Source organism: Cyclopterus lumpus, chromosome 12 (genome assembly GCF_009769545.1).
Source record: "Cyclopterus lumpus isolate fCycLum1 chromosome 12, fCycLum1.pri, whole genome shotgun sequence".
Lineage (NCBI taxonomy): Eukaryota > Metazoa > Chordata > Actinopteri > Perciformes > Cyclopteridae > Cyclopterus > Cyclopterus lumpus.
Genome location: NC_046977.1, coordinates 12,938,644 through 13,046,570, shown reverse-complemented (window position 1 = coordinate 13,046,570; position 107,927 = coordinate 12,938,644). Strand labels below are relative to the sequence as shown.

General features: G+C 42.8%; 5 protein-coding genes across 6 annotated transcripts; 1 reads left to right on the top strand and 4 right to left on the bottom strand.

Annotated features, from left to right (window-relative positions):
• Nucleotides 1–360: 360 nt before the first annotated feature.
• On the bottom strand, nt 361–11,033 carry LOC117740729 (very low-density lipoprotein receptor-like). Its single transcript, XM_034547267.1, has 22 exons — nt 10,935–11,033; nt 10,568–10,690; nt 10,118–10,285; nt 9,534–9,749; nt 9,216–9,445; nt 8,871–9,000; nt 8,101–8,294; nt 7,666–7,849; nt 7,148–7,360; nt 6,844–7,027; nt 6,543–6,744; nt 6,281–6,445; nt 5,195–5,431; nt 4,843–5,070; nt 4,264–4,404; nt 3,761–3,962; nt 3,560–3,682; nt 3,069–3,176; nt 1,802–2,038; nt 1,157–1,481; nt 786–882; nt 361–420 (listed from the first exon to the last, which is right to left on the bottom strand). Exons 1-22 carry the CDS (start codon nt 10,954–10,956, stop codon nt 361–363), a joined length of 3,789 nt encoding a protein of 1,262 aa, XP_034403158.1. The 5' UTR covers nt 10,957–11,033.
• A 194-nt stretch (nt 11,034–11,227) lies between these two features.
• On the bottom strand, nt 11,228–12,641 carry LOC117740728 (very low-density lipoprotein receptor-like). The gene is made up of 5 exons (XM_034547266.1): nt 12,620–12,641; nt 12,082–12,324; nt 11,785–11,937; nt 11,315–11,530; nt 11,228–11,232 (listed from the first exon to the last, which is right to left on the bottom strand). Exons 1-5 carry the CDS (start codon nt 12,639–12,641, stop codon nt 11,228–11,230), a joined length of 639 nt encoding a protein of 212 aa, XP_034403157.1.
• Nucleotides 12,642–25,425: 12,784 nt separating this feature from the next.
• LOC117740543 (nodal homolog 2-A-like) lies at nt 25,426–27,007 on the top strand. Its single transcript, XM_034547012.1, has 3 exons — nt 25,426–25,732; nt 25,983–26,746; nt 26,855–27,007. Exons 1-3 carry the CDS (start codon nt 25,426–25,428, stop codon nt 27,005–27,007), a joined length of 1,224 nt encoding a protein of 407 aa, XP_034402903.1.
• A 972-nt stretch (nt 27,008–27,979) lies between these two features.
• Nucleotides 27,980–32,173, bottom strand: LOC117740409 (eukaryotic translation initiation factor 4E-binding protein 2-like). Of its 2 annotated transcripts, none has more exons than XM_034546795.1 (3): nt 31,907–32,173; nt 28,212–28,406; nt 27,980–28,112 (listed from the first exon to the last, which is right to left on the bottom strand). In XM_034546795.1, the coding sequence occupies exons 1-3, from the start codon at nt 32,040–32,042 to the stop codon at nt 28,084–28,086; spliced, it is 360 nt and encodes a 119-aa protein (XP_034402686.1). In that variant the 5' UTR covers nt 32,043–32,173; the 3' UTR covers nt 27,980–28,083. The 2 variants fall into 2 exon arrangements, with proteins under 2 accessions (XP_034402686.1, XP_034402687.1); XM_034546796.1 differs by having other exon boundaries at nt 27,980–28,109.
• A 4,802-nt stretch (nt 32,174–36,975) lies between these two features.
• Nucleotides 36,976–99,377, bottom strand: ank1b (ankyrin 1, erythrocytic b). Its single transcript, XM_034546478.1, has 43 exons — nt 99,252–99,377; nt 68,902–69,003; nt 66,137–66,235; nt 65,430–65,528; nt 65,070–65,168; nt 64,682–64,867; nt 63,800–63,898; nt 63,467–63,565; nt 63,211–63,309; nt 62,531–62,728; nt 61,987–62,085; nt 61,751–61,849; nt 61,173–61,271; nt 60,809–61,006; nt 60,415–60,513; nt 60,090–60,188; nt 59,638–59,835; nt 59,426–59,524; nt 58,947–59,045; nt 58,665–58,763; nt 57,674–57,766; nt 57,387–57,459; nt 57,186–57,206; nt 55,707–55,830; nt 55,399–55,462; nt 54,900–55,012; nt 53,519–53,743; nt 52,714–52,868; nt 52,241–52,452; nt 50,342–50,546; nt 50,157–50,253; nt 49,829–50,057; nt 48,855–48,983; nt 47,175–47,294; nt 46,510–46,594; nt 45,331–45,405; nt 45,108–45,239; nt 44,696–44,854; nt 43,883–43,954; nt 38,300–38,960; nt 38,045–38,180; nt 37,479–37,550; nt 36,976–37,044 (listed from the first exon to the last, which is right to left on the bottom strand). Exons 1-43 carry the CDS (start codon nt 99,375–99,377, stop codon nt 36,976–36,978), a joined length of 5,715 nt encoding a protein of 1,904 aa, XP_034402369.1.
• Nucleotides 99,378–107,927: the final 8,550 nt, after the last annotated feature.

Below are 107,927 nucleotides of genomic sequence, written 5' to 3'. Positions count from 1 at the left end.
AAACACACCCTCACATGCTCTCCTGCCACTGCAGTCAAAAGTTTAACTGCAAATCAAACTTTCGAGCAACACTGAAGCATTGTTAAACAAGTTGTTAAAACTCTTCATCTCATGTATAAATTTCCCCACCGTAGCATTTTAGTGTGTCATTATGTGGCCAAACTACAAAATGACAAAACATTTAGAAAACAAAGACTGGAATTGCTGACGAGAACCTTCAGAAGTTGTCGTCCTACTTGGAAGAAAAAGAACAAAGCAGTCTGATGTTTGGTTCATTTCCATCATCACTTTTAATGCACCAAAAGACAACCAGAGAAATTCATTCTCAGACAATACTTGGGAATGCATAATGCAGAACTTCTATTTGAGCTGCAGTGATGTCAATGGGGGGTTCTTCACGTCTACCGGTGAGTCCAGCTCCTGGGGAGAAGAAAAGAGTGGAATAATAAACTTAGAAAATGTATATAACAATTAGAAAGACAAAAGCCCATCGGAATTTGTGAGCAATATTAAAACTAATGACAAATCCAGCTGCCTTTTGGCCAAAAAGAAATAAATGGATTTGTAATATTTCTAAATGAAAATGGCATTCTATTAAAAAAATAAAATAAAAAAAGTCTAAAACATGTGAGATTGTCACAATGTGATATATTGGTGACATTTCCTGAGTAAACAGATTCAGCAATTGTAAAATGTACCAGCTGTTGAATATATATAATTTCATACTAAATAGAAAAGAAACATCTGCTCTTGTGGATCTAAATTAATGTTGCCTGAGGTTTTACCTCACAGTCTGAATCGTATTGTTCACATGGCAGGTCCATGTTTTCCATCAGAGTTTCTTTCTCCGTGGATCTGCTTCTGATGGACGGCCAGACTCTCCTGTTGAAATGAGATTAAGAAGAGTGTTTGTTTTCATAGTTCATGACTTGAACACACAATAACTCTTAAAGGTTACAAATAAAAGAAATTAAAAAAAAAAACACTACAGCAACTTCAATGTTTAATTTGTAGTCTGTGTAAAGTGTTAATCTGTGAAATTAGCCGCTTCAGGAGGAATTCGCAACAATCCGGCAGGATGCATTTCTCCACCACTCATAAGCGACCCCCTCTGGCCTCGGTGTAAAGAAAGAAAGCTCTTCCTTGTGGTCAGTACCTTTTAGCCAAAATCAAAGCAGCGGTGGTCAACGCAGCAATGAGGCAGAAGATGCCGATGATCACAGCCACGTGGCGCCGTACAGGCGGCGCCTCTTGACAGGACTCCCCCTTGTAGCCAGCCACACACTGGCAGCGAGTGACTTGGCCTTCTGTGACGCAATTGCCACGACCGTTGCAGTGTTGGAGATCACAGGATGGAGTGTCTTTTTTAACCGAGAGTACAGAGTTCTTTCCGCCGTTGTTTGGGTGAGGAGGGGAGGGAGACTGGGGAGGGCGGCCATCACTGGATTTGGTCCAGAAAGTTGCAGAGTTTGTGCTTGGACCTGAAGAGAAAGTCAGTGCCAAATATAATTAACAGTCAAAGTAACTTTCAGGTATTTCTAAAGCACAAAATGTAAAGAAAGTGTAATAACACAACATGATTCAACCTCAATTCCTGCACGGTTTTGGGGCGGGATTGGAATTGCTGTGGTTATAGTTACACAATATGAAACAAGGAAAAAAACTAAAATGTTTGTAAATTATTGAAGGCGACTGAAAATCCACATGTCCGACTTCAATGGGAATATTGTATGATCTCATCTGACCCGGCTACAGTTCCATTTCCTTTGCAGGGCAATTAAAAATTTGGATTAACACTCACAGTCCTGTTCATCCGACCTGTCTGGACAGTCCACCCGTCCGTCACAGAATTTGCTGCTGACGATACATTTGGCACCGTCGAAGCAAGATTCTTCGCCCGCGGGGCAGTCGGGGAGCGGTGCACAGGAGGCGGCCTCGGCGGCGTAGAAACCCCGGCCGCATTTACATGCGTGACCAAGAGGGTTGGGCAGGCACAGGTGGACACATCCGCCGTTGTTGTTGGAGCAGCCATTTGTTCCTGGAGGAAATGAGATAATCAGCAAATCAACAAAACCTTCAGTCTTTGGAAGGAAATCAAAGAGGCAGCTTTTTACACTTAAAATAAAGCACGAGCAAAGAAACAAAAAATATTGACATTAGAGTTATTATAAGTGGATGGAAGAGACTTTGATTCATCATGAATTGCTGCCCACTGAATTAGAAATTCCACTTATTACTTAATTTGTCCCACGTTTATTTATACACACCTCTTCCTGGAGTTGTGTAAAACCATGTTAAGACATATTTCTGTTTATCTTAAATGTCCTATTGTGTAAATAGGAATGATTGCATATACATACAGCTGCTTGCATCATGGAGTAACAGGGAAATAACTGGCAAACACCAGATCATCCATGAGACCTCATCGCGTGTCAAACAGATCAGGGTGTCATCCTTTGTGTACTTGCATAAACTGTACGTTGACACTGTAAGGGTGCCTTCAGTGCAGATTGGCTGCGAAGAGCTAGCCGGTGGGGCACAAATGCACTAAAAGCTTGCAGTTCCTTTTCAATACAGAGGCAGCATCTCTGGAGAAGCTTGTCCACAGGAATTTTAGCGTTCTGACCGGTTCTCAGCTTTTTTAACCTTTGCACAAAATGTATAAACTGCTGAACCAATCACTTTGTGCGTGTGAGAAACTGCACTCAAAATGCCCCGTTTTTATAGCCAGCCATGCGTTTACCAAAGTATCATGGTGTTTTAATTTGCTTTTTGTTATACCATTGTATATAGCTCTTGTGGTCTTATTACTTTATTCGTGTCATAGTAAAAGCTGCTCCGCCTCTCTTCAGACTCTTTGCATTTCCAGTCTGCCGTGCCTCACCTGCCATCTAGTGGCCATCGGAGAGTCCTTCTCATTGTGTCACTTGTTAAGCCCACGAGTCTGCACAGCCGCTCTCGTCTCAATGAACCACAGTATCCAGATTGATAGATGTGAACCTCATGTAGCTGCTGACCAAGTCAACGGCTCGTCAACCTGCGGTGTTGAAGCTGGATAAGACACCTACCCGACTGACTGTCGTTGTTGTAGGCTTGGACTTGTGCCACGCTGGTCTTCGTCTCAAACCACAGTTGGTTAGGCTGGAGACCGTCACTGAACCACAGTTTGGTTAAATCTATAGTTTGGAAACAGACGAGAAGCAGCAAAAATGTCAAACGTACACAAAACGGTGCAGAAATCAAAGTGTGAGCGGTCATTCGACAGGTCTGATGGAGGAGAAACGGTGCTGGTGGTAAGATGTGTAACAGTATAGATTGCTGAGAAAAGGTTGTCTAAATAATTCATTGATACATTAGTAGGGTATGAAGATGGATGAAACAAAAAAGGTGAAAGCCAAGATTAATGAGAAATGCGATTTCACAGCAAGACTGAACAATTTAGTGGAATTGAAAGAAAACAAGCCCCAGGACTTCCCAAATATACTGTGGGTGTTTGAGTCTTCAAAAAGATATTAGGCATCATTGAGAGCTGTGTTACAACCCGTTCTTCCAGCCTTACCTTTGACCACGGTGACCCAGAGGAGGAGGCCCTCAACACGTGTGAAGGTGGTGAGACCCGGCCCTGTTTTGTACTGTTTATATCCCGTCCCATCGACTCCAATAGAGCCGATTACACCCTCACCTGGAGAAAATAAGAGTAAGCAGAGAGGTACACACAACAGGCCAGCAAAAAAGATTTTGAAATTGTTTTACTCCTCACCCGTGTCAGCCCAGTAGATGCTGGTTCCGTGATTGGAAAAGACCAGCGAGGTTGGGATGCTCGATTTCCTCCACAGCACTACTTTGTTGCGGCCATCCATCCAGACACAGCCCACCTCAGTCTGGCCCTTCCCCCTTGCCTCGACTATGGCTGTGTAACAAAGTTGTCCCGAGGGAGGATGCAGTGCGATGGATGTTGTGCACTGAGGGAATGAACAAGACCTTGGATAAAGTGACCAGGAAATGCAAATAACCGCAACGTAATAGTCTTGGGGAGCAAATGGTTTTTTTTTTTTTTATTACATTAATCCTTCAAAAACTAATATTCTGAATACAGGAGTCCTTTTGTCAGGGAAAAATCAGACAAGTCAAAAGAAGTTGTAGGCAAGGTTCAAGAGAAACGTGTGTCGGGAGGAAAGAGTCATGCCAGTGTCGAGAAGCAAAAACAGAGGATGGCTGAGCCGAGTGGAGAAAATGTGAATAGTGAAGCCGAGCCAACTTCACCTTCACCTTCAGTGATCCCTGCCGCAGTAAGGTGGTGTAGCCGTCACGGCGGGAGGTCACGTGAAAATTGGGCCTTGCGGTGCTGCTCCAGTAGAGGTTGGAGGTCACCCAGTCAACGGCCAGAGCTGTGACTTGATCATCCTTGTGAGACAAGAGAATGTTTTGGTTTCCAGAATAAAAAATTCGACATTTGAAATGCTGACTTAGAAGTGAAGTTGAATAATAATAATTACAATTTACAAATGAAAATGTCAATCATCAAAGATACATTTAAACTCTTCCTCACATGCAATCAATTAAAAAAAAGAATTGCGCATTCAAACCTAAAATCAGCACAATTGGAGATTTTGAGTTACAGAGCAAAGCAAAACTTAGACGGTACTTATGTCCTAAAAAAAACTTGGAAGGCTATTATCAATTACAGGAACGGTTTAAGCTGCAATCTCATTCGATGGCTTGGGTCCATCAAAAATAAGGGCAATACAAACTATGGAAAAAAAAAAACTATTCATGGCCTTAAATGAAATTGTCAGGTTTGAAGACATTTTAATTTCCTGTGAAAAAGTTGATTATGCTTACACTCAGCTTGAGGATCTGCCCAGCAGGTGTCAGTGCCTGTCTGGACTGGGAGCCGCTCAGTTTCAGCACATGTACAGATCGTTGTCCTGCATCAGCCACATACAGAGAAAGGTCCTGGAGGCACACGTCCAGCCCAGAGGCCTCAGTCACTCCAAGCAGGGCTAAAGCTCGGCCGTTTGGCATTTTTTTCAGAGCAACACCATCACGACGCATGGAGTGCAAGTGAATCTAGTGGGAAGATGAGGTACAGGAGGAAATGAGCAGGAGAAGAAAAGTGTACTAGTCAAAGACTTCAAACAGTTTGTCAAAGGCCTGCAGGTTCTGTTTTTTACGACACAAGGAGACCATTCACCTGATAGACTGTGGTAAGAGACAAAAGCATGATGAACGTTGAATCCATCGGAAGAGAACAGGTAATCTTGTCCTTGGCAAGCAGGAGCCCCTTTGGGCACCGGCAAACTGCCGTAGCCCCCAGCGACCCCAACGCTCCAGACTTTCTCCTCGCCGCAGGGGCCAGCAGGCAGAGGTGGGAGCAGTGCAGCTGGTCACAGGGGTTGGATATGGCTGGCTGGGAAATGGTATGCATCAGCTGGGGAGAGAGGAAACATGGGTATCAAGGCACATGGCTGGGACTTAGTGCTGAAGGCGTTCTGCTTCAAAAGTACTTATTCAACTGTGAGGATAAAAGACTGAAATGAAAAGTTGTATTCCTGAACTATGGCAACTTCTTATATATTCATAGTTGCAGCAAACCGGAATGAATGAATGAATATATATATATATATATATATATGAGAAATCTAAATGTTCAAATTAAAGCTTTCCAGTGGTTGAAACCACATCATTAGAAGTCGAAAGTCCAGACTGATGGTTAAACACGCATTACCGAGCTTTTCAGACAAGAAAAATACAACTTGGAAAAACATGACTAAGATATTTACAGTTGCGCTAATACTTCCTAAAAGGTCGCAAATGAGGAAACTCGCAACATGTTTTTGATCGGCCAATCCCTGCTGTGGATCCCATTGACATTCATGCCACTATATTTGGGTGATATCTTGTGAAAAAATCAATCACTTAGAAATGGATTAAGGCCGGCCCTCCTACAGTAGATAACTGGTGGGAAATCAAAGATATTCATGAGATGGAAGACTGGTTTTCTTACAAAGAATTTATACATTGCAAGATGGAGGAAATAGTCAACATATTTGTTGAAATGAGGAACGAGTTTGCCTCAATCATCTTTACCTTCCTTTCACTTTCTGCTTCGACAACCATGAATGGAAAATTCAAATTGTGTTATACAAAGAGCCCCTGCACTCTATAATATCCAATGTTTTATTGCCGATAATGCCCAATATTGCTGTTCTGTACCATTTCTTGGACCCCAAAAAAAAAAAAAAAAAAAAAAAAAAACGTCTTGGGGTGTTTGACTCACTTTAAGTCCAAACGGCTGCCCTGGTCTCTTCAGAAGAATCTTTTGATCTTTGCCGGTGTTCTTTTCAGCCGAGCGAATTGTTCTCCTTTTCGTGTCGGACCAGAAGACTCTGTCATTGAAGACTGCCACGGAGAAGGGGCTTGGTGTTTCCGCTAACTGGAGGATCTAGTGAGAGAAGGGGACACCATCATCGATCGCCAGCTGAAATCACAAGTGCTCAAACATTGTTCAAATCCTTTTTATTTTGGGCGGCAGCGTTTACCTTGACATTTTCTCCTTCCAGAGAGGCCGAGCCGATGCAGCGCAGCTTCTCATCGGCCCAGTACACCCTGTTGTCCAGGATGTCATAGGCCAGACTGACCGGCCAGCTCAAGCCTTGGCTCACCACCACCTTCCTCTTTGAACCGTCCATCCCAGACCGCTCGATCTGAGGGGTGCCGCCGATCTCAGACCAAAGCATCACCCTGAAAGTGTCCATTATGCATGAAACGATGAAAGATAGGCTTGAAATTGGGAATAAAAACAAAAACGTTTTTTCTCCTTCATTAAAATGAGCACCTTACCCTTTATGTGGCAGCAGGACCAATGAGCTTGGCTGCTCCAGATCTTCACCTAGGACCACAGTGTAGTCCCGAGATCTCACTGTGGTATCACTGAGCTTCACAGCCAGAATCTGACCCAGCAGTCCATCCACCCAGTACAGGTTCTTACCAACCCAGTCCACTGCGATGAAATCAGACTTCACTCCTATAAATGAGATTTCACTTTAGAGTCTTCACTCCAACTTATTTTTCCTGGGTAGTTTAAATCAAGCACTTCCAGACACCTCATTGAAACACAACTGGAGAGCTCCTGAGACAGCCATACCTTTGATAAGTGTCCCTTTGCTGTTTGAGTTTTTCATGTCAGCCCAGCGGATGCTCTGGTAGTCGGGGCTCAGCCAGTAAACTCTCTGTTGAGCCCACAGATAATCCAGTGAGAAGACTGGCCGACTGGCAGAGGACAGACGGCGCAAGGAGCCACTATGGACTCCCAGGACCAGGAGCTCCGACTGCACCGACGTCAGAAGCAAAGGCTCGTCTAGGGATGGAAACAAGAACAGTGAGTTTTTGTGAGAGTGAGTAAGGTAGGCCAATACAACAGCAGCCATATGGTTTAGTTCATTTTAATGTGGTCAACTTTCACCTTGAACAATATAGGCGACACATCATACTTTGATGGCTTAAGTAGTTGGTTAAAGACAAGAACCACTTTAAAGACAAGAACCACATTCAAGAGTGCTCCCACATCCATGATTTGACGGTCAGCTGCTAAAAAGCATTGCCCCGACGTCACATAATGGAACGCAACTTTTCCAGCAGAGAAGGTGTATAGACACACTGTACCTTTGGTCTTGCAGCTTGTGTTGTCAGGCTCGATGTAGAAACCAGGGAGGCAATGACAGATGTAGGACCCACGGGTGTTCCGGCAGCTGTGTTTGCAGACATGTGGCAGTACTTTGCACTCGTCAACGTCCACACAGAACAAAGCACTGGACCATAGTTGGTAACCTGCAGCACAGTAACAACTCTGCAAAAAATGAGGGGGGAGATTACATTTTCATGAGCTTGGAAGTAGAGTACAAATGTGATGTTTCTAGATACAGTTCTCTAGCTGTGACAGGCTGATCAAATATGACAGATTCATAGAAGAGTGACACTCTAAAATTCCTGCCAAGAGGAGGTTGCTTGCCAGTCCATCGAAGCAGATGGAGCTAACATGTGGGACATAGCGGTGTCAACAGCCTTGAACATGCCACATCTGTTCTGTACTGTACTGACCGGTCCGTTTGGGGTGCTGACACACTGGTAGTCACACTGCGGAGCCGATTGACTGGAGCAGTTGCGTTTAGCACATCCCGCACCCTCATCTGAGCTGTCGGCACAGTTGGTGAAGCCGTTGCACACCAGGCCGGGGTCCACACACTCACCGCTGCCACACTGGTAAAGTTGAGAGGGGCATTTTCTCTGGCTGCCTGCGAGAGCAGATTCACAGATGCGTTGTTCCCTTTATACATGTTAACACTCAGGGTACAAGAAATACAACAAGAATTGACATTTTGCTACATGAAGCCCCCTTGAGATGGTAAACAGATTAGGGGCTGGATCATTACAGGATGAATGCATGACTGACAACCCATACCTGCAACTGACCTAGACTCCGAACACCTCATTTCAGTATTAAACTGAAGAGACCATCTGTTATATATGGTTGATTTTGAATTAAAATGCAACAGTTTTTGAAAAGGCTCAGATTATTCTTGTGCAACCAATTCAAATAGGGCTCAATGCACCGAATGCTGCATGACAAATGTGTCTGAAGCAGAGAATAAACCTGACAGACTCAGGAGCCAAACAGTGGTGTATATTTGAGTGTAAACCAGAATTAGAACAGTTTACCAAGTACAATGCACAAACAATTAATTTGACTTGAAAAGGTACGCCACAATATGATATCATTTAAAAATAGAAAGAAAAAAAAACCCGATTTAGAATAAAAATGTGGTAAACAAAATACATTAAAACAAGTGCATCATGATAACATTGCTCACAGTTGTCCTCGTCCACGCCGTTGTGGCAATCCTTCTTCCCGTCGCACATCCACGACAGAGGGATGCATTGACTGCTGTCTCCACACTGCCACTGGTATTCCCTGCACTTTGTTGGCGACGACAAGCAGTTCTGTATACAAATGACAAGACCAAGTTTCAACCACTGCATCCCAACCTCACTCAAAATAAAAGCATTGCCTCCGTCCTCTCATTTGCCAAGCAAAGCTCCCACAGGTATGCGCTACCACTAAACAATACAGTCTCAATAAGCTGGGGAAATCTCCCCTAATTATTGCCTTTAATCATCAATACGGGTTTACTTCCCTCCCAATTGTAGTGCCTCACCTTCTCATCCGACCCGTCTTTGCAGTCGTCGTCGCCGTCACAGAGCCACTCTTTCTGCAGGCACTCGTGGCTGTCTGGGCATCGGAGCTGTGACGGGCAGCGTGGGGGTCTTGTGCAATACGCCTCATCGGAGCGGTCCCTGCAGTCAGCGTATCCATCACATCTCAGGGCCTCGGACACGCACTGACCGCTAACACAGCTGTACTGGTCAAGCGAACAGACCACCACACCTGGGGAGAAGAAAAGAGAAATGCGGTCATCAGCAGACGTTTGTAGACAGTGCTGGTTTCAAAGTTTCTATCCGAGGGCTTCACCTACCGCACTTTTCTTCATCGGACCCATCAGCGCAGTCTCTCTCGCCGTCACACAGGAAGGTCTCTGGTATACAGCGAGTGTTGTTGTCACAGTGCCGATGGCAGCCATCAGTCAGAGTCGAACAGTCCATTTCATCGGAGCGGTCTTGACAGTCGCTCTGCCCGTCACACACCTGCTCAGGGGGGATGCATCTTTTCCCATGAGCACAACGGAACTCACCTAGGGAAGATGAAAGGAAACTCCTCAAAGACAATAAATTCAATTTAGAGGATCCATTTTTAACTATTCAATCGATTTAGTATTGTAAACACCATGGTGGTTTCCTGATCCAATCTAGCAGTGGATTAAAATGTAATTCAACATTTCCTGATACTTAAAACCTTGACTGAGTCCAAAGAAAGGGCCATTAGTGGTTCAGAATGCCACATAATTAGAGGCTGAAAAATTAAGTTAATCATGTTGCTTTGACAACTAGAAACAGATTGATACAAAGTCCTTTAAAGCAACGTAGCAATCTCTTTGTGACATGGAACTGAACATTCATTACGTTCAAGCCGCTTTTCACCAGCTCAATGCATGCAACAAACCTGCTTTGCACTCAAGGGCACACCCCTCTTCATCTGATCCATCCTGGCAGTCTCTTTCTCCGTCACACACATGGGAGTACATGACACACTCAAGGCCGTCTTTACACGGCTTGAAGCCTTGGCGGCACCTCAGTGGGGCTGAACTTGTATCGAGTGCATCGGTGGAGGCTTGGCAGAGAGAAACAAATAGCATTGAAAGGATCATGGAAGCATTCAGTTTAGCTTTTGAGAGATGGACAAAGAAACGGTCAGGGATAATTTTCCTGATTAACAAAAGGTGTACGACAATTTTTAAGCGAGCATGCAAACTGAGCGATGGGGTGTTATGGGGATTTTACGCAAACACATCAAGTATGACTGACGAGTAGTAGCTATTGACCAGCAAGACTGGGATCAATTAAATATGTTTTTGCAGTGCATTGTCGCACTGCATTTTGCCTGTTGGCTTACTGGGAGCCGTAAGATCTGTAGATCGGCACTGCTTCTCATCCGAGCCGTCGGGACAGTGGGCATGACCGTCACACACCTCCACCTTGGGGATGCACGTTCTCCGGTTGCTGCATAAGAAGTCATCTAATGTGCAGGAAGAAAATGTGTCAATTTGAGGAGCAAAGAGTCAATATACCAGTGGAGATTTTGCAGACGTCTAATCTGAAATCCTTTGGATCAACGCCGCCCAGAGAGGGATATATTCATGCTCAAACTAGAGTGCACACTGACTGAAAGTCTCCCACTGTGGAGTCCATATAATTAGTTTCGCAGACAAACAATTTTTCTTCCATCTTTGCCGCATGGTCGTTGCTGGACTCAAACTTACCTGGATTTTTGCATTGGACCATGCAGGTATGTTCATCAAATCCATCAGGGCAGTCTCTTTGCCCATCGCACAGCTGAGTTGGAGAGATACACAGTGAGGAACCTGGGCAGAGAACCTTAGGAGTGATGCAAGTTGACGCGCCGGTGATGACAGGAGTCTCTCTTGTTGCAGCAGGAACAGTATCTGGAGGGGAGAAAGTGTTGAATGCTGTAAGTTTGGCTAGCTAACCGTAGAGTAAGCTTCAAATAGACCTACGTATGAAAGTATTCCTCTTTTTTTTTTTTTTTTTTTCTTCAAGCTGAAAATAATTATGCAGCCGTATCAGCCTGAACACCAATGGAGGAATTTTTTTAAAATACCAACTGGATCTGAAGACTTACCGCAGCCCACCTCGTCCGTACCATCCAGGCAGTCTTTCTCGCCATCGCACAGGAATTTCTTTGGGATGCAGCGCTTGCCATCGGCGCATTGATGCTCACAGCTCTTGGTTAGTTTCCAACAATCCAGTTCATCGGAGCGGTCGCTGCATTGCCACTTGCCATCACACACCTGGGCCTCAGGGATGCACATCTTCCCATGCGAGCACTGAAACTCCCCTGGGGTAGAGATAGAGATATGACTCATTGAATTACAGCTAATCTTCAAAGTGCTTGCACTCTATTTTAATTTATTCTCATTAGATTTATGATGTTATTGACAAGATGGCCTTTTCCTCAGTGTAGAGGGTACAGCAAAAAATAGCTAGAAATTTCTGCATAATGAGTCAACATTGCTTTTTGGTCAGTTTGAAAATAGTTACGAGAGATCTCCATCTAGATAGAGATATCTATAAAAAGCTTAAAGTAACAACCTTGCTTGCAGTTTTCTTGGCATCCCTGTTCATCCGATCCATCCATACAGTCATGTTCTCCGTCACATACGTGGCTGTACAAAACGCACTCCGTTCCGTCATTACATGGCTTTGAGCCCAAGCGGCACTTCAGGATGTTTTCTGCAGGAGGAGCTGCAAGAGGAGAAAAATGTTACGTAAAATCATCCAACATAATATAACCATTTCATTCTATCAGAAGCAGCTGATGGCGCTTCTCTACAAAGCACTTTTATATGCATTTCCTTTATAAAACCCAACCTCTGACTGAATACTCACCACATCCTTCTTCATCTGATCCGTCCATACAGTCAGTTTCTCCATCACAAACGTGACTAAAGATGACGCACTCTGTCCCATCTTGACACAGTCTGGAGCCCAAGCGGCACTTCAGGACATTTGCTGCACGAGGAGCTGCAAGAGGACAGTCGACCTCATCCGAGTCATCGTGGCAGTCAGGGCGTCCGTCACAGACCAGACTCCTGGAGATGCAGCTCCGACGGTCTTTGCAGTGGAAATAATCTGTACGGAAATTTAGGTAAAACAAATTGTCACAGACGCAATCTGTGTGATTTGGCCAGAATTTAAGTTAGCCAATCTCAACAGAATGTGAAGAGGGTACAATGTTGAGGTTATGTCAAAGACCTCTATATATTTTTTTGCAAATCAGCAACCTGCTAGCCTCGGCCTCCTGATCCGTCGGGGTGTCAGGCCAGACCACCGGGATCAGGGCCCTGGGTAATGGGTTAGGCACTGGCTGAATTTGTCTTATGTCAGCACAGCTAACTGAAGGTCCATCTCCCTGAGCTGCACTTACTTTTAGCGGGACATCTGTTCATGCACTTCTTTTCATCAAAGCCATCAGGACAGTCTTCGCGCCCGTCGCAAAATTGGCTCGGAGAAATGCAGAGGTGAGCAGCAGAATGTGGACAGAGCACAGAGGGGCTGCTGCAGGTCGGCACAGTCGGAGCAGGGGGTTGGATAGCGGGTGGCATTTTGTCTAATGGATAATTGTCTAGAAAAAAAATAATAATCACATGAAGTTAATCCAAAACAGAATGAAATTAGCATTTGTGTTTATAAAAAAAATTTAAAGATTTAAATAGTTTTTCATTAGAAGAAAATTAGAGCGCATCAATATTTCTATAACTGCAATTTTTCCAGTAAGTGACATTTCATCTTGGGAAACTCACCACATCCTTCTTCATCTGATCCGTCCATACAGTCAGTTTCTCCATCACAAAAGTGCCGAAAGATGACGCACTCTGTCCCATCTTGACACAGTCTGGAGCCCAAGCGGCACTTCAGGACATTTGCTGCTCGAGGAGCTGCAAGAGGACAGTCGACCTCATCCGAGTCATCGTGGCAGTCAGGGCGTCCGTCACAGACCAGACTCCTGGAGACGCAGCTCCGACGGTCTTTGCAGCGGAAGTCAGCTATGAAAAAGGTAAAAGAAAAACATAAGTGGAATTGTCCTGAATTTGCTGTAAACAAACAAAAAATAACGTATTTACTAACTTACTCTTGTACGGGCATCTCTTCACACAGTTCTCATCAAAGCCATCAGGGCAGTCTCTCTCTCCATCACAAAGCTGTTTAGGACTGATGCATACAGAAGAACCTGGACACAGAACTGATGGACTGATGCAGGCTGGCTTGGTGGGTGCAGGAGCTTCATTTAAGGGGAGATTCTCTGCTACAGTAGGAGTGGCAGTGTCTGCTGCATCTAAATATGAGAAATATTAAGAGTTAGACAAGTGAAAAATGTTATGTAAAAACATCCAAGATAGAATAAAATGGTTATATTATCAGAAGCAGCTGATGGCGCGTCTCTACAAAGCACTTTTATATGCATTTCCTTTATAAAACCCAACCTCTGACTGAATACTCACCACATCCTTCTTCATCTGATCCGTCCATACAGTCAGTTTCTCCATCACAAACGTGACTAAAGATGACGCACTCTGTCCCATCTTGACACAGTCTGGAGCCCAAGCGGCACTTCAGGACATTTGCTGCACGAGGAGCTGCAAGAGGACAGTCGACCTCATCCGAGTCATCGTGGCAGTCAGGGCGTCCGTCACAGACCAGACTCCTGGAGACGCAGCTCCGACGGTCTTTGCAGTGGAAGTCAGCTATGAAAAATCAAAAACATGAGTGGAGTTGTTATACATTTGCTGTAAACAAAAAAACAACATATTTACTAACTTACTCTTGTACGGGCATCTCTTCACACAGTTCTCATCAAAGCCATCAGGGCAGTCTCTCTCTCCATCACAAAGCTGTTTAGGACTGATGCATACAGAAGAACCTGGACACAGAACTGATGGACTGATGCAGGATGGCTTGGTGGGTGCAGGAGCTTCATTTAAGGGGAGATTCTCTGCTACAGTAGGAGTGGCAGTGTCTGCTGCATCTAAACATATTAAGATAAGTTTAAGGACTCAAACAATAGTTTTTCATCAGAAGAATAGATTGCATCAGCATTTCTATAACTGCAATTTTTCCAGTAAGTGACATTTCATCTTGGGAAACTCACCACATCCTTCTTCATCTGATCCATCCTTGCAGTCAGTTTCTCCATCACAAACGTGACTAAAGAGGACGCATTCTGTCCCATCTTGACACAGTCTGGAGCCCAAGCGGCACTTCAGGACATTTGCTGCACGAGGACAGTCGACCTCATCCGAGTCATCGTGGCAGTCAGGGCGTCCGTCACAGACCAGACTCCTGGAGACGCAGCTCCGACGGTCTTTGCAGCGGAAGTCAGCTATGAAAAGTCAAAGAAAAATCAAAAACATGAGTGGAATTGTTATACATTTGCTGTAAACAAAAAAACAACATATTTACTAACTTACTCTTGTACGGGCATCTCTTCACACAGTTCTCATCAAAGCCATCAGGGCAGTCTCTCTCTCCATCACAAAGCTGTTTAGGACTGATGCATACAGAAGAACCTGGACACAGAACTGATGGACTGATGCAGGATGGCTTGGTGGGTGCAGGAGCTTCATTTAAGGGGAGATTCTCTGCTACAGTAGGAGTGGCAGTGTCTGCTGCATCTAAATATGAGAAATATTAAGAGTTAGACAAGTGAAAAATGTTATGTAAAAACATCCAAGATAGAATAAAATGGTTATATTATCAGAAGCAGCTGATGGCGCGTCTCTACAAAGCACTTTTATATGCATTTCCTTTATAAAACCCAACCTCTGACTGAATACTCACCACATCCTTCTTCATCTGATCCATCCATACAGTCAGTTTCTCCATCACAAACGTGACTAAAGATGACGCACTCTGTCCCATCTTGACACAGTCTGGAGCCCAATCGGCACTTCAGGACATTTGCTGCTCGAGGAGCTGCAAGAGGACAGTCGACCTCATCCGAGTCATCGTGGCAGTCAGGGCGTCCGTCACAGACCAGACTCCTGGAGACGCAGCTCCGACGGTCTTTGCAGCGGAAGTCAGCTATAAAAAGGTAAGAATATTTAAAGACATGAGTAGAATTGTTATGAATTTGCTGGGGAAAAAAACCCAACATATTTACTAACTTACTCTTGTACGGGCATCTCTTCACACAGTTCTCATCAAAGCCATCAGGGCAGTCTCTCTCTCCATCACAAAGCTGTTTAGGACTGATGCATACAGAAGAACCTGGACACAGAACTGATGGACTGATGCAGGATGGCTTGGTGGGTGCAGGAGCTTCATTTAAGGGGAGATTTTCTGGAACAGTGGGAGTGGCAGTGTCTGCTGCATCTAAAATTATAAATATTAAGATGTACTCCAAGAACTAAAAAGGTTTTTCATCAGAAATAGTAAAATCAGCATCTCTAACTGCAGTTCTTCCAATACTTGAGATTATATCTTGGGAAACTCACCACATCCCTGTTCATCAGATTCATCCAGACAGTCCCTTTCCCCATCACATACGTGGCTGTATAAAACACACTCCGTTCCGTCTTTACATGGCTTTGAGCCCCTGCGACACTTCAGGATGTTTTCCTGGGCTGTAGGAGGTGCTACAGTCGGACAGTTGACCTCGTCTGAGCCGTCCGGACAATGAGGATTACCGTCACAAACGAGATTCTTGGAGATACAGCTCCTACGGTCCATGCACTTGAAATCGTCTAAGATTGGAAATTATGGCAGAGAAGGAAAGATTAGTTCTAAAAGCTGGGAGACTCAAGTTATCGGGCAAGTCAGTGGTGAATATGTTTACTTCTGACATGATTTTAGAGGCACCAAGAAAAATGTACAAGTGATACTAAGACTTTACCTTCAGAAGGACATGTGGAGACACAAAAGTCCTCGTCGTCTCCTTCGGGGCAGTCCATTTTCCCGTCACACAGCTGGGCTTGCGACAGGCATACCGATGTGTGCCGGCACAGCACAGACGGTTCATAGCACTCTGGCGTATCGGGCACTATGGCGTGTAAAGGAATCGAGCAAATTGACAAATCTTTATATAAAAAATAATGTACATTTGGTTGTACATGTGCTTTGAACAGTGAAAACTGTTGCCGTTACTGAGTGCCAATTCGTTTTTTGCTGTGTTCATGTCACTTAGGGATTACTATCAGAAAGGAATAGTCTCATGAAAAGTCGGTTATCTTTAATGCATCCCTGTAGTATAGAGTGCTGTTAAATGACTGATGTGTGGCAAAAACAACAACCTCTTGTTGTAAATTGGCTTGTGCGCAACTGCGCAGCTGAATTGAGCCATGATGCACCCAACGGATCGACTAAGCACCAACAAAGAAAAACAGAAAAACCTGATTCATGTAAAAGCAAAATAACTTGGAACACATTTTAAAAAGTATGCATTTGTATACACATGTTTATCCCCTCTATTAGGATGGTCTGACCTGTGACGACATCCCCGAGTGCAGCGATTACACTTAACACACGACCGCTCACTGTCATGTCCCGGATGTGGCTCCCATCGCGCCGGTCCCACAGAGTAAAGACATTATCCGAGAGGGAGAGCAGGAAGGGCTCAAAGGCAGCCACAATTGAGCCTGAAACGTTCCATCTTCTGCCGGCTCTGTGGCTTCTTTCCTTCAGCAAACTCATCATTGTCAAACCTGTAAAAAGTGCGAGACTGAAAACTCATTCAACAGGCCTGAACTGTGGAAATATTCACTCAATGTGTGCACACGTTGGAACATTAAGTGCAATATACCATCCAACATCAGATTCAAAGTTCAAACAAAGTCAAACTAACAACTATGATGAACTGTCCAACCCTAGTATTGTTTATTACAGCCACTTAAGTCATCACAACATAATCAATAACTCTGCAAGCTCTTATTGCTGCATCATTACAGCAAATTTAAAATCACTTGATCCTTTTTAGAAGGAGGAAATCTGAAGAGAACAATACATGAATTAAGCGTGCAATTGCACTTTAAAAAAAACAAATATTGCTTCAAGTTCTGTTTGGTGAGTCACAGCTGGAGAGACATTTCATTGCACCGATCTACAGAAGTACTGACCGGCACTTTTTGAGTTCCAGAGCAGACTACTAGCCCTGATGTCCAAGGCGATGTTCCCCCTGATGCCTCCTGCCGCCAAGTGCAGCAGCTCTTTGGCTTTGCCTCCCATCATGCTCACGGTGAGGACTTTGTCTTCCTCCAGCCAGAGGATGTCACCCCTCAGCCAGTCCAGGTAAAGGTCTTGGATCTCATCTGTCGTGCGGTACAGCTGATGAGTGAAGCTATTGGTGCCGATAATGTTTTGGTCACATGACACCCAGTAAAGGTTTCCTGTCCTCTGGTCAATTTTTATCAGACAAACTAAATAGGGGAGAAAAAAAAAAAGTAGTAGAGTAAGTGAGGAAAGATGTAATAAGTACAATTAGCTAGTCGGTTCATGGCAACTACCGACCAACATGTACAGTTGAAACTACCAACTTTTCCATCCAATCCATCCATCCATTAATTATTTTGATAACTCATTAATCTATAAATTTGTGTTTGAACAACGACATGTGGCATTTTGCTTAATTACTAAAATGCTTCATCTATTTGGCATTGCATTTTCTGTCAAGTCGTAATACAGTGAATATTGCTCAGTCACCCATGTCTGTACAAGCCAATGAAAACTCAAAGCATTAACCTGGCAGAGGTGTTGGGACCACCTCAGTCTGATATTGGGTTAGACTGGTGCGTTGGACATGGCCAGTTTGATTAGCCCAGTACAGCCAGTCTCTGTCCCAGTCCAGATCAAATGACAGGATGCCGTCGTGAGTGGTAAACAGCTGGATTTGAGTGGACTCTCTGCCTCTAAACTCCAGCAAGTTGACACTGGTGATAGTAGCATATATAAACCTTGGATCTGTGGGACAGAAATGAGTTACACATTTGTATGATGTCCTCACACTTGGTTAAAAAAATAAATAATAAAGAGTTAATCCCATAATGGCAAGAAATAATCTGGCACAAATGCAAAGTAAAGTCATGATGAACCTACATTCACATGTCTCATCCATCATTAGCACTTTGGAGTTTGGACAACCGCAGGTGAATCCACCGGGGTTGCCTTTGGTGAGCTGGCAGAGCCGACATGTAGCCTTCACACACGCAGAAGAACCTTTGAGGATATTTTTAAACGTGAGTATTATTAGGCGTAAAAGAAACAATCATCACGACTAAGAAAGACGTACTCCCTGTTCTGTATTGAAATACATTGTCTGTAGTTTATATTAAATACTTTATTAGTAGTACCTTGAGGCTGCTGTAGCTCATGGTAAACAGCCATTATTGGCAGAATAGTTTTCCAGATGAATTGCTTCTGGTTTGGTTGGTCCTGTGGAACCTGCCACAGCCCTTTGCCATCCACCCAGTATAAATAATCTTCAAACACAGCCAGGCCGAGAGCAGGCTTCTTGTTGAACAGGCCTGTGAAGGAGTACCGCCCTGTCCCGTCCACCTTCACTGTCTCTATGGACTGAATTAAATAATTCATGTTCAAGGTATATGAAGGACAAAACAAATTGTTTACCAAATTCATCCATACTGACAACCACACTTTAATAGCTTAGATCGTTTTAAACTCAGGACAACTAAGGGAAGCAATTCCTCCACCTTATATTCCATTCATTCATTCACGACCTTAGAACTAAATGAAGCAGAAAGGATTATTATTATTTTATAAAATAGTGGGCCATGACACCCAACCTTTTGATTAATGTTTGGACAAGATGGCAACAAGATGTTAGGAGTTTCACTTTGCCAGGTGTTTATATATTTGTCCGTCTGACAGATGTGATCACCGCCATAGTGTCTCAACCGTGTAAGATGCAGTTGTTGCTGGGTTTAGCATTTCCCGCTATGACAAACCACTGCTGTGAAAAAGGCCCACTATGCATCATAATTCTGCACATCCAAGACATTACATAATGCTACACCAGAGTGTGTGTGTCCCTCCATAACTCACCTTCTTGAAGTCGCTGATCCAGTAGAGCCTCCTGGCAGCCACGTCAGTAGTGAGGCTGTGGGCCGACTGAGCGGTTAGCACAGCCAGAGTGCTTCTTTCTGACGCATCCATCCATGACTTCTCTACCGTCACTCTGTCACCGTGGCCGGCACAGATCCAGAACATCAGGCTGGGAAGCAAAGGGGAGAGAAGATGAATAAGCACGACCCAGTGTATCACCTCTTTGGTTCTTCCGTGATGGATTTTCATGTATACCGTGTGCACAATTTTACTACATTTTCCAGGTTGCACACACACCATGTAAATAAAAGCAGACTTACCCTTCACCAATACCAGGATGATAATTTTAATATTATATTTTAAATGTGATACTGTATATCCTATGTAGCAACATAGCATACCTCTCTACAGGTATTAGCACCAACTCTGATGGGCTGATGTTTTTGCTCAGCAGAGTAGTGTAACTTTCCCCATCAGCTGCCTGCATGTAGATTGACTTAGTCTTCTGATTGGTCCAGAAAAGGTTTCCATTCAACCAATCACAAGCTAGACCCTTGATTCCAGGTTCCCCTGTAAAATACAAATAAAAGCAATCATCCGATTTTAGTTTAGAAACATTGCTTTTAATTCTGCAGTTGGCGAAACTTGGAACGTCCATGAAGTTTTTAATAACGTAAAGTTATAAAAAGATCACATATACACACACACCATTTCACCATAAGCACTCTTACTTAAGTCACTCAATAAAACTAAATAGATTGCATTACTTAAAATTATAATACACGACTAGCCGCAATCTCAATAATATCTTTAAAAACACAACACATCTTGGGTCAACTAACCAGTGTAAATTGTCCAGCTACGCTGCCCATCACATTTGTAAATGCTGCCATGGTGGTCAGCCCAGAAGTACCAGCCTCGGGCAACATCAAAGGTCAAGGCCACTGGGTCAGGCACAGGAGTCTTGATGGCTTCAAACTGTTGAGTCTTCACATTCAACAGCCCCATAGAGCCCCTCTGCACAATTAGCAATCTGGTAGCATTACCTGGACGGATGGATAGATTTAGGGGGAGAAAAGGGCACAGTTATGTGAATACTTGCACTGGAGTACGTTTCACTTCCTGATAGGTCAACATAAGGGATTAAACCACACAGGACTAAAGATAAAAAAAAGGTAGAATACATACAGAAAGACAATACATTCATGAGAAAAATGTATACATCTAAATTTCAACAGAAACAAACCTGATGAAATGTTTGTGTTTTTTATTACCAAAAATGAGAAAACACACAAAAAAAAAAAAATAGAATTTGATGAAACCTGCTCGTATCTGAAGTTCCGTCTTTACCTTTTTTCCAAATTTGTGCACTTCATAATATTTGTTAGTTTTGATCTTTTCAGAGGATGAAGCTGAAGTAGGTTCACATCAATCAGTTAATCTGATCACTAGCTCACCAGCACTAGATTTGTCCCAGGCTCAAAATGAGAAGTTGGTACCAAACAAGGTCGGGGCTGCAACATGTGTATGCCGATTATGTGCACCTTAGATCGGGACGAACAGAGAAAAACCCTCATTACCTGTAGCTAGACATGCGGAAGCTCCGTTCAGTTTGAAGCCCTCTCTGCAGTGGCAGTAGTAGGATCCGACAGTGTTGAAGCATTGATGCATACAGGGGGCAAAGGGTGGGGCACATTCATCCAAATCTGAGGAGAGAGTGTAGGTTTTAGCTTCGTACGCATGAGCTGTGGATCAAAAACAGACTTAGAAGGGGATAATCATACAGCTGCAAACGAAAGCATCTTATTAAAACTCATCATGCTATGTAATATTTTCAGTTTGATAATCGGAGAGGGGGTAAAGGGTCCGATGTGGTACTGCCATAGGCAGCGAACACACCTTCGCAGACTGCTCCATTGGGTGAGAGCGTATTTCCAACGGGACAGGCACACCGAGTTCCCCAGGGTTCATCGACACACATGTAGCTACAGCCGCCATTGTTAGTGGAGCAAATACGACCTGCAGGAGGAGGTTCAGCGTTACAGAGATCCATGCTTATGTTGTCCTTGATTACCCAACAGTTGTGGTAAAGAGTCACATTGTCCGTGGATGCGAATGGCGTCTTTGTGATTCAGGTAAATCTGCCCCACACCTACCGCAGGTTATGGGCTCATCGCTGCCATCTGAGCAGTGAGTTGTCCCATCACACCTCTCTTCAGCACTCAGACACGTCCCGTCAGGACACCGCATGCCGTCCTCACCACACAGACCTGGAAGGAAACAGACTCGTTGTACGTTTTCTCATATCTGCCCTGAGTTATGAGCTACCTGGTTGTGTGACCTCTTTTGACACAGACCCCCGATTCTGTTAATGCTTCTCGCACGCATTCAGTATGTTCACTGTTCAAATAAAAGTGAGCCAATAACGTACTTGTCTAGCTCTACATTTAAAGTGAATAGAAATACGGAGATGTGTAAATGGTTTCGATTTTATTGAAAAGAAAACTTAATTGTTCCGATAGCTTTTAGCTTGGTTCAGTTGTGTTTTTCCTAAATGTGTTTGGCAAAGCAAATTAGTTTTTAATGGACTCAGAAGTTCATTCAGTGAGCGACTCAGGATGCCTCAGTGTTCTACTGAACCACTCAGGTCTTTTGTTCCAGCAGCAGTTCGATTTTTTTCATGAACACAGTTAGGTTTTTTTAGATTTAGATTTAGCATCTTTCTGATGGTCAAGTTTTATGGGGAATCTTCTGGTTTTGTTTGTTCCTTGTGGTAGGTTTCTTGTCTGTTGTGCTCTGTGTCTGAATTTTTGGTGGCAAATGAGAGTCCCACAGATTGATACTTTGCTTTCTGTGTGTCACAGCATTCAACCCTCCATCTTTCTCACCACAGTCCTTTTCATCAGAGTAGTCCAGGCAGTCATTAAATCCATTGCAGCGCTGGTCTGTGGGGATACAGATGTGGTTTCGACAGGTCCAGTCAGAGTCCAGACAGCCCTCTGTAGCTGCACAGTTCTCCTCATCGGAGCCAGTGGGACACTGGTTTTGTCCGTCACAGCGGGCCGACGCATCAACGCAGCCGATGGAGTCAACACAAGGAAACTGACCTGGCGGACATTCAGGAGAGCCTGCAAGTGCTGCAGGGAAGAAAAAAAAAAAAAAAAAAATCACTTAAGATCTCTTATACTGACCTTTGAATCAACACACCCAAACAACTGGTAACTTGACTTTTTCTAACATGGAAAACTGTGAATATGAATCGGTTAACTGAGAGAAACCCTTTCTGGTTGCGCCGTCTTCTACAACTTGCATTTTAGGGTTTAGGGCTCGACTGCCAGCCCTGTTGAATATGGTGCCATTTCAGACTCAAGAAAAAAACAAATGATATTTTGCACAGGGAGTATATTTACCAGTGCAATCCATTTCATCAGATCCATCCAGACAGTCGCCACCTCCATCACATCTCCAGACATCAGGAATACACTTTTCATCATCACACTGCCACTGGCCAAGACGGCATCCCAAAGTCTGAGCTACACATGTACAAAAAAAAAAAAAAAAAAAAAAGAGAGAAAGACAACAGTTTGACAAAGGTCAAAGAGGAAGGCTTAGAAAATACAACTAGCCAGTCACAGTACCAAGTCACACACACTAGACAAATTGTCTAGACTTTTTAAGGTTTCAGGAATTCCCAAAAACCATTAAAAAAAATTTAATAAAAACAAACTAACTGAATTGTTAAATAGTCCGTTTTTTTCTAATTCTGGACAATAAAAGCCACAGACAAAACTCAATTATTGAAGTTTTAGAAATAAGGATATTAAAAGACCAACTTTTCAAAAGGTCCCCATAGGCCTCAAATGAGCAAACAAAATGACTAATGTTAGTAGGATATTCACTGGAAGGACATGGTCAAATAAATATGTAAAAAGAAAGTTAAGGGTCTATTTGGATCCAGCCTGTCTATAAAAAGGCCCAAACTGGAACCAACAGGTGTAGTCACAGAAACAGGCAAAACTCTGACTTGTTGAAACTTATGTATTAAACTGGCTTGTATTAAAATCCCAATAAAGTTTGTAACCCTGAACGTACGCCATTTTGCCTCGTTCATGTTCAGATCGAAAGAAGAAACTAATTACGTTAATTAACTTTACACACTCTCGCTCAATTTAAGTCACAGTCTCACACACACACAAACACAAACACACACACACACACACACATATGCCTTAAAAACGTAGTCCTGTTTTTATTTACCTCGGGAAATGCTCAGACTTGTCAACAAAATCGAATAAATGAGCTGGTGTAAGTCCATGTTGGCCCCGCGAGGCTCGTCGTGACAAACAGCGTCACCGGAGAAGGAACGATATCAGCCGCCACTGCCAGGTGTGCTCGTGATCAGCAACGGCCCTCTTAACTTCCGTTCCCAGAAATTAAAAAAAGATCAAATGAAACCTTTCTTATGGAACATTTGACGCAATGAATGTTTAATTCATTTATTCAACCTTTTATTTTATTTTTTAAATGTTTTTTTAACAATGTCGTACATTATTTAATAATTAATATACGTCATTTCCAGGTTTCCTCACGCGACGTCAGTGGGGTTAATTGTCCAGAGCGCGAGCTCCAGCACGACGCTGCTATAGGGAGAGCAGACCAACATGTTGCCCCTCCTCTTTACTGGTTTACCCCACTTACTGATGTTACATCCCATAAAAAAAACAATCAAAGCTTTGCAGTTTTGACATCATTTCTTTCTTTAGATGGCATATGTGCGACTTGAATGAATGAGTAACACTCATCTGACGCGTTTGACGTCATGATGGCCATTTAAATATGCTGTCATCTATCATTGATTGGTCGTATTTTCTAAAATATTTAAATTCTAGCTTTGTTAATGTTGTTGCGTTTTCTTTTGAAAGTAAAACTCTCAAAGTCGCCTCTCCCCCTTGATAAATCAAAACTGTGTTTCATGTTGTGACAATACATAATGACACATAGTGATAATGGCCCTTTCTGATTCTTTTCGCACATCATACTCTTCAAACGGAATCAAAGCTTTGTAGTTGGCCATCAGCTCTTTCCTTTGAGGTCAAGAGTGCCAGTTTGAGTTATTGATGGGCAACCATTGACTGGTGTGAAGTCATTAATGTTCCTTTCATGCTGCATTATGAATTATAACGGCAGATGTTAGACCCTGGATGTATGGATAATTTGAATTTGTCCAAAATTGTTTTATATGTGGGTATACACATAAAGCGTTGCCATTTGCCACACATTACGTTTTCCATATAAAATGGGTTATTCACAGAAATAATTAAAAATGGCAATACATCTTCAGAGTTGATCGTATGTGGTGTAACATGATGTGTATCTATTACTGACACTGGATTAGTCAGTCAATGAACATGTTCATTATGTTTTCCTGTTCAGTTCCACATTTAAACTGGATATTATGATTGTCGTTGATATATGCTTTTAGGTAAAACGTTATCAACTTTAGTTTAAACACATATTGTCTGAATCGCGTCTTTGTTGCATATTTATGGTTATTGTGTTGATCTAATATATAATGAATATCTAATAAAAACTGAACATATTATATATATTATATCTAATTATATAATAAATATCTAATGAAAACTGGAAATATTAAACTGTATGGACTTGTGGAATGACCTAGTAGGTTATAGTAAGTGTATGTGTATCCATAAAAAAAGACAACAAGTCATTACAAATCAACCAATTATTTAAAGAGCAGTAAGCTTTTTTGCAGTAAATTGCGATAATTATGGCTTTTAATTTCCCCGCTCTGTCCCAAAAGGCTCACAACAGAGAACACGTGATTAACTGCCGCGTTACTTCCCCATTAATCACAGCGCAGTTCGTAATCTCCTTAACGTGTATTATTGTCATGGCTCCTTATCAAAGGGATCTCTAATGGACCAACAGAGTGGTGCGCGCTTACAGTTCTCACGCCTCTGCTTCAGAGCACCGTGGTTTCGATGCCCAACGACCTTGCCACATGTAAGTCTTTGAGCGCTCCCGTGGATCACACGCGGCAGATCTCTTCAAAGGACTTCAGGAGAGAGGAGGACGACTATAAATCCGAGCCTCGGCATCTCACCGTGGAGCATTTGGAATCTACCTGTGTGAGGGACAGCACCACACGTTGGAATTATGAAGGGACTCGCAGTGGATTACTCTTTCGTGCTTCTTCTTCTGGTGGATTTGCTTCTGGGTGTCGCCGCGCAGCCCTTTCCCAGGATGCGCCCTGACGCACTGCTCCGTGGGATGAGCGCCGGCCCCAGACGCACAGTGCGCAGGCAGCAGGCCAGCCAGCTGCCCCTCTACATGATGCAGCTCTACCGGACCATGCTGACCGAGGACCGGGACAGCACTCCGGCTGCTAGCGTCAACCACATCAGGACCGAGGACAACCCCGTTCTGCACGACTCCGACTCTGTGGTCAGCCTTGTCGCTAAGAGTGAGTATTACAAATATATATATATATATATATATATATATATATATATATATGACAGATTGAGTTGGTATTGTGTCGCAGGCTTTGCGGTTTCCCCCGATCATGGCATTGATCTGTGTTGATTTATCTTACTCACCTTAATTTAATCATTTGTCAAATACAATGTGATGATTGGTAATACAAGCTATGATGATTTGGTCTTTTTTTGTTCATAACTAATAACCAATATTCTTTACTTTATTTCTTTCAGGCTGCCAGCAGATTGGCAAGAGGTGGTCCGTCACCTTTGACATGTCCTCCATGTCCGCAAGTGACAACATCCAACTGGCGGAACTCCGCATCCGCCTGCCCCCCTTCACCGAGTCTCCCGGAGCCTCGGTGGACATCTACCAATCTCACAGGGGCCGCTGCTCGGGCACGCACTGCCCCGAGAACCGTCAGTTCCTGGGCCGCGTGGTGGCCCATCCCAGCTCGATGGTCTCCCCCTCCTCCTGGAAGGTGTTCAACATGACGGAAATGCTCTCTCGCTGGCTGCAGCGGGATCACCCCGCGCAGAGGACGGAGGAGGATGAGGCTGAGGTGAAGGAGCAGGAGGGAGTCGGACACCCTACAGCTCACCGAGTCATGATGGTGGTCTTCTCAAGGCAATTCTCCAACAGCCGGCGAATGCCGACACTCATCCGCACAGCAGAGCACTCCAAGTACGTCAGCCTGGACCACGAGAGAGCGGCGGCCGGCTCTGGTCCCCGGCCGAGGAGCCGCAGGTCCCAGAGGTCGCCCCGCACCCAGCAGCAGCAGCAGAGAGTGGCTGGAGCCGCTGCTGCCAGCAGGCCCGCAGAGGAGGAGCAGAAGGGTCCCCTCTGCAGGAAGGTGGACATGTGGGTCGACTTCGCAACGCTCGGCTGGAGCGATTGGATTGTCTATCCCAAACACTACAACGCCTATCGCTGTGAAGGGAGCTGTCCGACACCAGTAGATGAGACCTTCACCCCAACCAACCATGCATACATGCAGGTAAGGCTGCATTTGAGACACTTGTTTCCTTTGTTGCTCCAAGGGAACATAGGTATTGATGATACCCTTTACAAGTGTTAATCATTATTCCTCTCTTTCTCGATCCAGAGCCTTCTGAAACTTCACCACCCAGACAAGGTGCCATGCCTTTCCTGTGTGCCAACGCACCTGGCGCCGCTTTCCATGTTGTACTTCGAGAACGGGAAGATGGTCATGAGGCATCACGAGAACATGGTGGTGGAGGAGTGCGGCTGCCACTGAGCAAAAGACCTGAAAAGCTTTTGGTCAAAGGCCAGATGGACCGGAGCCAATGAATGACAGGTGGACGGGTGACCACATGCACTTTACAGAGATGTCCGGTTTGACACATCAACTGGGACAGAGCCTGCTGCTGAGGTGGAGGACATTGAAGAAGGAGACTTCTGTATATCCTGGGCACAGCTTTCTCAATGGATGGTACTTTTTGTAGAAGATTAGGTGAAGTGTGCCTTGGATTGCAAGTGGATGAGCTTTAATTCACGTTTATAAAATATGCTCACTGACTGAATCACTATAGAAGATTCACACAAACAGGTCTTATGCAAATGTCAGAATGGTTTAAGCGCTTTTAACTTTATTGAAATCTTTGCTATGTACAATAATACAATAAATTATTTTTTATTTTGACAAAGTGCTTGTTGTTTTTTATTACTGTGTGTTAAGTTGCGCATTGAAAAAAATGAGTGAACACAAACTGAGACAATGATCATGCTAAAAGTTACAATAGACCTTTTTCACTTGCAGGTAAATGCACAGGTGTAATTGCTCGTTGGCAAATGCAACAAAGACACTTTACATGTCATTAGTAGCCACTGCGCTAAACACTTGCTAAAATATGTGCACTTGCTTTTTAGTTTTTAGACAGAGTTAAAATATATTTATTTATATTGCTATCAAAATGTCTCCATCAACTCAACGACTGTTACTTTCCACTGAGCTCCATACTTCAAGTAATTTATTTGACTCAAATTTAATATTTTAAAGATGTTCTTTAAAGTCCCCAAATAAGTCAAATCACATACAATATGAATGGTTTAAGTTTGACTTTGACTTGCTTGTCAAATATGTCACAAAATAAAGTGTACTAAAAGTAAACAAGATCATTTCAAGAATTGGTTACAGTATTATTTTCGAAGTATTATGAAAAGAAATCTGAAAGTGGAGAATGCAGCTAAACAAAGACTGAGCTTCTCATTTCAACCAAGGATTCTTTTTTTAATCTCAGTAAAATATGAAAGTACAAAAAAAAGCAATAAAAGAATGTTGGGAATCACTTTTATCCTTGCAGCTGACCCTCCTCAGATGTCCATTTCAAACTGGGCATCTACTAGAAAAACAGAAAAGACAATGGCGTTGAGTAGAGGGAAGGAGACAAAGCCAAGATGAACATCTTGTTGGCATTGTTAATGTGCAGAGAGGTTTTTACCTGCGTTCTCCTCGCTGTGCCGGCTGTGGTTGGTGGTATCGCCGGGTGTCTGTTCAGGCTGGCTTGTGTCGTTGGAGGAGTTGTGTTTGAGCGCCCTGGTGACTCCAGGGATGTCGGGCAAATTGGGAGGCGTACGAGCCAGAGGAGACGTCCGACACTGCAGGAGGAACTTCCTGTCGTAGATGATCCTGGTACCTGCGGGCGGCAGCGAAGGAGACCAAAGTCGCTTATTGTCAGTATTTTGTCAAGATAGATAGTTTTCAAATTGCACATTTAGCTTTGTGAAAAAGATTATACGAATACTGAACTTTTTATTTGGGCTAATCGACCAAGGCACCCTTGTGTAACTGGTTTAAATGATGAAAATGATATACAATTAAAGAATTATAACAAGTTAAAGAGAAGGACTTTCGGTTGGCCTCAAGGAAGTTCTGGCAAACCATCCGACGGCTCAGGAAGGGAAAGCAGGGTCTACCCCAGGCTGTTCTCAGCAGGGGGGGGGGGGGGAACTGCTGACCCGGACAGGGGACATCGTCGGGCGGTGGAAAGAGCACTTTGAGGAACTCCTAAACCCGGTCAACATGTCCCCCGGAGAGGGGGCAGCGCCGGAAGACTTTGGGGTGGATTCACCCATATCCCTGGCAGAGGTCGCTAAGGTAGTCAAAAAGCTCCTTGGTGGCAAGGCGCCAGGGGTGGATGAGATCCGCCCTGAGATGCTGAAAGCGCTGGACATTGTTGGGCTGTCTTGGTTGACACGCCTTTTCAGTGTCGCATGGGGGTCGGGAACAGTGCCCATGGACTGGCAGACCGGGGTGGTGGTTCCCATCTTCAAGAAGGGGGACCGGAGAGTGTGCTCGAACTATCGTGGTATCACACTGCTCAGCCTCCCGGGAAAAGCTTATGCCAGGGTGCTGGAGAGGAGGCTCCGACCGCTTGTCGAACCTCAGATTCAAGACGAACAGTGCGAATTCCGTCCCGGTCGTGGAACAGGAACAGTGGACCAGCTCTTTACCCTCGCAAGATTACTGGAGGGGTCCTGGGAGTTTGCCCAACCAGTTTACATGTGCTTTGTAGACCTGGAGAAGGCTTTCGACCGGGTCCCTCTGGGGTTTTTGTGGGGGGTGCTGCGGGAGTATGGGGTGCCGGACCCGTTGGCACGGGCCATCCGGTCTCTGTACGCCTGCAGTAGGAGCTGTGTTCGTCTCCTCGGTAGTAAGTCAGACATGTTCCCGGTGGGTGTTGGCCTCCGCCAGGGCTGCCCTTTATCACCGGTCCTGTTCGTGACCTTCATGGACAGGATATCTAGGCGCAGCCAGGGGGCGGAGAGGATCCGGTTCGGGAGTCTCGGGATCGCCTCTCTGCTGTTTGCGGATGATGTGGTCCTGTTTGCCTCCTCGAACCGTGACCTCCAGCATTCACTGGGGCGTTTTGCAGCCGAGTGCGAAGCGGCAGGGATGAGAGTTAGCACCTCCAAATCTGAGGCCACGGTGCTCTGCCGGAAACCGGCGGATTGCTTCCTCCAGGTGGGGGCAAACTGCCTACCCCAAGCGAAGGAGTTCAAGTATCTCGGGGTCTTGTTCACGAGTGAGGGTAAGGTGGAGCGGGACATCGACAGGCAGATCGGTGCGGCTGCAGCAGTAAAACAGGCACTGTACCGGTCCGTCTTGGTGAAGAGGGAGCTGAGCCGGAAGGCAAAGCTCTCCATTTACTGGTCGGTCTACGTTCCAACCCTCACCTATGGTCACGAACTCTGGGTCGTGACCGAAAGAACGAGATCTCGGATACAAGCGGCCGAAATGAGCTTCCTCCGTAGGGTGGCCGGGCTCAGCCTTAGAGATAGGGTAAGGAGCTCGGACATCAGGGGGGAGCTTGGAGTCGAGTCACTGCTCCTTCGTGTCGAAAAGAGTCAGCTGAGGTGGTTCGGGCATCTAGTCAGGATGCCTCCTGGACGCCTCCCATTAGAGGTTTTCCGGGCACGTCCAACTGGTAGGAGGCCCCGGGGAAGACCGAGGACACGCTGGAGGGATTATATCTCCCGGCTGGCCTTGGAACGCCTCGGGATCCCCCAGAATGAGCTGGATAAGCGGGTGATAATGGATGGATGGATGGATAACAAGTTAAAGGATCAAATAAAATAGAACTAAATCAAATTAAATGCAGCCGCTAATCTAAACATTAAACACTTCTAGTGGAAAGTCTATTCAATAAAATTCAGCAGCTGTCATTGACATTAAAGACTAATTTGTTTAAACACGTAGACAATAAAATAACTTTTTTTCCAATCAATTTAATTCAAACTAATAAAAAATAAAAAGTAAGCCGCTAACGTCAACGTAAAACTAGTAACTAGTTAAAAAGGATAAAATAAAAAATGTAATAAATAAATACTGTATCAACCACCTCCACAGTATTGTGGAGACCTGTAATATTTTGTCTGTGCTCTAAACGCCTCCATACATCTCCAAGACCAACGACCTCATTTTATGTCACACTGACCCAATTCTGTGTTTATCTGTGATACTGAACACCGTATCAGCTCTATAATGGACGCTTAGTCAACTTTCTCACAACCACGGAGGGAAAACTTTTTCTGTTTTACTTTCCAATGTGTCAAGCTTCGAGGTGTTAAAATATAAAATACTGAATAAATGGGCCAAACAACTCACCATGATTACATGAGCGCTTTGTAGTCATAGTTTATGTGTAAGAGTAGTAGTTAGAGGGAGAACGTTCGGTTTTAGCAGCTTGCAAGTATTCACAGAAAAATGTGTTGCATTCACAACACTTCAGGGAAGTATAATCGCTCACTTTATTCCTCTTTAACATAACTAGTGTGTCCTCATAACACCTTGTAAACATGTTGCTGAGGCCCAGTAACAGCCGGCTGTAAAACCAAGACTATAAATAGGACTGGGTGCAGGCCTATATTTGACTGAAAGGGTCTGTGTGTATTCTACAGCTACAAACTGCTCAGTCTGCTATTCATATTTAACCGATGCCAAAACAATGCAATGCTTATTTAATAAAAATAAAAAGTGTTCTTACCAGATAATCTTAAAGGGCCTTAATAAATGAGGAAGAAGGCCGTCAGACTCACATTCAATTTGATTGTATTGGAAATCATATCTACACACCGACTGAATCATAAATCAGCATAAAGTCACTGTGGAGAAGATGGGATGATAACGACGAACAGCAACACACAACTACAGTGGGATGGGGGGTGTCACGTGACCAGTGAAAGACTGTGCAGTTTGCGGACTGCATGCTTCCGGTGCAGAAGACTGCTCTAATAGGATTCCTTGAAGTCCGTTAACAGGTGGTTTTTAGCCCCAATTAGTCAAACATTAACAGGCCCACAGCCCACAGGCCCTTGGACAGCAACTACAGTCTGGCCCTTTGACACATTTCCTTGACAATGAAACGTTTTCATGCCACAACAAATACACACTTGTTCTAACTCATGTAATAACCCGTTCACTTCAAAATCTAGTGTCACAAAATCCAAAAGCCAAGGTGGAATCTCTAAATTGACAAGGTTATAATTCAACGTTAGGCCTAATACAACATAGAGCCACACACATCTTTTAAAGTCAATGTAAGTGTCCCTTTAAACACAGTGTTCTCATTGTATGAGTGACCCTTTGTCTTAACCCCTTTGCTTTCGGCTTTCTCATGCCCGGCACAGCGTTTACCTCCTGGCGTGGTGCTGAACAGAGTCCCCCCGGGAGTCGTGGAGTAGTCCTGGGGCATGTGGGCAGCGTCGTGGATGGATACCCGTCTGACGGCCGGGATAGCCCGGCTGCCGGTGGTCTGACCTCCCGTTGACATCTTTCACAACACTGTCTGAAGCCCTACAGACCGGGGCAGCTGCGTTGAAGTGTGAAGGACGCGACGCAGCTACAGTCAGGAAGCAAGGCAGTCACCATGTGGTGTGAGCGCGATCCAAAACAACCCACGGACCTCCTTCAAAACAACACGTGGAGTGGAGAGCTGCGATTGGCTGAAAACAGGGGGCGTCACAACACGTGGAGGTTGATGACTTGATATGTAAACGTGAATTCATATGACGTTTCCAGAAAAACACGAAGTCAGTTCAGAGCAGCTCAGCTGAGCACAATCTGAAATGTGTCCTGTCTCGTGAAAAAATGTCTACTATCAACATCAATTATAAATAGTTTCCAATATGAAATAATAATACATTTATACTTAGCTTTATTTATTTAAGTTCTTTCCTGAACACTTCTTCGAAAAATATGAGGTAGTTTGGAGCAATAAAATAAAGCATCCAGACCACTTCAAATTTACACTGAATATACAATTATACAGGACAATATACAAGACACAGCATTTATGTCACATCTTTGTTTATTCATTATTGTAAATGGTTTGAGCTGGTGTACAGGGTAAGATGATCTATACATATCGTCATGTCAGAACGACTGATTGAAAGGCTTGTATACATATTCACGTTTGTTTATCCTCTCACAATACAAAAGAAAAGAAAACAAGTGTTCATAGCTACAAAGCCTCTACATTCCCCATGATGTGGGCGTTGGCCTACTCTAGATAATGCTTAAAGAACATCCATAACAACTCTATGAGGGTGCATAGCATTCTAATTAAATATATTTTGTCATATATTTATACATATATTTTCATAAAAACATCTTTTTTTTGTGCATGTGCGCAGTTGCATTCCTTAGGATAGAGTAATATGATATTGCGTTTACATTGTCATGTATCCATTCTAAAGGAGTATAGGTGATCTCTATTCTTTCGCAACAGTTAAAGTTTTACAATACTCTTTTTTTTTTTTTTAAATACATCGTTGAAGGTTACACGTCCTCTCAAGTCACACGTCTGGTAAAAACGTTCTCTCCTCTTCCTTCGATCCAACAAGGTTTGGGACCGAGCACCATCTCTCTTTCTCTCTCCCTCTCACACACACACACACACACACACACACAAACACACACACACACACACACACACACACACACACACACACACACACACACACACACACGCGCACTCACACACAAACATGGTGGAGTTGAATTTATTTCACATTGAGTACTTGAATTCAGAAGTTATTATTACATGTCAATCAAACAAAAGGATAATGGCTCAGTTATAATTTTAGTCCCTGTTGATTTGGCGCCATGACGTCCATCAACCACCGGGGGGCAGAACACAAGCCGGGAGAGGCTGCGAGGGCCATAGTTATTAGACTTTGACATACTGAGGTCATGAGTCCTATTCTCCCCAATGAAACTCTCTTTTTGGTAATCCACCAAAGAAAAGGTTGTTCCCAGGTGTAATCATTAGATTAATGTCCAATAATACTCAACCAAACAAGCCGTATGCTGATAGGATTCATCCTAATGAAGGCAGTCGACGGTCCCACCTGACTCTGATCTACTCTAATCCTTACAAATTACTAGACACGTTTTGTCCCCCGGCTCACGTTGAGCTCACGCTTTGTCTCTTGTGAATCCTTCTGGCCTGGGTATGCAATTAAAATCCCAAGCAGGAAAGGCGGCTTCCGCCACCAACAAAGGAGCGACTGTATATACTGAGTCGTGAGGTAATTCTCCCCGCAATCACCTCGAAGCCTAAATCCCACCTCTTTCTTGTGCTGATACAGAACAAGATGTAGAGATTAACTATAGTCGCTTTGGAGATCGAGGGAGTCATATTCTCTCAACATAGCTTCATCTGGCGATGTAGGGAACTTTGTTTTACAAAACTTAAATGAAACTGTCTTGTTTAACTTGGTTTACTTCTTTGTAGAGGGAATAATGCTCGACCAAATCCTTTTTTGGTTCATTGTGTTCATCACTCGCTTAGCAGAGCTGAGTGGTTACTGAAGCACATGCTCGACACTTTGTCTCCTCTTTGGTCTTATTTGAATCAACCACCACACATACACACACACACACAGACACACACACACATACACACACACACACACACACACTCGCAAACACACTTACACCCAAACCATCCTGCCCCCCCCCCCCCCCCCCCCCCCCACACACAGGCCCCTGTGTATCCCCATTCCGCCACAAAACGGCCCCCGACAACCAAAGTCTCATTCAGAAGCACTCGCTTTGTGTCCCACACACGTCTTTGAGAGGAGGACTCGTAACTTAAAAAGGAAAACACTTTGATTCTGACAGAGCAGAACTGAAAACCTGAGTGGAGTAACAGTGTGGAAAACATGTGCTATGTAATAAGAAGTGTGCTGTATCGGATGAGGCTCTCATGTGCAGACCGGGCATGGAAAATGTATTTGTTCACTCGGTGTCTCACTCATTCAGGCTACAGTAACATTTACAGTACTTAAATATTGTGTTTTGATATCCAGGAAAATGTGTGCTACTCAGATATGAACCGCTTCATAGTACTGCCGTCAGGCTTCTGGCTTAAAGGAAGTGCTTCAGCGATGAGGAGGATAGTGGGTGCTTTACAGTGATGCCACTATCGAGTACAACTTAAACTACACAGACAAAAGAAAGTGGAGCTGGGTGGCTTCCGCCTTACGGTAGCAGCAGACTCCTCGATAGGTATCAGTGAATTAGGTTAACATACCCTGGTTTATGTTTTGCTACGTTGGGTGCTGAAAAACAAACGCTCCCTCCCAGGCCTCCGCAGTCCCGCACTGCTAACGCTGAATCGTCGGGTCTTGTTCGTCTTCTCGGTCGACGGAACCGGTCCGATACAGCACAGCACTCCAATAATGTTCGTCTGGATGATCGTCTTCACAGAGGAGCTTTCATTTCCCAGTCCTTCACGAAGACCTACAGAACCACTGGCTTCCGTCTTCTGCGTTCTTGTATTATTGCTGTGGCAAACTCCAAAATCTAACACTCAGACCAGGCAATAGCTATTTCATTGTGACGCGATATGTTTCTGATTATGTGTGTGTGTGTATGCACGAGTGTGTGGGTGTGCTTATGTTTTGTTTGTCTTCACAGTTCACGAGTGTGGGGTCAGTGCTGATAAGACAATCACAGTGCGACCTGTCTGTTCTTATCACAATCCCACGTTACATTCCTGTCGTAGCACAATGCCATTTCATACTTGCTACCATTGAAGCACACGACTCCAAATCACTACATGCTCAAACAAATCCGATCCTCCATGTTGTTTCCACTTCATTCACTTGGTTTCATATCGATAGACCTAAATCTGACGGTGAGGCGCTACAGCCGATGCAAACAGGTGAAGATGGAGCACACGAGGAAGGTTTCTGAGTGTTAGATGGAGGAGCTATGGATGCTGATGAAGAGGCCTGTGAGTTCACTGCATATTGACGGAGGCTACTGATAAAGACTGTGAAGGTGACGAAGTGACGCGCACTACTGGGAGAAATGACGGAAGAAGGTAGAAAAGGTCACGAGGGAGAAAAGAGTAAATCTTTGTGTTGTAGAGCTGCTGCACAACACAATCAAGCAACCGACCCCTTTCCAAAGAACACGAGGGGTGAAAGAAATTTAGTTCCCAACTGTGGTTAGACAATACCAAATACTAATAATTAAAAATAACAGAAAAACAAGGTGGACAGGCTGCGGAAAAATATAATTCATCCGCAAAGGAAAAGACGACAGCACACGCAGACAGGAACACTCACGAGCAGAGCAGCACAGCGGCTTTCTCCTTCCAGCACTGAGCGTGCCATGACATCACAGGGCCAGAGAGCCAATCATTAGGCAGAGCTCAGCGCCAAGTTAGAGGCAAGAAACACATGCGGTAGAGAAGAATACGCGCACACATACGCACACATACGCACACATACGCACACATACACACACTGACACATGTCCACGTCACATAGAGTGCATATATCACATTGAGAATAGGGGGAAGGATCCAGTGAAAGAAGCATCGGTAGGCTCAGCAGAAGCTCAGCTGTGTACAGAACCATCCATTCAGGGACTTTTTTTTGGGGGGCTGTAATGTTATTGGGCTCCACTTCAGTTGGGGGGGGGGGGGAATAGGTCCTTGAAATGGCCTGTGGCCAAAGAATGGGCCAGCCCCGTACCTTGTACCCCTTCAGTTTGTAGATAATGACAGTTCAAAAGGTCAAAGGGCATGCACCAGCAGTCATCATGCGATTACAGTTCACAGGAAGCACTTTTTGTGGCTTTTTTTTTTTCTTGGTTGTTTTACTGACATTTATGTTTTTTTTTTTGTAAAAAAACAAACAAAAAAAAGAAGAAGAATCATGCCTTACTCTAATTGATGTTTTTCTTTACAAATGTTATAAAACTACAAGTTGAACTCCTCTTTTTTTTCTCTGTCTTTTTTTATTTTGTGGTGTCCGTAGGTCACACGCTGAGGACGAGGATTCTGTGTTTGTCATTTTGTAGTTTGCGCTTCTCGAGTCTTTGCCTCACTCTTCCTCTCCTCCCTTGCTCATTTCCCTCTGCGGCCTGGTTGTGTTTTTGTGTAGGATGATTTGGCAGTGGCTTTCCGGTCCTAGAAAACAGAGACAGAGAGCATTTACACACAAAACACAGACACAAATTCACTTGGCCCTCCAAAGAACAGAATGGAAAGAAAAAAAGATCAAAGTGTACTTAATGCCAAATCTATGGTTCTAATTTTGAACATAAATGGAAAAGAACAGCATGTGAGAGATAATTAAGCTCTAACAGAGTCCAATATGTTGCCATGCAGGCTTCTATCCAAGCACTGGGATGCACAAGTGCTTGCTGTGTGTCCCGTACCTGGAGGACTGGGTAGTATGTGTATTTCAGTGTTTAACTCTCCGCAGACTGGTGCGCTGCGCTGACTGAGCACCCTTTCTCACATCCACCCCCACCTGGAGTAAGGAGGTAGGGAGGAGGGAAGGAAACAACACTCGGACCAGTTAACGGCTTGAAGCCTCTACATGTAACCAGAGCAGAAGACTAACTTGTCTCTTCTCCAGACTGCCGCCGCGGTTCGCTGCTGTCCCCGAAAATAACACAGAACAAATGGGCAAGCATTTTGCCAATGAAGACAATGATGATGGTAATGTGACACTCATTTTGTACAACGATGTATTGTGTTTTTTAATATATGGACGTGTTTAATAGAAGGATGTCTTTGTTGTCAAATCTGGGGACAAAATGCTTTTGACCAACATGGTGGCGACTGTTAACTTCACACCCTTTGTGCCATGCGAGGTGACTGATGCACAGTAATCTGCTTGGGTCAACAGTGTTTATGTGTGAATGGGCCACAGTGCAAATGCTGAAAACACGACTGACTCACCCGTCTGGCAAGCACGCGTCCGTGCTCATCCACAAACTGCACCTCAGCAGCATAGTCCTCTTTCTCCTCTCTCTGTACAAAAATAACACAGTTTACATATAAAATATAAAAATAGAAATTCAACATACTCACGTATGTGCGACAATGAATTGTTTGCAATAAGAAATGTAAAACAAAACCAAAGGTATTGGACGTGGCACGAGATTCCCCGTGTGTTGCATGGCACAACACATAATTATAAATAAAACAATAATAAGAAATCATTTTTATGACTGTTGACTTGTTGACTGATGATTGGATTTGTTGATAGTCGTGTGCCAAAATAAAAAAATAAAAAATGGAATTGAATGATTGTGTTTCGATCCTAGAATTAAAAAAAGATAAAGGGATGGACAAAGATGTTCCCCCTCCAGGCGCCGGAAGTGGTGGTCGGCAACCTGAATCTGCTCCTGTTCCCAAGCACAATGGCCCGCCTCCTGGTGAGAGAAGCCCAGCCCCCTGTCAAAGGGCTTTGTGCCCTGCAGGAGGCGCCCTCGCAGCACATGAGAGTAACCCATGTCACACACCGGAGTCAGCAGAGCCTCCTGGGCCACACGCAAGCCTGGCACGCCGCCTTCGCGTCCCGATGACACCGAGCCCACCCAGGCCTGCAGGGAGTCCTTGTCTGGTAAGTAAGGTTGAAATGCTCCGCCTCCCACCACGCTGGACAGAATTTTAAAAAAAAGGGGGAGAAGAGACAGAGATAGTTATGTAGCCATTGTGATAACAGGTAGCAGAAAACATCACAAAATGTCTTCAGTTTGATGACATTGCCGACGTACCGGTTATCTCCATTGTGCTCCGATGACCGACTCAGTCCTGACATCTCATACCGCTGGACATACACCTGCTGGCCTGCAACAACAGAAATCCCTTCCACTGAACCCAACTCTACACCTACACCTCCTCCTTTTGCTCCTCCTCCTCCTGCTGCTGCAAGGACCTCTCCTCTCCTCCCATCCAACCTCTGACCTCCCAGCTGGCCATTTAGGTTGACCTTGGGTACAGCACCACTGGCCCTCACCCTGTCCCATTCTGCCAGTAAAGTTGCTGGCTCCTGTAGCACCTCCTCCTCTTCAACCTCCCCTTCCTCCTCATCCTCCTCCTCCTCCTCCAGCTCCATGATGGAGCCACTGGCCCCACTGGCTCCACTGCTCGGGCGACCCAAGCTCCAGGGAAGGGAGAGTGTGGCGCCCTCCGAGTCGTCTGCCCGACTGCTGCCGTCTAGTGACGAGTCCTCCACCGTGACCAGCGAGGGGCTGAGCCCTGCTGGCCACAACTGAACTTCCGACATCTCCATTAATGTGTCTTCCTCGGTGGTGGCGATTGGGGCACACTCAAGGCTGGACACTTCCTGCCAGTAGGGCTCTGAGCCCAGCGGGGAAGGCAAGCTGTACTGCATGGAGGCCGGAGACAGCAGCTCCTCCTGCACCAGCCCATAACCTGAGGGAAGACAGGGGCGAGACAAGAGAAAGACTAACACCACGCAGGCAGGGCCAGGGGGAGGATGGGGAGGTGGTGGACCGACCTGTTTCTCCAACCTATGAGGAAACAGTGGGGCTCAGCTCTGTCCCAACATACCAACAAAGAGTCTTTAAAGTCTTAATAAAGCCACAAATTTAGGATTGAGATATCCTTCAGTCTATTTCACTTGGTGTGAAAACAGAATAGTTTGTATTACTATCAGTTTGAAAAGTAAGAGAACAAGAACAATACTTGAAATCAGCTACTTTTGTTTTTCTAGTGGTCGTTTGTCTAATTGGTGTTTGTGGATTTGATTTAAGCACTTTAGGTTCATTTCATTGGGACACAGCAGAGTGAGGTGAGGGTCAAAGGGGCTTCGGTGTATCGCCCACTCTCTGTGAGGTGAGGGGTGTAGGGCTCGAGTATGCTGCCGTGTACGAGTGAATCTACAGAACATTAAGGTGTTCCTTGAGAGGTGAAAAAAAGGTGATGCTAAAGTGGTTCAGCATATTGATTGTGGGGTTGGCACGATATAAATATATAATTACTAACATCTGAGAAAAGAGTTCCAATTGGATTACAACTTTTAAAGGACTGTACATTTGAAATATCTGCTATGTGTGCAGATAATTAAGGAAAAACTGTTTAAATGTTCTTCTTTAGATAAATGTCAGTGTTGACCAGCAGAGCAGGAATGTTTTTTTTCTCAAACAGCTGCGATGCAAATACCAAAGCTTTTATCGTTCCAACCCTGGACAACATGTTCCTGATTGGGAGTCAGCAGCAACATGCTCGTTCTGCAGATGAATATGCAAGTTACTGTTGAAATTATCACAGTCATGCATCTGCTGTATGTGTCTGCATCCCAAGCATCCAAATAAAGGTAATTGTACACGCACTCACACACTCATACGTACACACGCACACGTAAAGAGTTTTATTTTAAATAATGAATCATGCCTGTCAATAAAGGCACATTACAGGATTACGACTTGGTCTACATTGCACCGTTATTCTGTGTTATTCTGTAGAGCCTCTTCGGAGTCAGGAAGGTTATAAATGACTACATTACATTGTTGGGCTAAAAAACATTATTAAACACTTTGTCATCATTAAATCCAGACTGATACTTTAATATAATAAGCGATCTTTAAACAACAATATACTATTTGATTTTTATTCTACTTTTGAATTTATTACCAATATGCCATTCATTGCAACACCACCAGCAAAATACTCAAGGACACAAACACACATTATATTTAGTGAGCATTTTTGTATTATTGTTTATAATATTATTTTCAGGGCAAATCAAATATGAAGTATATTAAAATATGTATTGTTATATGAGTTTAAATGTATGTCAGAATTTCAATAATTTTTCAGATTTTATTTTTCGACAGCTGGTATTTTTCTTCTTTTGTTCACTCTTAATATTTTGATTCCGTGGCAATTTTCATTCATTATCTATTAAGTTCATCAAGTTTAATATTAGGACATGGTTTAACCATAGTCTAACTATAAAAATAAACATATATTTTAAACTAATATACTTTGGAAATGCTATGCCCATAATGCTTATAATCTGTTTGGTGATATTCAAAGACAATAATACTCCAATAATCCAGTCTGGATTGGGGATTACTCTCAGTCAAATGTTTTTGATGAATAAGATGGATGAACGAAGTTAAATTTGAACAGTAAAGGAGTACTTCACCCAAAATAAAAGTTTTAGAGAAGCACCAAGATGTGATGTCACCCTGTATATAAAACGTACAGGTTAAAACCACAAACATCTGAAAAGAGGCTGTAGTAATGTGAGGTGGAGCTCAAATAAAAATAAAACACCTTTTCTGTACTTTGATTATGGTTGTGAAAGGGTACGATTAGGCTTGACAATATAATAAAAAATAATGCAAACAATTATATATCAGTACATTTATTGTTTAAAAACTACCGGGATGTTTAGCTGTGGAAACATAAAGTAAGAGGCATCACTACTTAAATACCTGAGAGTTATGCCTAACAACTAGATTCTCTGAGAGGTTTGATGTAATCTTCTTTTCACCAAAAACAAACAGTGGAATAAATACCTAGGAAGTCATTAAGGACCAGTTATGGAAAGAAAATGATTGGGAGAAACAATATGGTAAAGTCTACCTTGCCTGATCTGCATTTTCTATTCTAAATGCTTGATGCAGATGAAGCTTTACCAGTGCCTGTTCCACCATAAATACAATCATCTCACAGCAAATCAAATTGTTGCAAATAGAACTGTGTAGCCAAAAACTAATCCATAACCACTAATCTCTGACGAGGGAAACAAAGTCTGCATTAATGGGTGAAATACCAATTTACTGTGCAAGTCATTGTCTCTCAGAGCTTCTGTGCTAATGGACTAAAATGTGAGTAAGCATGTGTGTGTGTTTCTGGGATGGTCCAGGGCCAGGATGATGAGATGTGGTGTCAGAATGAGGTGAACGGGGGGGATGGCTCAGATTTAGAATGAGAGTTAGAATGAGTTAGACGATTCTGGGTTAGCCTTTCCCTTCACTGCTGCCATTTAAAACACAAACACACACACACAGGTGTCGAAGGCACAGGATGGAGTGAAGCACAAATAAACTCCACAGAGGCTGACACAAGGAAACAAACCAAAAACAGAGACAACACACTGCACACCACACTACTTAATTTACCACTGTACACTGTACACACACAAACACACAATACTGCACTCATATTAACATAGAGATGAGGTCACGCACTTTTAGTTCAGGTGACCTTCAAAATGTACAATAATAATCGCACACAAACCAATGCACAAACACACAGCAATATTCCTGCTGGCAGATAACGTTCAGACAATGTTAACAGTGAGTTCGTCATCAGACTTGGGCAAAACATAGTTTTTGAAAATGTAATTTAAATATCTGGATGTAGATCGATTTTAAAGTTCATTGGGCAAAGGTTCCAAAATAATCTTTCAGCATAACGCAAAACAAGTTGTTTAAGAGAAAACGAGACTTCTGTACTTGATGCTAAATAACGGCATCAGGATTTTAAAGTTTAAAATGAATGTCTAGTTTTAGTACAGTTACTCTATACATTGCATGCATATGCTGGTGCAGAATGAGGGCTGTATTTTCAAATATACTTTTTGTGCCTTTTCCAGAAAGCTGCCTCTACAGGGGTACCATTTTAATTACAATTTGCTAAAAGTTTGTCATGGATTTTTTCCCCAAAAACTAGACCATACAGAGTCTCATTTATTGAACATTGAGAATAATATACAGGTAGTAAGTTTGCCCATGAATGAAAGACATCATGTCACAGCAGCATTGGACATTGAACATTATGCACTACGCAGCTGGCCACGTGCTACCGTGTAGCATTAACAACACACCATCGATTTTACAGGTAATAAAAAAATAAACACATTTGTTTGTTAATATCACATTAAAAACAAGACCGAAATATTCCCATTGAACAGAGAAAACAATGTTATACTGCAAAGGAAACTTCATACATTGAAAGCATGCCATGCACATCAAAATGTCAGAATCAAAAACAGCAAACAGCAAACTTTATTTTGTTCACAAAAACTCAAAACTCACAAGTCTCAGTCACGGTACAGACACAAATCATCTAGAGTAGACCTGGCTAAAAATGATATCATAAATATGATGTACGGTAACTAGATAAAAAACTGAGACTACTCAAACACTAAAAACCAGAGATACTACATATGATGAACTAAACTTAAAGTGATGTTCTTGACTTTCTTTGAGTGCTAACAAATTCAGCTACTAATAACTAAAGCCCAGGTCTGAAAGACACTCACACAAACACACACACAAACAGATACTGTGACAGTAAAGCATGCGCGTGCACATGCACAAACTGTAGTACACACACAGAGCTGGATTGAGAGAGGAGGAGAGGGTCCCTGCTCGACTGAACGAGGGAGGAGCGCGGGAAAATAAGATGACAAGAGAAGGAGGAGGCCCAGAGGTCAACATGAGGTCATATATGAGGTCAGAGGTCGGACAAGAAGAGCTGTGAGGAAGAAGCGCAGGAGGGGACGAGAGGGGGAGGAGGAGGGCGGCTGGGCAGCAGATATGACATGTCATATGTTGAGAGACAGACTGAGAGAGAGATAGTCCTGAGCAAAAGACACAATTTTGAGACTGCTCGAGCATCGCTGTAACATTATAGTGTCGGCTGTCAATCAAGCTTCATCAGAAGTGCAATTCTGTTTTGTTCTCAGGGAAAGAAAGAGAAAGACAGAAATAGAGAGTGAGGGCTATAAACAAGGTATGAAGGCCCAGAGCACACTATCATCCGTGTACTAGCACCACTTTTTAGTAGTGCATCCATCCCACATACACACACACACACACACACACACTCACACACACACACACACACACACACACTGCCACACACACGCACACACGCACACACGCACACACACACACACGCACGCACACACGCGCACACACGTAATCGAAACAATCTCCAACATATTTATTTGATAATCCGAAATTACCCATGTGTTGAGTGTTGGCTCGTTAAGCCTTAAATGAATGTCTCTTCTAAATTCCAGCCATTTGTAGCAAAAGGGAGTTATCCTCGTTTCTCATATTAAGTAGGAGGAATAAGTAGCGTCATGTTCAGGGCTCAAGTATGAGGTATGAAAATAAATGACTAGTGCCCCAGTGAGGAAATGCACAGAGGCGGTGTTAGTGCATGCTGCAAGAGGCCGAGTTCATGGTGGGAGAATGACACCATTGCTCAGACCTCAAAAACATAATCTGGAGATTCATTATCAATCATAATCATCATCATGTCATGAGCAAACCCAAACCACCATGCAGCCCGAGTTCCCTTCAACTTACCCCTTCTGAAAAACGGGGGTCTAATAACTCGTGGCTTGTGCATGAGGCGCGGTGGCCTTTTGTCCTTGACCTCTTGTGGAACAACAGAAACAAGGTAAAATAGCTGTTACCCAGACTCAAGGGAATCATTAGGGGGGGGGGGGGGGGGGGGGGGAGAAGTAGATGAGAACAGCAGCTCACCTTACTGAGCTGAAGAATTGTATCTCATATGTTTAGTAGTGCTGACTATGACCAATACATTTGTTTACAGAAGAAAACGTTTAAGTAAATAAATCCTGGAGTATTCAGTATTCTTTTTCTTCTTTGAATTATTTAATTCATATTATTAAATATACATGTGTATATATATATACATGTATGCAAATATGACCAAATACTCCAAATACTGTACTTGAAATTGAAGTAACTGAGCCTCTGATTAACTTTCCTCCTAAATTCTGCTTAAGCAGGAAATTATTTTAAACTTTCCATTTCTGATCGTTACAGATCATCATCGGACAAGCAAACATCACTCTCTTCCATATTTATTTCATTGTATAATCCCCCTCAAACCTTTATGAACAGTAAATATGTTTGGATCCATAACTTGTTATAGTAATAAAGTGAAATGATCTAACATTGGAGATAGATTAGCTGTAAGGTAACAACGTGTTGTTTACATTACAATATACGATTTAACCACTTGATTTATTGTTTAGCACATTTTTGCAGTCTAACTGGGGTGGGGTTCGCCGCTCGGTGAACCCCACCCCAGTTACACTGGTTTGAATATTGCATATCTTGTGTGATGTTTGACGTGTTTGTGCGTCTTACCATTGAAGACATTGGGGGACAGCAGAGTGGAGTCGCGGTCGCCGAGTCGATAGGCCCCCTCCTCTAAAAAACCGGGCGCTGGCTGTGGCGCCTGACTCTCCAGAGACGTTACAATGTCTGCACGGTCAATGGTTCTCAGAGCAATGTACAGGCTCTCCACTGAGGGGGGGCAGATAAAAAAGAGACCAAGACAAGAACATGTGCATGAGGACAGGGAAGTCAAGAAAGATCGTAAGTCAGAGAGCATTATTCTTCTTCTGGACAGACAAAGTGAAAAAGAATGTAGTTAATCTGACAATTAAATGTGAACTATTGTGCTTCATATGAAACAATCTAGCAACATCTGTGACTTCCAGCAGTTTGCATGTACCGATTAATGAACAGTACAGTATTGCCGTCGCGTCGGACTTACTCTTGGCCCGTTTGCCTTCCCTGCTGGCCCACAGGTTGAGCAGCGCAGAGCTTTGGTCCAGCAGGGAGTTTGGATTCTCAACACGAATCCGATTGATGTCGTCCACACCAAACTGAAGCTCACGTGCCAACTCTGCCAAACGGACAGTTCAAGTGGAGACAGAGATAAACACAAAGGCAGACGGATACGGTGGATACATCGTTTGATCTTCTATATGACTAACCTGCCCAGCTCAAACCGAGCTGTTCAGATATGATGTTGATCTTGATCTCAGTCCTCTCCATGGCGTTCACTGTGGCTAAAATGAAGAAGAAAAGAAAACAGCCACATTAGAAACTAACTGCCATGCCAGAGTCAACAAGACCAATAAGTGTATGTTTACTGAACTCAGGAGATTGTATCCCTGATTACACTAATTGAAATAAATAAATAGTCTGTCTACGTCACAATTTATTAGGTAAGCGCTGATATTTAAATTATAATACATGTATACATTCAGACTTAGTAGACAGATAATATCATAGTTTTTTTTTTTTCTTTAGGTTTCAATAAATCTTGTGTCCTAAAAGACTTGACACTGACTTGAGTTGCTATTATAATTTTTAATAGAAATACTTACCTTGACAAAGCATTGCTCTGTTGAAGGAAATAAGCAATACCTAAATAACCTTCAGGGTTAACACACCATATGGACTGGGGAGGTTATACTTTGGGGTTCATTCAGGTACTAGTCGCACCAATCAAAGTAGCATTCAGTAACTATTAAAGAGGGACTGAGGTGCAATGTAGCAGCGCTGTGTGATAGACAGAAAAGGCCTTTCCTCTTCCACCCACTGCCTGCCACCAGCAACGTTTAAACCAGAACGGCCATCTCGACTCTGTTCATTTGCCACAGGCCAATCAACATCAGGGCTCCTCTGTCTAGCTCCACTGCGAGGTCCTTGCCCATTCCTGGTGCTAAGCTACTGTGCTAATGCTAACAGTATCTGCTGCCATGCCATTGGAAGTCGCAGTGGAGACACTAGCGCCATGCAAACCAATCACAGAAGTCATTCAACTGTTGTCATAGATACCAGCACACTGGACACTCCGAAAAGGCTATTTGCCATGGTGCCATTTTGGGTCCTGTTGGGGTTGGCTGCTCATCATTTGGTCGCACATTCAATATGAATTCCTCTAACTGCACTGCAAAGAACTCTGGGGGCATACTGTAGAACAATGCAATGCATCCAAGGCTCGGTCTTTGCGCCATGCGTGCACGCGAGACAGATAGAGGGAAAATAGAGAGGGCAGAATGGGAAGCGAAGGGTTGTGGGTAGAGGGGGGCGGTGCAACATTCAGTGCCCGTCTCCGCTGTTTATAAATCGGGAGCGGGCTGAAGGTCAGGCAGTGAAGGACTCACCCACACCCGGCTCGTTCAGTGCACTGTAGCGTTCCCTCAGGGCGAGGGGGGTTAGAGTTCGCCTGCGCTCCTCACTTCCAACAACCTTAAAAATAAATACAAAATTGAATTATACTTATTGTCTGAAGTGACATTAATGTAGCACTTTTTAACCTTTTAATGCCCACTGTTTGGCCCGCAGGACATTAGCACTATAAAAGGCTGCTGGTAAAGTAACGTGAATATGAGCATCTGATAGTTTCAATAGACTGGGTCATTGTGGTCACTTTCAAAAAGGCTGCCCTGTTGTAGCAATAACACCGGTTTATTGCACAGCAGTATACAAGTGGAATCTGAGAGGAACTGGAGGAACCGGGGATCGAACAGCCAATCTCCAATTGTGGACAAGCCACAAATGATGAAATGAGTTTCTCCGTACAGTTTGGTCTCACTGTCCATAGCCAATCGGATGTGGCAAGTAATGGCTGACTGAATCCCACCTCAGCCATTACACTTGGCAAGTAAGACACAGTAGCTATAATGTTACACTACATTAAGAAAAACGGACTTCTTAATCGGAGAATGTCACAAAGCGACATCTGTCTCATCAAGCAGATGAATTTCTAGGGAAAAAACAAGTTTCTGTATGTGTGGTTCTGGGCAGGTGTTTGCGAGCAAGTCCTCACCTTGACACAGGGTGGCATGGTTATGTTTAGGTTACACAGTACGTGCTGTGTGTCCTCGTACTTGGTGCACTTCCGCAGGAAGGACAAAAACCCACTGGCATCCTTGTTACTATCTCTGACCTGTCAGAGAGAGATGGCAGACAGAGAGAAACAAAGAGACAAGAAGAGGGAGAATGTGGAGAGAGAAAATGGAGGAAAAAGGCAAACCCAGACAGCGAAGAAAGAAGTGTGAACATAAGGAGTCGGCAAAGAGAGATGGAGCAAGAATTAGAGTGAAAGAAAGAGTAAAGGCACGGAGGCAGAGCACATAGGAAAAGAAGAGAACAATAGAGAGCAAGTGAGAGGAGGAGGAGGAGGAGGAGGAAGAAAAACAGACCAGAACGGGTATTAGAGCCCTCCACAATATCTGGAGCATGTGACGCAGTAACATGGGACGAGAAGCAGGGGGAAACAGGGATGGAAGCAGTCCACAGGCAGGAGAGAGGGAGAGATTTACCTGCACATTTTACCTGGACGTCTGTCAGACCAGACAGTTACAGAGTGACCGCGAGAGAGAGAAAGAGAGACAGTGAGACAGACACGTACAGACAGGCAAGGCCGCAAGAAAGGAATGCAGGCAAAGAAAGTGAGGGAGTCACAGGGCATGCAAACGGTTACCCAAGAGAGTCGACAGGGAGATTAGTAAGTTGTTTGTTTGCTTGGCTACACCATAAATGAAACGATATTTATCAAAGTAGTCATCTCGCTGATACTGAACAGGTAGCGTGTCAGACACAGGTAGACATAAAGACACTGATAGACAAATAGATGGATGGTCGAAGAGCGAACAAACACAGTAAAGAATTACATGAATACGATACGTATGAAAAGACCGACATGAAAAGGCACACAGTATGAAAACAGGCATGTTATCTGTGTTGAGAGGGCAGGGCATGGAGGGTTTAAACAACATCAATAATAATGCTGACATTAAAAGAAAAGACAAAAAAATTTAAAAATGACAGACTAGTTTTACAGCGATGCATCTGTAACCAAAGGGATACAATTAAGTGCACCGATACATATTAGTTAGGTGTTTATTATTACACATTCAATTAAAATAACATTTAAATAAACCACAAAAAACAGGGATAGAGTTTGACGATGTTCAACCTGTCATCGGTTTAGAAAGAATACTGGACAATTCGACATCCACGAAGACGAATGGACTGACTGACAGACATACACAGATCAAGAAATGTTTCAAACCATCAACGGTAATAATCTTGATTGTTTGTATATCCTGCAGAATGAAGTTCATATGTTATCTTCATCTTAAGAGTAAAACTATTCTAATCACACAGGTGTATTGTGCTTTCCTAGTGGGGTGTCACAGAATGAGTGCAGAGAGTGCACAGCGCTGTGCTGTTATCGAAACCTTTACATGCTAAACATCCAGACGAAACTGAGCGGCTGGCTGATAGTAATGACAGAGAAAAGCACACGAAAAAACACCGTACGAACAGGTTGTTTGGGCGGGTGATTAGCGGGCGGGTGATCAGCAGGGAAACTGACTAACTGGCTGAGAGGATCCTTGACACACTGAATTCCACAGCTGAACAGACAAAACCACGGTACTGTACGACTATGTAGCGAGTGAGAAGAAACAGCAGGCATGTGAACAGTCAGCGAGAGACAGACCTTGACAGAGACTGGCAGCCTGTTATCTCTGAAGGCCTGGAAGCTGAAGCTGCGAGGCTGCTGGGTGGCCTTCCGGATGGGCACCAGGTTCCCAGAACACTCGAGGTGCAGCGGCATGCCCTCCATCAGCTGTGGAAAGTTCCACGAAATGTTAAGGGTCAAAAGATCAGCGATGAAATGATTAGTCGATTCACATGATTAGCAACCATTTTGTTCATCGTTTCGGTCATTTTTTTAATTCTTAAGATTTAAAAAAAAAACATTAGCGTGAAAATAATCGGTAGTTGCAGCCCGAGACAAGATAAATCATATCAGCAATGGATACTGAGAAAGATTTGACCCTTGTGAAGCAGCCAGAATGGGGACTGGTATCACAAGACACAAACTCCCACTCCTCTGTTCGGCAGGAAACGATCTCCTTGCAGGATAATATATATAATATATATATATAATAATATAATAATTCCTCACAGGATGGATGGGGAGGTTTCGGGAGCAATGCCAGCGATGGTGTTAGCGGTCTTTCTTTTCATCATGCAAAGACAAATAACTGCTTCTTCTCGTGCATCTTCTAATGCAGCGGCTCTCAACCTTTTTGAGTCGCCAGAATAATCAGGTGGCGTTCGCGACCACTCGGAACACTTCATGCAAACACATTGATCGCTCATAAACTGCCTGCACCTCCTTTTTTTTTTTTTGCCCCACATATTTCGACATATGCACAGGTTTTATGCTTTTTGGGGTCTAAATAGTTTCGGCAGATTATAACCGTATATCCTGCATCTAAGCAAGTGGCTGTTTGTGCTGTGTAATATTGAAATCAGTATGACTAAATTAGGGGTTATGTATTGTATAAATTATTCAACGGTATATTTTTTTTAAAGGGTCACGTTATAGGTACTATGTTGGAGGTTGCCATAACAGCTACTTCCTTTTTGCACCTCGGCAACATTTTCCATTGCCACTGTGCTGACCTCAATGTCTCGACTGCGGGCCACTTCGGTGAAGTTTTCATGCAGCTCCAGTGTTTTGTCCATCTTGTCATCTGTCATGCAGTAACAACGCAAGCGGCCCTCCCGTGCTTCATTCATCTTAGCAAAAATAACAAACTTGGCCATATATGGAACAGACATCAGCTCCCGGTACAGCAAATTGGCAAAGGTCACTGCCTCTGCCGTGCGTGGACAGTCTGTCAGCCAGAATCTGGATGAGGTAGGAGAGGAGACATAAGAACTGTGCAGGGAGAGCAGGGAACACAAGCTGACTGAACGCATTTGCTTTGATTGCTGCTTCGGGGCTCACCTTGCCGAAACATTGGTGGTAAAGTTGGCACAGCTGTGGGCGTACATTAGCTTGGTGGTTCCAGTGATGTCCTCCCACTGAGCTGGCGCTGTGCCACCTGAGACAAAACAACCCCACTTTGTCATTCATGCCCTGATAACCAAGGTAACAGATGGAGACAGGACACACCCTTTAGTGAATCCTACCAATGACACTGCAGAGGAGGCGCAGGCTGGTGGTGTCACCCTCCCCGGCATCCCGTGAACTCTCCCGCCAGGATGGTGGCAAAGAGATGCGCAACCCGATTGGACGGTGAAATTTGCGTCGCCGTGGTTCGATGGTGACCACTGGGCTGAAGGTCGCCTGGTTACCAAGCTGCCGAGTCAGCATCTCATCAGGGATTGGCTGCGCCTGCGGGGGAAAGAGTGGGTGTAAAAGCTTATTAAGCAGGATGCCAAACAAAAAGATAGTTCAAAGGATATGGAGTTGAAGACGGCTGGGTGCATAAAGAAAGATTAACTCAAGCACAAACACAACATTAAAGTTGCGGTAAGTATAGGTGATCCAAACGGATAGTAGATAGGCAAAAAATAGAGATAAGGGGAGGATACAAAGAAAAAAAACATACAGAGCAACACTTTTGCAATAGACTGAAACATCAAACTCACAGCCATACTCACACATGCAACCAATTCATATTTCACACCTGACCCAACTCAGATCAGTGCATCAGCTTGGTCAGTGTGGCTCACAACTTAAATCAGGCAACTGAGGAGTGATGAATGGCTGGATGAAAGGAAAACATAAACAGAGCAGCATAAGGCAAAGCAAAACTCAGACCCATGCAGTTTCCTTAAATCACATCAGTGCTGTGACAAATCAGTGCTTTGACAGACAATGTAAACAAAGTGACCGAAATAACTGAAACGTGGAACCCATAATCCGTCATAATCTCTCTGTCATGAAGAACAAAACCAAGCGGAGGTGTTGGTCGAAAAAGAGACAGTCAGCATGAGTTTTTGCCAAGTTCCCATATGTGGGGCCTGTGGAGGTCTGGATGAGTGACAGTCAGCCACACATTTGCCAAAAGCTCCTGTTCGGCAGGATAGATTGCACATGTTGCAAAGGCTAATTAAGAAATGGTGCAGGATGATAATTCATGCTGGGAAAATCCTTTATGTGGGCAAATGTATTATATTGTAAAACGTCACATCATGTAGTACTATAAAAGCCCTGGAAAACTGCTTTACAATAAAAAAAACTCTGTTTCTTGCTGATGTCGTCATGAATATTAAATAGATCAATTAAAAAAAGTTAAAGGGGGTTTAAACCTGGATTTAACCTGGACTTAACAGGTAGAGTTTATTGTTTCACATCATTAAGGACCATACCAGTGTTTTGGATTATGTTATCCATTTACTACAACCGTGCATATTTTCTAGTACTGCTGATCAGTTTCTAAGGCATATCATATTGTTTTATATTTTTTATATTTCCCTCATATCTTTGAGATAGCTGTTGGTTTAAGTTCAGTTTCAGGAAGACCAAAGTTGGTGTTCTATATGATGAAAAAACGTGAAGCAAATACATACCGGCAATAAATCAACATAGCGACTATATCAAATGGCAGGAAAATTACATTAAAAAAAAGAAACAGAATCAAAAATGGATTTGCTGCTCGTCTTAGATGCAACAACTCATACGGCAATTCATGACCTTTCTTCAAACACCAAAATTCTGCAATCTCAATGACTGCTAGCGCAACTCATATTTATGCTTGTCATTTGTTTAACACACAGAACGTCAACTTGAGGATATAAAATGTATCAAATCTCAACTCCAAGCGACTGAATGCAGCACAAACTGAAATGTCGCAGTTGGCATAGACGACTGAGTCACAGACTGAGAGTCAGCTGTTTTCTTAATTCAAACATCTGTCCTCAGTCATTTCTGAAAAGCACCAGATTTTATTTGTTGTACAAGCAAAATAACAAACACCCAAGCAATAATGAAGCATGTAAAGGATCTGTCATGTCATGTCTGTAATTCCCTCTCCTCTTCATCCCTCCAGCTCAGACACAGCGCTCTCTGTTCCCTCTTCTTACCTGCAGCCCCAGTCGCACTTTCTTGGTGACGGCCGTCTCAGGGAAGATGGCCTCGACATGAGACACCAGCTTACTGGTCAGACGGCCGCCCTCCGGACCAATCAGATCGCTCTCCTGCTGAATGCGGGAGACCACAGCGAAGTAGAGGGGGAAGTCGGTGGAGATGATCCGACGGATTCTCTTCTTGTCCAGTTCGTCATGACTCTCCAAGTCTACACGCAGGGAGGAGTGACGAGGAAGAAGAGGTTAGAAGTAGCATAAATAGATACAGAGGGAACATTAGAATGCAATTTATACATGTCGAGGTGATACAACTTGCACTTCTGTATCGGTGTTTTGACAACATTACAAAGTATCCCCTTTCTTTTTTGTTTCTTATTCTGCAATTCCAGTGTCCTACATCAAGATTAAGACTGACTTATCTGTAACTGTGCAAGGTCTCACGGACAGTTATTCATTCCCATCACACTGACCTTCATCCATGCCATTCAGAATAGTTTCCAGCACTTCGTCGCCATAGCGATTGCGATGTTCCTTCCAGACTGATCCATTTTCGCTGCGGAGGACCACAAGCTCTCGGTCCCCTCGTCCCAGCGAGGCAAAGTGGGGAATTTCTACTATTACTGGCCTGTGAAAGAAAAAGAAAAAGAAACATGTTTCAGGCTTCTTCTTTGCAACATACAGTAGATAATCATTAGATAATAGATAATCATTAATTAGGTTGAAAACGTTTTTCATTACAAATTTGGGTTTGTGATCAGAAAATTCCAATTTTTTTTCTAACCTTATTAGAAAGAAACACAATATCCAAATTGTCTCTGTTCCAATGTAGTTTTTAAGATTCTACCATAATATACAGCATTGCCCTAAGATATACAGACCTATTAATGTCCACTAGATGGCACCATAATCATCGGCGTGTAATTTATTTACAAATAACAAATAATAAAAAAATATTGCACATTATGGTAATTTTCTTTAATGACTCCAGTACAAAGTCTTTCTTACTTCTAGTTTATGTTTGAGTTGACAACTGCTTATTCCTCTTAAAACAAATGAATGAAGAGTAACATTTCAGGAAACTGAACAAGTAGTAATCGAATAGAGAAAATATCCATTTAATATATTTTACATTATATTTCTTTCATTCAAATATTACCCACAAAAAGATAATATGAGCTGGGCTAACAATGAAATTGTGCTTGACAAGTAATTGTTTCATGAAGGTTGTGAAGCTGGCCGAATAGAGTAAATATAACAAGTACAAAGTTGACTCACCCAAGGAACTGCATACTCGATGGCCCGAGGGAGATGATTCGGCTAGCGAGCCCCTCCCCCTCCACCAGCGGAGGAGGTGTGGTCAGTTTCTGAGGTTTGACCAGACGGCAGGTAATGCGTGTCGGTGCAGTGCAGGTTCGAGGAGGGATGATAACTCGCAGGCCGTGGTGTCTGCTGCCTCGCATGGAGCCTCCTCGAGCATCCACCATGAAACTCACCAGGAAGCTGAGAGTCAAACGACAATGAAATGAAAAGGTTCAGATGATCAATTAATCACCTTTACACTTGATGTTATTATGATCAAGATGTATTTAGCATTACATAATATAAAATGTAGCAATCAATACTGGTCTTTCCTTAGAGAAATTCTTCCACTGACAGAAGGATCATTCATTTGTGGTTTATTCAGCAGTGTTTGGAATTGATCTGGTCTCTGTCTTTCATAAAGGAGACACTATGTGGGTGCTCTTTTCATGTGATTGTCTTGATATGGCAGAGGAGGACAGGCCATCTGGCCACTAAGTGCAGCAAGAATAACATAAAGAGACTTTAAAAGATCCCCATACTGTTTGATGTTGCATTAGACGGGCAGCTTTATACAGAGGTGTGTGTGTGTGGTAGGGTTTTCTTTAACTTCATATTTTGCTTTTCATATGCTGACTCATTGCACTGTACATGAATTATGAGTAAGCATATTTGTAAAATATTGTTAGGAATTTGTAGGAAATCCCTAAATGACATGTGTTCTGTGCAATAACGATATAAACAACGTGCAAACGCAGTGGCAGTTGAAATAGTGTATGCATTTATGTATTATCCAGTTCATAGTATACATTCTAGCATCAATTTGATAGAAAACAGCACGAAATCATTAATTATGGAGGCATTTGCTAGCACTGTAGGAAGTGGGGAGCTGGGTGGAGAATCCGTGGTTCAGACTTGGCATTCATTGATGTTTTGATATCATGTAAGTCACAACATCAGCAATGATCAGGGTTCATAAAAGAGGAAGGATGATTCTGAAAAGTGCAGCATTCTCAGTTGTGAGTTTGTGAATATGCTTACTCCCTTTAGAAATGTGTGGTTTGTCACTTCTAACAAAGCAATTATTATACAATCAAAACATTTCAAGATTGCCAAATGCCCAAATGAGAGCCATCTCTCACATGAGTCTAAATCATAAAGTCTGAGTAGTCGTATTTTCCCAATTTTTCAATTGCATGCATTCTGTACTTCTGCACTTCTGTACTAACAAAAACATTTCCAATACTGGCAATTGAGTCTACCAACACCCTTCTTTATGATGAGCCTGACAAGCAGCACCAATCAAGACATCATTTATATTGATATAATATGAGGATTAACTGTCTCGTTAGCTGACCCAGTGTGAATCGGGCTGGCCACGGGGCTGACGTTGTCCGAAGTCTCTGTAGCCGGGCTGCTCGGGATAAGAGAATCGTCATCATACTCCTTTGGCAGGGGGATGGGGGTGTGCTGAGGTCAGAGAGGGGGTGGGGGGGGAGATAAGTGTCAACAAATTGAGAGGCAGTTAAATAACCATGACTGAAAAGATTAAGGAAGAGAAAAGCTGGAGGGAATGACAGAGAGAGAGAGAGAGAGAGAGAGAATGAGAGAGAGAGTGATGAAAAAAGTACTGAGTGAGAGAAAAGAGAGACAATGATAGACAGAAATAGGCAGAGAGGAAACCAGAACAAGAGGAGACAATCTAATAGAAGAGACGGAAACTAAAAGAAGAGATAAAAATAAACATCAGAATACATTTTGACTTTCACAAATTAATATCTGTCCTCAGTTGGATAAAGAAACAAATGCTGACAAAATGCAATGCATACTTGAAACATATAACGAGCTAAGCCTACCTGATCCAGCAGTACAGTCTCTGGGGACACGCAAGGGATCCTGGGAATAGCAGGAGAATACGGCCTGTCGGAGAGGAAGTGAGAATAATGTAAGGCAAGAAACAGCTCACTATTATTCTCCAATAAAGATAATTTGATCTCATTCTTCTCAGAATTTAGAACGGAGATACTGTAAATGAACTATGGCAGACTTTCAAAGACTCACTCAATTCCATTTGGCAACTTTTGTAAGTAAGGTATTCTTGAACGTAAATCAAAACCATTCGTCAGGCGCACAGATGCAGAACCGAGAGAACACAATGACTTACGTGGTTCCCAAGCCACCCTCAAATTCTCTAAGGGATTTCTTTGGAGAGAGGAAGTCATCGTCCTGGTCCTTGAAGTCATCAAGCTTCAAATAGCGTGCTCCATCCATCCCGAGCAACTCGTCTCCTGTGGCCGAGGTTGGAAGGTGGAAGAGGGGCAAAGAGGAAACCACAAAAACTGTCAAAGAACAGGTTGTACATCAAGAATTAAGAGAGAAAAGGACAAGACCGGGGCAATGCAGGGCACAATGATGCTGATCTCAGCTCTCAAGTTCTTCCACTCAGTCGTTTAATGTCTTAAATCAAGTCTGCCAATGGAGTTCTCCATTTTGACTTTTTTTAAAAGCCTTTTTTATTAATGAGTGACAGTATCTTGAACTGTGGTTGGCCTCTCTGAATAGAAATAACTTCACTTGATTCTCAATAGATGTAAGTAGTCGTCATGGTAGTCGTAGCTACACCACCATCCTTCCCATCCCTTCTCCTTCATGAGAACCACAGAAAAAAGATGTCAATAAAGCAATCTCAACTATTAGAGTCGGAGCAATGGAGGTAAACCAACAACAACCAGAGCAAATGGAAACTAAAGGAGTGAAAGAAGAGGATTGGAAAGACAGTGGATTTCAACACAGTTTGAGGCACTGCATGGATGGCTAACTGCAGTGAGCATGCCCATTACACATGAAATCACATGTGGTGATGGTTGTTTCTGTGTAGGAGAAAATACCTCAATTATTAAGGAGGAATACTATTGAAATAATAATCATGACTACAATATTAAACAATAAAGCACTTCACGAAACAGAGTTGTTCACAGACATTGAAACATTCATTAGTACAAGCTGAACAGGTGTACAACACATGTTAAAGAAGACAAAGCAATACAATTAAACAACATCGAGAGCAAAATAGATTTAAAAGGAGGTTTTTGTGAAAAAATGCTTCAAAATGTCTTTTGAAATTACACTGATTTGATTTTTAATGCTGAATTTCTTCAAAACAGAATGATGTCTGCATAAGCAGCAACTGTATGTGTGTGTGTGTGTGTGTGTGTGTGTGTGTGTGTGTCACAGCTTGGGGACAGCATGTGTGTAATTTAGCTTGTTGATCAATTAGCCTGTAAAAGGTAGGAGCAATCATTTTCATAATGAATTGATTGGATGGGAGTCGCTTGTCTTATAAATGCATAGGTAGAACTGGAGTTCTGTCAATAATGAGTCCACAAACAGATTACGCTGGTAAAAAGGAAAATGTCGTGACTACATGCTGATGAGAAACTAAATAAATCTCTGGGCGAGACAGAGAGGATAAAGATAGAGAAGATAAAGATAGAGAAGAGCAAACAGGGCTGGAGTTGAGAATAGAGTCAGAGAAACTGATTAAAAAGACAGTTAGTGACGCACAGAGAAAATGAGAATTGCAATGAAGGCACAAGTTCACGAGCCACCAAACCGGACAAGCCAGATACAGACACGATCCTACCTAAAGTTAGCTGGGCAACCCCTACAAAGCAAACGGAAAAGGGTGTTATAAACAATCATAAACATATTTAAATTTGTGGTGGTACTTTGATGTGTCAGTGTTCCTCCCATACAGTCTTCTTCTACCAAAAAAGCAAAACAGGGCTGAAAATTAAATATCAGAGCTGTGCAGGTGAGAACATAATTCAATCGGATAGCCTACCTTCATCCTCCGAAACATCCAAAACCTCATCTACGGTCTCAGGGAAACTCATCCGATGCTTCTCAGTAGTGATCTGTGGAGAGCAGAAGAGAGTGAGAGGGAGTGAAATGCAAAGGAGAGAGATTAGAATAGATGGAAAATGCAGAACTCTTTTGAGAGCAGGTGAGGGAGCTGAACCTGACCAAGACAAGACAATTGTTTGATTGAACATCTGAGTCATGCTGTGTCAGGGCTACTTCTTTGCGTTCTGGTGTAACCATGTGAACCATGCGTGATGTGTTGCTCACCGCGGAGACAGACTCCTCGGTAACCAGTTTGAGCACATCAATGACGGAGATGTAACCCAGCCGCTTAGCAATACCCAGTGGAGACGTCCCATTCTGTACAGAGCAAGAGGGCAAACATAAAGCAACATATTTCTATACATTTTCAACTGAAGCATTTCATTCTTTCTATGGAAAGTCTTAATAAACTACATTTTCACAACATCTCGCGCAGATGATGTTGTGATGTGGTAAAACTCTTAATGGTTGAACATTAAATATAAATGCAGATAAACGTAGGTATGCTGAACATAAATAGTTTACTTAGAGTTGATTCACATTTCTTGAGAACTGAACAGAGCTGATGTCTACACACAAAGTGATTCCCAAACTACAGATTGCAAAACAGTACACAGCACCTTAATAATTACGTGAGCCATGTAAGATCCAACATATAAAACACATGTTGTGTTATTACAGATATGGTAAGGTGACTTCTTTCAATGTAGAATTTAGCAATGTGCTACTGAAGTAAAAACATTTCTCTAATACAAACAGGGGAAAATAACACAAATTGCAAAACTATAAGACAGTATCATCTGCATAAAGGGATGATGAATAGTAACTGTAGACAAGGGGATACTTCTCCTGGCCCTACCATAGGTGATGCATTTGAAGGCAGTATTACAGTAGAGTGATATTTCAGTACAGTATATTGACTCCCTTAAGAATACATGTATATAGGATTCGGTCGACATTGTCAGATGCATAATGACATTCAAATATAAATGGGGCCATGTGCACCTTTCCAGGACCGTGGTCAATTCATGGAAGAAATGACGGTTAACCAGTCACACATAAGGCATTTATAATTCATTTAAATAAAGTATCAATTGTTTTCACGTTATCTATAGAACGCATGTTTGCCCAGAGAAATCAGTGTGCAGGCCAGAGGGAGTGACCAGTGTTGAGAGGAGGATTATAGCAGGATGAGCGATTCCTAAAGGTGTCTCACCGAAGTAACCTCATTGGGCTGCGCTCCGTGTTTCAACAACAGGGTGACAATATCAGTATGGCCCTGCTGAGCTGCTTGGTGCAGAGGGGTGTAGCCCAGCTGGAGAAAAAGAGAGGAAGGATGGTCAGACAAAATAATAAACTCTGATTTGGCACCTAATGCTCATACTGTACCAATGTTGCAATACAGTGTTGATGCAACACACAGCCAGTCATATGCAGTATATGTATATATATATATATATATATATATATATATAGGTTTGAGACAGAAATCATTTACCCGTGTCTTGCTATTCACATGAGCCTGCTGCTGCACAAGGAACTTCACCATCTTGATGTTGCCATAGTGACAGGCCGCATGAAGGGGTGTGTAGCCCATCTGAGGCAAGGAGAGAGAGAGACTATTAGCTGCTGTTCAGTAGCTTCATCAATGTCTGTTTTATGTCTATAAAGGGGCCCTAAGCAAACACTTGAACAAACACATGTTATTATGCTCCTGAATCCTTTGTTATGTTGTCTTAAAAATAACTGATAGAATGTATATACATTTTTAATGTCTTGAACACCAATTGGTTAGTGTGACAAAACCACAAGCTGTGTATTAAATATTCATAGATTATCATGTATTTGTTTAATAAAAACATGTTATGCTACGTGAGGTTAGTCAGAGACTACATTATGACAAGCTGAATCAGTGTCATCTATTTACTCATCTTACATAATAATATTCTGTGTACGAGAGGAGACTGTGTGACGTACCCGTGAAGCAGCGTAAACGGAGGCTCCTTGTTTGACCAACGTGTCAGCGATTCCCACATGACCTTCCTGAGCCACAAGATGCAGAGGGGTCAACCCACTCTAAAAGACAGAAGGGATGGCAGAGGAAAGGATCATTTTGGATGTTGAAAAGCTACGTGAATTAACTTTCACTCTCTGGGTTTGATACGTTTTGATCCATTCTAATATCATACCTTGTTTCCCAGATTTACGTTGGCCTGTTTGGAGATGAGCAGGGCCACCATGTCCGACCGACCCTCCTGTGAAGCCAGGTGTAGGGGCGTGATGCCTTGGAGAGACTCTACATTGGGTGTTGCCCCATTCTGCAGCAGACAACTGGCCACCTCCATCTGGTTCTGCTTGGCCGCTATGTGCAGGGAAGTGTAGCCGTTCTGTGAGGAGAAACACACAAGGACACACAGACACACACACACACACACAGGAGTGGGCATCGCTTTTCTTAGCACTGTTCATGTCTAATTTTAGATTTAGAAACTTGAATGCCGTCATGATGATCGAGGGCTTCAGAGTACAACGGTTGTCATGTCAGTTACTGTATGTTTCACTTTGTGTGTCAGCGATGGGGTGGGATGCTGGGTTGGCCTGCCTGTGTGACTACGTGCACACACATATGTGAGCATCTTACTCGGGCAGTGCTGTGTGCAGATCCTCCCTTGCTGACCAGGAGTCTAACAACATCCAGGTTGTTGTGATGGACGGCCACATGAAGGGGTGTCAGACCATTCTGTTAAACACACACACACACACACACACATAGGCATGTACACATATATAAACCCACAAACATACACACACACGCACACAAAAACATGTATATATGAAACATATACTGTAAAGCTGATATCCCTAAATCATCTCTATGGCGTCAACCTTTCAGGCTAAATCGCTCTTCACAGGAGTGTAAGAGTACTTTTTTGTTTTTGTGTACTCTTGTGTACAGATTGTCTCACCTTCCCAGCTGCGTTAGGGTTGGCCCCTCTCTCCAGAAGGAGCTCGGCCACATCCACCTTCCCATATTTAGAGGCCACGTGGAGAGGAGTGAAGCCTTTCTGCTCAAAAGAAAATGCTTGTCATTATTGTAGATCACACTCACTGTCGTTGGACAGAAAACACTGTAGTTTAGAAAATATGCATTTATATAATACCCAATTTTATTAAAACTCTGTCTATTTTCGGAAGCTCCAAAACACAAATGTTTAAGAAATTACTGTAATTAAGATCTCCAAGCTCAATAGAACATGTTTGCCTTCCCTTGAGCAGTGCCTATAGTGTTAGACCAGTTCAGTTCAGGCTGAAATTGCCTCGCAGTAAAAAAGCATTAACGCACACAAAAACATTTTTTACCTTCGTCATCTTGGTCTGCTGTGCCCCAGCATCCAACAAGATCCGAATGGTGTGGATATGTCCTTCACGTGCAGAGATGTGTAAGGGTGTGTGACCAGCAGTTGTTGCCGAGTCGGGGCTGGCCTTGTGCTCAAGAAGCAACTTGACAAGCTCCTTGTGGCCCATGCGGGCCGCACAGTGTAGAGGTGTCTGGTCATCCTGGGCACAAAGAGAAAGAGGTCGATTCACTTTTGAATTAAACAGGGAAATAGGTATCATAAAGTAGTTGGTAATGATTCGCAATACCAGCCGGCTTTATTCAACCTTTGATGCCGTTTGTTTGTTTAACGTTGGGACGACTAGATCACGACTTCGTGGCTCGTACCTTAGCCCTAGCGTCCGCTTGCGCCGCGTTCTGCAGCAGGAACTGAGCAACTTCACAGTGTCCTGCTCTGGCGGCCATGTGGAGGGGAGTCTCCACTTTCTGGTTTAGAAGAATAAAGGTCAACCAGGTCATTTAAATGACTTAATAATATAAGTATGAAAATTAGATTTTCAAGTTATTAGTCAATTACTACATTTCGAACAGTTAGTAAACCAAGTAACAAGGTAGTAAAGTAAAAACCCATATATCGTTCAGACCAGTCTATAAATATCAGTAATTTAGAAACAATTCATACTCATTAGGCAATATATTTTGTATTTTTATATCTGGCAAAACAAATAATAATAATAACATTTGACCAACAAAATGAATCTTCTCAAATAATTAATTATTACATTTATCGTGAAATGTGTTCTTTCTTAAAAATGTGAACCCACAGAGAGGTAACTCTTTGTCGTGCAGCTGAATGTGAATTGCATAAAAACTGACAATGCTGGACAGAGTAAAAAAGAAAAGAAAAAAGAGAATATAAATTATGAAGGACTTGTTCAGTGTTGGGTTGGAAAAGGGGTTCTCACCACATTGGAAGCATTAGGTGAAGCCCCTCTCTGGAGAAGGTTCTTTACGATGTTCAGATGGCCCATGAATGCTGCTACATGAAGAGGAGTGAGACCAGACTGCATGCAAAGAAACACAGACAGAGAAGGTCACCAAGGCTCCTGAAGGCCACTTGGGTGAGAACTTTTCCTGTACTTCCAAAGAGTGGCTAATTGTTCATTTTCAGAGCCGGTCCCTGGTGGTCACACCGTCTCACCTCTGTGACAGCTTCTAGGGAAGCAGAGTGCTTGAGCAGCAGGTCCATGGACCGCATGTGGTTCTTCTTGCAGGCAATATGGAGAGGTGTGAAGCCATTCTGGAAACACAGTGGCAATAGTTCATGTCCTGAAGCCACAATCACTTTATAACCACTTATTATATATGTTTTGACAGCATTACTTTACTTAATATCCCAGTTGTCTCCCTACAGTGTCTGATGTCGTGCACTGCCAAATGAATACAGACTGAAACACTAAAGCGGGCGTTTTAAAGATTGGTTTTATTTTTAAGTTTTTGCACGACTTCAGTTCAGTAAAAATATATTTGCATCCCCTTTATGAACATATTATTAGCACAAATATCATGATAAATGGGTAAACTATACCTATAAAAGTAAATCAATAAATTGGCCATGTATTTCCTCTCAACATAAAGATGACAATAGACACCAGACGATCACTATGACCATCTTGATTGATGGTTAACTTTAAATATTAGAAAAGTCATCTAAATAAACAAGACAACAACAAAAAAGAACCTACCAGAGCTCGTGCGTTGGCTTTGGCCCCCTTGTCCAGTAGGACTTTGGCCATCCGATGGTGACCACAGTGGGCTGCTACATGAAGAGGGGTTAAATGGTCCAGCGTGATATCATCGATCTCAGCGTTGTACTGCAGTAGCTGCCTGACACAGTCCATGTGATCCCCCTGAGCTGCCATGTGGATGGGGGACAGACCGTTCTGCAAGATAGAAAGAATGGGACGCAGAGGGAACGGTTAGGGAGAGAAAAAAGGGGATGGGCATGTATCATGCTGTATGAAGCACATAGTCTATAAGACTACGTTTTAAATAATTGTGTAAATATGTTGTTAAGCACCAATTGTCAACCCTATCATGTGGTCACACAACATTGAGGTATTTGGTCAAAAATATTGGGATATTTGATTTTCTCCTTATCGCCCAGACCTAACACACTGTACTAAAATGACTTGCAAGTGGCAATAATATCTAGATGGCTCTAGGATGCTTAGTAAACAGACCGAAGATGGATGAAAGCGTGCAGGTTTCTAGGACGTTGGGTTAACATGACGATTTTCTGTTGGCCTTGGGAGAATCACCTGTCATAAAATGTGGACTCTCACTCAGTAATGAGATAGAGATTCACACAAATCTGTGTTGAACAGTACACCCCGATGACCATTGCTGATTATACAGCATCTACCTTTGTTTTGGCTTGGATGGGAGCACCATGTTCCAGGAGGATCTCAATGATGCGAGCATGGCCATTCCTGGCTGCACAGTGGAGAGGAGTCAGCTCATCCTACAAAGAGAAATTGGAAAGGGGTAAACAACATCAGAACCAGAATTGAGCATTTCAGCAGGGAGGAAGACAGATGGAGGGAATTGATATCTGTAAAGCGTTGGGCATGCATAAGTGACAAAATGCCAGAGCAGAGTGGAGCTGAACAGTAAACTACCTTAGTTACGGCATCGATCTGTGCTCCTCTGTCCAGCAGTAGTCTGACCATCATCACATTGCCCCTCCTGGCGGCTATATGAATGGGTGTGATGCCATTCTAGAGAAGTAGCGAGAAATAAGTTCACTGTATTAATCAACACAATTTGTAATCAATGCATCAAGTCTCCAGTGTCAAATATGGCAAGACAAAAGTATAATGGAAGCTGATCCATTGAAAAAATAAGTAAATAAATGCATTTGGAAGTGTACTGTTACGATTTTGTTATCTTTTATAATCCTCTTCTCTAGGTTTGAACCGCAGTCATCATTTCTTCACTGTTGACAAACTGACCTTGGGGGTGAAGTTTACATTGGCTCCTCTGTTCAGCAGCAACTGGGCTACGCTCATGTTCTCATAATGGGCTGCGATATGGAGAGGCGTGAAACCAGTCTACAGAGAAGGAGACATAATGGGAAAGTGTGAGAATGAGGTATAAATAAGGAAAACAACAATCTATTTATATCACGATTAAAAAAAACGAGGTTAGAACAACGTGCATGACACAGATTAAAGTAAGACTAAAGTTAGATTAACTTTAGAGAGAACAGTCAGACATTAGCCCAAAGGATTTTATAACTGTGTGCTTTGAAGATCATTTTCTTTTCATTTGAGGACAGCTCATTGTAAATGTGTTGTTTCTGCTCATGCAATGTGTTTTTCTTTTTTTAATCTTTTTTAATGATCTCTAAAAACATTCATCTGCATATGAATGCAGAATCTTTAGCCAACGGGACACGGTTTTGGTGATGAAAACATACTGGTTGTACTATTGACCAATCATGTTTGAGCGAGCTTTGTTTGAATCCAGGTAAAAAGTCTGTGTGGAGAGCAAATGAGGCAGAAAGCGTTGGCCGAAACACAAACTCTGAACCCACGGGGTTAATTTAGCTTTTTAAAGGAACGTTATCTTAATTCATATGCAGATATCTGTTTATAGAGATTAATCCTCTCTCAACTGCAACTCCATTTTCGCAACTCAAGTTGCTTATCGGACAATAAACGATAACCGGCACATGGAAGAGGAAGTCTTGGCTCAGGAACCCCCAAAATATTGTCCTCTGCCCCCGGAGGCTAAAAATCATCATCAGACAGATGGCTTTTTGCCTGATTGCATTATCATTGTACACGTAGTCAACCTTTGCAGCAGTGCACACAATCTCAGTGAGCGTCTACCTTGCTGAGAACATCAGCGTTTGGATCGTTCTGCAGGAGCACGGCGGCGGTGCGCGTGTCGTCGTTTCGTGCGGCGATGTGCAGTGCTGGGAGGCGGACCTTGCCCTTGGTGCCATAGTTGATGAGCAGCGCCACAACGTTTTCATGGCCCTGCTGGAGGGCTACTGCCAGGGGGGTGAAGCCGTCCTGGAGGAGGGGACAGCGGGGGAGGGAGAGGAGCGATGACCGAAAAAAGAGGGAGGTCAGAAAGTGGCATGGAAGAGAAAATAATGAAGACACCCTGCAATATTATATTCTATGAGCAGATACAGTGAAATATGCAATATCTTGTAGCCTGAAATACACACACATTATTCCATGAAAAAACAATAACTGTGTTTTAACGGACCTCGGTTGGGAGACTCTGATTGGCACCGTTCTCGAGCAGGAACTTTACCACCTCTAAGTGATTCTCCTGTGCGGCCATGTAGAGAGGACTGAACCCTTTCTGTAAGGGCACACACATATATTATGCATAGTTACATGCACACAAACACACAATGACATGGCCCCCATATTACAAGAAGCAATATCAGGAAAAAAAAAGAAGGAACACACATCCTCATGCGTACTGTCAATTGACACTGAGCAACACATAATTAATAGGTGTTTATCTTTACAGAAACCCACAGTCCTTGTCTGAAAATATGTGGTCAGCTGATGCATACACAGACACGCTTCTCTTCACTCAAAGCTCGCCGTGACTCACGTGTGACTGGGCATTGACGTTGGCACCATAGTTGACGAGCTCAGCCACCACTTTCTCCTGCCCTGCCAGCGCTGCGATATGGAGAGCCGTGTTCCCTTTCTGGAGGTCACACACACACACACACACACACACACACACACACACACACACACGCACACACACACACACACAGACACATACACACACACACGCACAAAAAAAGAGAATGATTGCAACATAATGGCCTAGATCTCTACAATAGGAAATCGACACTGAACTACATCTAGTGTAATCATCAAGTATATAAGGAAAATATGTGACGATGAAAGAGGCAAACCTCAGCCTTTTCTGTCCCTTATGACAATGAAAACCACATTATTATTAGTTATTAAATACACATTTTACAGTTAAGGTTGCACAACATGATATTAACACCTGTCCATTGCGGATTACGTATAGTTGGCTCAATCATTGTTGTTTTTTTCATATATTGCATTTCTTTTTAAAAATGTATTTCTTATTGCTGATGTGAGATTCATATGAAATGATGTACTCTTACACCGCTATTCTTTTACACAATTGTTGTTGTTGCTGCTTGCTACAGCTGCAGTGAAACTGAATTAGCTCAGACCGTCGTTGAAATTCAGCAAAGTGTTGGGAAGGTGTGACAATAAATGTGCTTTATTCATTTCATTTAGATAAGTACGTATACAGAGGGAACAAGCTACCTTGGTGGTGGCCTCCAGCTCAATGCCAGAGTGCAGTAGCTCCAGGACCATTTTGACATGACCTTCTTTCGAGGCCAGGTGCAACCCGTTGAGACCATTCTTAGGGAGAAGACGAGGAGATTTAGTCACATTAAATGTATGGGAAACATATAGGATACAACATGCTCTTGAGGCATGAGCGTTGGCTTAAACACAGCATTATATCGTACCTTAAAGTTTTAGTAATACAGTAGCATGATAATCCTGTTCATAATCAGGATTATTATAATCCCAGTGCACATTAACTGAAACGTGATATCACATCTCTCAGGGCAAAGTAAATTGTGGTTTTACTCAACACACAACGTGTGGAGTAACACATTCTACCTTCTACGGATATGTGCGAAGACCTTTGGTCTTGTCCCCTCCTTGACCTTCACGGATCACTGTGGTCTCGGCTACAACCACTGACAAAGAGTACCTCAAGACCTTTCAGAATGCGCTCTTATTGCAGCAGACTGGAATGTGTTTGATTTGTGATACTAAACATCTCCAAACTCCCAAGTTCCTGCGTTAAATGAAAACCTCCCTACGGATGGAAGTTTAGCTCTTCAGTCTCGTGCACTGCAACATATGCCCATTTTCTCGGGCTGCGCAGAACATCGCTCGTCGAGATCCTGACAGATTAACTCACGACAGCAGGGGGACTCCTGCTTGTCCTTCTGTCTGTCCCATTGTCTCTCTGGGTGGCTGGCTACATATTGTACTGGTAAAGTCGAAGCTGCTGGCTGTACCCAATCTGGCCACCAGGAGTCTCAGTTATCCACACTGTTCGCAGGCATCCCCTCATATACTGCGGTGTCACTCAATTCAAACGGGTAACGAAAGTCTCTCAGCGAGCATGCGCAGAGGGGTGGGAAACACACTGTTAACTGTGGTGTGCCTGAACACACTGAAGAGAGAGCAATATCACTTTCAAAGCCCATTAACACACGCTCCACAAACATGTATAAACAGACAGACACTAGCACATCAATGGTCGGCAGTTAGAGACTTCAATGAATACAGGTAAAGACAGACAGAGAGAGAGCGAGAGAGAGAGAGCGCCTGCAGAGGTGTAGGTAGGACAAGGACAGGCTATAGCTGCAGAATCACATAAATCACATATAAAAAACAATAATACCCTTCCCTCAGTCCTCAGTAAAGAGCCATCAATCCATTACAAGAAAAATAGGGGAGTGGGGAAATGGAGGGACATATTTCATTTAGAGAGTCACATTAATGGCCTTTAGAAATATAATTAATCACATGGTTGGGGGGCATGAAATTGAAATATTGTAGATCATAAACATATTAATGATCTGGTTGATGACAATCTCAATAGGCATATGTTAAGGACTCTTGAGTATTGTGCAAAACATTTCCGTCACGTCAATAGTCGTCTTTCTCCTGCGTCTCCTCTTGTCTCTCACATGCGGGTGCATGATTGCATTAATAGCAGAGCACAGATTGCTGCGTTCAGTCTCGGTGCCCAGACCTCCATCTCACTGACAGCGTTTTGTCTGAGTATAAAAGCACTTGTCTCGTCATTCACCAAACATCACTCCCCACTCCGCAGCCATCCCGAAAACAACAACTTACTAACAAGCTGGTTGCTGTATGTGTCCAAACACACGTGATCACATTCATGTCTCAGGATATCCAGTCGTCTTAAACTGTTGTTTTATGGCCATGATGCAACACGGTGTAAGTGCGCAGACAGTGGGGCTGAAGATTGAGGGGATTATAATCTAATACACTTAATTATTCATGGGACCACTTTACACAAAAGACAGAGAATCAAGAGGTCTAAGGAGTCGTGCATTTTTCATTTTCTTTTTGAGTCTCTTATTTAACATATTTTGCTGATACTGGAGAATGGCATTCCATCGAGATAATAGTGACATTATGTGTTGCATTCAAATCCCAAAGTTCCTTTCAAGGCTAAAACAGTATGTTGTATCTCAGAGGAGTAAAATGAGGTTCCTAAGTAACATTCCGTGAAAGCTTATTTCTTTCCCACAGTGGGGGGACGAAGACATACTGTACATAGTCTCAGACAGTAGTGCAAGAGGCCAAAAACCTTTTTGAGAACGACAGTCTCATACATTTGATCAACGTATAAGTCACAATACATATTCTACCTGTGGCAAACAAATATGTTGAGAAGATAGTTTGGAAGGGTTCTTTATTCTTGAAATGTGTTATACGTATTATATCTGGTATATTTGTTAAGCATATGAGACTTTTTGGCTTATTGTGGCCCGAGATAAAAGGTGCGTCTCACTGGTCTCACAACAGGTGGGTCCCCACATATACAGTATTATGATGCAATATTTATGCTCAAAACAAAAGTGAGCCAAAAGGCACTGAGCAAACCTGTATTTGTTTTCCAATTGGCTGCCCTGGGCATGAATTAATAAACTCAAAGTTGGTTTCAAGGAAAAGAGCTTATTAAGTTGAAAAACATATCATCTAGACCTGCAACATTGGACATTTCTCCTGAGGAACATTAACAACCCCGAGCAATAAAGTTCCCATGCCTTGGTCTGCTGGTGACGTGGCTCAGCAGAACTATTTCATCCTAGACTTGGTTTCTGGTTACTAGACTGCAGTCTAAAAAAGTACAAAATGTTGTAATTGACTTTAATGCCACCGTTTCTTTCATTTAAATCTGTGGTTGGCTTTCTTTTCTGCTCCCACTGACACGACGGACAACACATGCACAAAAAACAGCATGATCTTACTTGATTGGCTATGTTGATGTTGAGTCCATTCTTCAAGTGATCATGAGCCTTGTCCAGGTTCCCTGAGCGAGCCGCACGCAGGAAGCTGGTAGATGCATCGGCCTGCAACGAAGAGGAAGAGAACTGGTAAAAAAGGAGAGGAGAGCACGTACGTAACATCTCAACACGTTACCCACACATTCATTCCTCCTACACCAACAGCACACACATTGCACGTGTATGCCAACATCAACAGCTCTGAAATATACACAAACACTTGCTCGACATCAGCTGTTCCTCCAAGATATACCACAAGCCCTTGATATCAGGATGCAGTTTCACTAAAAGCTTCAGTCAGGTTACGTCTCTCCATCCATTACAATGATATGACAATCACTCGAAGGCAAGGCACAAGGCTATATGCAGGAGATGCGATACTACGTTCACGGGCTCTCCTGCCCTCTGTTAGAGGCTAAAAAGGCTTCGCCCACACTGTGAGTTTGGCAGGCGTTCACAGCCGAGCACACTCCGCCACGAGCTGCGCTGTCTGCCCGTCTGATCTCCGAGGAAGGCTCCTGTGGTTTGTGTCTCGGTGTGCGTCAGTGTTTGTACGCCCACCTCTGAATTCATTCATCAGCCGATAGTGTAAATACGGCTGACCGGCACAGAGAGAGTTTTCCGATGCCCTGAGGGGGAAATAGCGCGTGGCGTCCCGTTTGACCCTCTGTGCGCCCTCCTTGTCAACGGCAACACTATGTATCCGTTTGAGATGTTATTCTCAAGTGGTTCAATTACACTGAATTTCTGAAAGATATGCCAACGCTTTTCAAATGACTTCAATGCCAAATATTCTTTGTTTTTGTGCACCATGCATTGCAATAGGTTTTTCGTGACAAACACATTATTATTTGGTCTCCTCCCCATCAACCTACCTTCCCTAAATCAACACCTGTATCTTTCCCTTCCAATTTATTCCCTTTATTAAGATTTCTTTATTAGTCAAACTCCTTTCAATTCAAATTAAATCACAATGTTAGGAATATTAAGAAATAATTCCTCTGACTTTCGACCACTCAGAGACTTTTTCTTTCCATGAAAACAAATCTATTTATTCTTTAAGAAATCCATGTGGAACATTGTAAATGATCGTACTTTCAATAAACATCAAAGAAACCCGTACTAATTAATGCGATTCTTTTCAGAGGTATGGGGCCTGCCACCGCATATTTTCTACAGGTATATGAAGGGTTTCTTTTCCGCAGCTGGTGCGGATAAGAAACTAATAATTACATGTGTTGTAAATAAACACCATTTGGTCCACTAGTATCCTTTGAAGTGTTTCTTTCCCTGCGTGCCTCTATTTTCTTCTCTTCCTGCAGCCCATAAATGTCGGGGAAGTATAAATTCACTATCTCATCTCTTTGCTTTGAACACGAGAGCTAGACATGACTCAGCCAAGAGTGCTGAGAGACAGGACTTCAAACAGTCGGTGACAGGAGCCTCTCCAACTTAACAACCCCTGGTGTGCTTTAGGTGTCATTCACATTATGCAGAGATCCTTAGGAATATTCTAGAATTAAAGAAACTCGTACACAAGAAGAAAACGGATTCTGTACAAAGTCTCGTTTGCAGCGTATACTTTTACATGATGTGGTCACTTGTTTCTCTGACTGTCAATACTCTCACATTGTGTGTTTTTAAAGCCGGCGTGACGCTTCGTGTTCAGCTGCAAATATTACACACTCTTTGTATATTTCTCTTCACCTGTGCTATGATTTTGTTCATGAAATGTGATGTAAGACTGATCATAGCCTCCACCTGCATCCCCATGACTCCACCCCCACTGCTTCATGAACCAGTTCTCTCTGTTCGTTTATCATCACGTTAATGAGTGCTGGTCAACTTGAGTGCGTTTGTGTAGGAGAAAGAGAGAGAGAGAGAGAGAAAAAGAGAGAGGGAGAGAGAGAAAAAGAGAGAGGGAGGGAGAGAGAGAGGGAGGGAGAGAGGGAGGGAGGCTGGAATCCATTCTGCTCTCTGCTCAGCGCTGCAGTTCGATCTCTCTCTTTTTCTGTTTGTTTTACCACTCCCCCCTCCATCCTTCTTTCCTTTCATTCTTCCCTCTATCACAGAGATTAAGGCTGTACGTCCATCCTGGGAAGCTCACTTGATTCGTAATCATCGTGCCCGTTACACCAAATAACCAGATTACTATAACACTTCATCCCGTACTTTGCCTGTACCTCAATCTGATCTGTCTTTTCCGGCTGCCTCTCCCATTCTGTCCATTTCCCCCTCTGTCTCTGACTCACACATTCTACTTTATATTCCCGGATTTATTAATAACATCACCCTTTTTTTTGGTAATATATGGATCAAATAACCCTGGGAAGAAACGTTAAGCAGGAGTGTTAAATGAATTATTGCTACGGCCATCTTTTGGGCAGAATTGGTCTAACATTCCATAATAACCTTTCAGGATATTGCAATTCAAGTGGTATCGAATGCCGTGAGCTACCGTGAGCTGTGAGCCGGTTAGCAGAAGGCTTAAACACCCGCTCTCTGAAATCACCTGTGATTGGCCAAAGCCTCCAATCATAAACTAGATTTCCAAAAGCCTGAAAACAGAGCAAGGAGGAGGCGCAGAAGTCCACTTAAAAGTACAATATGCTGAAAAGGTATTATGGAATTGAAAATGTGTATTTGTGACCTCAACATGGAAATGTGTGGATTTAACATTGTATCCCATAGTCTACTGCCTCAGGTGATTAATATGTATTATTAAGATGTGTATACTGTGTGTAAGATAGGTGATACACTGATTTGTGATTGCCAAGCCAATTCACAAACACTGAGCCAATATGATCTGCTGCAGTGGAGAGATTTATAGATTTTCAATTTCACACTCTTAATGGACAATATCTACCTCTGTCTATACAAACATATGAATCTCTTCACACTTCATATTATTACTCAAGTGGACCAGATGTTTTGAGTTTGAGAATGTAGGGAAGTGTACAATTGATTATGATTGGGTTTACATTTTAAATAATGTTGTCAAGCTCATACATTGTGAATATAAAACTGTCAGAGGCACCATTGTCCTTTCAGAAGATGTGTTTTCCAGTGATTATCCAATTAAGAAATAGACTTCAACAAAAAATAACCCAGGTCAGTGTACAGTTTGTGATAAAAGTGAAGCAGACGTCGTCTTACAGATATATTAACTCACGTGAGTAAAATGAAAAACAAATCAGACATGCATATCATCAGAGTGAACACATCTAATCCAGGCAATCATAAATATGACATGTTAATGGTCTGAATAGTAAATCAGCGCACAGCACATCTACAAGTCAATATTACAATACACAGAGGGGAGGAGACACAAGCACTGGGGAAGAACACACAAACTTTCGCAAAGTCACAACAACGCAGCAGTTTTCCTGAACACAACAACATGAACAGGAGCAGCAGCAACACGACGATCACCACATCAGTCCAGAGGAAAATGGATTGTGTACCAAGTTTTTAAATCAGACTTTTATCAAGAAAGAAAATCTGCCAGTGAGGTCAGTTTAATTTATCAGATGTAAATGTGTGACTACTGCTGATGTTCTAATGTTGTCTCGAGGTAAATGTCAATCTTCCAATGTCAGTAGAAATATTCATAGGTCATGTCAATACAAGACATAGAAAAGCTGACATTCTTTTTGCCAAGCCTTCAGAAACCCCACACAAATAAAGTGTTGAGGGAATAAGCAAAGTGTGTACAAGGATATAAACAAACATCATATTTACTCTGTTATTAAAGAGCCAACCTCTCAGAGTCCACAATACTGACCTGACGGACAAGTCAGAACCACATGAGCCTAAGACAACACACACCAGCCGAGACAACACCAAGACCAGACCAGACTGTTAATGGCAGACCGACGAAAACCAAAAGAGCAACATGTAAACGGTTTGACGGAAGACTAAAAGGTTATTTAGCATCACCCGGATATTGCTTTTTTATCGGTGTTAGAGGGGTGGAGCTAAATCCTCAAGACTTCGAGAGTGATATGACTCAAGACTATGATATCTCATATTACAATTGGTTAATAAGAGATTAGTGCTGGACATGATATGCATTCAATATTCACACTGATCTACTGTTACTTGAAACCTTTTAAGCTAATCAGTGAACTAACTTTTTTTAACTTGCATATAATACAATATTAGCATATAGTCCAAATGTCATGAAAACAGAACTTCATATTTCAATCTGCATGTGGTATGGCCTCAAATCTATAAACTCACATCCAGGTGATATAGATGGATAGAATACTTTGTTAATCCCCACTTTGTCGTATAGAGTCACCATGAAGTGCATACGGTCTACTCTTCTCTTTGCGTTACGATCCTGTTCTCCTTGTTCCTCGAATGTGGCCAACCCACACAAATATGATTGAATATCCTCACAACTAAACACAGACTCATAAGCTCCATGCCGACCCAAAAATAGTCATAGAGACATGAAAAAAAGCCAGAAGAGGTAGATACTAATATCGAGGCCAAACTACATCCCTGTACACACATGGAAATGGAAAGGAAAGAAGGTTGAAGCCATTGATTAGAGGTATCCGTGTCCTTCGATATTCATCAGTTACATTTTTGCACACAAACATACAAACACACACATATGCTGAAAAATGGTCTGGCACATAATGACAGAAACACACAAGATGACTAACGCCTCATGCCATCTCGGAAACATACGGCACTGACTGGGTGATTATGTCAAAATATAAGCTGTTAAGTAAACTGTTGTTGGTGTAAATCTTTTACATTGTATTACTGATCTAATGATGTGAGAATGAGCAAAACGTGTTCATAAACGTTGGGATATTGAAGGACTCATATTTTCCTGGCTGCAGGCTACTTGCACTGTTCACTATTGGAAGACATTCAATCTCTGAGCATCACAGACTCTGTGTCACGAAAGCATGTGGTTCTCTGCACCATGTGGTGGTTCTCTGTACATGTGGTGGTTCTCTGCACCATGTGGTGGTTCTCTGCACCATGTGGTGGTTCTCTGTACATGTGGTGGTTCTCTGTACATGTGGTGGTTCTCTGCACCATGTGGTGGTTCTCTGCACCATGTGGTGGTTCTCTGTACATGTGGTGGTTCTCTGCACCATGTGATGGTTCTCTGTACATGTGGTGGTTCTCTGCACCATGTGGTGGTTCTCTGTACATGTGATGGTTCTCTGTACATGTGGTGGTTCTCTGCACCATGTGGTGGTTCTCTGTACATGTGGTGGTTCTCTGCACCATGTGATGGTTCTCTGTACATGTGGTGGTTCTCTGTACATATGGTGGTTCTCTGCACCATGTGGTGGTTCTCTGTACATGTGATGGTTCTCTGTACATGTGGTGGTTCTCTGCACCATGTGGTGGTTCTCTGCACCATGTGGTGGTTCTCTGTACATGTGATGGTTCTCTGCACCATGTGGTGGTTCTCTGTACATGTGGTGGTTCTCTGTACATGTGGTGGTTCTCTGCACCATGTGGTGGTTCTCTGTACATGTGGTGGTTCTCTGCACCATGTGGTGGTTCTCTGTACATGTGGTGGTTCTCTGTACATGTGGTGGTTCTCTGTACATGTGGTGGTTCTCTGTACATGTGGTGGTTCTCTGTACATGTGGTAGTTATCTGTACATGTGGTGGTTCTCTGCACCATGTGGTGGTTCTCTGTACATATGGTGGTTCTCTGTACATGTGGTGGTTCTCTGTACATGTGATGGTTCTCTGCACCATGTGGTGGTTCTCTGTACATGTGGTGGTTCTCTGCACCATGTGGTGGTTCTCTGTACATGTGATGGTTCTCTGCACTGGGGTTTCTCTGACCGACGTCACTGGCAGAACATTTGATATATCGACAGCTCTCTTGTGAAATGAGTCCTTGTGACACTTCAAGTTGGGACTTCTTCCCCCGTTCAACATGCATCTCATCTCCTTCACACTGTAACTTCTGGTGCTCGTAGCAATATGTACTACTACTACTACTAATACTACTACTACTACTACTACTACTACTACTACTACTACTACTAATAATAATAATACTACTACTACACTGTATTATTACTGCTGGCACAGACAGAGGATATGTTTAAGGCTCAGTATGAAGGAATGCTTAAAAATAAAGACAAGCAATACACTATTTTATGCTTTTTGATTGGTTTGTACCATTCTATCCAAATACTAACTGTATATTTTGTAAAACTCCCTCGTTCATTTCTTTATCATTCTCATTGTTTATGTCAAGAACGGTTATGGCTAATAAGATGCAGATCTTCATCACAGGATCACTCTCACCCACATTCTTATAGTATTTGTGAGAATGGTCACGCCTCATATCTAAACAACAAATGATAGTAAGGAGTAGTATGCCACACAAAGGCAATATGGGCCAACAAATATGTACATATTTACCTTATAATATTTGAGTACTTTAATTTAGCTATGGGACCATTGAATTACTGTAAACAATAAATATATATACCTATAACTAGCCTGTTCCTTAGTGTCTCTATGTCGGCCGTCTCCATCGCTGAAAACAAAACACATTGGTTTGTAAATGTGAGTTTGTAGGAAGTTCAACACGGTTGTTTTCACAGTCGAACATCATTAATTAGAAAGCAGAAAACAGGAGCGAGATACAGACAAGAGGGGAGGGGGGGGGGGGGGGGAACAAAGAAATGAGAGCGAGAGAAGTAAACATGTCTTTATTATAACAAACATTAAAAAAGAAATTCCAATCCATTTTCTACAGAGAGATCTAGCTAGTAGGTTGTGCGCTGCATGTTGCATGAACTGAAACGGCATATTGTGGGTGTATTGTGACCAATCCTGGTGGACAGTCAAGTGTAGATAAAAGAAAAATGGTGGCCACATAATGCTAAATATGCATATGATGACAAATCACCTTGCAAACACACGCGCAAGCACAGTGAAACCAAAAATAGCTGCACAGACGCCACAGTATATTAGTGTTGGCACTAACAAGGAGGGAGATGGATCACAATAATGAACCCTCATGGGTTTCAACAAAGACCCACATCGACCACAAAGAGAGAGAGACTCAAGCGATCTCACACACACACACACACACACACACACACACACACACACACACACACACACACACGTAAAATAGCGGTAGATTTACTTTGCAGGCTCTGACAGCAGGAGGCCCGGGTAGTAGACACCTTGCAGGCCCCTGCTGTCAGGTATATCTCACAGTGAGCACAACAAGAAGCCAAAACAGAGGGATGTGTGTTATCACACACCCAGAACTGTATAAAAAAAGAAGCCTTATCTTGCAAGCCACTTTGTGGTTTTTCAGTACCAGCTGTGCTCATGTTTTTATCATTGGTTGTTCTAGTGGGACATCAGCCGCGAACAGTGGAAGTGTTAATGAAATCCTCCCCCACAGATGCGCGGAGAAGTTGACCTCTAAACCTGCTGAAACCTGCACGGTGCAGAACGCGGACATATTAAAGCAAGTTGCTTCTGATATTACTGGTACAGTTTCTTCTTCCCCACTCAGTTCCACATCTATTAAAGCTGTTCCCCAATTCCCTGTTAGGCCTCCAACTCTAAATCATTACCGTGGCAGGAAGGCCCAGGGTTAATGAAAAAGGGCGTTCAGTATAATTACAATGAAACATCTGATCTGGACCGCCGGTGACGCTCTCCGTAGATATTCCTTTTTTTACACCCTTCTATCCCGAGACCTTCAGGAAAGGAAGCGGAAGGATGCCATCCTCCAGAAATAAATCGCCTCATTCTGACCTGTGAACCTGAGAACGTTCAGAAGACACTGGTGGCAGAGAATGATGCAAAAAAATATAAACGATAAGCAGCGGTGAACTTCTGGAGTTACGGTTGCCATTTTGACAAATTTATTGTCAATCAAATCTGAAAATTGGTATTTAAGATAATACGTGTGACAAACAGACACAGGAACAGCTCGTCTGTTGCACAACACAGTTGTTAATAATCAATGACGTTTTGGTTGAGTTTCTTTATATGCCAGACATATTTGACACTGTGATGGTATCACTTAGGTCAATCTGAGGGATTAAAAAAAAAAGTATGTAAACCATTTGTGCATAAAATACTTAATTAAGTTAAAGAGTTGCACCGTGATAAATCATAGTAGCCTCAATCCAGAAATGAAGTGTCATGGTTTTACATCAAAGCCCAGGAACGTGGAGATCATTTCTCCAGCGAGTCTATGCCTGGCAGGATGAAGTCATTGCTCCGAGAATGAAAAATCAATAGAGTGAGAGTTGATCCAGTATTGATGGATGGACGGCGAGCGTGTGCGAGTGTAAGAAGGTGCTCCACAAACACACGGGTATAGCCCGCTCGAGCGATACCACCAACACATGCCGAATATGTGGACAATGAAAAGACTGCATTTTGAAAGTCACGACCATTTTCTTTTTCTCTTACTGTCAGACTTCATTAAAAAATAAATGTCTTGTTAAGAGAGGCATTTGAAAGCAGCGTGGCTTTTCGAAGCTCTTCAGATTGTTCAAAGAAGATTCATGCCGAACAAATAATGAGACGTCACATGAGCTTTCAGGGAAGTTGATCGACTGCACGGAGCTGTCTGATAGGAGAGTTCATTAAGATGTTTGATGTCATCGAGTGTGGTTGGATCCAAATCCTCACACTTACCCCACAGAGCGGTATACATACAGTATGGACTGAACAATCATCTACTCGTGAAAACACAACGCCATAATAATCATAATCACAATGCAGAATGAATCCAGACTGCAGTGTGTGCACACGAGCCCCAACAACAGAAGACACGTGCGCGTTCCTGTGCTTGTATACAGCAGGTGATAAAAGCTAGTTGCTAATGCTCAGGCCACATCATTGTGATGATGACAAACACATATTGGGAGTACAGTTGTCTGAGAGTAAAACCAACACTGGCCAGTAGACGAGTCTAACGTCTGTTAGAGCAATCAGATCCACGTCTCCCATGGGCTGCTCATCCGACGCTTACATAGATGCTCTTTATCTTAAAAATAAAGACAGGAGTTGAGGACTGAATAGATGATTAAATGCTTTGTTAAGATTAATATATTTCGCAGCGCATCAAAATGCTTCTTCACTCGCGACACAATGATGAGACACATCAAAAGGAGGAATCTTCCTGTTGTCTTCTCTTTCCCAGTGCTAAAACAGAGCATCTGAAATATTTATAGCCCCTGTCAGGCCACTGCTTCTGCAACCCATTACAATCAAACAAGCTTTTCTATATATGGTTGTATATTCCTTCTATATATAAATAAATAAAGGAACATCCAACACACACACACACACACACACTGATAATTGGGCAATTAAATGATGTGCAGGTTTAGATTCTATCAAGTCTGGGACACAAATATAATGCAATAGAACAACAACTACTGCACTGATATATTTAATACACGTTTGGCACGTGTACAAAATCGATGGTAGGGAGTGTTTTTTTCTTGATGATGGTATTCGGGGATAAATGTGATGTGATACACAATACAGATTTTTGGTAAATCATTTTTTTAGGATTTTTAATCTTACAAAGATGACCCTAAGAATCAGGATGGAAACAGAAGCAGGTATGGAAACGTTCAACAATCCTCACCTCTTTTAGTGTTAAGCAGCCTCAAAGAAACACTGTCACATCTTCCTTGAATATACATAATTTATTATTCTTCCATTTAACTTTCTAGTCCAAACCCTAAATTCCTAATCCACTATCTTCTGAGAATTAAGTTTCCTCAGACTGCAGAGGGAAAGAAATAGGAGACACATTTCTGTCTTTTTACAAAAAGATTTCTTTGCATTGACCAAGTGACATGGACATGGACATCCCCCCCATACACTTGCACTTGGTTCTGCCTCTCCCTGATGTCAAGGTCCTTTTGTCTTTACTACTCAATTTATGTTTCTTCCAACAGCACAGAAAAGAAGGGAGAAACAAGAGAGAGAGAGAGAGAGAGAGAGAAAGAAAGAGAGAGCGAGAGAAAGAAAGAGAGAGAGAAAGGCACAATTACAAAATGTGACACAGGGTGAGGCAGCCCTGAACTTCTCAATTCACGAGAACTTCTTTATTTGCTCAGCTACATGTCACATCTACTCATTACTTCTCATTACTCCTTCAACCTCTCTCTCACTCCATCACCCTTGTGCATCTCTTACAGCTTAGTGCAACCCCCCTCTCTCCCTCAACCTGCGCCCTCTCTCTCTCTCTCCCTTTTCATAACCTTTTTAATATTTATGAGCACTGCAGAAATACTACTGGCAAAGCATGCTGGGAAGAGCTGTCCCTCAGAGTCTGTTCCATGACGTCATCACTGTGCTGACATTCTGGGCTCCCCCATCGTCTCAGTGGCCGAACAAAAGTCAAGTTCCCTGCCAACAAATATCTGAAGATGCATTTGAATAACACGAACGTTGTCAGTCTCATTTTGGAATTTAGTGATTAGAAACAAGGGATTTGGTAGATGTCGATTACTGTATCTCACTAATGAACGACTAATAATAATAATAATAATAAAATGTACTCTCAATATTTAAGTGTTCATCAGAGCAATCACACCAATGAACCACAGCATCTAATCTGGAACATATTTAGGCAAGGAATATTCTTCCAGGTGCTTGTGCCTCCTTACATCCCGTCCATGTGATAAGAGGCTTGGGGCTGATTGGCCAAAGCCACATTACCTTTACTTGGAGGGGAGCTGTCTGTGATTGCCCAATCAATGTTCAGTAAGCGCTATCAATTCAGCACCACAGATTTCAGCTGTATCAGATCATCCAGGACCTGATGTGACTGACTTTAAACATGTGCCGGCACTAGGGACTCACTTTTAATAGCTTTTAAGGTGCAGATTAGGAGATTAGGAGCATTTCCATCGCCTTTCGGCGACTGCAGTCGATTGTAGTATGAATAATCATTGTTATATTAAGATTTATAAACAATACCAAACAAAAGATTAACCATTAGGGATGCATAATGACATCAGCATGTCATTGGAAAAGGCATTAAAAAGAAAATGTCAACATTAGCCAGGAATGAAGATTGCCTCCGATTTGACAGGCACATACGATGACGTGCATCCAACATCGTTGAAACAGAGGTAGGTGCATTGGTGGGGAGCAGGCGGCGACCCGACAAGTGAAGCCAATTTGAAAGTGCATTCTCTTTTCTGGCCAGCAGGGGGCGAATCCTCTGGTTTGCCGAAAGAAGTCCAATTGTATGGAAGTCTATGGCAAAATTACCTTACTTCTCACTTGATTTATCACCTCAGTAAACATGCTACGCATGAGTTCATGGTCTCAATCTCTACTTTCAAGTCTTCCTCAATACAGCATAATAATCATTTAGTAAATGATGGTCCCATTTAGAGTAAAATAGACAATAAAGAGGAGTATGCTTTAGTGTGGGCTTAGTGTGATGGACAGGCTCCTGCAGCCACAAATGGCGTCTCTACATCACTCATCTACATCACTCAAATGGTCACTTCTATTCATTGGTTGCAAAAAGCCTAGATGGCGACGGCCGTAATCCAAGATGGCACTGGCCAAATCGCCAAACTAAAGGCTTCAAAACAGCAGGCCACAAATCAGTGGATGTCTACGTCCACTTCTTATAGACAGTCTATGGTCGGTAGAGCAAAAAGTAAGCGGACTGCTGTGTTTGAATGCTCTCTCTCTGCGTCGCAATAGTGTGTGTGCAAAGCCCGCTATCAGTGAGACACAGAGAACAGAGGAGAGGGGACAGTATATGACACGGTAAAGATTCTCACACTTAGCTTAAATGAAACAAGAGCATGCTAATTTGGTTACTTCCTTTCAGGTGGAGCAGTGGGTTCACCCAAGGCAATGGTAGAAGCAACACTGTGGAACCTCAGTTGAACTATTTTATCTTATTTTGCTCAGTTAATGTGTTCATTTTGAAAATTATTTTATTTTGCGTCTGCATAGCATCTGGTAGGCATAATAATGTGTACATTCTGTTTCAGGAGAGACCAGATTGAGACTTATCTGCAATTAGTTGGAAGAAAAGTGTGTTCATTGGTGTCGGCACCAGTTAAAATGAGAAATGGGAAATATCTGCATAACAGATATCGGCATAAATCTGATAACATGCATCCTTACAAACCGTGTACTTATTAAAAGAATACAATTTATATGTTCAGATACATTTGAGTAAAAGGACATTTTTAAGGGGTTAAAGTCATTCATGAAAGAAGAAGATAGGAGCAAACTGGTAACTCATAAATGGTGCATAAAGACACTTACATACTGCAAAGAAGGAAGAGGGGGGGGTAGACATGGAAGCAGGGAGCCACTATGTCTGAAAGTCATGTGTGCATAACTGATGCAAAGCACTCAGCTGCATTTGCTCAATGACGGCTGCACTAACTCCCATATCGACAATATACAACCACGATGACAGGGGGAAGCAGTCAGTAAGGGGAGGAGCCAGAGTGGTGGATAGAAAGGAGACGAAAGACAGGAAGGGCAAACCGAAGAGAGTGTTAAACCACATAAAAGAAGGTGTAAAGGACATAGAGGGCAATGATACAACGAATGAGTAAGAGGGGAAAAAAAGACAGAGGAGCAAAGAGGAGAGAAAGAAGTAAAGAGGAAGGCCGGGTGAAAAGGACTGAGAACAATGTCCACATTGAAGATCATTTTGAACATGCGGTTCACATGACGAAGGAGTTTCTGCCCACACTGGCATTCGGCTTCTTTTGCAAGTCATCACTTTGAAACACCCCAACAATGACATACTTTTCCCTCCACGTGGTTGTTGTTTATCAGTCAAACCTGAAAATAATAGTAGACACGTGAGATCACATGAGAATATCATGGCATGGTAGATAATAGCTTCAGACTATTCTCCAACGAGTGTTCAAAAAATAAATGTAAGATCTAAGTGGAGAGAGGAGGGGTGAAAGCCAGCTGTGAGAGATGACATGTGTTAAAGCAACCTATCTCTGTGTGTTTGTGTGATGGGAGAGAAAGATAAAATAATACCCAACTAGGAGATTTTCTTTTGACTTGTACTCCCTCCATAGGAGGAGGTCAGAGGTCATGGTCGGATACAGAGCAGAACCTCTGGGCCCTGTGGAGATGTGTCTTGAAACAAGGTCACTAATTCCCAAAAAGAGGAGACGAAGGGACATACAATACAGTCCATGGCAGTGTTTCCCAAACTCTTTCACATTTCATATTATATTATCTTGATTAGGTAAACTAGACAATTGAAGATTTTCTGCAGATTTATTTGCACAGTATTGTGTACGAGTATTGGCTGTTTGGATTGGGATTTAGGAACCATCAAACAAGCTAATTCTTCCTTTTTTTGGCTGACAAAAACAAATAAACAGACACACAATTTCCATGCACAACAATGATCTCTCTCTCTCTCTCTCTCTCACTCACACACACACACACACACACACACACACACACACACACACACACGCACACACAGTTAAAATGACTCTCCTCTGCGCTGCTGTCTCAGTAGACAACAGTTGTAACACTTCTTGTTTCAGCACTGTCAGTGTATCACTTCCTCCTCCCCCATCCATCTGTCATCTGTTCATTTTGAGGTGATCTCAGTCCAAGACCGAGGTCGTTGCCATTACCTTTGGGCTTTGTTGCATCCAGTCTGAGCATATTTTACTGCGCTTTTGGCAAAATCATACGTATTTTATTTTTTTTTCACTACCATTGTAGTGACCCATTTGTGTCATGTAATTGGGATTGAATATAAATAGATTAAAGACAATAACATGTATATTGCACAATAACACATATATGTATACAGCATAGTAGGATCATGTTAAAAAAGCTCAGTGAGCAAGGAGTTTAATTTCTTAAAGTGTTCATTATGTATGTCCCTCCCTGACTGTATGAACTGACATTAAATGTAATATATATCATGCCCGTGAAAAGTGTTGTTAAAACATATATCAGTACACTATATACCTATATACTAATCACAGCTGAGTCATAATGAAAAATCATTTGTTTTCATGCAATACAATAGAACATTTGATATATAAAAACACCTAATTGTGTGGGGGCAACTAAATAAAGGCAATATTTCCTCTCAAGGGAAATAAAGTATAGGGACAAATAAAGCATCAACATGACAAACAAAACCACAACGAGATTAGATACCAACAAGAAAGTTCACCACAAAAGTCAACAGGGAAGTCGCTATAAGGTCACTGCAGTATAACTCAGTAGTTGAAGGCACAGTTGGACGTTTCATGTCAGAGTATCTGTGATCGAGGCCTGGGAGGAGGAGATAGATGGTCCGGGAGGCTTTGGGGGGGGGGGGGGGGAGCTGCTGCCCTATCGTGACGTTGACTGACTGACTACTAAATTACCCGTGTCATGAATCAGGACTGTAGAGCGCTCTGGATCTGACACACACTAACTCACACGAGCACGCTGACAGGCGCAAGACACATCGAAACACACACATCTTGACCTGTGTGTGAATGCTGGTGTGCACCCAAAAAAAAAAAAAAAAAAAAAAAGATTTGAAGATGTACACATTTTTAACACACACAAACACGGGGACCTGTGCGCTCAATTCACGGGCAGGCGCGGCGGCACCGTGACACGCTGCCTCGTCCTAAAGCCGTGCTGCAAACAGGCGGTCACAGAAGCCGACATATGCTCCTCACTGCAGGATGTAAAGACTCCGGCAAACAGGAGGAGGATGCACGCATCAGCTCGCTGGTCGCAGTCAGCGGTGCAGACAACAGACGCGAATCGAGTCACAGGGCCTCCACACGAACGGCGGTCGTGACCTCGCTCCTACCCACACAGTTTATTTAAAGTGTTGTTTGCGAATACATGTTTTTCCTTCCCCATCGTTCACTCTCTTTCTTTGCAAAACAATCCGGTGGGACAGATTGACACAATGACGGACGACTAACTGATGAACATCAAACCCAGAGCTGTTTTCTTTTTGCTTATGTGACAGTGAGAGAGAGCGTAAATCAAAATGTGCTGTGGAAATATATGTGCACGTCATACACCACAAACCAAGAAGGTGCAGTCATTTGTTCCGATCCTTTACCCATTTGTGTTTTTTTCTCGCGTCTCATCACATACAGTTTGACACATCCAGAGAAACAAACACAAATATGAACTTTCATTATAAACATATGCAAATAATGGGCACCTCATTGCTTTGATGTCGTTTTTTTGAGTTGAAAAATCTTGACGGGGCAACATATCGTATGGTGTAATTTTTGATATTCAAGCACAAGTATGCCAAGCATATACGCAATATGAATTAGCTGAGTTGACTGTATATCTGTGTTTGCATATCTGTGCAAACATGTGGCAGCTGCATGTGGCACCGCCCCGGTATGCATGTGTGTCAGTGACAGCGGATCACCACTAATCACCCAGTGGGTGCAGAGTCATAGCAGTAAGCCTCATGCTGAGAGAGGGATGGGTGCACAGAGGTGGTGATGGAGGATGAAGGAGGAAAAAAGTCACAAAGGACAAATGCAAGATGAACTAGAAGACAAGATTGCAGGAGGCCGTGTGAGTTCACGACTTCCTTTATGACTGCGGCTTCTAACAATATATCGATGACAGCAATAGCATTAAAGCCACTTGCTATCCTTAAAGCACTGGGATCGAAAATGCCCCTTTCTCTGTTTTAAATCTGTGTATTATAACGGTTATGACATGAAGGGAAGATGACAAACAATTAAAGTACATATGCTGTTAAGAAACATAATCACATCCAGAACCGCAAAAATGGAAAATCATCTCAACCTGCCACCATAGGAGAAAATGGTATTATCCTCAACCACAAATTTCTATTGCTGGTCTGATGGATTGTGACCACTCCCCGAGGCCGGTCGATAGAGCCAACCCCTTGTGATTCAGCACTCTGTGCAGGTACACAAGGGGCCTGTTAGCCCACGAGGAGCTATTCATCAATGGGACAACCTCCTGATACCAGGGTCAAGCCTGAAGGTCCAGCAAGGGTTAAAGCACAGCCTGTCCATTTAAAGCCGCAGCGAGTGGCTTGCCCACAAGGGCCAGCCAACCACAATTGTCCATATAGTCTAGATTAGAGTAGCGAGTCACAGAGTGATACAGAGAGAGAAGATGAGTGAAGCTGGATCTAAACTCATTAACAATAAAAAAGCGGACGCTAAAACCATCACAGTGACACTGGCACACACAACATGTGAGACTATTGAATTAGCAAGAGCGCCTGGAACAATCCATCTCTCAAAACAAGTCAAGACAGAAAAATAAACATCTAAAGAGTAAAGTTGCTGTACCTCCAAAACCCCAGCTTTTCATTTCCCCCTGATGCATGAATCCTAATAAGCCCATCAGAGACCATACTGATCCCTCAATGTAAGGCCCGATGCATTCACTGAAATGCATCATCAGGCTTTGTCTGAAACACAAGCTGGTGAACAAGGATGCAAAGTGGGTAGCAGGATGTCTATAACACATGATGTCACAAAGAGAAGTCACAGAGCTCTTTCCGAAGCTCATGCTATAATAAACCTAATGCACCAGGGAGAGCTAAAAATATGGGCTAGACAAGCTGACACACTGCATTTGCAGAAAGCTTCACTTCGTTCAGAGCACCGTCAATCATCTTCATCAGCCGTGACAGCGTGTGGCTGCCATTGTTTTCACCTTGCAAGTCTGTGTGTGTGTGTGTGTGTGTGTGTGTGTCATCAAGGCAAAACGTGGTCCTGGAGACACTTACTGCGGTGGGAACCACCACAGATGCTGTACTTTGCCACGTATTTATTTATCTGACTGTGTCTTTGGAACCCATTTCATATGAAACTGTACAGGTGTGTGTTTGAGGTTAAAATGAAAGTCGGGTTTGAAGATGTGTGTGGTCCAACAAAGGATGCAGGGGGTTATAACCATGATATGTGAGAAATACTGCTGCAGAATCATGTATCAGTTATGGCAGATATTTCTTCAAATCTAGTTGTTTTGAAACACAAATATATTTAAAGAATATTTACAATAACCTTAGGCAATAACTGTTCCCACAGAATGTTTAGCAGGGAAGAAAACACATTCAACCCTTTCTAACTGGGTCAATACAATGCCTTGAACGCATTCATTATTTCATATGTTCAACTTGCATGGGAGAGATTATAGTACTTTTATGTACACTTAGTGCCAGATGCAAATATACAGCAAGATTTGTAAACTGAGATAAAGATAACACGTGGTGTTTTTACAAAAGAGCTGTTTTCTCCGTTTTTCCTGTGGGGGATGAAATTGATAGTGTAATCAATCACTTCAGACGTGCTGCTTGGTGACTTGCATTCTGATGAAGGAAAGTTCAACTTGCTAAGCCATAGGATTAAGGGGATGTTTTTAATATGTATGTTATGTACATAATTGACAGTGGGGGTTTTGTCCTCTCACCTTGGCCTTCACCATGGGGCCACTGGTGCAGAGCCAGCAACACACTCTGTCAGTCGCTTTAAAACAGTCAAGTCAGCCTCCCTTCGTCATTACAATCTGGCCACGATCCTCAACTATTTTAGCTTGTGTGTGTGTGTGTGTGTGTTTCTATGAGTCATAGATGTGAGACAGAGATCAACAGTGTACAAACCCAAGTGTGTGAATGAGGGAGAGAGGATGTAAGATGTAGGATGTAATTCCAGACACACACACGCAACAAATCAATCAAGTCAGGCGTTACAGTGATCCACTCGTGTCCTTCTGGCACAGAGAAACACAAAGTGTGATACACAGTGATGCAGCAAGCCACTGCCTATTTTTGGCCATCGTCATCTTGTTTTTTTCGCGAGAGGGTAGCACAACCGAACACTGAAAAAGACAGTTTCAGGTAAATTCACTTTCATGAACTAAAACACACTGTGAAAGGGTTCAATGACAACAATAAGGACGACACCGAGACTGGACAACGCTGTGGTAGCAACCTGTTAATCACAAGGTAGCCACGCCCTAAAGTATACCCGCTTTATTATACTCTAAATGGGACTATCATTTACTAATTTAACATCATGCTGTATTGAAGACTGGAGCGATTGAGGCCTTAAACTCAGACTCAAGTCATTTTCTCATCGACTTCGATACAATCAAACTACTTTTAGCTACCAGAGGAGTCTCCCCCTGCTGGTCATTAGGAAGAATGCAGGTGTAAGGTACCTCTGCATTGGCTTCACTTTTCAGAGCTGGAAGTTGCCGCCTGCCACTAACCCTGCATCATTGTGCTACCGTTCCAAAGCTGTTTTGAATTAGTCTTGTTGGTAACTTGACACATATAGTGTATTACACTGAGAAGCTGTCATGATTGGATGAACTGTCAATTAATTTAACAAAAGAGCAAAAACATATTTTTCATTAAACCTTTCTTTTTGTTCTCATTTGCAGCATCTAAGCTAACCTCTTTAGGAGCAGCCATTGATGTCGCCAACCAGTTGTATTGTGAATCATACAGTAACAGCAGTGCATGATGAGAGGATTTCTCACTCGGCACTGCCCCATGCTGACTTTTGTAACAGAAACTAACAAGAAGTAAACCGATGAGGGAATGCCAAGCCAAAGATGATTCTCCAAGGAAGACACAAAAGTCTGTATTATTCCTTTTACTGGCTAGTCATCAAGTCCCTCATCGGCTCAGCAACTCTTTTAGAAAACAGGGCAACTGAAGGGTTGAAATCATGATGAAATCCATATTCTCCACCCTGTGCCTCCTGAGCGGTGTAACATTTACATCTGTTGCTGCTAACTGGATATCATCTAAATGCCAGAAAACAAAAAACATGTGTGTGAACATTTATTCATAATATTCATCCTCTGGACTGCTAATGGATAGTTGAATGATTTATGCTACCTGATTGTCGGCTGGATTGGCCATAATACATAACACCCATTATATTGCTTGTGCATGACTAACTGCTGATACATCTCCTGAAAAACAAGGAAAAACAAAATTGAGCACAAGGGCAAATGATCTGCGTTGCTGTGTTGTGGAATGTTTTCATCCCCTTCCTACTATCCCACATACTTAGTTTGTCAAATAACAGGCATCAGTGTTGGATCAATCAGCTGCGGTCAATAGCATCATAGGAAGAAGATAGGAAGAAGGGGGGGGGGGGGGGGGGGGGGTGAAGAGGTGGAAGGATAGAGGACAACCAGGGAATAGGGTTTTCCAGTGAGAAAAATCTATCTCCATGTCAGTTAATGAGGCTCAATCTACACACCAAGCAGAACATTACCATCTGGTATGAAGTGGTGGACGAGCAACACGTCCTTGGCGTGCAATAACTGTAAAGCACTCTAGTGAAAGAAGACTGATAGTGTTAGGGTTATTTTTGGGTCATTGTAGACTTATTCATTATCAGACGCATGCATTGTGCGAATGGCTTGACCGCCCCGACGATGCGTGACATTAATAATACACTTAGAAGCTAGAATGAAGGCAAATGCACATTTTGCGGCCGACTCTGACACAGCAGCGCCAGCGCCTGGATGATGTTTGCAGTGGTAAAGTCACTTTTGCTGTCGTAGATTCCAGAGAGAAAGCCTTTAAATCGTTTTTGAACCTGGGTATAAAGACGTTTGACAGACCGTTGGATAAACTCTCTTCTGCTTATGGTTCTTGCATAGTCCTCTAGCTTATGCAACTAATTAACAACTTGGAGACATTGTTTGACTTTTCTGGGCTTCTTCTTTGCAGTCACATCTCATTTTTGAGGAGTCAATCCAAAGTTGTGTCAGTACTGATCATGCTGGATAACCTATAGCAGCCAACAGGACACTTTCCAAAGCTCTAAATATGATTTTATGATGAACAATGGACACATAACACAGTACTGACACACAGTGGGCTACATTGTGATAACTTACACGAATGGCATGGCAGATGTTGGGGGCTTAAGGGCCATACAATATAATTCATCACATAATTTATATAATACTATTTTGTTTATAATATGTTCTAATTTATTTCACCAAACGGAATTTATTGTAGTGAATCTTCACTGGCCTCTCGATTCGATTCACCTGACACCAATGCACACCGATTCTCGATGAATCTTGACATCACATCCTCAATTCTCTATTTTACTGCACATGGCTACTTTTTTGTGTCAATTAAATGTAAAAATATCTAAACTCCCTTTTCATTTTGAAAGTACACCTTCCAAAATAAGACTTCAATGTGTGGCCAATCTCAGCACACTTATGCAAAAACAAAACAGAAATCCTTCTGCAGGGTGCTGTAGTCTACAGACAATAAGGTGTTTTCACATTAGCAATTCTCCCCATGGCATTTTACGCTGCATAAATTAGCCTAGCATCTTGCACCTTTCCTTACCCATAGCTCATCTACTCGTACTTCAGTCATGCATCTCCCACCAGAACAGAATGTGTGAATTTCAGCCTGCATGCACGTTTTTTCTCGGCCCGACATTGCTGAAACAGAGCGGCCTACAGTTTTACAGTTTATTGGTAGCGAGAGCAACGAGCTAGCGGCCTGCTGAGCGTCGCCTCTCCGCTCAATGCACACAGTGTGTGCAGAGCTCCGCCTTTTGGGTGAAACACCGGCTGAGGGAAGAGAAGAGAAACTGGCGTGACAGTAATTAACAGCAAAGCACAGTAATGAATCACACTGAGCTGAATCCAAACCGAAATCCAGATTCTGTTGTGTCTCGGCGTCGATGCGGAATCGTCCGTGTCGTCTGCATCGCAATGCGACTTAGAAATGAGAGATCTCCACACCGCCCCTCGTCGTACAGAGGTGGTCAGGTTGGCTTGCCATAAACAACTTCATACAAAGGGAACAACTCATACAAAAACACCTTAATCCAGTACTATGATTGGCTAAAGAAAACCATCAAAGTGTAAGCATGCCGTAGCTGCTCCAAGCAGATGTGTTGTCAGAACAAACACTATACGTTGTCAGTGAACATTTTACTGACAATATTTTGTACCTTGCCAAAAATGTTAATTAACTACGTTTCCTCTTCATGTTGATTAATAAACGTAACCTGGGCGACATTATGTTTTATTACAATGTACAGTACTTGCTGCTTTGTGTTAGTAGTATATACACACAATTTCATGTGAAAAACACAAGAGGCACACAAGCACAAGGAAACAGTTAATGAGACGGGATAAGTGAGGGAGGTGGAAAGAGAGACAGAGAGAGAGAGAGAAGTGAGGCACAAGGAAAAAAGATGGCGGGATTCAGAGAGATATACTCTGCGAAGAGCAGGATTAAGCAAAGAGATAACTGGCGGAGAGAAAGTGCAGAGGGGCGTGGGGGAAGAACAAATAGTTGCTTCACTTTCCCAATGACTGTCTTGAGTTTAAAGTTTAATTAGCAATGAAGTATTTATACGAGTGCAATGTGCATTTTCTAACTCAATGCCTCTATATAGTAGACAGCAGAGGAGGAGAGTGCAGAGAGACAAACAGCACTGTTGATTGGTTTTCTATCTTTTGGGGTTTCTACATACAAGTCATGGGCATAATAATGACACATCCACAACCAGAAGAAGCCAAAAACAGATCCCACCCAGGGGGGGGGGGGGGGGGGGGGGGGGGAGACAAGTAACAGAGGGATTTAGAGTCGACTGCTACTCAGGTTATTAGCTGCCCGCCGTCTCCCCTTGCCGTCGTGTTCACAGCCATCAGTGAGTCCTGATGCAAGCTCTCTCGGATCAGATAGTGTGAGGTGATATCATTACTTTGAATTTGAACGGGATGTGTGTGTGTGTGTGTGTGTGTTTCTCCATCCAGATTGGTTACTAAATTACCTGAAGAGAGAGGAGCCGTTACATCTGCCATCAAGCAGCGCTCCCAGTGACGCATGACACCCTTCTCATCGTTCAGCTATACACACGCACACATACATTGACACACACACACAAAACCAATGTAACCAATGGGTGAAATAAAAGTGACACTACTCGTCAAAGAGCACTTACTTCCATTGCATTAATTATTAGCATCTTTCAATCATAGCTTTTCAATCCCCGACATGGGACATCACACATCCGTGAACGAATAGCAGTCAAATCCAAAAAAGACACGATGAGACTTGTTTTGAGAATTCTTACACAGATTCTCACTGTCTTTGTACAAAAAAAAAACTAATAATCTAACATGTAGCCACCAACAAAAGAATGTGTGCTAAGTGTAAAAAGTCGCTGGGGATGTGAGCTTAGAAAACAAATACAGTTGAATCCACACTTCTGACACAGTCTCAACCCCAACTGAACAATACAATCTTCAAATGGGGTATTATTTCTTACAGGGCAACATATTAAATTACATTACTGTATGTGTGTGATCATCTGCATTTGACAATTAGACTTATCATTTATCAACTCCAGATGTGTTCACTTCCTGGGATCAATCTCAAGTCAGTTTGGAGAATGTGACAAATATGTAGTTTTCAAGCACTTCAGAATGTCTCCAATCATAATGAAAGCCAATGTCAGGATGAATGTGCCATTTCCTAATTCGATACTGTCGCAACACTCGGCTGCCGATTGTAATTGTATTGTGCCTTATAAGTAATGCGATCCGACATTATGAGTTGTTGCGACTTTTGTTTCCTTTTATTAATTATAGACCATGGGGAAAAGGGAAATGTTGAATTAGACACTTTGAGAAAATTTACTTAAAAATATCTAAATTGATAGAGCAAAAATGTGATTTTCAGCATGTCTGTATTCAGAGACGTCATTGTCAGGGACTATAGGGAGCAAGGTGTTTTTTATTTTTGGTTGTCACAAATTTCTACAATGAAATCAATAGCATCCTTCCACCTCTGCATGGACTAACAGTAAGCAATTCAATGTGTATTACATCGATTAAGGCATTAAAAAAGATCTATTGAAAGATATGTTTCTTAAAAATCGTGATACTTCGTTGAATACATTTTAGAACCCTAGTATCCTGTATATGAAATCCTTAATTTCTGATCATGCATTATGTCTATTAACCAGCAAAAATAATGCAAAATGTGCAGCAAAGGAAAATGATGGAGTCAGGGTGTGCCTGAGAGCGGCTGCTTCAGTGCATTAGTAGGTTCCTGCAGGCCACATGATCCATGTAGACCTTGAGGAGCACTAATTCCATTACATAAAGTCCAGCTCCTGCTCTAAGTGTGTGTGTATGTGTGCTCTTTGTGGGCATATCAGTGTGTGTGTGGCATTGTGCCAGTCCTTATCACTTTCACTCTTCCTCTAATGATTCTTAGGAATTAACGGCCCTCGGATCCTGATTTTGCTAATGACTTGTGATTAGTTAACATAGTACTAGGTATATACTGTATGTATGTCAATCATAGGGCCCTAAAGGTGTATTCGCGGTGAACTGTCATGGTAACGGGGGTCCTGTTCCGGTGCATGCAGAATGCACGGTTTGTAGAATTATGCAAGCTCACGAGCTGCCCAGAAACTTCAAGCCATACGCGGCTAGCATTATGCTGCAAGTCAGTCACATGATGGGAATGAAACGCTGGAGCTGGAAGGCGTCTCCGCAGGTTCATGGTCAGCTACTACAGCAATGTATACAGAGCTGTTCATAAGACATGGATGGGGCTTTTCTGATTGTTTGTTCACAGGTTACATTGTACTGCTTACAGTACAATACATACATGTTTGAGTGCCTTGAATGTTAAAATATAGCCATGGGGAAACTAATCGAAAAGCACAAGTTTCATTTGGGATTTTATTTTGTGTTTCCAATTTCATAACATAAAAGACGCTTTTGAGTACACTCGGTACCCAGCAAGAGGATTTTGTCTTTGAGACTTCCACTATTGCCATAAATGACAAGAAATGTATCCTTATGCATTTGTATTTCCCCCCTCTGTACTGATCTCGCACCAAACCGTGACACGTAAACCAGGGTATGAACCGAACCGTGACACTACACAATTATGGAAATAAGATGTGTTTTATAACTGTGGGATATTTTTGATGTCCCTGCAAGAATATGGGATGCAAGAATACCAATCCTTGTATAATGACTATGATATATCCTTTAACCTATGAGACAAATCTCCAGAAAACTCTGGAATGCAACTGCAGTCCGACTCGTGTTCTTTTTAACGTCAGAGGCACTGTGAGTTGAAAAGAAATTCAGCATCCTCATGAATCGGTGACCATGCACAGCCGTTTGAGACTGCGGCTGAAACGACACGTTTTTTTTCTCACTTCAGCATTTCCTGTCGAACTGTGAGCTAGTTCGCTGTGGCGCGACAACCGAGGCGCGCTTCACCATCCCACCATGGCAACATCAGTCACTTCCGATCTGACCCCAGGGTCACAGTAAACTTTGCCTAAAGATTTACAGCTGTTCCCCTGCCGCTGCGTGCCAGAGCTTCTCATTGGTTGGCCTTGCTTACAATGGTGATGGATCCTCTGACTAACAGGTGCAGGCTGTTAGATGAGCTGTGGCACTCGAAGACTGCATATTGATCTCATGGGCCATCGGCACAGTGACTCTCTCACTTCGTTGACAAACCAAAAAATATGATTTTAGCCTCACATCTGAATCATGCTTTGAGTTCAAAAGATGGCAGCTTATGTCCCGAGCTTGGAACAATCTAAAACATAACAAAGATACAGTGTAGGATAGGGTCGGTCTCTCTTAATGCCACAATTAACTGTAAAACCCAAACCCTCTGAAGATCGTAAGCTTGTGGGATTGGGGCTGAATAACTTTATTTGACACAGATATATTCATTTAAATATTTTTCAGCCAGGATTACAAATTAGATATGATTATATAAGGATTGTATGATTATTTATTTTGTCCATACACCAAGAACACAAATGTAGCAGAATTGCAGGTACAGAAAGGGCACCGACGTTTGGCATAAACGGATCAAAATGACTTTCCTTATATCTATCAAATGTGTCTGACAAGGCATGCTTAACTAAATTCACTTTGATCTTCAGATCAAAATGTGTGTCAGATTTGAGTCCTAGACAAGCCCTCAGAGAGGTAATAAATAAAGGTCATAAATATCGACCATCAAGCTTCTATTCTGCAATCTTCCTGTGTTGTTTGAGCAGGTTCGGATCCGGGCCATCTTTGTTTTGATATTTTTCTGACTCCTAAAGGCAAACAATGTATGAATGCAGCTTTACACAAAAGTAACATTGGCCAAGTTTAACATTCACGATGGGGAGGAGCAAGCATTGCTTTCAGAAGAGGTTGCAATAAAACCAAAACAGCACAGCGCATCAAATCAGTTTCTGACCACAAGGTCACTTTCTACATACCACGTAGCGATGTAGGCTATTTGTCTTTCACACCTAAGTGCACATAACTGAAGCACCATCAAGTTAAAGTCTATTAAAAGTTAAATATTTATATTAATCACTTGTAACCAAGGTAAGTCAACTCAAAAAGGTGTCGCCTCCTTACAAAATCCACCTATGCTGAGTAGTGGCCGCAATATAAAAAAAAGAATGAATGACTGCATACAAACAGGCCCATGCACCTCTATAAACACAAATTCACAGGTGAACCGAATAAAATGCACAAAGAAGGACATTTCTGATACATTAGTCCCTTGGATTCTAGGACACGTCCTTAAGAGCCCCCACTCTCATGGGACCAAATAAACATCCTTTCCTCCCCCTCACCACTCAAATACACAGTGAATCAAAGTATTCTTTTCATACCGCTTCTTTCTTGGAATCTGGGACAGCATACAATACTGAAAAGGAGCTGAAACTGTCACAGATTGAGTAAAATTCTGTCACATAGAAAATATATAAGGATTTGACTGAGGAGGACAATACTCTACGCGTCTAGGCTTCTCTTAGTTTTAAATTGTTTGACCTGAAGTGAATCAATTAACATCTAATTGTTCATGCAGTTCACAGTGGTCACAAGAATAATGTTTCATTCAGACGAAATGATCCGTCACTTTGCATCCAAAGCTCTAATAACAGAAGATTATTTTCCCCTCGTCTAAAACATATTTGGAATGATATATTCAGATACCGCTTTTAAGTTAGGCATCAATGCAAATCTTGTCGAATGTGTTGTTTTGTGTGAGGACAAAAGTGGGCAGAGAGGCCAAGAAAAAGAGAGAAGGGGGGAAGGGGAGAGGGTTTTGGCTAATTAGGGTTGGGTATCCATAAGGTTACATAAAAGTGGAATGAGATACCCTGAAGCCCCGCTATTGCACTCACGCTCACACAAACGGCCTGTGCACGCATGCACACATGAAAACAGGCATTGAGCACGCGAGCCGGCACGTACACATGTGCTCCAAAAGCGCACACTATGCATTAGCAGATCTTTGGGTCCATTGTAATAAGTGCAGGCCTGGAGGAAAAGGGAAAATGTGCAGGCCAAAGGAGCCTCGTGCTCAGGCACGACAATAAAAGGGTTCATGTCCCAGATTAGTCTGTCCCATTGGTTACAGAGAACGGGACGGGAACCCAAACAATCACGAGCGCAATTTGAAGATGGCCAAGCATTTTCAGGTCCTTCTTCATTCACATTATTCCATTCTTATTATATATTATCACATTGTTTATTGGGTCATTATCTGCCTGTATAAAGCATTTGCAATTACAATTCAAATGCCTGTCGCTGCAATTTATGAGACCAAATCTTCATGAGCATTTGTAAATGTTAAATAAAATTGTATTTATCTTGACTTGGCCATTTTATCTTGAGTTGGTCATTGCTTTCACCATTTAAAATGATGAATATTGCCTGCGGCAGATCCTATCAGCTGACAGTAATGAATGAGTAACTTGATAACAGGTAAAATTACATTTTTCTGTGGTCTGGTTGAAGTGCTCTTCGCAAGCTCGTGTTCAGCCAAAGATCGTTTGTGCACAAAGAAGCTTTACTCTGCTTCTGCAGCTCCAACAACTCCAAGAGAGAGATACTTCTTCTCTCCGGCTGACTGCGTCACGCCAGTTTCAGAAGTAGCATTCTGCAGTTGGACTTGATTTCATAGCATATTAATCATTTGAGCTGATCAATTTATTAGTTTTGAACCATGACTTCCGGTAAGTGCATGAATAAGCTTGTGAAAAATGAGGTGTGCGTTAGCAGTCTTCAGCTGTTATTTAAATGTGTGAGATGAATCTTTTAAACAACATTTACCAAAATACAAACACCGGTGATGAATAATGTATAGTCAGCAAGTGACACATAGCGGTCGGGCAAGATCCAGTGAGGCAAGAGTACTTTCCGTTAATGCAACCAAGCATTATGATCTCCACAGTTTTACAATTCCACATATGACACAACGCATTACACATAGCTTTGATTCTGTGACAAGCAACAAATATTGCTCTTTTTCTGTTTTCAGAAGAAAATATTTATGTATATCCATATGCCTCCCCTCCCAGCATGGCACGACTCATATTTAACTACCTCTTTCGGAGAACAGGAAATATGGGGAGAAAAAGAAGTAGTAGATGACAAAGGTTGTTTGTCAACTACTAGCAGATTGCACCAGCACTTTCTTTTCAGATCCCCTAACCGCATTACTGTCCAGTCTATCCAGCGTTATGATGGGATCTCCGTCGGCACTTTAGTGGATGACCTTTGTGCAAAGGGAAGGAGTAGGGAAGAGACACACCATGCTGCCGAGTTTGATTTACATCGAATGGAGCCAATTAACATCGCCCAGAACATTAAGACCTGCCTGTGCCTCATCTTTCCCTCTCCGGCTCTTTGACTCGCTTCCTCACACGTTCTGGGTGCTTAGTAACAATCAGCTTTGGGAAGAAAGATAGACAGAGAACAGAGGCACACAGTAGCATGGTTGATGATTGAGGTGAGCGTGAGGGAGAAAGGCCACTCAGAGCGAAGCAGTGAAGCAGAAAGAGGTCTATTTTCCCAACAAACTTGCTGCATCAAATGTGACTTAAGCTGTGAAATCCATAGATGGCAAGATGGACACTGAACACGACATTATGACAACGATACAAATGGATGAGAGTTTTTGCTGATTTATACTTGGAAATCCAATGAGAACTGTACAGTACTCCATAGCAGGAGCTGATTTGTTTTGGCCACTTTCATGGCCTTAAAGGGCACAAGGGAAAAACTGTTGAATACTTTGAATTCTTTATATTACTTAATGAACTGAGGAATTTAGTTCGGGTTTGCATATTTTATACTAAAAGGAAGCCTAAGAAAAATAAGCCATTTTAGATGGAGAGTTGTTATGAATAAATGATTATTAATGACATCTTAAACATACCAGCTTGGATGATTTACGGACAGTAAAATAAACCTAGATAGGGAAAAAGGATCAGTGAATGGCTGGTAACGAAGCGGGCTTTCATAAATCAAATTATATCAACTGAAGGGTAAAACAGCATTAATATTCTTGATTCCTTTTGGTCAGCGCAGTAACCTAATCTTTCTTTTTGATCAGTGTCGGAAATGACCACATATTCATATCATGCAATCAGGTCACGGTTAGTTATTTACACTGTATTTGTTTATATTATTTATATGTATTTTATCATGAGCAGAAAGAGTCTAAACCTGAAAAAAGATTATCAAAAGTAAAATGCTTGTATCTGGCTACTCAGGGAACCAATATCAATTCATGCTCTGTCCGTCTAAGAAATGACCATAGCAATACAAGAACCATCAAAGTGTTATCGATACCAATAGCTTACTTCATATAATATATTTGTTCTACTTCATTCGATAGCAAGTATGTGAATTCAAGCATTCAGTAGAATAAATAGCCACCATCATATTTACTTTCATGAGACGCAAATGTTTACATTTATTTTTGTACCTGTGTAAAAGAGAGTTGGAGTGTCCATACTCCTTGGTACTGCGTTGTTCTGAGTACCAATACCCAGGCATGAATGTAATCCTGTAGGATGGATTATGTAATCTCATAATTCATAAGAATTGGTGTCCACGCGTCATCATCTTAATTTTTGTCCCATTCAAAGTTATTAAAATTTGTATCCGATTTTTAAAGAAAAGTTCAAGGATATCTGATTAGTGAACGAGGGACATTAAAGAGAGCCTATTTTAATGATCATATACAGGTAACACAGGTGATTATGTGTTACTGTAAAAGAAAAGAAAAAAATATTGTAATTGCCAAAAAACTTCTCCATGGCTTCGCAAACTCTTAGCAAACCACACCACTGTGGTGACGACAGACAATCTGTTTTATGTTGAAAGAATATTAAACACAGATGAGAGATTACACTCCACGAGGACCCAAGCTTTCTATTTAAATTGTTTCCCTTCCTTATTTTGTGTTGTTTGTCTTTCTTGCATTCTCTTAATTTCAGTCACACAAACACACAGGCTTTTGAACCCATTCAACAAGTGCCTGACACAATAGAATTTGTATAATTTTAGTACCGCCAAGCCTGAGAGCAAGGCGGCACAACCCCAATAAAACCTACACCTAAAGGCACAACCAGAGTGGGAGTGCAGGGCAGAAGTGAGACGGAACCGTGGATGAGAGATCTCATGGCTACAGGAGGATGTTCTGTGTGTCTAGTTTGTGACAACACTATAAAATGTGAATCTTCCACGCAACAAGCATTACGAGCAACACTTATCATTAATGTGGAATTCCTAATGGAACAATACATGTAGCAGAAACATGCACCCCCAAAAAGATGGGTTGAAATGTTATCTATTATTAGAGTGTACCTCCATCTTCCCCCTCCATTTTACATCTTCCCCAATGAAAAAGAAAAACCCTGTAATATGGGGGAAGACTCCAAATCTAAGACCAGCACAGCTTTGTGGAAAAGAACTGAGCATGCAGAGCCCATCACCAGAGTTAATGGTGATGGGCTCATATGAATACAAATGCATGTAAGTGCAGTGCACTGAACTTGCATTGCATTAATATGAATGAGCTAGAACCAAGGCAGAATCCCCCAAAATGCGTGTGAAAGAAAACTGACATTGACATTACTTGTTATTTAACCAACAGCCTATACAATCATCATCAGTGTCCCCCTGGAGCTACATATCTGACCAAGCAAACACAACCTGTACCAGAGCATATGTGCTTGACTGGTTAGCCTGCACACACACACACACACACACACACACACCACACACCAGCTGAGGCCGCAACACCAACTGTGTAATTACACATGTGTAATTGCATCCTCACCAATCTTGCACAATAGATGTAGCGAGAGAGATCCCGAGAGAGATAGAGAAAGGCAGGTAGAGGGGGAAAGATGGATGTAAGAAACACCGTCACCTCCCCTGTCTCTTGAGACAGCCAGCCGTACCTTGCGCCTGCGATCCCTGGACCGATTTCTCTTTTTTATCTTTTCCTCCTCCTTCTCCCTCTGCTCCTGGGCGGCGGCCTCTGCGAGGTCCTTGGTCTTACGGAGCTGCTTGGCGGCTTGCGCCATGGTGCCGCTGCTACTGTTACTGCTGCTGCTGCTGCTCTAGTCGGCGTCGCTACAGCCCTCCTCTCGCTTGCACAGCCACCAGTGGTTCCTCTTCCCTTGTCCCTCTGTCTCCAGAGCCCCGTCACTTACTACCGCTTCTCTGGTGGCCACCACGACATGTGTGGGTAAAAGACAGGCGGTGGAGACGTCTGTGTCCAGATATTTCTGTGCGTATGTGGGTGATGCTGATGCTACGGCAGGCACAAGGCAGCCTCCAGCAGCCACAAAGAACGATGCTACAGCTAGTGGTGCTGATGCTGCTCCCTTTGCCGCGGCTGCTACTCATCCAGTCAGCTTGCACTGCGCTGAATTGCCTCCCCTCCCCCTGCTTTCGTACCTTTCTCCCTTCTCTCCTCTCTCTCTCCTCCCTCTGCCTTCACAGACCAGTCACGCAGTCCTGTGTTCAGCACGGCGGGGATCCTGCTGCAGAGCTCCCCCTTTTTATCTGTCAAATGTCCTCCTCTTGCTGCTGCTCAGCATCCTTCTCCGGATGTCTTCTCTGCTCAAGGTTTTTCTTTCCCAATAGCTGCTGTTGCGTCTTGCACAAGTGAGGTGCAAAAGACGATGCAGCCAAAGCTGAGGAATGTGTTCAAATTAATATGTTGCGCGCATCGTGCCTCTCTCTGACCAAGGTTTTTCAATGGCACCTCCCACCTGGAAACAGATGGAGAGAAAGAACAGCAGTGAGAGATGAAAGCTCGTAAAATAGCAATGGATATGCTCTTGTATCTAATATACGTTGCCGAGGTGCTGCATGGTTCTCTGTACAGATTGGTTACTTTTTGAGTATCTTAGCCTGATGTTAAGGTGGCAAGGCGAGGCAACATGGTGCCATACATTAGCCTACTTCCCTCTTAGTTTAGTGTGAGGAGCAGACAGAGGGGAAACCATCAACAACATGAATGCTTCATAAAAACTGCATGTCGTCTGCCTCCCCTTTCATTCCACCACTCTCCTGCATCGCCATTTGATGTTGCAATTCAGTAGCAGATGAGTAAACAACAATATGAACCGACAAAATGAATTTAAGGCGATAAGTCAAAGGCAGAAAGATTGCGATCGGTTCCTGTTTTGACGTCCATAAGACCAATTTCTGTAAAACGTATATCTTTTAATAATAACTGCTGTGTAAATGCTGCAGAACTAAATCTATTGCTAAACACTATTATCTCCGCCAAGTGTAATCCTGTAGGAAAAGTTGCGTGTTCGGTCGCATGTGTTTCTGTGTACGTCCCTGACTGAGTGTGCGTCACTGATTTTGTCCACAGCTAATCTTGCATTCTGCTGCAGCAAACTGCGTATTATTTTAAGTGGCCAGTTATGGCCGCATGCTCAAGGACCTCTCGTGGTTGCGGGGCCTCACACTTTCTCAGAACACCTTTTCATTGCCTGTTTTGTGCTGCCATAGTGGCTGCCTTGTTACTCCTCAACACCACTGTTGTGATAACACAGCCGAGTGCATCCGCGGCCCCCAGTCGCTACTCTGCTAACTCACTAACTTTATATCTTTTTTCACATGTGCATTGCTCATTTGAAGACTACATCATGGTGTCCTGACGTATGAACTTAAGATGGTATCATGTTTCAATGTGAGCAAAACCGTATCTGAGAATGGAATCACACCCATCAGGAAATCAGTATGAAAGTGCATGACTCATTTTTTTCCTCTTCAGTTACATTTGTATTTTAGTCATATGATGCATATACTCTCTCTAGCCCTCTTTTCGACATCAGAGAGAAGATGCACTGACAACCAACTCTCTCTCTCCGTCTCATTTAATCCCCCCCCCCCCCCCCTCGCCCCTGCATTATAATCTTTCTGCAGAATGATGTTGCAATGTAACGTGCAAAAGCCTTCAACCAATTACAAGACTAGGAAATGCATACATTTTATATTCATAGGTGCATATCTGCCAACAGATTAACACCAAGCCATTTCAAGCTAAAAGCCATGATGTGAAAATCAATACTGCGGTGACGATATTCAAAATGTGTTATTCTCTCAACAATGTATTTATTAAGGACTTTTTTTGCCAAATAGTATAACCCCAACTCTTAGTGTTTGTGTGCCTTTATACAATTGTTTTTGTGTGTGGGTTTAACACATCAAGGTTTATTCATTTGAGTGACACTTTGTATTTTCTACTGCCTGATGTTATTGGATCTATTGACATAGAGTTATGTGTCACAAAATGATGCCAAAGCCTCGACGACACTCAGCTGAAAGGTCAACGTTGTCATGGTCCCCTATTTATCTGTGTGTCTGCCTGGGCGTGGCCTTTTGTTCCCCCTCCTGCTGCCAATCAACCCACACACATGAAACCCATTCCCTCATCAATCTCCCCACTATATCTGCCTCAGTTCTCCCTCAACTCCTCGCCAGATCGTCAGTTCTCTTTCCAGGAACGACTGCCCCGGCCTCTCTGATTACATATAAATTATCGTCGCTAACTTGTGCTTTTCCAGCTACAGCCCCTCTGCTTCCCTGGCATAACCCTGAAGAACAGCCTAGCCACCCAACCAGCCACCAGCCTCCAGCAGATGCCAGCGCAAGTTCCACACCTCTCTCTGGCCTTCGAAATAAAGATTATTTGTGTTTAACTCCAGCTCTGTGTTCTTGCTTTTGGGTCCAGCCCTGCACAATCAAGACAAACGTAACCTTGACTGATTATCCAAATTCCACGTAGAAATTACCCTCAAAGAGATGCATGTGTCCATTCAAGGTTATGTGTACATCGTGAAGATTAAATAGCCAAAGGGTTACCTTGCACAATATTAATTCTCCCATATTAATATATATATATATATATATATATATATATATATATATATATATATATATATATATATACACATACACATATACACACACGCATAGTTATATAAATAAATGATGACTTGGAGCAGATGGTGCTGGGATCTATCATTGATGAAAACGTTGATACTGGTTCTGGGTCGGATGTGATTCCACCAGCCAAACTGTGTGTGACCTGATTAATATTGAGAATGATGGAAGCAAATATGTTCATATTCTGTTACCTGAAGCAGAACCATTTAAATGGGTTGTGTAGTGAAATAATTATTTTTTGGGTGTTTGGAAATATTCGTTGGCCTTCAATGTTTATTAGGTCTATTGTCTATCTTGGTGTTGAATAGGACTACAGCTATAGACTCATATTATAATTTGTATATATATATATATATATATATTGTCAATATAACCACATTAGTACTTTACTCCATGCATGCAGAGTAATACACTGACTGCTGGGAACTGGAAGATTTGTCAAAAGGATATGTGTTGGGGGTTTAAAAAGAAAAGTCTGCTGTGTCAGCCACTCTAATATCTTTGGGCAGGGTTTTACATATTTTATAAACACAATAAATACAGGCACTTCCAATTTCCTCCTGAGTGCTTCTGGGAATATTCCGCTTGCTGTAGATTAAAAGAAGTCCAAGTATGTTGCATGGCCATAAACAATTTAACAATCTAAACGAAACTGGGCAGTAAAGCAGTGGCTGCAAGAGTGAAGTCTTTATTTTGAGCCCCCGCAGTAAAGTCTTGATTCATTACCGAGATATGGTATAGCTGCATACCTCCAGCAGGGATGAGAGTTAGCACCTCCAAATCTGAGGCCATGGTGCTCTGCCGGAAACCGGCGGATTGCTCCCTCCAGGTGGGGGCAAACTGCCTACCCCAAGCGAAGGAGTTCAAGTATCTCGGGGTCTTGTTCACGAGTGAGGGTAAGGTGGAGCGGGAGATCGACAGGCTGATCGGTGCGGCTGCAGCAGTAAAACAGGCGCTGTACCGGTCCGTCTTGGTGAAGAGGGAGCTGAGCCGGAAGGCAAAGCTCTCCATTTACTGGTCGGTCTACGTTCCAACCCTCACCTATGGTCACGAACTCTGGGTCGTGACCGAAAGAACGAGATCTCGGATACAAGCGGCCGAAATGAGCTTCCTCCGTAGGGTGGCCGGGCTCAGCCTTAGAGATAGGGTAAGGAGCTCGGACATCAGGGGGGAGCTTGGAGTCGAGTCGCTGCTCCTTCGTGTCGAAAGGAGTCAGCTGAGGTGGTTCGGGCATCTAGTCAGGATGCCTCCTGGACGCCTCCCATTAGAGGTTTTCCGGGCACGTCCAACTGGTAGGAGGCCCCGGGGAAGACCGAGGACACGCTGGAGGGATTACATCTCCCGGCTGGCCTTGGAACGCCTCGGGATCCCCCAGAATGAGCTGGAAAGTGTTGCGGGTGAGAGGGAGGCCTGGGTCGGCCTGCTGAACCTGCTGCCACCGCGACCCGACCCCGGATAAGCGGGTGATAATGGATGGATGGATGGATGGTATAGCTTGAAAGTATAATATTTATTGCCAGCATATCACACTCTACATTCCTAAGTAGATTAAAGTGTTTCTGGATGGTGATTCACGATTCTACAGTGCTGAGATCAGATGTACAAGTACACCACTGCTATTTAAAGCCTTAAACTGCACTGCAACCTCTTGGACCGCCTCATGTCTGCGGTGTTCTAGTCCCATCAGGTGGTAGCTGGTTGTTAGTGCGACTGATGCGCTTCTTTTTTCTGTATCGCCCTTCTCGCTTTTTGAAAACGTTGAGTCTTTACAAAGAGACTGCTGTGTGGGTTCTTACAGGCGGGTTTCAGTCCTGCTATTGAGCTATGGAAATGTGGCATTCGCAAGATTAAAAAAAAATATATATATGAAACTTTTGGTGGGATTGTATCTGAACATAAAATGTGACACGAGCGTCTGTTATCTCATTATGTACTCCGTATTTCCAACAGGCTGATTTTTTTAAATTAAATATATTCTGTTCATTGTGCCCTTGATGGACTGGCGGCCTGTCCAGGGTGTCCCCTGCCTTCGCCCTATGTCAGCTGGGATAGGCTCCAGCGCCCCCGCGACCCTAATGAGGATAAGCGGTATTGAAAATGGATGGATGGATATTCTGTTCATCATCATAAATAGTTTTGATATTTATCTTTCTTTGCTCTTTGTATATGCACAAATATTAACATATAAGTTAGACATAATGTTCTATAACTGTCCCTGCAATGCCCTGGTGTCTTTCCAGTTGTGTCACATGCCATCTGGCCTAACTCCAAAGCGGACCTATGCACTGGTCTCTGCCCTTGATGATGACTTGCACTTCTCTGGGCCAAACAATAAATACATTCTGGGACTCAGCCAGTGCACTGCTGTGTCCATCTCTGAAATAAGAAGAGAGGTTGTGAGAGCTGGAACAAAGGACAGGTCTTCCTCTTCCCCTTGCTGTGATGTTTACCCCATGTCGTTGTCCTTGAATATGTTCCATGTTCCAGCTCATTTATTTACTCATTCATTAGGTGTTCTTCTGTGTGCAAGTGTAGAGTGGTGGGTATATTTCATTGAGCTTTTGGAGCCGAGATTTAAAAAAAAAAAAAGAGTAAAGTATAGAATAAATATATGATTGCATTTGCAACTCTAACATATAGTCAATATAATAACCTTCATGATATGTAAATATTGGCTGTACATCTTTTACAGTGGCGATATTCCATAAGAGGGAGTTTCTCTGCATTCTGTTTCTTCACTTTACTACCAAAGCAAGTAATGCCTCCATACTACCATCACCATCACTGCCGGAGTACCAGGACTGGCACACAACTCAATGCACTTACACACTTGAAACTGTAGGTGTCAGCAAAGTTTCAACATATGAATCTAGCACACTGGCCATTGTGGAGAGGGCATTATTAAGTTGATTGATATAGGAGCACACACTCTGAAATATCTCAGATAAAATTGATGTTGGGATCAAAAAGTAAGGAAGAATACCTCTGCTTTTGTTTTCCACATTTTCTTATTATTTCTCTTCCTTGTTTTATGTGCTGTTTTTTATTGCGTCGCTCACTTAAAACGGCAATGTATAGCCATGCAGAAATATTGTGACGTTTGTGTAGCATAACATCTAATTAAGCAACTTCACCATAACAATAATCCTTTGTATAAATCTTTTAAAGAACGTCTCTGCAGGGTAGATATAATATAGTGTTACGTAAGGACACCACTGCAGATAAACAGGGAAACACAAAAGGCAATGAGTTTACTCAGCACTTCAGCTGCTGCACCAGTGGACAATGGGAAGGTGGAAGGTTTTTACATACTAGGCAAAGGGAAAGAACGGACATGTATACAAACAAAAGAATAACAAAAGCCGTCTTCTTGGCACGTCTGTTGCATGTCAAGTACTTATACAGTAGCAGTGACCAATTTTCTTTATGAATGGGAAGAACTTTTAAAGAGGAGGGCAGTGTGCTTATATGTGCTTTTCCTGATCATCTCCTGGATATGAAGATTCATGTTAAACATATGAGGGACATTCTCATAATATCCCAAAATATCCAAAGATTCTTTTAAAGACAAAAGCACTTGCTGAACTTAATGAAACTTTTCAACGTATTCATGGGATGACTCCTGCACGTTGGTATGGATTTTAACAATTAGATCGGAGCAATTTATTTATGCTGAAACAGAACAAAAGGCTCAGAATCTCTGTATCCCTTTTGAATCTCGTGCTGTGCATGACCGCTCCTCCATTAGCATCCATTGATCCTTGGAGCTGGGCACGCTAGACCCACTCTGTGAGAATCAAAGTGCTTGGGAGTGAAAAGCTCTTGGCAGATGCCCAGAAATTATCTCAGAGTCACCCCGGTGGAAGCCAAGACGCCACAATACTGCAGACCAGCTTCCTGTCAAGCAGAAGAGTAATGCAAACTTTCCCTGTTTCCATCTGAAATGCTGATGAGGAGACTATAGCGCGCACAGCAAATCTGCATTGCTTATAATATAGGTTCCTTTTTCATTGTCAAAGCCCTTTCCTGGATTCAGCTGATGATGGTGCAGCTTGAATATTTAACCCTGTTACCCAAGTTATTGGATTTATCTTAACGTCTCCCAGCAGCATCCACGTTTCTGTTAGTGGGGAGAAAAAATAGGAAGCGCATCGAAAGGTGTTGATTCACTCTGAAGATCACTGTTGAATCCGGCGCCAGGTTACCTTGTCTCTCTCTCTCTACCCTTGAGCTGTAGCCTCGCCTCCCTCATCCTGCCAGGAAATTCTGCGACCTCTGAGGATTGGATTACCTGGCAGGGCCTGAGAGAGCAGCTCAAGAGCACTTGAGGACGAGACCTGCGCCGCTCCAGATCAATGCTCATCGACTGCGCCGCTTTTTCTACAAGAGTTACATTACAGTAAATGTGTTTGCTTTGCAGTGGTTCTGCAAAATGCAATGGCAAAAGCCTTGTTCCATAGATTAGGAGGTGCAGGTGAGAGGTAGAGGTCTGATCCTCCTCAAATGGCTGCCCGGACCATGACAAAGCAAGTGCCTTTCTTTATTGTAGCTCTAACCTTGGGTCCATGTGATGTGACGGGACATAATGCGATGGGACGAGACAGGGCGAGACGGAATGTGACGGGAAATAATGGCACATGATGGATATGATAGGACAGCACATGTGGCATGTCATGATCTAACAGGAGGTCACATGACACTAAACTGAAGAATCAACGGGCCCCTAACTCGAGCAGAGCCATGACGCATATGCAGTGTGATTTCATTGATAGAAAAGCTAAAACCCCTCACATGGGACAGTTATCCTTTATGTAACATGACTACTGACTTTGGATTGTTATTACCACTATATGTATTCATCAGCCATGTGCTTTCTTTTTTGCCCGTACATGTGAATCCTTTAGGATGCAATTAAGCAAGAGAAAGCTATATTCTAAAAGTTATCCAACAAAAAGAAAATATTAAAGCCCGTTGTGGCCAACTCCTTTTCAAGGGAGGCAGCTAGCAGCACGATAGGCAGGTAGGTAGGCCGGTAGCACCATTAGTGATGTGCGAGTCATGAGATTTATTTACTGACTCGCAAGTCACAGGTCCACGTGACCGATAACTCGATCACCGGCTCGCCTCCTTCGACTATAGTCCTGCTGCTGCTGTGAGAAAAGCAATCACTTTGGAGCTTGTGTAGTAGCGGACTCGCTCTCCCAGCTTGGGCGACAGGAATCAATCACGCACACGCGCGTTCCATACCACCCATCAAGTCCATGAATGTTGATCGGCCCCTTTTTAGTAGTTTACTACTCCTCGATTGCTGATCGACCACTTTAATTACTTTTTATTTATTTCATCTCAGAGCTGGTCTAAGTTGTTTAATGCTGCGTTGTGTGTGCCTTGTTTGTCACTGCTGAACTCTGCTAACGTCAGTCCGTGGGTGACTGACTTGGTGACTCAAGTGACTTGAAAACCCGACTCTCTTTAGTGACTCATACAAAATCGAGGAAGTATAAAAGAACCAATCCTCCCATCTCTAGTAGCCAAATGAAGTGTTTGGCCGATGGCTTATGACAGTCCTGAGACAGCCACAGATATAAGCTAATTAAGCAGATATATGTTTCTAAATATACACTACCCATCCTAGCAACACAATTTAAATGGGGCTAAAGCTC

What these genes read in the sequence shown, in the direction of transcription:
- LOC117740729 (XM_034547267.1), bottom strand. Translation starts at nt 10,956, where the DNA reads ATGGTCCAATGCAAAAATCCAG. An exon ending in TGCCCTTGAGTGCAAAGCAG is followed by an intron (nt 9,750 to 10,117) that starts GTTTGTTGCATG and finishes CATCTTCCCTAG; the next exon opens with GTGAGTTCCGTTGTGCTCAT. An exon ending in AGGGATCACTGAAGGTGAAG is followed by an intron (nt 3,963 to 4,263) that starts GTGAAGTTGGCT and finishes TCATTCCCTCAG; the next exon opens with TGCACAACATCCATCGCACT.
- LOC117740728 (XM_034547266.1), bottom strand. Translation starts at nt 12,641, where the DNA reads ATGAACAGATGTCCCGCTAAAA. An exon ending in GAACAGATGTCCCGCTAAAA is followed by an intron (nt 12,325 to 12,619) that starts GTAAGTGCAGCT and finishes ATTTCCGTACAG; the next exon opens with ATTATTTCCACTGCAAAGAC. An exon ending in CCAAGAAAACTGCAAGCAAG is followed by an intron (nt 11,531 to 11,784) that starts GTTGTTACTTTA and finishes TCTCTACCCCAG; the next exon opens with GGGAGTTTCAGTGCTCGCAT.
- LOC117740543 (XM_034547012.1), top strand. Translation starts at nt 25,426, where the DNA reads ATGAAGGGACTCGCAGTGGATTACTCTTTCGTGCTTCTTCTTCTGGTG. An exon ending in GGTCAGCCTTGTCGCTAAGA is followed by an intron (nt 25,733 to 25,982) that starts GTGAGTATTACA and finishes TATTTCTTTCAG; the next exon opens with GCTGCCAGCAGATTGGCAAG. An exon ending in CCAACCATGCATACATGCAG is followed by an intron (nt 26,747 to 26,854) that starts GTAAGGCTGCAT and finishes TTCTCGATCCAG; the next exon opens with AGCCTTCTGAAACTTCACCA.
- LOC117740409 (XM_034546795.1), bottom strand. Translation starts at nt 32,042, where the DNA reads ATGTCAACGGGAGGTCAGACCACCGGCAGCCGGGCTATCCCGGCCGTC. An exon ending in GTTCAGCACCACGCCAGGAG is followed by an intron (nt 28,407 to 31,906) that starts GTAAACGCTGTG and finishes TGCCGCCCGCAG; the next exon opens with GTACCAGGATCATCTACGAC. An exon ending in GCACAGCGAGGAGAACGCAG is followed by an intron (nt 28,113 to 28,211) that starts GTAAAAACCTCT and finishes CTGTTTTTCTAG; the next exon opens with TAGATGCCCAGTTTGAAATG.
- ank1b (XM_034546478.1), bottom strand. Translation starts at nt 99,377, where the DNA reads ATGGCGCAAGCCGCCAAGCAGCTCCGTAAGACCAAGGACCTCGCAGAG. An exon ending in TCTGAATGGCATGGATGAAG is followed by an intron (nt 52,453 to 52,713) that starts GTCAGTGTGATG and finishes CCCTGCGTGTAG; the next exon opens with ACTTGGAGAGTCATGACGAA. An exon ending in GTCCCCCAATGTCTTCAATG is followed by an intron (nt 43,955 to 44,695) that starts GTAAGACGCACA and finishes TTGTTCCACAAG; the next exon opens with AGGTCAAGGACAAAAGGCCA.